The 140691-nt window shown below is 33.6% G+C and overlaps 1 protein-coding gene across 1 annotated transcript; it reads right to left on the bottom strand.

Moving 5' to 3' along the window:
- Positions 1-22329: 22329 nt before the first annotated feature.
- On the bottom strand, positions 22330-127943 carry LOC129228503 (dopamine D2-like receptor). The gene is made up of 5 exons (XM_054863182.1): positions 127566-127943; positions 36996-37105; positions 34275-34648; positions 30032-30472; positions 22330-22550 (listed from the first exon to the last, which is right to left on the bottom strand). Exons 1-5 carry the CDS (start codon positions 127941-127943, stop codon positions 22330-22332), a joined length of 1524 nt encoding a protein of 507 aa, XP_054719157.1.
- Positions 127944-140691: the final 12748 nt, after the last annotated feature.

Here is a 140691-nt window from a genome sequence, read left to right as displayed (position 1 = left end):
TAAGGCTTTAAGTTCATCTCGTGGACGCCTCCCGCTGCTGCACTTAGCAGAACTCATTGATCTCAATCTGAAGATATAATCTAGCGAAAAGACACTAAAAACTAAGAGCTGCAATATCTCGCCAAATCCCAGTAGATACTGTTTCATTAAGCAGAAGATATTTGCTCTATTTGCGGAATACTTAGTTTTCCTCCTTGATGGTGAGGAGAGAGAGAAAGCTTTTTTAAGGAACATTTTGGGAAAAAAATATTTCTTGATTGCTTATTCTTAGCTTCCACATAATAGAACTTGTTTCGGCATTCTGTTTTTGCATAGGGGATGAAGGAGCAACTTTGATTTATTTTTCTTTCATTTTAGAAATAAATATGTATCAATTGCATTCAACAAAAATATAGGTGCGTTTCGATTGTGTTATTTCTTCTTTGTTTCATTGGTTATTTTGGGAGGTTTTAATTAACTATTTCTTTATATTTTTGCATTAAAAATGACTTTATTTGTTCCCATGGGCGTCAATGATGGAGGGTGAGGGTTTGAAAAAATTAATTATAGTCACAGGGATAAAAAAAATAAGTAAAACAAGAAATTCTACGTTATTACTTTTTCTTTTTGAGCTTTGCTAAGTGCATATCTTCTGTTCCAATTAGTAATAGTTTTTTAGTGCATAAATTTCCAAAATTAAAATTAAAATTTCGGTATTTTTTTACAAAAAAGAAAAATGAAATATAACATGTTTTCTTTTTTTACATATTACTATAATATTCTTCATTACTTAAACATTTTTAGAAGCTTATTTAAGCACAAACAGAACCAGGTAAGATATTTAATGTGCTGTTATGTGTTGCTGGTGGAAGATTATTATTAATCAGCAACATTTATAAAATATAGTATATTATTTATTATTAAAACATCCGACGCGAATTTCAGACTTGACGTCATTCGTTGTTGAACATCCTCCAAAGAAAAAGAAAAAAAATTCGAACATATTAAAATTTGACGAAATTAATTTATTTATTCTAATCAATAATAGGTGTGTCAACTTTGTTTAAAATAACTCTCTTATCGTAGTTTTTTTATGCAGATAGATAATGTAACGCACTATAAATGGTTCAACGAAAATTTTTGTTTAATTCATTAGCATCACACATTAAACCATATCTTAGTTCTTGTGTAGCTTGCAAGTTTGATCTCGAGATTTCAAAGTTTTGAGCAAAAACATTAAAATGTTCTGGAACTTTAGGTTCAGGAAAAAGGTCATATATTTTCGTTAGGAGATGTCAACTCGGATGAAATTTAATGTCTGAACATCCAAACGTCTGTTAAGTACTCTAGGAGAGGACAAAAAGGCCTCCTTTGGCCCTTGAAACGGGACGTAACAAATTCAGTTCAACAAGCTGATTTTTTCATTTGTCTAACATTCAAATTATAAGTGTACAGCGGGTCAAATTTCATTGCAGCTTGTTCACCCTACGCCCTAATATCTATAGTAAAACAGCACACTGCCCCCCCCACCCTCCTTCCGCCCCGCATGACCTGGAAAGGAGAGACAGGACGGGCCCCCATGTGTTAATCTTCACACTATGACTCGTGTTACACTTTCTTCCTCGAAACTAAATGTAATAATTGCCAAAAGTGGCCAATTCCTTTGAGCACTAGATAAAAATTATTCTTCAAATGAAGCAATGTCTTCTGTGAGAATATGCCCTCAAAATTTCATTTATTTTGAGCGGAAACTTTAGAACTGTCCACCAGTTTTAGTTGCAGTAAAATTGTCGTACCTTTGCGTTAAGGGTTGTCAACGGTAATGAAATGTGATGTTAAGCCATAAAAAATTAGTTAAGTCATGTGTCGTTGACATAACTAACTGTTCACCCTGGTTTAATGTGTAATACAAACAGGAAAAATCTAAAAATCCGTATTTTATGCTGAATTTATACTTTATTACAAATATCAAAGGACTCATTTTTTCCACTTCAAAAATACTTAACTAACGTCTTGAGGCTTGAACATCAAATCTCATCTCAGTTAGCATCGTATGCAGAATTATAACACTTCTACTTTAACTAAACATAACGTCAGGCTTTCATTTTCAGTATGTGACATTTCGCTGAAGTGGAAACAACATAGTTTTTGTATGCTCTAAATATGTTAACTTTTGTGCCAACAAAACACAATTTGCGGGAAAGTTTACTTTTTATCGAATGCTGCAAGAAGACGTTTTAGAAGTGGTGGTTTTAATCCCAACGAAGGTCAAAACATACCTCGATACCCTGAAATGGGCAGTCCTACCAAACCTGATAAATAGCCCAGACATTTCCCCTCCAGAGTACTATTTGTTTTTGCCGATGGTGCATGCTCATGAGGATCAGCACCTTCACTCTTTTTGAAAAAGTCCAAAATTGAATCGGTTCGTGGATCAATTGAAAAGACGCATCGTTTTTTCTAGATGACATCCGGAAATTGCAGAAAGACGGGAAAAGGTAGTAGCTAACGAAGGACAATACTTCAAAAAATGAACCTGAAACCATTTTTTTACAATAAAACGTCAAATTTGAAGAAAAATCCCTTAAAACTTATTTGTGCACCAGATCTATCCGAAATGTATGTGGCGAAGGATTACTTTTGGCAGATATTACATTCTAGTATACACACATTGTAAAAACGATTCAGAAACGTTCCTGGAAAAAAACAGGCAGCTGCTGTGCTCAATTTCTTCCAGTAACATATCTTGAAAAATTCAGGAACGTTTTCCGCTTAAAGTCAGCAACCTTTCTGAAAATAACTTTGAAACTTTATGAAGAAGTGAGAAAGCTCTCCTGTTAAAGCCGTTCATGTCTCTAGTACCTTCTAGAAAAAATAAGTGGGTTTAGAGTTATTGATTAGAACCTTCCTGATTTACCAAGAAGACTCCAAAAAAAAAAAAAAAAAAAAAAAAAATCAACGCGACCACGGACAAAGCTATGCAAGAAGGAACCAAGCATATCTCTTGCCTACAATTCCTGCCTCGTGAAGCTGTAGCTATCCATTCATTGAATTGTGTCGCTCTCATCAGGAGCTTAGTCAATCTGAACAGACCATAAGCAACCTTTGGCCGATACACTTAACAAACACGTTCATTCAATCTTGAAACTGGTCGCTAAAATATTTTCTAGAAGAGTGAAAAGTCTGCACGCGTGCAGCTTGTAGCGATTCATGAAACTTTTTTGTGAAGATACTTGTTTTTACGGGGAAATAGGTGAAAACGTGTGAAATCCCGAGACGTTCCACGGAAATAACCAGTAACGTTTCGGAATGTTTTTACAGTGCATTCATTGGCAGTGATTTAGAAAAGGCATTTTAAAAGGCTGTAAATATTTAAATTTCGTTTACTTTAACCTTATAACTATTAATTGATTTATAATATCAGGTCAAAAGCAAAAATAAATAAATAAATAAATAAATAAATAAAATGACCAAATATTTAACAAATGATGAGTGTTCAGGAAAGTTTTTATTTGCTAACTTATGTACGTGTATTTGAACGGAAGAAAGAAGGCGGTTTGTAGAAGGTTTGTATTAGTCAGTTGATATACTGGCATATCCATCTGCTCCTTCATCTCGAAAGATATTTCCTTATCTCTCTTTACATAATTAACTCCCTCAGAAAACATGTTCAAAAAATATCAAACGGCTCTTACATTTACTCAGAGGAGTATACATTCAGATTTTTTCTGGGGTACAATCGTCCCTCGTATACACACTACTTCTACAACACGGTTTCGATATTACACGGTACCAAATTTACGATTATTATAACACGGTTTCGATATTACACGGTACCTGTAATAAGTTTTTACTTTGTTTTTATGAAACATTTACGAAAAATTGTGTCTTCAGCTCTTTGCCCGTATAACACTCACTTTTAACTTTTAAATACATACTTTATTTTTCTCATCAGTGTTCTAAAAGCAAAGGGATGAAAATTACTTTGTTTCCAATGCATATTGTAAGAAAATAACATTAGAATTAAACATAAGCTAAATTTGGCAAACGATAAATAAAAAATGGAGTCGAAACAAAATATGAAGTAAAATAAGTAGAATAATCCTTATATATTATTTCTGTAGCCTGTTTTTGGTTTCTACGCCAGATTTTCCTCAATTCTTGATCGATTTCTTTGATTTACGCCTTATTTTAAAGCTTATGGTGCTGGCTACTGACGAAAAATAGACCCACGGTCTAAAAATTGTGTTTTTCAGCCGAAAAAACCTGTTTTAAAGAACCAGAATGAGGTTTTCAGTTAAACTTATAACTTTAATTTGTGCTATGACCGACAGAGCTGACTAGCTTGATCGGCAGAGCATTCTCTTCGTAACCAGGAGAATGCGTGTTCGGGCCCACGTCCGGACAATCTGCATCAAAAAATTAGAAAAATATCGCGCATTACATGAACAATGAATGATAAATATGAGGGAACACAAGAGGTAGAAACGCTTCTAGCTGTTATGAAAACTTGATGCAACACGGAGCTAAATTAATATCCAATTGTGAGGATTTTTTTTTTTTTTTTAAAGCTTTGGCTCCGGGAAGGAAATTAAAGCATAATGTAAGAGAAAATACAAGTATCAGGTTTAAGATTTCAGACTACATTTTAATTGTTTTTTGTTCAGTAAAATATAAGAAATTGTATGTTGAAATATAGGTTCTTCTAATGAGTTTTTGACTCTTTGTACAAATAAAAAAAATACTACCTCAATTTAAAGGGTATTATATATATATATATTTCTTCTTTTTGCAAAAAAAAACAAATAGCGTATCACATTTTTACTACATTTGAAAAGCTACGCTTAAAAAAGAACTTAGTTCAAATTATTTTGTATTTTAACCGTGCTGTTAAATGATGAACACGTGCTGCCATCTAAGTCATAACGGTTCAAGCAGCCTGCGATAACAAATTGTAAAAAAAAAAATAAATAAATAAATAAAATAAAAAAACTTCTCGGGAAGAAAAAAAATTTAAAATTACCTGTGTTTTTTTTTTTTTTTCGGTAGAGCGTTCGGCTATAAACTGTATGCACTTCGGGCCAGTTCGGACTGTCTGACATAATAGCAAATTTACAGTAACATTACGCATTACATGTACTCATAACATACAACAGATAACACATGTAATAAAATGAATTGCTGTGGGAATGCTATTTGGTGTTTCGACTCCTTTATGCAGGCTACAGTTATCATTCAGATAAGTTGACTGCTAATCGAAGGGTGTTCTTCCCTTTATTTCTTTAAGCTTTGACTTCGTCCAGACCACTGAGCATAATGTAAGCATAAAAAAAGAATTAGATATGCCTCAAGGGAATCCTTTTTGTGCAGAAAAACATTTTCATTGTATGCTGAAATGTAGATTTTTCTAATAGCAGTGTTCGAACTTTTGTACAAATGAAAAAATACTATGCCAAATTAAAACTACAAGTTTCAACCAGTAAATCTTTAATTATTTATTCTAATGCGATATAAAACATTAAAATTATTATCAACTTCACTAGTAAGAAATCATTTTCTACTCCTCTGCTTTCGGCTGAAAAAAAAAAAAACATTTTTTCTACGTTCGAAAAATTACACTTAAAAAACGGACTCAGTTCAACTGGTTTTGGTTTTGAATTTTAAGTGTTCGATTAAAAGAAAAACAAGTGCGGGCTTTTAAGCCGTACAGGTTAAAGAAGCCTGCTATGGGAAAATGTTGAATATTCAAAAATAAAAACAGTTATTTTTTCAACCGAAATTATTACTTCTCTAGAATGTTTTTTTCAATCGCTACGTGAGATCTTCTTCATTCTTTAATCAAATTCCATGTTTTACGAATAATTTTAAATCGTATCATGCTGGCTAATGACAAAGCATAGACGCATAATCTTATTATTTTTTTCGGCGAAAAACTTTTTTACTGTGTTTTATTACGCATTACTTCAATGAATAGCATTCGAAAAGGAAGGCGTTCTCTTCGTAACTAGGAGATTACGTGTTCGGGCCCACGTCCGGACAATCTGCAACAAAAAAATTAGAGAAATATCGCGCATTACATGAACACTGAATTAAATGAATAACAACTATGAGGGAATAGAATAAATGAGAAGGTAATGCTCCTTGCTGATATGAAAACATTCAGTGATTTTGTGCTAAATTACTTCGAAATTACACGTGTTATTTTTTTTTTTTTTTTTTTTGAAGCTTTGGCTCTGGAAAGAAAATTAAAGCATAATGTAAGCGAAAATATAAGTAACAGGTTTAAGATTTCAGACTACAATAGAACTGTTTTTTGTTCAGAAAAAAAATAATGAATCGTATATTGAAATATATATTCTTCTAATGAGTTTTTGACTCTTTGTACAAATAAATAAAATACTACCTCAATTTGAAGGGTAAAATATATATTTTTTCTTCTTTTTGCTAAAAAACAAATAGCTTATCACATTTTTACTACATTCGAAAAGCTACGCTTAAAAAAGAGCGTATTTCAATTTATTTTGTATTTTAACCGTGCTGTTAAATGATGAACACGTGCTGTCATCTAAGTTATAACAGTTTAAGCAGCCTGCGATAACAAATTGTAAAAATTTTCAAAAATAAAAACATTTTTCTTCAATATCTTATCTTATATATTAATCCCCTCTCATTTTAAAACTTATCAGGCTGTCCAATGACGAAAAAAAAGACTTGCGGTCGAAAATTCAAGTTTTCGAAATCGCCTCTTGCTGCTGCCTGTAGTTCTTATGCAATTTTTAAAGCAAAGTTCTAATGCAGTTTTCCATTTTTTACGTCGCTTTCGGCAAAAAAAAAAAAAAAAAAAAAAAAATAGCCTTTGTGTGTGTTCATATTTTAATAAAGCTTAACAGCACTGGACTTAGTTGTTCGGTTTAATTGATAAGTTTTTTTCGGTAGAGCGTTCGGCTATAAACTATCTGAACTTCGGGCAAGCTTGGGCTGTCCGACATTATATCAAATTTATATTAGTATTACGCATTACATGTGCTCATAACATACACACCTAATAAAATAAATGCAGTGGGAATGCTACTTGGTGTTTCGACTCCTTTATGCAGGCTACAGTTATCATTCGGATAAGTTGATTGTTAATCGAGCTGTGTTCTTTGACTACATCCAGACCACTCAACATAATGTAAGCATAAAAAAGTATTAGATTTACCTAAAGAAATCCTTTTTGTGCAGAAAAACATTTTTATTGTATGCTAAAATGTAGATGTTTCTAATAGCAGTGTTCGACCTTTTGTACAAATGAAAAAATACTGCGCCCGATTAAAACTACGAGTTTCACCCAGTAAACCTTTAATTTTTTATTCGCGCGAATACGATATAAAGCATTAAAAGTATTATCAACTTCATTAGCAAGAAATTATTTTCTACTACTCTGCTTTCTGCTGAAAAAAAATACATTTTGTCTACGTTCGAAAAATTACACTTAAGAACGGACTCAGTTCAACTATTTTTGGTTTTGAATTTTAAGTGTTCGATTAAAAGAGAAACATGTGAGGGCATTTAAGCCGTAACGGTTAAAGCAACCTTCTATGTGAAATAGTTCTATATTCAAAGGTAAAAACACTTATTTTCAATCAAATTTATTACTTCTCTAGAATGTTTGTTTCAATCGCTACGTGAGATCTTCGTCATTCTTTAATCAAATTCCATGCTTTGCGAATAATTTTAAATCGTATCATGCTGGTTAATGACAAAACACAGATGCATGATCTTATTATTATTATTTTTTTTGGCAAAAAGCTTTTTTGCTGTTTTTTACTACGCATTCCTTCAATGAATAGCTTTCGAAAAGGAAGGCGCAATTGCTAGGTTTGTTGGGGTGTCGGGCTGTTAGTCAGAATGACGCCAATTCGAATACGTGCCAATAAATATCTCTTTAATGTTTCTTTTTTTCCCGTCAGATGCTGACATGTGCAGGACTATATTTGCCACAACCTGTTTTTTCACATGCACAATTATTGCTTTTTCACGAGTCACCACTCAGCCACACTTTTAATGACATTTATGTTTGCATTGAAAATATGTACGATTAAAAGGGGAGCTATGATCAAATTATCACAACGTTGTATTTAACGAGGTTTTGTTACTGATGTCTTTAAATTACATGCCTTCTCTTCTGCGCTTACTTTTTTTTCGGTTCTTCTTCATAATGTTCTTCCTTTGAAATTCTTAAAGAGCGAAATGCCTTATGAAACGATTTGAAGCACAGTGCGGAGTTCCGCACGGGTCGACTAGTACTTATATATTATTTCTGTAGCCTGTTTTTGGTTTCTACGCAAGATCTTCCTCAATTCTTGATCGATTTCTTTGATTTACCGCTTATTTTAAAGCTTATCATACATGCTACTGACGAAAAATAGACCCACGGTCTAAAAATTGTTTTTTCAGTCAAAAAAAAATGTTTTAAAGAAGCCGAATGAGGTTTTCGGTTAAATTGATAACTTTAACTTGCACTGTGCCCGACAGAGCTGAATAGCTTGATCGGCAGAGCGTTCGACTGGTAACCAGGAGAATGAGTGTTCGGGCCCATGTCCGGACAATCTGCATCAATAAATTGGAGAATTATCGCGCATCACATGGACACTTAATAACAATGAATGACAAATATGAGAAAATATAATAAATGCGATGGAAACGCTCCTTGCTGTTATGAAAACTTGATGCAACGTGCAGATAAATTGATTCTTAATTGTAAGGGGTTTTTTTTTAAATAGCTTTGGCTCCGGTAAGAAAATTAAAGCATAATGTAAGCGAAAATATAAATACCAGATTTAAGATTTCAGACTACAATGGAATTGTTTTTTGTTCAGAAAAAATAATATATCGTAATTTGAAAGATAGATTCTTCTAATGAGTTTTTGTCTCTTTGTACAAATTTAAAAAAAAAAATACTTCCTCAATTTGAAGGGTAAAATATATAATTTTTCTTCTTTTTGCAAAAAAAAAAAAAAAAGCCTATCACATTTTTACTACATTCGAAAAGCTGCGCTTAAAAAAAAACATTAGTTCAAATTATTTTGTATTTTAACCGAGCTGTTAAATGAGGAAGAAGTGCTGCCATCTAAGCCACAACGGTTCAAGCAGCTTGCGATAAAAAATTGTAAAAAATTTTCAGAAATAAAAACATTTCTCTTCAATATCTTATCTTATATATTATTTCTGTGGATTATTTTTCTGTGAGTATGCGAGATCTTTCTTATCTCTTGAAGAAATACCCTTCTCATTTTAAAAACTTATCAGGCCGACTAATGACGAAAAATTAGACTTAAGGTCTAAAAATTAAGCTTTCGGAAACGCTTCTTGCTGTTGGAAAACCTTGATGCAGCCTGTAGTTCTTATGCAATTTTTTTTAAAGCAAAGTTCTAATACAATTTTCCAATTTTTTGGAAAATTGTATCAATCAAATTTACTTTTTTCAATCGAATTAATTACTTCTCTAGACTGTTTGTTTCAATCGCTCACGTGAGATATTCCTCATTCTTTAATCAAATTCCGATGTTTTACGAATAATATTAAATCGTTTCATGTTGGCTAATAACAAAACAGACGCATGATATATATTATATATATATATATATATATAATATATATATATATATAGTATATATATATATATATAGTATATATATATATATATATATATATATATATATATATATATATATATAATATATATATATATATATATATATATATATAATATATATATATATATATATATATATATATATATATATATATATATATATTGGCAAAAAGCCTTTTTTGCTGTTTTTTATTGCGCATTCCTTCAATGAATAGCATTCGAAAAAGAAGGCGTAATTGCTATGTTTGTTGGAGTGTCGTACTGTTAATCATAATGGCGCCTTTTCGAATCCGTGCCAATAAATATCTCTTTAATGTTTCTCTTTTTTTTTCTGTCATATGCTCACATGGGCAGGACTGTATTTGCCACAACCTGTTTTTTCACATACAAAACTACTTCTTTTTCATGAGTCACTCAGCCACTTTTAATGATATTTATGTTTGCATTGAAAATACGTACAAACAAAACATGAGCAATGATCACATTATCACAACGTTGTATTTAACGAGGTTTTGTTACTGATGTCTTCAAATTACACGCCTTCTCCTGTGCTCTTACTTTTTTCGGTTCTTCTTCATAATGTTCTTTCTTTGAAATGTTTAAAGAGCGAAATGCCTTATAAAACGATTCCAAACACTGTGCGGAGTTCCGCACGGGTCGACTAGTGCTATTTATTTTATTTTATATTTTAGTTTGTTGTTGTTGTTCAGACGGTCTTCATTGCTATATTAAAGCTCAGATTTTTTTTCTTATAGAATGCGTCTTCTTCTTAGTAAAGAGAGTTTATAAATTTTTTTCTTGTTGTGCACAACAGTTTTAATTTGAGATATGTAAAATAATTAAGTTTTATTGTTTATAACAACTCTTATTTTTAAATCAGTGGGTCTTTGTATTTTCTTGTAGCCAGTTTTTCTTTGTATATTCTATTGAGTCGAAATTTCAGCAATTATAAAATTTGCACCTTATGACTAAGTTTCGATATAACACGTTACATATTCCTTGATTTATGTTATTTCAAGTTCTCGTATAACACGGTTTAGATATAACACGGAACACAGTTTCGATACAACAGGGTACACATTGACATGATTTATGATATGCACATTATTAATAAGGTTACAAAATAAGTTTAAAAAAAGTATATATATATAAAAGTCTCGTATAACACGGTTTCGATGTTACACGAAGCGAATTAACCGTTTTATACGAGAGATACCTGTATTGTGTAAATATTAAGAAAACTAATAAATACACAATGATTGAATCATCTGTTTTTAAGACTTCTGCAAAACACTATTTAAGAAACCAAGATTATTTACCATAAACAAGTTTCTAGAAAAAAAAAGTCATAGAGACTTCCTCTCAGGAATTAAAATGCAATGATCTTGGAAATAAAGCTCGTGATCCGTCTTGGTAATTGGGTTAATCCGGACAGATTCTGCTGGGATCGAAAGATTGATGATAGTGTGCTTCCGAAAGTTAACTTCTTTCTGAGGCATTGGTTACATAAGTGACCACAGTTTGTCCCTTTTTGGCTTTTTGTACAGAATAAAGGAAAAGATTAAAGAAAAACAGTTGCAGTAAATACATGGAAGATTGTTTTTCAATGCAGAGCATTATTTTTTAGGTTATAAGCGCAGCCTTTTTTCTTTCAAAAAATTAAAGCAGTTGACTTTTTTTTTCTCTCAAAAATGCTTATGTAAAGTATTTTATTTATTTACAGCAATTTACTTATAAGATACGAAAAATATTTACTTCTTATTACAAACACAAAATCACAATAGCAAGTCCATCAATCGGGTTCAGTTCATTGCAGTTTCAAACTGTAGAGTATAATGTAACACATCGATCAATCAAACTTTGCCATAAATGTTATTTCAATTTTTATTAGTACCCTTCAATTAAAAAAATAAAAAATATATTTAGAATCTACCTGATTTTTTAATGCTGATTCGTTAATTTTTAGTGTTGCTGGTTTGTTGTCTGAGTCGTTGATTTTTAGTTAAAAGGCATTGAAACACTCCTGTAGATGTTTGTGTTAACAATTTTTTAATTGCGTATAAAACACTCTTTAGATGACCGAAACTAATTTTAAAAAATGTTTTTTCAATTTTTTACTTCGAACCTTGATTGAAAGAAATCCGTCTTTAAACTCTTGATTTATATATTTTCTTTAGTTAATTCCCTTCTTTTAAACAATTAAAAATGGAACAAAAGATTGTCGAAATTAAGAAACATGAGTTGGGAATGAGGTGCTTGCCTGGAATCTTTTGAACAAAATAATAGAAAAAAAGAATGTTCCAATCAGGAAATTCTCCCTAAAGTTAATGTGTGTGTGTGGGGGGGGGGGGGATAAGACAGATGCAGATTTCCCATAAATCACCAAATGCGACAAGAAGGGAAGAGAGCTAAAGACACATATGGTGGTCTACTTTAAAAACACTAAAGCGAAAAAAAGAACTAGACAGAAAAGTTAGACATGTAAAGTGGCGCGAGGGTCTTACGTTTATTTTAAAGTTTTTTTTCTGACTGCATTCTTTGAATAATTACGTTAATTTTAACTCTTTTTCTTTTACTACTTATTTAAAGTATTGGGTATCCTCCCTCCCCCCCCAAAAAAAAACAACAACATGTGTTCAGGTTTTAACTTTTATCCAAAATAGAAAGATTGGAAAAAGCTACTCTCTATTTTCAGTCCCACGTGGAGCTCTACGACTCATAAACAAGAATATATATTTAAATTGACATCCTCCGAGGAGAAAGCACACAGTCTCGCACTAGCAATTAATCCAGACAATCCAAAAATTAAAAGCATTGACCTAAATATTTCCTTCTGAGTCTATGAGAAAGATTTCTACCAAACAAAAGTTTACAACGTTGTAAAATTTAAACGAAGGCTCAATGGTGTTATACAAACTGCGGATCTCTGCTTGTGGATATAAAAGACTCCAGAATGGAATTAGAATATGCCTTTTACATTATTCATACTACGAAAGCATATCCCAAAAAACTTCCCTAAGCCGGTTTAGAAGATTGAGTTGTTACAAATCTGTATTTTTTCCGGAATTATCTCTCTCTTTAAACAAAAATTCAAATTGGAGGTGGTGAAGAAAACAATTCGAAAATACTTATAGTTAAAGTAAAACGCGTGAAAAATTTAAACGAAGGTAGATTTTAATTGAAATGTTTTTCTTAGTCATGCTGTATAGCATCACCTACTAGGGTTTCTAGTATACCATCTCTTACACTAGATTAGATGAGTTTTTTTTTCTATTATTTGCACTACGCACAGTGGAGTAGATGAAAGATTGTGTAAAGCAGAGATTCGGAGAGCTGAACAGAAACAAACAAATTTAATACCAAACATGGGGACTTTTCACTCTTGTAGAAAATATTTTTAGCAACCAGTTTAAAGATTGAATGAACGTGTTTATTAAGTGTATCGGCCATAGGGTGCTTATGGTCTGTCCAGATTGACTAGGCTCCCGAAGAGAGCGAAACAATTCAATGGATAGTTACAGCTTCACGAGGCAGGAATTGCGGGCAAGAGATATGCTTGGTTCCTTCTTGCATAGCTTTGTCCGTGGTCGCTCTTATCTTTTTTTGGAGTCTTCTTGGTAAATCAGGAAGGTTCTAATCAATAACTCTAAACCTATTTATTTTTTCTAGAAGGTACTAGAGACATGAATGGCTTTAACAGGAGAGCTTTCGCACTTCTTCGGAAAGTTTCAAAGTTAATTTCAGAAAGGTTGCTGACTTTAAGCGGAAAACGTTCCTGAATTTTCCAAGATATGTTACTAGAAGAAATTGGGCACATCAGCTGCCTGTTATTTTCCAGGAACGTTTCTGAATCGTTTTTACAGTGCAAGACTGGCTCTTTATATAGTGTAGATGGTGAGTTTTCAACATCCAATGAACTGTAACCGAACAGCAATAAGCTTTCCCCTAAGTCCAATGGTGTATAAATAAAGAGTTTTTGCGAACTCCGTAGACAGCTGCAAATGTCTCTTCTTATAAGGAGTAGGCTCAGTTCATGCTTCATTGTAAATACGATTCAGAAACGTTTCTGGAAAATAATAGGCAGCTGATGTTTCCAGTTTCTACAAGTAACATATCTTGTAAAAAACAGAAATGTGCTCCGCTAAAATTCAGTAATCTTCCTGAAGTTATTCTGGAATCTTTCTTAAGGATTCAGTAATATCGACGGTTAAAGCCAATGGTGTCTGCAGAACCTTCATGGAAAACTTAGGTAAGTTTAATATAACAGCGTGTCACCTTCCTGCTTTGCCAAGTAAGCTCCAAAAACATTATTGCGATCATGCCGAAAGCAGAATCGCAAGCAAGTATCATGAATCTAACTCCTCTGCAATTCTTGAAAAGCTATGGAGTCCAGAGAGAAATTTGCTCTCATTGGGAGTTTAGTTAATCTGTGACGCCTCGTAATCGTGCTGAAGCCGATACACTTATTAAATACGCTCAGTTGATATTTATAATTGGAGCAAAAAATATTTTTCACAACAGTGAGAAATCTGCATTCGTACATCTTGTAGCAATTCAGGAGACTTTTTTTTTTCTTTTTAAATATATTTGATTTTCTCATGAAGTGAATAAAAACCTGTGAAATTCCGAAACGTTACATGGAAATACTCAGTAACGTTTCGGATTTTTTAAAAGTGTTTTAAACAAAAAGAAAGCGATTACTTTCACTAGTATTCGTTTATCTTATCAAAATAGATGAAATGGGAAATTATCTCTGATTTATTTGATCCTCATTGTTTATCCTGAAACCAAGAGTGTCAAAAACTTGCATTGGACATGCAAAAGGACTATAGCTTTTGCCACCAACGCTGTGCATCATCTAAAAGAATTCCTTAATTACCTCAACTCCCCGGGACTTATCCTAATGATTTTAAAAATTATGGCAATATCCCAATCATTTTATTGCGCTACTTTAATTTGTCTAAAATATGCATTGGAACTCATCTCCAATTAAAATCAGTACGGAATAAAATGATTTCGACTTAGAGTGTTTTCTTACATAACCTGCAGTAAATCAGTTGTCTCATATTCCTTGCAACCTTATGGTCCTTGCATATTTCCTTTTTCAATTTAAGTAATTACAGCTTTCAATGAAAAATTCTTATGAAAGTTACATTTGGGAAGATTATATTGCTCAGTGTTAATTATGCGTTGGTATCTCTTAATCAGGAAATGAGGTAAATCAATTTGCTTCAAACCTCATAAAAACGAAACAAGAAGTTAAATTTTAATTTAAAAGTACATGCTTAATAATTTTTAAAGATAGATCGCTTTTAACCCGAGCAAGGTCGGGACGTGTCGCTAGTATTAGTAAGTTTAGTGTAGTGTTTCCATCACATGACTACGAAAGAAAAAAGTTCACTTTTCCCATTCCATTCTGTTTAAAACTGGTTTAAAGTTAAGGATATACCTTTTCTCAGTTTCCAGTAGTTAATCGTATACTCTAAGTTTCTTTCATGAAACTTCTAGAAAGTATCAAACAGTGACGTAAAAGTGATCATCTATACTAGTATTATAAAGAGAGAGAGCGCGGATTTTTGTGTGTTTATATGTTCGACTGAATCTACGGAACCACTGCACCTGTTTGAAAAATTCTTTCGCTATGTGAAAGGTGCATTCTTACTGAGTTACATAGCCTATATATTATGCATATGTCTTTATACTACTTTTTAAAACTAATACGTTCTCTTCGCTACCAGTTCATGTTTCATACTGTTTTGTTCTTATATACGAAAAAACGAACCGCCGATTACTCTGTAACCGCAGTGACAAAGTGGTTAAAGGTTCTCCTTTCAACTGAAAGCTGAGGGAAGGGCGAATGTGAAAGATAAAAATATCGGGATGCCAGCAGGATAACCGCCGGAGCCTTTTCCTGTATTTGAGGCTGCAGACGATCGGGTTTCTCGCATTATCTTAGCCTAGGATATTGGAAAATGGTTAAAGTTACATAACGTTTAAGCTTCAAAATTTAATAAAATAAAATATGCCTGCGATTCGCTTCGGGAAAATAAGTTTTCGAATTTATAAGTAGTGTAGATAGATGATAGTAATTCATGTTTCTGGAATTTCTAATTATGCATGCATTCAATTAAGTGCATTTAGTTTAGAGAATTATTAAATGAAAGAGTAATTGCACCGCATTTTCAAAGAGTTAAAACAACAACGAACAAAGAACAGGGGATCGGAAAGAATTTGACGAAGAAGAGGAAAAAATAGATAAAAATTATTTGTGGAACTATTCTTCATGATGACGGTATTTAAGCATAATAAAATGATATAGCTCACAAATACCCTATCAGAAGAAAATTGAAAACGATGGAAACGAGTACAACATTTAAAAGGCATTCCGAGCTTGAAAAAGACTCACCTCCTAATAGAATACACAACATTCAGTCTAATAGCTAATCTGAATTCGGTCACATGAGAATTCATTTGAAATATTTTCGTGGTCCTACATATTTACAAAGTCTATTAACAGTTAAAGATTCTGACAACCTATCAAGCAGCATATAAAGAATTCGGTCTTATAGACTGCGACATATCTTGGAAAATAACCTTAATTCATACATGTGATTTCCTGACTCCGATCCTAAACTCAGATGATTTTTTACAACTATTTTTACTTTTATTTCAACTTTTAAACCCTATTGCTTCATTGCAAACATTTAAAAAAGATTTCTTTGACGACATATTGCAAGGAGAGCGTCAGCAGAAATACTTTGATTGTCGTTCAATGTCAAGCGATATGAAAATTAAAGTCAAAATTTTTGAATGAAGCAGACACTCAACAGGGAACTTATGTTTGCCACCGCCGCAGAGAATCAACGAAAAAATTAGATTGAAACATAATTGGTACATGAAAACCAGAAATGCAAATTACGTTTTCTCGACACACCCGGTGAAACTGGAAAACGCAATAAATGCAGATCAGTTGGCTCATATTCCTAGCATCCCCATGGTCTCCGTATGTTTTCTTTTACGATTTAAGCGATTACAATATCCATTGAAAATTTATTGTTCCATTACCATCATCAAACGTACAATATTATATTATACCACAATACTATACTATAATGCAACATTACATACGGGATGAGTGTATTGTTCAGTGAGAATTATATGTTGGTTTCTCTTGATCTGAAAACGAGATGAATTTAATTTGTTTCAAACCTTATAAAAGTGAAAGAAAAAAATATCGCTTATGATAAATTTTCAATTTAAATAGAAATTTCATAATATTTTTTTAAACATATACAGTTTTTTAACACGAACGAGGTTGGAACGGGCTTCTAGTATGATATAATAAAAACACATTGATAAAAGAATGTGGATAACAAATGATATTATCGGAAAAACACTTCTCAGTGATGACCAAATGTCCAGAAAACGAGCTTGATCAGTTAATACTATCTTTAAGACAATTAAGATATATTGAAGCAAAAAATGGCTGTTGCTATTTAAGGAGAGGAATGTTTCTTTTCTAAACGGATGACCAGTTTTTCAATAATTCACTTAAAATTTGACTTTTCGGACACAGAAATACCTGAACGACCAATTAAAGAATTAGACGAATTCAGTGAAAGGAACAAGCAGAGGTTTTGAGCGAGCAGGTATCTGTGTAAAAATGTATCTTTACTGCAAAAATGAATCACCGCGTCAAAGGCACAGTCGTTGCATTTAAAACAATTATATATATAAATTTAACACCAAATACACTGTAAAAAAAATTCCGAAACGTTACTGAGTATTTCCATGTAACGTTTGAGGATTTCAATGGTTTTTATCCACTTCCTGGAAATATCAAGTATCATTGTCAAAAGTTTCCTTGATTGTTACAAGTTGTCCGAATGCAGACTTCTCTCTGTTGCAAAAATTATTTTTAGCTCCCAGTTCAAAAAAAAAGCAGGGAGTATTTATAAGGTGTTTCGGCTTTTGTTCGATTACAGCCAGTCCATGCTGATTAAACTCCCAAAGGGAACGAATAAGTATGGACTTCGTAGCTATGCAAGAATTGCCATCGAGATGCTTTATACGTACTTGCAATTCTGGCTTCTCTTTGGCCGTGGCTGTAATACAAACTTTTGACGACTCTGATGTTCCAGAGATACGACTGGCTTTAAACGAGAATATTTCTGGATTTTTTAGGAAGGTAACTGAATTTCAGCGGAAAACGTTCTTGGTTTTTGTGAGATATGTTACTGGCAGAAATTGGGCATATCAGCTGCCTATTATTTTCCAGGAACGTTTCTGAATCGTTTTTACAGTGTAGAACCACCAAATTTAGAAAAACTGTTTATTTTGCAATTGAAAATGAAATAAAAAACACACATCATTTGAGGCGCTGGGTATCTTTGTGTCGTCTGCGTTTGGACATTTAAGTAAATTTTCCAACAGCAGGTTCGAGAATCATGGCATTCCATCTTAATTACTATGCCCTTTACCAGATTATAATGCGGGTCCCCTTTAAATTTTGTTAAGTTTTGAAATATAAATATCAAAATAAGTTTTAATCGCACTGTTTTTTACTGGCCCCTTCTTTATCAGGGGAGCATCATAGCTTATGTAACCACAAGCCCGCATGTAGAGAGACATGTTCGGAAACACTGCACTGTAAAAAAGATTCAGAAACGTTACTGAAAAATAATTGGCAGCTGATGTGCCCAATTTTCGCCTGTAAGATATCTTGAAAAAGCCAGAAACGTTTTCCGTTAAATAAGAGTAACCTTTCTAAAATTATCCTTCACACTTTCTAAAGAATTTGTAAAGCTTTCCGGTTAAAGCCAGTCATGACTCTGGAAACTTAAAAAAAAAAAAAAATAGGTAGAATCAATGTGATTGATTAGAGCCTTCCTGATTTATTAAAAAAGCTGCAGAAGCATTAATGCAGTCATGACTGAAGCTAAGACAGAATTACAAGTAAAAACCAAGCATACTCCTTGTCTGCAATTCGAGCCTTGCGAAATTGCAGCTGTCCATTAACACTTTCACTCTCGCTGGCTGCTTAATCAATCCGGACGGGCCGTACTTGAACTAAAGTCTAAACACATAATACACACGCTCAGTCAATGGTGTGGCATGTTTGGGGAGCTTAGGAACAAAACCAGAATAAAACAAACGAAACGAAAAAATAATGTTTTAAATTTATATTTATTGATGTATTTCATACAAATACAATAATGTAATTTCCATAATTTATAATACATTTAGAGACATAAATATAGATATAAATAACACATGAAAATAAACTCACATTTTATGTATACATATACAATCATTAAATACAGAACCGTCGCTATCGTTGGCAACAGCATTTTATTGAAAATACATAGTTATATGATATGGAAATATTAACATTTTTACAGTTATTACATCGGAATGAATATTAAATGCTTTCAGTATACTTTGTAATTGCACATTTAATATTTTGACAGTAAGATCTTTAAGTTCTGAAAAAATGGTTTTCATGTAAAATCCGAATCTTCACCCTTCGACTTCGTTTAACACTTCTTTACTTTTTTTACCTTAACAGTTGCTTATTTCTTCACTTAGAAACCACTTTGCACATCACTGGATCACCGATATACGTTCTGAATTATCATGTTAATTATTGTTAAGTGGTAAAATTATTGAAGCATGAAGAGTCTACGGAATAATGGCCAGTTCACCTTTTGACGAAATCGTTGTTTTATGTTTTAGTCAGGCCCGACGAGAGGCCATGTCAGCCTAGTCGGAAACTAGTGTCCCGGGCCTTGGGAGAGGGGGCAACATTGACACAAAAAAAAATAAAGAAAAGAAGGAAATAAAAAAAAGAAAGAAAGAAAAAGAAAGGAAGAAAGAAAAAAGGGGAAAAACGTAGAGATTAAGTAAAATTTCCTCTTTTGGTATTTACTGTTGCGGCACTTAAAATAAAGTTGATTTTTTTCTACCCCCTCTTTTATTTCCCCTTTTTCTCTTCTTTTTTCCCTTTTTTTTTCGGAACAGGGGGCGGGAGGGGCCCGGCGACATTATTGGCAAGGGGCCCGCCTTTTCTCTCGCCGCCTTGGTTTTAGTTAAAGGTCATTCCATAAAAAACTAACTGGCATTTTTAAAGCAAAACTTTAGGTATTGTGTGACATTCAACGCAAAATACATTTTGCACAAACTTGCATTTTTGAAGCGAAACAGTAAGTATTTGTGATATTTAACACAAATATATAATGAGCAAACTGGCATTTTTAAAGCAAAACTGTAAGTTTTTCGTGACTTCGAAGACTCGACTTTCGAGTGAAAAATGTATATTCTACAGCAGATATTTCCCCCTGGATTATTATAATTGTTAAGCTGATTTAAATGGTAAGATGGAAAACCTGAAAAACAGTAGGGATGATTTAACAGGAATCGATAAAAGCATGGTAACTGATTGACATGCTATTTTTTAAAATATCAAACAGTTACCATGTTTTAGACGATTCAATTTAAAAATATAAAAATTTTATTTCATGAATTCTATTACACAATTAAATTCTGCATAAAAAATTACTGTAATTCAATGGAATAAGATCTTTTGTACAATGTATATTTTGCGTTGAATGTCACAACATACTTACTGATTTGCTTTTAAAATGTTAATCAGTTTACTTTGATTCGGTTGCCCATATGGACCAAAAGCGCGCAATGTACCTACAATATGAAGTTATTCCGCTTGACTTTCGCCATCCCAAAGCGACCGTAGCAAGATAAAATGCAGCCGCTTCCCAAATATGAGCGGCTATGTAGGACGTAGAAGTGAAAGAGTTTTAAATACCCCAATTGACTTCATATACTGGACCAATTTGTAAATCGTTGTGTGTATGCAAGTTATTGGGAAAAAAAAAACATACTCAAACCGTATTAAATCATGTACTTCAGTACAAAATGCGCTTTTGTAGGGGAAAATGCTGTACCCACGGACAGTTGTACCTACGGACGTTGGTGGGGAAATTCCGGATATCGTCGAGAGAAATCTTTATGGGGTGCAACGTGTGTGTCACAGCCCTCTCCAGTACCCCAAGAAGTTTCAACGCCATTAAACGAACACTTAAGATTCTATCACTTTTTTTTTTTTTTTGGTTTTGGTAGGGTCTAAGTAAAAAAAAAAACTGAGCAATTTCTTTTTTTTTTTTTTTCGTCCGTCGTGTAGTGTATTATTTATTTTTTGTTGTAGGTATCATGATTCCCTATAGTTTAAAGATTTTGTTTCTGATTTTTAATGTTGTAAAACTGTGGTCTTGTGACTGCCTTGCTAAACCAAAATGGCATACCTTTGTACACAAGGACACACAATCATGTGTACCTACGGACAGCAATTTTTAGTCTCGTTGGGTCACACATGAGTCTTTTTACAATGTGAAGTACCTCAAAATAGTGCCTTGTCATCAACGTCTGAAATTTACTTTCAACAATGATGATGAATTTGAAGTAGGGCTTGAAGGTATAGATATTGTACTGGTGTTGAAGTAACCCCTACCTGTTGTAGGATCTACAGGCCGTCAATCCCACCTGTTTTCATTTGAAGTCAACTTTTCTAGATTTTTGCTTGTTTAATCTAAACTGAGTTTTTGTGGTGGGTTAATTTTGGTAAAAGGTTTTAATTTGCATATAAATTGAAGTTGTTATGTAGATACATAGAGAGCCATACTATCATGAATCTAGTTATTTTTTTCTTTAAAAACATTTTGATTATTCATAACGTCATTAACTCTCTTAGGACTAATAACTTTTTTAAAGAGTTCACTGATGTTAATGATTAATGAAAATTAAAAAAAGGGAAAAAAACAGGAAAAGGGGTTAATTTTCAAAGATTAATTTCTGTTGGAGATTTTAGTTAATGTTATTTTCAATGGATGTTTAAAGTATTTCAATATAAAATTGCTTATGAAAATGTATTGAGTATAATTGAGTTCCTCAGACCTATTTATATATTATTTTTTTATATGTCCCTGCGTACAAAGGCACCTTCCGCGGGGTGAACGGGTTGTTGTACCAACGGACAAAAAAGATGGATTTTTAGAAAAATTTTTGAGGTTGAAAGCTTTGAGATTTTCACCTGACAAAAATTGCCAAATTAGATGATAAGTTGTAGATTTTGGCAGAATTTTTTTCCGATCGATTATCCATTCCCAGAGACCAGCAAAAATTGAAAAGTAAATTTTGTCCGTGGGTACAGCAGCTTCCCTTATCACTAAAATAAGACGAAGGAGTATAACTCTACCGTGATAAACTCAAACGTGGTATCTACAGTAGAGCTCAAAATGAGAAATTGATAATTAAAGTTTTACAACTCGTTTCTTTGATTTGCTATTTAATTAAATGTTCAACTTGCGGTAGTCGTTTCGTAAATAACTTATCTAATCTACTACTTCCACCACTCCCTCGTAAATACCAACTGGCTCATGAAATTCTCTCTCATAGTACTGGATAGTTGGCTTGTATTCATAGGTCGCAGCAACATCAGTTTTACCCGCCTAAAATTCGTATTTTTTAAACCCAAACTTACGACTGCCTTTCACTGGACCCCTGTCTGTTACTGGTCCCATAACCCTATTTGGCTAAAAACGAATATTCTATTAAGCTCCAGTTGCAAAGTGGTTTCTTCGTAACATCCAATAAAGCTTTTTAAAAAGGCAATATGTTGTGAATACACGAATCATTGTTACTCAATTGCACGATCCAAGCAAGAGTTTCTTAAACGCCTTACGGAACTCCATGTTAAAAATGGTGTAAATGACTGGGTTCACACAGCTGTTGATGTAACCCAACCACGTGGTCAAGAGGAATGTGGTGACTCCTGGGCGGCATTCGTTATTCTGTAGCTTAATGCAGATGGCATCCAAGACATTGCACGTGAAAAATGGTACCCAACATATGAGGAAGACACCTGAAAAAAATAATAAATTATCTTCTGAATAAAAGAGATTTACTTTACCATGTTCATTAAAAGTTCTCAGGAAATCACGTTCTTCACGTTGTTGTCAGCAAGCGTGATGTCTCTGTCAAACATTTTAAACAAAAATAAAACTTATCTGCATTAAAAATACAACGTTACAAAAAAGATGGAAACATGGAATAAAAATATTTTAGCCCTTCCTTAATTGAATTTTTTTTTAATTTTACCATGCCATATCAAATTAAATTTAGAAAAAAAAGCTTTTCATGTATCTTTACTCCACTTTAATTGCTTGCTAATTACTACAAATGAAAAAACTTTGACTTTAATTTTATTTAATTAATGGTGAAAATTTTATTTTGTGAACCAAAAAAGTCAATGTTTAAATCTTTATAAGTGTAGATTTTATTTTTAAATGTCTAATTAAACAATTACAGTAAGGTTAGATACTTTTAAAATATCATAATATAAAGTTAATAATAGTGCATAAAAACAAGGGAAATTACCCCTTCAATTAAAAACTATTCAAATCTTTACTAATAATAAAGCTGAAAGTCTGTATCTCTGTCTCTCTGGATCTCTGTTACGCGCACAGAGCCTAGACCGTTCGGCCAATTTTCATGAAATTTGACACAAAATTAGTTCGTAGCATAGGAGTGAGCACTTCGAAGCGATTTTTCAAAAATTGATTTTGTTCTTTTTCTATTCCAATTTTGAGAATATTTTACCGAGGAAATTATCATAACGTGGAGAAGCAAATTACCATAACATGAACGAGGAAGCTAACATAACATGGGCGAGCAAATTAACACAGCAAATTGGCGAAAAATTCATCATCCATTATTTGTAAATAATGGATGGTGAAGCAAATGTCCTTTTAATTTTCTACCATGGGCAGAGCCGTGCGGGTATCATTAACACGTAATAAATAAATACCTTTGTGCGGAAAAGTAAATGGCAACAGTGTTTTCACGTACAAAATTATCAGAATTTTGTGCGGCAAAACGTTGTTGATTACCTACCATTCATTTTAAAACATGTTCGTAGTTGGGAGTGAATAACTACTGTAAGAAAAAAATCATTATATTACAAAAAAAGAAGCAGAATTACTCATTATAAAATAATAATTATCCGATGAGTCGTTTCAACTTGAAAAAAATTCCAGCTTTTGTGTGACTAAAAGCGTTTTTAGATTTTAGTTTAAAAAGACAGTAAATGTGACACTGATTCAATACTTACCGCTGCATTACCGGCATAAAATATAAATCAAATCTCTCTATTTAGTAGTCTGGTTAGTACTTATAATAGATAGCAGCACAAATCTGATTCAACTTCAGTTCAATTGTTATCTAAATCAGATATTCTGTGAGCATCTGGTACGTTGAATTTTTACTTAGGCTGGAATTATATATTTCCTCATAAAGCACAACTCCAACGCTGTAACTAGTTTAAATCTGGAAATTATTTGATTTTCAGTGATAAATTCTAAATATAACAAAAATTTAACACATTTCTGTCCAAATTAGGTTTAGTTTTCAGTATTTCGTTATCGCACGGGGCGGGAATGATTAGTTTTATTGATCAGGGAATAGATAACACTTTTCCCGTTTCATATCCATACATACCTCTTTATTTTACTACAGTACAACTCGTAATTTGGATTTTCTGCCAAAGTTTATTTTATCATATTTCAGTTTGTCCGCAGGAAAAAGATCATCCTTCGTAGGTAATATAGGCTTTCGTTTAACTAAAAATTCCGATTTTGATTTCATTCATTTTGTGCCGGTAAATTTGATCCCTTTATGCTATTCTAACAGCATATTTTATTATTGCACTTTAATATTTATACTTTATGTTACTGCTTCTTGCAATCATATTTATTCTCAGATTAATCATTCAATTTAAACATAGTATTTGATTTAAAAGTGTTACTTTAGAGCAGTTACGAGATATACTGCAAAAGGGGAAAATATCTTGTCAGAGTGAAATTTAATATTTATAGGAGCATTTCTAATTTTGATCTGCTCATTTTTTTTTTTAAATTTTAGTTAGATTTAACTAGTTACCCTGTTAATAAAATATATTAAATTATTAACATAAACTGACAGTTACTCTAAAATTACATTCAGATTCAACTTTTAATAAACACTTCAAGACTTTAAAGCAGCTTTCTTTTCATTTATATTTTTTTTAATGAAAAACTGGTACAGTCATAGAAAAAAGAACCAGACACTTTTAATTATTCCGCCATTATACATGCTAGAAAGAAAAGAAAATGTCATCCGACTTGGTTTAAAGTCTTCTTTAAAACTACGTAGGTAAAATTTTGATAAGGGACCATATACAAAGCAAAATTAGCATCCTCTTGATTTTCAAATGGGAAACCACCTTTTTTTGGCTACATAATTATGTTAAGACAGCAAAATACAGTCAGGATACGAAATTTCACTGCATTCCGTGCAGTAGAAAAGGAGTTATTAACGAAAAACGTTTTAGGGACCGTCTCCACATTGAAAACGCTTCTTTCAAGGTCACTGCTTATCAAGTAACGGTAGTAAACAAACATAAAGATCGAGATTATCCAGCTCAATTCATGATTTTTTAAAGTTCTCTTTTTTTTTCCGTAATTCGATACTTCTTGGCCGATAATGTTGCGCCAAAAAGCGATTTACGGTCGAAAACTTTTTTTTTTTTTTTTTTTTTTGAAAAAAAAAAGGAAAAATAAGACGGATGGGTTTGACTGGTCCATCGTATAGATCGTTGTTTAATAAATCGAACAATGACAAATTAAAAGTAATGGAACTCGTTGCCTTTTCTAATATGAACCTATTGGATTGCTTATATAATCATTCAGCAAATTAGCCTCATAGAAATGTAAATATCCAACCTTATATTCAGTAAATTACCGCCCATTAGCCAGGGCTAAAGCAGAAATACATGGAATACACCGCCAGCTCAGTCATTTCCAGCCGAGGACTGCAGTTTCGTGCTTATTAGCACTCATCAGCCCGGCATAGGAAAGTGACTGAGCTGGAGATGGAAAACCTCATAAGGAAGCCAAGAGTGCGAAACAAACTGGTAGCCAATACAGGATTGGCAGACCAGACGAGTGACCGAAGCAATGGTTCGGTTCAACTCGAAGATTGAACGCGAGGCAAGGTATATTCAGTAAATTACCGCCCATTAGCCAGGGCTAAAGCAGAAATACATGGAATACACCGCCAGCTCAGTCATTTCCAGCCGAGGACTGCAGTTTCGTGCTTATTAGCACTCATCAGCCCGGCATAGGAAAGTGACTGTGCTGGAGATGGAAAACCTCATAAGGAAGCCAAGAGTGCGAAACAAACTGGTAGCCAATACAGGATTGGCAGACCAGACGAGTGACCGAAGCAATGGTTCGGTTCAACTCGAAGATTGAACGCGAGGCAAGGTATATTCAGTGAATTACCGCCCATTAGCCAGGGCTAAAGCAGAAATACATGGAATACACCGCCAGCTCAGTCATTTCCAGCCGAGGACTGCAGTTTCGTGCTTATTAGCACTCATCAGCCCGGCATAGGAAAGTGACTGAGCTGGAGATGGAAAACCTCATAAGGAAGCCAAGAGTGCGAAACAAACTGGTAGCCAATTCGGCTGGAAATGACTGAGCTGGCGGTGTATTCCATGTATTTCTGCTTTAGCCCTGGCTAATGGGCGGTAATTTACTGAATATACCTTGCCTCGCGTTCAATCTTCGAGTTGAACCGAACCATTGCTTCGGTTACTCGTCTGGTCTGCCAATCCTGTATTGGCTACCAGTTTGTTTCGCACTCTTGGCTTCCTTATGAGGTTTTCCATCTCCAGCTCAGTCACTTTCCTATGCCGGGCTGATGAGTGCTAATAAGCACGAAACTGCAGTCCTCGGCTGGAAATGACTGAGCTGGCGGTGTATTCCATGTATTTCTGCTTTAGCCCTGGCTAATGGGCGGTAATTTACTGAATATACCTTGCCTCGCGTTCAATCTTCGAGTTGAACCGAACCATTGCTTCGGTCACTCGTCTGGTCTGCCAATCCTGTATTGGCTACCAGTTTGTTTCGCACTCTTGGCTTCCTTATGAGGTTTTCCATCTCCAGCTCAGTCACTTTCCTATGCCGGGCTGATGAGTGCTAATAAGCACGAAACTGCAGTCCTCGGCTGGAAATGACTGAGCTGGCGGTGTATTCCATGTATCTAACCTTATACCTAGATTCCTGTTGTAAATACGTTTGATAAATGTATTGCACTTATGTTACAGGTTTATTTTGGAATGAATAGAAGGTCTTTGATGTAAAATGAAATTCCGCGTTTTTAATTTCGCAGAACATTGGCAGAAGTTTGGGCCATCGCATACGAGAATATAAAAAATGTACCTCACAACGTTGGAAGACGCAACATTAAATTGATTGGAGACTCGAAAGAAGCAAGGTTCTTTTATTCCGTGAAAATTTGCTTTAAATACATAAAATGAACGAAGTATCAATCTAAAAAATAAAACAGAAACAGAAGAATATAACTACCCGTTAATGAGCAAACCGTTCATACTCGAACTTTATTTGGAAAGAATTTGGTTATTTGAATTAACACAGTGGACAAACACAGTAATTTTTCTAGCGACTTTTTTGTAATTAAAAAAGGAGAATTTGTTTCAAATCCAAATTTGATGCGAAAGATCATAATGCGTGGCATTATTAAAACAGCATAACACAATCGGCGGCTTTAGTTAAACATGTAATGGCTCTTAAAAATAATTTAGGAAAGTAATTTCCCAACGCTGTTTCCAGCAACGAGATTCGAGATGTTCCAACCCGTAATTTAAAAAGACAAAAGTTATTTCAGCTTAAACCGAGGTGAACCGAAATCAGACTTCTTGTAATTTCTCCGATTTTGTAACTTTTCACTTGCAAACAAAGCTTAGCAATATTTGATTTTGTTTCGCGCGCTATATACTTACAAATGAACATTTTCTATAGTACCAGAAATTAGGCTTGTGCACCTAAAGCAATACTACACGAAGCATACCCGCCAGACGGGTTAATCTGTCCAGAGGCTATGCGGATTTCGCACAATAGAAATCTGCTGTATGTTTACGGCATCTCACTGGTGAGATAAATTTGCTTCATCCACCAGTTTTTAGGCACTCTCAGCTTCAATCACATGACACCTGCTTCATTGTTCGATTAAACCTAGTTCAAGACTGGTGTGGCTATTATTAGGACTCACAGTAGCCATCGAATGGGGTAACCAAACCCGCAATTACATAGCAATGAAGACTTGGGCCTCATTGTGACCCGTTGTGTATTAAAGAATAGAGGAAAGATAAAAAAAATAGAATTAGTTCCAGGTGTCATAAAGTTGGAGCCGAATATTCAGATATTGGATTCTGAAAAACATGCATTTAATATAAGATAGGCATCCAGTAGTTGATAACAATATTTTATTATAACTTTCTTTCTTTGTCGATATTTTTCCATGTTATTCAAAAAAGATGAAAGTAATTCAAAGTTTTGTCTTTGTCTGGCGAGAATAAATTTTAATATGAAATGCACGGACAATTAAATCTTTGACGAAGTCAAAAAAAAAAAAAAAAGTTCACAATTAGGAACTACTACTTTCGTGCAGAATACGGCTGAAAGCACGCGGCCCACTACTGCGACTGACATTTCCTCTTCTAGATCTTAACACATTGAAAAATATTCAAACACTTTACAAAAAAAAAAAAAAAAAAAAATTCTGAAAACCAGTAAACTTATCTAAGAGCAATATTACCTACTGACCCATCTGGATACTGTTAAAGGCCAAACTTCACACTGTTGGCTATTTCTACACACTTATTCCCAATTTAGACAAGGCAATAATTTTTTCTTTTAGCAAATTCTCACCGGGAAGAGCCAGTAATTCTACACTATCTATTGCAACATGACTAGCAAGGTTTTATTGCTTGTTTCTGTGAAAAAGTTGTGCATGTTAATTTTTTTTTTTTTTTTTGAGTTATTGTTTTACAAAAGGCAGTGGCTAAACGCAGAAAGAAAAAAAAAAATAAAAAAATAAGAGAAGTATTTAAAGTGCAGTTTTTAATTTTGAAAGTTCTATGAAATATTCTTTTTTTAGACAATGAAGTAGTGTTTCGCATTATTTACACATTGACGTTTGAACGATATCAACAAAAAACTTACGGTTGCAATTTTGTGTTGTTCTTCTGCAGAGACAGCGAATAAATTTATGCATTTAAAAAATTTATAGACGTAACTCTAATGCAGAAAAACCACGTAATAGTTGGTTTGCTTATTTTGTTCAATAATTTTTTTTACGAAGAAACCAATTTTTATAATTTCTGTTTTAAAAAAGTAAACGGTCCCCTAAAGTGGAAAAAAGTGAATTTTTAAGCATAGCGCGAAAACTACTGAATATTTTGAGCTCAAATTTTGGATTTCCACATATAAGCGCTTCTAGATCGTTTTTCTGTTAAAATTTAATATGGTTTCAGATCATATTTTTTTCAGAAAATATTAAAATAATTCATAAAAAAAAACTACATTTTAGGTGTTGTAAATGATGTTTTTATTATTGGATCCATTTATATTTTAATGTAAAAAACAATCTTTGCCGTGCCTAATCTAGTTTTTGTGTTATGTGTAAAAATATCAATATAAGGTTTTAACATTACGAGAGGAATTTTTCAAAACTCAATTCTAACGGCGGATCGATTTAAACAAAACTTTGTATGTGATGAAAAAAGGGGGTTATCATTGAAAAATTTGAAGTTGATGCTCGTTTTGAATATGAAGACTACCCCTTAACAACAATTTTTTAACATAATTATGTCGAACGTTTTATTCCTGAAACAATAACACCTAACACGTGTCTCTAGTGTCAATAGCCTTTGAACACGATCGATTGTTTCGTTTTTTTTCTATGACTGTACCACATCGAATGTCATTGTATTTTTTCGTGTTTGAAAACGATAAACTTAAAATCACAAGTTTTTTTTTTTTTTTTTTTAATTTTTTACGTAAATAGTCTCGTTAAACTTAAAGTCTTACTCCAGCAGTATAGAAATTCAGGTTTCAACTGCAGGTATTGGTGCAAACGGTTGCTGGTTTTAAATCTGTACATTTGGGGTCCTTGTATTTTATTAGTTAACGTTTTTAAAGCTACAGGATTGCCCTGAACCCGCCTGCTAATTCACTTTAAAAGGACATCAAAATATGATTTCTTAAGTTTAAGCAACTAGACAATACTAGGGGGAGAGGTGTTTCATTTTCATGCTAGCAAATGCAATAAAACTAACTAGTTATGTAATGGGCAAGCAAAAAATATAAAAATTGTGGGAAAAAGTTGACCGGAACGACTGTATGTAATTTCAATGAACATTGTTGCAGATTAACATTAGCTGGCATTTTTCAGTAAGCAAACCTTTTGGAATATTATCCACAATACCGATATAAGACTTACCTAAAACAATAGCTAAAGTTTTTGTAGCTTTTCTTTCCCTCCTGGCAGCGTTTTTTTCCCTTTTCTTTTTCTTGGTTTTTTGAGGCTTTACGATTTTCAAAAGATTTCTCTTTGTATTACATTGACTTATGGCACACCCGGCTACGGAATTATTAAAACTCGCTTTATCTGCCACGGCAGAACCATTCACTTTGAACAAAGGCAGCGAGGTCTTCTCAGTTTGTACGTGGGGATTATTAAACTCTGTTTCTCTAAATGCGTTGGGTCCCACGTTCTCAAAACTGGATACCGTAATGTTACTTATAACTTGGCACTCGTCTTTGTCCATTGGAGGAGACTCTTCGTCGTCTTCATCGTACATTTGACTGGCTTCGTCTGTTTCTACCAATGGAGTCAATCTGTTACCGTAAGTAGTGACCTGATTTGTATCCTCTTTCGAATCTGTATCAAACAAAGAAAAGAAAAAATCAATCCCTAGTAATCCAAATGTTTAATTTGTTTTTTTAGTACCACATGAAACAACTGTTTTTAGCACGTTTTTACATGCATGTATTTACACTTGTGTAGATTATTGTATGGATTATTCATACATAAGATAATATCTTAACTTTAGTTCGATTTTTGGAACATAGTTCGGAATCATATTAAAAGTAATGAATGTTAAACTATAATTATAGGCTTCAGAAATATAGAAGAGGGGATACAGGGTGTCCAGAAAAGGATTTCCTGATTTCAAAATTAAATATCCATAAAATAAAGGCCGATATTGGAACAAAATAAAAGGTACGTTTATTGTGAAACCCATAAAAATCATGTACAGAAACTTGAAAATTAATAACAAAAATTGCCAACGGGGGGGCTGCAGACTGTAATTGCAATAGAATTCCCTATAAATAATGCTGCAAAGGAGTTGGACGATAATTTCTAGCGTAAACGTAAGTACTTCTCAGAGGCAAAACAACTGCTGAAGAGCCTAACCCCTTCGCAGCACTATTTATGGGGATTTCTATTGCAATTACAGCGTGCAGCGCTCCTGTTGGCAATTTGTGTTACTAATTTTCAAGTTTCTGTGCATGATTTTTATGGGTTTTTCAATAATCATACCGCTTATTTTATTCCTACATCTGCCTTTGTTTTTGAGACATTTCATTTTGAAATCATGGAGTCTTTTCCTGGACACCCTGTACCAAGAATGGAGATTTGAGAACTAATTCACTACAGTTTTATACCGTATTATCACTTCTACATATGTAAATGTACAATGGTGTAATGGCCAAAATGGAGGACACTTTTGGAAATTTGTCAACTTTGTATGCTTATAGGAATGTTTCGTTCTCCAAAATGCAAACTCAGAAACATCATTTTTATGATAATTTAATCTGAATTCACTATAAAAAACAAAATTTAAAAATTTACAATTTAAAACAGACTAAGTAGCCCTGGTTGATTCATTACATGAAAAAAAGCCTTGATTCAACAGAAAAAAAGCACACGAAAAACTTGTTCCAACTTGAACCTGTCAGATTCTGCTGGAAGTATCTAACGTTCGATTGGTTTCGAGAACAAAATAAGTGAGCAGCCAGTCAGGAAAATTAGATATTGCAAACTACTACGTAGCTCTGTCAGCAATAATGTGTATTAAAATTATTTGATTTTTTTTTCTTGCAACGAGCTTCAGGCCCGACAAGACGCCATGTCAGCCTAGTCGGAAACTAGGAGCCAGGCCTTGGGGAGAGAGGGCGGCGGCGACATTGACGCAAAAAACAAAGAAAGATAAAAAAGGAAGAAAAAAAGAAAGAAAAAGGGGGAGGACTCCGAATAAGAGATAACGTAAAAATTAAGTTAAATTTACTCTTTTGGTATTTACTAATGTGGCACTATAAGTAGAGTTGATTGTTTTCTAGTAAGCAGTATTGATTGCCCCCCTCCTTCATTTTTTTTATCTTTTATTTTCCCCCCTTTCTTCCTTTTTTCTTTTTTTTTTCTTTTCTTTGGAGGCGGGAGGGGACCAGATGACATAACATAACTGACAAGAGACTCGTCTTGGCTCTCCGCGGTCCTGACGAGCTTCCATTTTTGGAACGTAAATTTTTCTATAGACATACAAAGCTTGAAAAAAAATTCCAAAAGCATCCCCAATTGGGTTCAATAATGTGTAATAATAAGCAGCAATTTACCTCCCTTATGTTATACATGTAATCAAGAATACATGTAATATGCCGACACGTATATCATACACGTATTCATATACCTGATGACATAAATGTATTACTTGTATGCATGTAATACCGTAAAATGGGGCTACTTGAGCCTCCAGGGGCTACTTGAACCCATCAGAAAAAAGTGTTTAAAATCCATCCTGCTCCTATGTAACTCAGTGTTCAAACAGCCTTAAACCACATTTCGTCACTAAATTATGTTAAATAAGGTTTGTAATCTTTTAAAATAAAGAGGTTAGTTACTATTTATACCCGTTATTTGCAGATCTGGGGATAAAAAGGTTGTGAAAGTAAAAGAGAACCCTTTAAAGTAGGAAATAATGCGGATTATTTCGAGGAAAAATTACAATTGTGTTCAAATTCAAATAATTCCGGGGAATTGTCTTAGAGAGTGGAATCAGCCCATTTTGACTTTAGTACATCAACTCTAAAATGGAAATTAAAAGACAAAACAAGCCTGGGGGGGGGGGCATCCTGTAGCACTTAGTAGCGAGGAAGAGCAGGTATTAAATAATCCTATCAGGGGAAAAAATCTACCCAAACCATAAAATTGTGGGTTTTCTTTCTTTCTAATGTTTAAATAACGAGCATTTCAATTGGTTTTAGCTGTAGTTAGATTATGTTTCTATTTGAGAAATTAAGTATGACTAAAAATATGTTTTTATGTATACGTTGTTTTATATAAATTAATATAAATAATTTGCAATTTATATAAACAATTTGCTCACTAGAATGTACGTTTTGAGTTTATTTTTCAAATCATTGGTCTTTCTTGATAGCACCACCTGTTTTACAGCTTTTTCAAATGGATTTGCTGAGTGGGATCAAGTAGCCCCAGCGTGGGGCTACTTGAACCCAATTTTTTAAATATTTAAAAAAAACATAAAGATTTAAAATTGTTGTTTAAAAAAGACTTAAGGTGGTAACAGAACATTTGAAAAGTGGTAAAAACAAGGTTATCAATTCACATTATGGGTTTAACAAAACATTCAGTGTAAAACTCACAAAAAGTATGAAATTTCAGGTCCAAGTAACCCCATTTTACGATATATTTATGTCATACAGAGTCTGCAGTTTCGTCCTTGTTATAGACTGTCTGGAAGAGTCAAAAACTGAGTTGGATGCCGATATTCTCCACCTCAGTTATTGAAGATTACGAACGGATGAATCCGTTAGAAGAGTTTTTTGGCGTGACACACAAACAATTCCCTATTTACGATTTTGGTTTTTCGATCTTAATAAAGTTATTTATTTATTTTTCTTTTGTTTTGATATATATTTTCAATATGTTGATGCTTCTTTCATCTATTTATTGGAGTAAGCTAAATATATCAAGATTAAATTTTACTCCAAAATTAATAAATGTAAAATAAGAAAAAAAAAACATGAAATATTTAGTTACATAAATTTCTTTATCCGTTTCTGGTTGTTATTTGTTTTGTGTAACTTTAAAGAAACTACATATTTATTACGAGGTCGTTATTTCTATGGACACAACACTTGAAATAATCAGACTAAAAATACCGGCTAAGAGCTGCGACAGGTAGTTACTTCAGTATCCTAATATATATAATAGCGAATGATGAGTAACGCTCCTGACGTCATCAACAATGAAATTCGCGCCACGGCATGATAATTTAATAACATTTTTTGGTAATGTTTGATGTACAGGATTATTTTGTAGAGTTTATTCTGTAGAGTCAGGATTATTTATATTGAGATATTTTAACGTGGCTGAACTGGATCTGGTACCTTAACTGTTTTACTGGTAAGGTAAGACTGTGTCATTTCAGTGGAGTGAAGAAACGAAAAAGTGGTCAACAATGAACGATATCTACTGGAGTTTAGGGTTAATCCACTGGGGTTAGGGTTAAATTGTCAACTATCAAAATATCACCAAACAGGCAATTGCTTCGTTCAAATATTGAAACAATTTTCACTCGTCATATCTTGACGTGCGACTTTCTAGTTTTTAATCATCATGAATGCAAAACTCTTAAGCTCAAGATATAAATTGTACTTACTTGAATTTTCTGTATGGTCTTTCTTCGACTTATTCTCTATTACAAGATTCTTTTCGGTTTGATTTTTTGTTCTGGCTGCTGCTTTTTGACCAAGGGCTTTCTTTGCTCTCTCATGAATGGCTCTGAAGATTTTATAATACAGGTATATCATGACTATACATGGTATGTAGAATGAACTTAATGAAGAACAAATGATGAAGTCTGAGTTGTAGAAGACGCAGAGGTTCGGAATGCGCTCTGGTGAAGTGTTTAGACCTAGAACGATTGGTGAACCAATCGCCGCAGACACTAACCAGACGATGACAATGGTGAGGAAGACGCGCTTGTTGTTCTTGTGCTTGGAATATTTGATGGGTTGCGTAACTGCGATATACCTGTGAAAGAAAAGAAAATAAATTACGAAATATTTTGTTAATAACATTATCAACTATAGTGGTTAGCTGTTTACTGCAAAGCACAATTTTGGTAAACATTTGTTTCTCAGTGTTTTCTTTTTCTTTTTTTTTTCCTCAAACGACAAATTTTATGGCTTGAACCTTTTCCATTCTTTAATTTGAAGCTTTTTTCTCTTTTCCACTAAATAGACAAATTAGAAAAACATTTCCACTTCCAAAAATTCTTTAAACCCTTGAGTAATTTTTAATGAAGCAGAAACAAAAGTATTAGAACTCATAAAGTAAAAGGTTTATACTATTAAAATCTGACCGTATCTTTTTATTTACCTATTTATCTATATCCAGCTAATTGCAGCTTCTGATTGGGCGAGATTAATTAGATGTGATAAACAAAAGTTGCGGCACATCCCCATGACTGATTAAAAAGAGTAATGTTGTATTATAAGCTAACTTAATAAAATTCTTAGTTTTGATTATATATGTAAATGGAATTTAAAGAAATATAACTAATAAGGGAGGGATCTTTGCTGAACATCCGCATTGCGACTCGTTTGAAGCGTGTTATTTAACCCATTAAAAATTCAAAAAAAAAAAAAAAAAAAGTTGGAAAGCTTTTTAATAAATTGGGGCTTATACTGCCGTGGGCAGGTAACCGGCAGTATCTTCTTAAATGCGTTTTGATTAGTTATCAGAGGAGTCTGACTGCGATGACTCTCTCCCTGGTTCAAGTCTTGGCTCGGGCATAGATTTACTTTCTCTTTCCTGTCCTAGTCATTTTCGTGTGTGAATGTGTAGTTATGCTGTGAGTGGTTGCCTACCATACAAACGGGTCCTTACGGCATGAGTGTACTGTTGAAGTCGGACTTCGCTCCAAATAACGTACAGTTGGAAAATTGAAGCAGCACACCCCTAATTGCACATTAGCTGGCGCAGGACAACAACAACAATTGGGATATGTTGGAATTAGACGTTTTTTTTTTTGTTTTTTGTTTTTTTTTCGTGTTTTTCTTTTTAGTAGAAACCAAATAAGTAAGCTTGTACAAAAACTAACGTGCAATAGATGACAAAATGTCAAAAAAAAAAAAAAAAAAATTGCAGTAACTGCTCTTCACCTGCCCACGACAGTATATGAGGGATACTGACACTCAGTTTAACACCGAAAAGGTAAGTGCAAACATTACAAAAAAAAAATAAATAAATAAAAAAAAACCCGGGAAAAAGTTTATTTTTGATCATTTTTTAAAAATATCTTAGGATAAAAAAAAAAAACCCTTAAACCTCTCTTCTTACTAAAATGATTCACATTCTTGAACTTTTTACCTTTGGCGTAAACTATCCCTTTAGAAAAATATTAACAGCTAATGCAATGCTACCATCCCCTCTATGGGGAAAATGGCCATGAGACTGTAGAAGCTGAAAAGTAATAAGGGGAATCACCCCTTTACAAGTGGAGATTAATGGGGAAAGCAGTAGTTAAATTTAATTTTCGCGTGTCATTTTGCGAAAGAATAAGTAGGAATGGTCTCAGGAGCATTTTCGAACGTTTTTTTTCCCCTACCGTACATTGTCATGCAACCTCATTAAATACAGAATAAATATATTTTTACTTCTTTTTACAAAAAAGGAAGCATTGTATTCACGAAAAAAATTTCACTCAAAAATCGACCTCAATTTCCAATTTACTCACCCCCAAATGAATGTTGAGGTTTTTTTTTTTTTTTCCCCGACTCGACCACACGTGGATAAGTGCCTAAGAACGTTTAGACACGCGAAATATCCATTTTGACGATTACCGAGTTAATTTCAACGAGTTTTCTCCTGACGTCTGTATATACGTATGTGCTTATGTGCGTATTTATGTCGCATAACTGAAGAATGGTATGTCCTAAAAAGTTGAAATTTGGTAAGTAGACTCCTAGTGGGGTCTAGTTCTGCACCTCCCCTTTTGGTTGCATTTGGGTGTTTCTAGAGGTGGTCTTTTGCCCCTTTTGGGGCCAAATCATTGTTAATTGCGATGTAAACTCACTGGTCACTTTGGTGCTATTTAGAGAGTAAACTATAGGATCACATTAAAATTGCCAGTAACGGAGAAATGATATTAAATTGGAGTAAAAGGAAGTCATGTGATACACACATCAACTCGTTTTAATTTAAAATATACCTATACGAGTACATGCATTTTTGATCTCAATATTAATAACAAAGTTTCAGTTGTTACTTTTCAGTGCTTATTGCAACTAAATCAAACACAGAGTATTTAACAAAATTTATAAAAGAAGTAAAGGCGTTATTTATGCAAATGTAAATCTTTAAGTTTTGTCCGTACCTGTCAATGCTTATTGCAACTAAATTAAATATAGAAGCTGTACTGCACGTAACATCCAAGGCAATGTAAAAGTCACATAAGGTCTCGCTAAGTTCCCAGTCAACGTTTACCTGCAAAATAAACAATCATTAATTAGTTACCTAGTTTTAAATACAAAGAAGTATGCATAATAGTAAGGCAGAAAAGAACATATGCATAAAAATTTGTTTTTTGACACATTTGCTTAGGGGGATTTTGAATGACAACCCCTCAGACCCTTTGCTTTTAGCACATATTGCCAAATATATATATATATATATATATATATATATATATATATATATATATATATATATATATATATATATATATATATATATATATATATATATATATATATATATATATATATGTTTTTAAAATGAATTTCCTTTATGCAGTGCAAGATTTGATAAATACCCAGTATTTTAATTTAAAAAAAAGTAGTTGTAGCATTTTTACCATAACGACTTATTATTGTTTTAATGGTAAATAGATTAAAGATTAAAAAGTTTGTCTGATGCATTGCATATAACACCATCTCTGATAATTTTACTAACCTTTCTAGTTACAAACTGCATCCCTGACAATTTTACTAACATTTCTTGTAACAAACTGCATCTCTGATAATTTTACAAACATTTCTGGTTACAAACAGCATCTCTGATAATTTTACAAACATTCGCCATATCCACTTTTCATTAAGTAAGGGCATTATATTCATTTCTATTGATTTTCTCGCCGAACTGTAAATTGCTCTGTCCTCCACCAGGGATGCCAGTCTTTTGTAATGGCGGCGCCAGTCAACAGCGATTTATTGTAACAAGGTATCCACTGGCATCACATTGAGAGATCCTACCGACTGGTACTAAATAAAGCTGCTGAATATGTATTGACACTTAGAAAAAGCGATAGTCTTAAAAAGGTGCATAACTGGTTTCCAATCTGTTCTCAAATGTGCTCCTAATCTCTTTTCAAATGTGCCCTTAATCTGTTCTCAAAGGTATTTTCGAATTCACAGTTAACGAATATCATGAGCGAGACCCATTCAGAACGGAATCGGAATACATTTCAGTATACTTTCTTTTTAACGGAAATAATTTTAGTGCATATTAAGGCAACTGAAATTTTCTTTTCTGAATTAAAGTGTCCCAAACGTGCTTCCTATGTGTACCTGGAATTTACAGTGCATTACTGCAATAGCACTATTACTTTCATCGTTATTATTATATCTACCTATTTTCTTTTTTACCTAGAAACTATCTTGTAGTCAGGAAATGAAACACGGGACAAAAATATTCCAACAAAGCAAAAAATCCGTAAAAATAATAATTTTATATAACTTAAATATCACTCATCATTATTCTGCAATAGAAATATTTTTGAATTCAAAACTAAGTTTTGACATCCAGTTTATCCTCCTTTGCTTCAAAAATATCTTTGAATTCAGTGTCCTAAATCCCGCCCCTTTGTTGTCGACAGACAAAAACCCGAAATCGAACAAGGAAAAGATGAATTTCTTCATTTATCTTCTAGCCTCGGAGCAGACTATTGTCTTGTTATCTATTTTCTTCGTTTTTCAACTAGTTCCAGAAAGTTAAACTAGAAGTCGAACAGTTATTTTATGAACTAAAAAACTCCTTTTACAATACCGCTCAATATAATCGCTATATTGTGATTTTAATGATTATTTCAATCACTTATAAGCTGCAAATATTCAGACTCTTTTTGAAGATTTTTTTTTCAAACACGGACACACTGTGAAACAACCTTTCCGGAACAACTTAGCACTTTTGTGTACACTTTTCTGAACTCTTATTTAGTCAGCACACATATCCCTCCTTTTAGCACAATTTTTACCGAACTAATAGGTTACTCGCTTGGTTATACCTGATGTTTGTGCTGTCACCTTTGCAGCAATCTTGTGACGCAGTTGAAAACCACCACCGTTCATTGGGCAGCCAGCCACTTTGGTAGCGTTCGCAGAACCGACCGCACTACCATTCGTCGCATTCAAAAGTTTTGGTAGTATTGTATTGAGAGGTTCTATTAACTAGCAGTTGAAGAAAACATTACTTTTACAAGTGAGTCCAATTTTGTCCCAAATATGTTGTCAAAGGAGCACCCAATTCGTTTTCAAACATGTTCTTAAGCTTAAAGTTCACAAAATATCCCAGGTACGTGCGGTGGAGCAAGAACGTGCTCAAGCAGCTGAATATCCAATTCTTCTTCTTATTAATTCTTTTCATTTATAATATTTGTTTGCAGTATATCTGTGTTTTCTTAGTTAATTCTAGTTACTCTCATGTTGAATAGAACATTTTTTATGCAGCAAAAACAAATATGTAATACAAAAATTTTTTTTGCAAAAATACATTAGAAATGCATGTTAGCAACGCTTTATGAAAACAAATAATGACTGAAACTGGGACCAAAAATATACAGCATTATAAAATACTAATAAAATACCACCAAGTTTAGAGTTTTTATAAGCAAATAAGCAAATATATAGCAATATAGCATTCTACGATAGAGAACAGCTCGAAAATCTTGGAATAATAAATGCAACACCTACCAAGAGCCATCGCCTATTACCATCGTGAAAACAAAAACATTCGTCATCAAAATGACAACAGTAAAGCTAAAGCACGATTAAAAATGACCGAATAAATTTTTTTAAAAAGTAGGAACAACTTAAAACAAATCTTAGTCTAAAAAAACTTTATCTTTTATTTAAGGTTGTTTAAAATTAATCGAAATACAAAAAAAAAAAAAAAAATCTAAAAAAAAAAATTATATAATAAAATGAAGCCTAGAAGATGAACGATTTTTTTCAAACCAGCCACTTTCAAAAAGGGCCAAATTACTCGAATTTGGCTCAAAACAAGCCAATCTGGCAATCCTGCTTCCCAATGCGGGGAACTGCTTGCTTGTTTTCGAATCTGAAGAATCGCTAACTGCGGTCTCTTATCATTGGATAGGAGCGACGACGTCACGGTGTTATCATAGCAACAACCCTTCATTTCTTGCCGTGCATGGGCTGCAGGGTGGATTTAACTTTCCTGGCCTGGGGATACGTTTTTCCGGGAAATTGGCATTAGAGCTAATAGGGAAGTTTTCGATTTTTCAATTTTATTTTTATATGATAGAGTAACATGTATGAACATCATAGGTGAAAAAATTTTTGCGATACGATAAGTAGTTTTTTTAAATTAATTTTTAAAGTTCAAGCTCTTGTGACGTCAAATGGCATAGGAAGTGACGTCATCCCCTCTTCCGATAGGGGAGAAACGAAGGTCACAGCTCGACGTCGAAGACGAAACGTGAAAGGCTTTCTCCTCGCATTTAATTCCTCGTGTTTCTGGAACATTAAACATCTCATCCTCTCGAAAATATTCGAATATCTCATGGTGTTACTTGAGGAAGATTATTTAGATTGTGCTTTAACGAATCCGGCCTCCATAGTGTGTTCAAAAGGATTATTGAATTTCTAAAAAATTAAAATATCAGCTCGCTCAAAATGTTCCTAGCGAAAACAAGGGATCTTCGGCGGAAGGCTGCCCATTCGCGCCCTGTGTCGTAGGCTCGTGACGTTTCAGAAGCGCGCACTTTTGCGCGTGGATTTTTAAAAATTCATTAAAAATCAACCACGGTGTTTTAAAATTCGGCGATAGTGAATTTTTTAGTTTTGAGGGTCAATTAACAATATCCAATAGCCAAAATATGAACATTTAATAGGTTGCAACTTCCCTATACTAGATGTTTTTTCAAAACTTATTTTCAGTGAAAGAAAAAAGAAAAAACTAATAATTCATACTTCCTGTCAATGATGAACATACAAATGAGACATGAAAATTTATTTTTGGAGTGCTCAAGCTCTGCTTGGTTGGACCGCGTGTCACTGAAATATTCTGAGCGGCATACCTTTGAAACAGATTCGGAATATAGTTGGGTATTTTTTCACTATAAAAACAATTCAGAAACGTTCCTGGAAAATAATAGGCAGCTGATGAGCCCAATTTCTGGCAGTAACATATCTCGCAAAAAATAGGAACGTTTTCCGCTTAAAGTCAGTAACTTATCTTAAATTGCCCTTGAAACTTCCTGAAGAATTGAGAAACATCCCTTGTTTAAACTAATCATGTCTGGGTAACCTTCAAGAAAAATTAGGCAAATCATTGCAATCTATTAGAACCTTCCTGATTTACAAAAAAAAAAAAAAAAGCTCCAGAAGCATTGAACCAACCATGGTCAAAGCTGAAAGAGAATAGCAAATAAAAACCACCTCCCTTGCGCAGCTGTAGCTATCCAGTGCCTATTTGCTACCATTGGGAGCCGTAATATCCGCTTCCACCAAGAGCGTAGTTAATCTGGACGAGCCGTTACCGAGCTGAAGACGATTCCCCTCATAAACAAGCTCAGTCGATCTCTAAAATGGTTGTTAAAATATTTTGCCCAACAGTGAAAAGTCTGCATCACTTCGCCCCATATTCTCTCACTTGCGGAGATCGATTAATTTTGGAATAAAGGAGGAGAAATCCCGGAGTCAGACATTTTTACTTTGAATCCGTAGTCTTGAGTTTCTTCAACAGATTTTGGACGCGAACACTTGTCTCCATTTTTACAGCACTTTAAGGCACCATTCTTTAACATTCTTTATTTAGAATTTTGAGATGAATATCAAATTTGAGAACCCATCTGAGGGCATTTTTTTCACCATCACTCCTTATATAGTACAATATAGTATGCCTTATATATTAGTTGCTAAGCATCATAATTTTAAAAAAAATGTACATATGATTTACCACGTGCCCAGATACGTTTCAAATCTGTTCTCAAATGTAACATCAATATGATCTTGAATGTGACCCAAGTTAAAATTTAACATATATCCTGAGTAGGACATATTTGTTACACTTTTGCAACATATTCGGACCATATTTCAGTACACTTTCTTTTCAAACATAGAAGTTCAAAACACGTTTTAGTGCACATTTAGGTAACTAGAACAGCTCTATGAATTTAAAGAGTCCTAAAGTGTTTGCAGTGCGCACTGGGAATTCGCAAAGCACAGTTAATCTAATCTATATGAATAAAACAGAGAATGAATAAATATGTGTCTATTGTATATATTATGTATGTATGTGTGTATGTTCCCTTCAAATCCACAATTTACGTCGGATGTCCACCAAATTTGGCGGGGAGGTACTTGGACGCCCGAGAAGGAAAGTAAGGGGGTTTTCGAAAGAAAAACAAGGCTTTTGTTTTGATGCATGTAAACAGGATTTTTTTTTTTTTTTTTTTTGTTATTTTCCCGCAATCTGTCGAAAAATTTCAGATTGTTATTTTATTTCACTTTTTTTTCAGCGTGTTTGACGAACACGCGTCTAATGACAAAACTTTTATCTTCGAAGATAGTCCTTGACCGTGTAAAGCCGGGTGACGCAGCCAGTAATAAAATTAAATGCATGTATTCATCGCTCATTTTCTGCAAAGATTTGGCTCATTTTGCAGAGTTTTGTAGATTTGCGTCCAAGGATAATTTTAACCAGTCTTTAAATAAATGAATATCTTGTTTTTCCCCTAAGCCAAGTATTCTCATTAAATTGAAACTATTATTGAAAGATAATTTCTTTAAAAGACGAAAACAAATAAATTGTAGAAGATATCTTTATTTTTTTCTGAATTCAGGCTGAAAGTTGATCTGTGAAGCTAATCCCATAAGGCTTGATTTGTTTGTCATGTTTACGAAATGCAATAAAAATTTGAAACCCTTGAAACACACACAAAAAAAAAAAAAAAGAATAATAATAAATAAATAAATAAATAAACAGATATAAACCTTGAAATAAGACCTAATGTTTCGTAAATAAGCGTCTATGAAGTAAAAGTATACAAGTTTCAACATATAAAAATGAAAGAAGTTTTTATTATTTGTTTTCATTAATATCTTCCGCTTTTCATTAAAAAAAGTAAAAGAAAAAGAAAACGTGAATATTTGCTTAAAATTTTTAGAAAATAGCTAAGCAATTAGACATTTTTTTCGTTAATAGGTTAATACAAACATTTTTTCTCATTTTTTTACTAGATTAATCGATTAATTTAATCACTTCAAGCCGTTCAGGGGTTGGAAATTATGCAGTAATGTTACGTAAAACATACAAAAATCATAAACAAAAGTTTTTAGATGATTAAATAGTTGAATCATTATTTTTTTTTCGTAAATAAGTAGCCGTAGCATCAAAAAAGGGAGGGGGGCTTTTACAAATGTAAAAGTAATACATTTTCATCATCCAACTAAGAACCAAATTTAAAAGGGATGATTAAATATTTTTATAGAGATTTAAAACCAATGTTTTGCGTAACATTGAAAACATTTAGCTTGCCATAAGTTAAAGGTTTTAATAGATAGAAGTGTTCTTTTTAACGGGAATATCAATCTTTTAATTATACATCAAAATGACCAGGAATTCAGTCTCTAAAACAATCATTAAAAAAATAGGCTGCAAGTGAAACATTTCTTTCTTTTATAGTACTAAAATATTAGCCTGCAATATTTTATTTTTCAAAAAATTTAAAATCATGTTTTCCCTTCGTAAGGAGAGAAATCTATTGCCAACTACAAAAATAAAACGAATCCAACGAATTAAGTCTTCAAAGTTCGTACTTTCTTTCGAAAACCATTGGGAAATCACATGTGAAATTACGTACATTTTAAACAAATGGAGATGATGAGAAAAGTTTGGAGAGAAATTTTTCCCCGAGAAGTTTTCTTTCAACAGGGAATAACAAAGCAAACTCGGCTTCGGAAAGAAATTTATAGAGCACTCTAAGAATAAATATTTTTTAATTCCTCATATTCCTAAACGTTCCATTTTGTTTGCATTTTTCTTGATGCGTTTCAAATGAAAATCAAAGAAAAATAGCTTTATCTTGAAAATATAATATGTTGCTTTTGCTCTGCGAAAGAGTTCGAGAGTTTATTTTTGTATGGCAGTAAAACTTGCTATTATTTGGAACTAGCGGTACCCGCACGGCCTTGCACGTATTAGAAAATTAAAAGGTCACTTGGTTCGCCTGTATATTTACAAATAATGGATGATGAATTTCTCGCCAATTTGCTATGTTCATTTGTTCGCCCATTTTACGGTTTTTCATTATGATAATTTGGTAATTTACTCGTCCATGATATGATTTTTTGCTCGGTAAAATGTTCTTAAAATCGAATTTCCGAAAAATCGCTTCGAGGTACTCACACCTATGCTAAGAACTAATTTTCAGCCAAATTACAGGAAAATCGGCAGAACGGTTTAGGCGCTTTATTACCAGTACATACTATTAGGTAGTTCGATTTTTTATTTTATATGAAATAAAGAAAAAAACTGCAGATCTCTTTATTTCAAACTTAATTAGATACATATTGTCGAATTTTATACTATCTTAATTATGTATTTTTTCTTGCAATAAATTAAATGGTAACCCGTTAGTCCGAAAATATGTTATCCGAACATCTACTAATCCAAATTTGGCAGAGGTGTATTAAGTTGAGAATAAAAACATATGCTATATGTCTTTCGAAGTTGTGCAGCTTTGGTAGGAGACTATAGTTATTGAAGAAAAAGAGCAGTGCCTTGAATTGTTTTAATAAAATTTACTATTAAATACAATGTGCATTTTTGAAGCTAAAAAGTCAGTTTTCTAGTATGCATTCTGGATATAACGGTCTTTGTCCTTTTGTTTGGGGGGAAAGTATTTTGTAATTCCCAACGCACTTTTCTCGCATCTAGTTTCTAGTTTAAAACTTTTGATAAATGTTTTTGACATGTTGTCTTTCTTAAAAAACATTTAATGTAATATCAGCGTTTTATTTTCAAAAAAGGTTTAACTGAAACGTCCATTGTATTGTACAATTGCAAATGATTGTATCCCATAGTTATTCTACTTAAAAAAATATATTTTTCATGCATATTTCTGCTTAATTGCAAGATTATTGAGCAAGATGGAAAAAGAGTTCCTTTTAACAATGAAACATGTGTCTGCAATAATTGGAAATTTTTCGCAGTAAATGCTGATGTTTTGTATTTTATATATCTGCATATTTTGCATGAAAACCCACTTACAGCACTGGATAATTGAAATGCATATAACCTGTAATTCAATCATAGACTTCGCATACAGCAAATCTACAGCCACATATTTAGTGACATGGAACTATTGATCCGTTTCTTCTGAAACAACTCACTTGACCAGAAACCGAATACCGTCTAGTTCTTCTCCAGTCTCAACCGAGCTTCTTACAAGAAGAAGAAAATATTTGCTCAATTTCTGGAACATTTAGTTCTTGTTTGCTACTTGCATTGCGAATGAATCATGGCATAGATTGTTGATTAAGTTGTTATTGCTTTCATCCGTTCCCTCACTACTTATTCTGTCCATTTGTTTGTTTTTTTCTTTCTAAAGCACATGAAATGATGGAAATTTTTCTTTGTAACTCATCTAATATTTTATTTTAACAAATATATTTGATAGAGTAGTAAGTTTTTGTTTCTTAAGGTGACAAGGGGCTTTCAGATGAGTAAAATTGATCAGAAAAACTGTTTTTTTTTAAATTATAATTCTAGAAACTGGACCTTTAATTGAACATTGAAATTGAATCGGTGAAAAAGTGACGAAGTTAGGACACTTTTTGTGGTAGCCATGCCCCTTTGTTTACCTTTTCGACTCTCCTCCAAGCTGTCAAATTAAGTTTTGTTTTATGCTAATTCTAATTAAATTAGTTTTATTTTACTTTTCGAATCCCTAAAATAAATCATAAAACCTTATTTATTTTGAATTTGTATGAAAAATTAAATTATTTAACAATGAAATTTTTATCAGTAAAACAGTAAATGTTGATTTTCTCAAAACATCATTTTTGGCATGTTTACAAATTTCAAACTCTTCCACTGTAATGAATTATTATTTAAATTAGCTAAAAATTTTATGCAAAGTACCTGAGAGGGTTCTTAACATTTTGATGTGAAAGATTTTTCTGTTTGGTTAGCTGTGTCTAAAATATTTGCTATATTTTATTGCAGTATGGACATACTTTACCGAAGATGTTTAGTTTTTGGGTTTTTTCTTTAATTTTTAATTTTACACCAACATTTTGAAAAAGTACTCCCGACATATTATTTTCTGTTGTTTTATGTATCACATTTTGCTAGTATTTTGCCATTTTGATGACATTTCAGGCACGAGTCGTAATATAAAAAAGCGTTAAAAATTCAAATTTAAAATTTGAATAAAATTTAAATTTTAAAATATTTTTATGAAATTTTGCATTTGTGTAAGTAGTAGCAACATGTAACTATGCTGCAAAATTTCAATGAAATTCGTTGAAAATTACTGAAAAAAAAATTCATAGTCCCTTGTCACCTTAAACGAAGTTGGTTAATACTTTAGTCTTCATAACAGTATTTAGAAGAGTAAGCTATTAAAAAAAGCTTTTACCACACAAACTATTAATGTATCTTGCAATATAAATTTTTTTTGATGTTAAGATAGTTCAAGATTTATTGTATACTTGTTGCGTCAACCGGCTTTGCACGGTTACATCGAAAATAAAAGTTGTGTCAAGTGACGCATGTAAAACAGTCAGGCTTGAACAAGAAAAACAAATCAGTAAAATTGTGCGGCAGATTGAGGAAAAATAACCAAAAAAAAAAAAAACATTTTAAATTCCCCGATTACAGGAAAAGCCTTTGAAACAAAAGCAAGAATTTTACTTGTTCATATTCAAGAAAAAAAGTAGCAACAGATCGTTCGTCTGAATATGATTCTATTCACGCTATAAATTTTAATAAAAGCATTGTTGCGGAAAGTTGAGATGAAGCACTGAATAATAATTTGAATGAAGGAAAGCCTTCGAAAAATAGGGATTTATGTCGAAATCTATGTGTCATATTTAGCACAGTTTTTAATTGATATCTCCGCTAATTATTGTAGGAAGATTATATTAAATAGCCAAACATAAAGACGGGAAGATTACGAATCCATCGATACCTGCTCGATGGTCATTTCACTGTCATCTCGGAGAAGTAACTTGGATATACATACATAGTTACATACACTCCTATTTGTGAAAATTGCAACACCATGAAGGAAGCATCATAAATGAAAGAAATTTAATACACAGTCGAGTGGTAATAGTACAAATAAATGATTAAATTTTAAAACCAAACAAACGATAAAAAGAGATAGAAACTAGTATTTTGTGTGGCCACCACGCGCTGCAATAAGAGCTGCTACACGACACGGCATGGAGTGAAACGAAGTTTGAATGTCTTCCTGCGGAAGAGTATTCCATATTGTTCGTATGCGCAAATAAAGTTCGTCTGTCGAAGCAACAGGACGAAGATCACCAGCGAGACGCTTGGAATATGCAGGCCAAGGAAGAAGCTGTACCTGCTGCGAATCAAAGTAGAATTTGACAGTCCTGGCGACACGTGGACAGGCATGATCCTGCTGAAATACAGCCCATGGCAATCCTTGCAGGAAAGCAACAGCTTGGGGCTGTAAAACTTCGTTTATGTATCGGGTACTGTTCAAATTGCCCACAATTCAGAGCAATTGTGATCGTCCATGATATTCTATGGCACCTCAGACCATACCTCCGGGTGTTCGTCCACTGTGGCCTTCGATAATGCACTCCGGAATGTGCTGTTCAACGGAATAGCGCCTGACACGAATTCGGCAATCATGGTGCCACAAACTGAAGCGGGATTCGTCAGAAAAGACCACCTGCTGCCAATCAGCACGCCAGCTTCTATGCACATTGGCCCATTGTAGCCGCAGGCGGCGATGGTTTTGCGTGAGAGGAATCCTGTATAAAGGAATCCTTGCGCGTTGCCCACGCTGCAGCAGACGTCTCCGAATTGATGAAGCACACAATGAAACACCTGTAGCTGTTGACCACTGTGCTGCCAATTGTCTGGAAGAAGTTGTGCGGTCCGTCTGAGCCATACGGACCAGTTGTCTGTCATCGCGAGCTGACATCACGTTTCGGGGTCCACTCCCGGAATTCCAAGCTGTCCGACCCTCGTCCGTCCACTGTTTCCAAACACGCATGATTATGCTGCTTTTGCGCTGCACACGATAAGACAATCCAGCTTTACGAAGGCCCAAGATTTTACGCCGTTCAAACGCCGAAATTTGCTCAAATTTCGCTTTCTTTCATCGAAGAGGCATAGTAAAGATTCACTTAACGTTTACTCTAGCATATAACCACAGATAATCATACACGCCTCGCTACAACCGTCTCTTTATATTCGGTTCGATCCGCCGTTCAGAGGGAGCTGCTCAGCATAGATATGCGCTACCCGTCTGCAATTCTAATCATTTGCATATCAGGCCTTATTTTACATTTCCTGCAATTTTCAGCTCACTCGCGTAAGTCCTTCGTGGTGTTGCAATTTTCACAAACATGAGTGTACATAGGTTCATATGCTCAGTTTTTAATTATATAAGATTAGTTTAAAAGATAAATTTTAAAGGAAAGGAACTTGTATTCTCGAATAAAGGATTCTAATAACCGAGATACAGTCCGATCTCGATAATTCGAAGCTCAAGACTAGAGCATTTCTTTATCTCGAAGTTTTTATTAGGTTTCAAACTCTTGAGACTGTTGTGGAAGCGTCCTATAACTCGAATTATCAATAACTTAAACGTTTTTGTCGGCCTCTTGAGATTTTGAGTTATCGAGAGTTGATTGAGAATGCTTAAAAACATTTCATATAGGCATAAGACTCAGAAATCTTGATTTAAATTTCTATTTTTTTCTAATCATATTGCCCATTTTTGAACACTTTAAGTTATTTAATTCCAGTTATTAAAATCAGAATTTGCCGTACGTTTGGAAAAATAATCATAGCAAGGAACACTTGGCTTATTTCAAAATTCCCTTACCAATCTGGTTTAAAATAAAATACGTATTTGCTCATCAGACGTTGACAAACTCAATATTGTTGAAATTTAAAATTTATTGCTTAGTTTTTAAACGAAACTATCGATTAAATAAAACTAAAGACAACATTAAAATGGAAAAAATATACCACATGAACTAACTACCAAACGGCACAACCTTGAGAGTCACGGATCTGGACGAAATTCTGGATTTAGGTCAATTCTCACAAGATATGAGCCCATGTAAAGTGGTTTGACTGCATAGGCCCTAGTTTGGCCGTAATGGGGGTCTAAAGTTTCTAGTTTGGGTTCAGAAAAGCAATGGTTTTTCCTTTGAAATTAACTTTTTTTTTAAACTTTTTTTTTGATATTGCATTGTAATATCGCCCAACTGACTGCATTTTCAGTAAAGAGCAAATTTCACCTCTCCTACGTTATACTCACAAGAGACGTGACAGATGTAAGGAGAGAAAATATTATGCTAATGGTTTGAAATTCCAAAGAAAACGCTATTCAGTTCCGGAGCCAAACAAGCAAATTTAGAACCTCCTTGCAGCCGAAATAGAGCATATTCTATCAAACTATTTTACCAAGGCTCATATCTAGCACGAATTGACCTAAATACAAAAGTTTATCCAGATTCTCGACTCTCAAGTTTTTGCTGTGTGACCCACACTGCTTTGCAGGAATTATTGCAATGGCGTTTTCATTGGAATTTGAAACTTTGGGACAATATCTACCATCTCAAGACATTCAGCGTCTCTTGGCAGTACAACGAAAGGGGGAGAGAGATATTTATTCTATGTTGTGAATGCATTTAATTAGCTCTTACTGCAATGCAAATGCAAGAAAATCGAAAAAAAAAGTTTAAATTCAAAAGAAAAACCATTGCTTTTCTGGACTCAAACAACATTTTTGGACCCCCGTTGCAGCCGAACTAGGGCCTATGCAGTCAAACCGCTTTACCTAGGTTCATGTCTAGTGGGAATCAACCTAAGTTCATAACTTTGTCCAGATCTTTGACCCTCAAGGTCGTGCCGTTTGGTTGTAAGCATTCAAAATAATCCACCGAATGAATAAAATCAAATTTATGATAGTATGTTTTCACGGAACAATTTAACTAGTTTCTACTTTGACTCAAATTCACACACTTATCCTTACATCACTCACTCCATTCAACAACCTCAAAAAACATGATTTTTCAGGATAGCTTTTTAAAAGTTAAAAGTAAGTTATCACGTAGTAAAACTATATTTCAAGTCAGTGAATGAACTTTTTCTTACACATTTGGTCTTTTTCAAGAAAAACTGCTGTTTCTTCACTGTTTCATGAAAAAGTAGTGTAAAAAGTGCAAGTTTTAAAAAGTTGCGTTTTATTTTTGACGATCTTGCACTAAACTTCGTCGATGCTATTTGAAGTATGTCATTATTGTTACTTATTTTTCTCCTTACAATACAGACAATACCGACAGAAGTGCAAATAGTGCGCTCCTTTTTCATTGGATGCAATACTGTTTTCGGAATAAATAATATCATCATTTATAGAAAATTTGTCCCATCATAAAAAATGAAAAATAAAAGTTTTTAGTTACTACCATTCAGTTACCCGTCACAACAGAATACATTTCATGAGAGTGGAGGGGGCAGTGGCAGATACTAGAGGAGGGTCATGGGGGTCATGACCCCCTCCCCTAAACCATCAACAATATTATGAGTCCACATTCACTGTAAAAACGATTCAGAATTGTTTCTGGAAAATAATAGGCAGCTGATATGCCCAATTTCTGCCAGTAACATATTTTGGAAAAAACAGAAACGTTTTCCGCTTAAAGTCAGTAACCTTTCTGAAATTAACCTTGAAACTTTCTGAAAAATTGCGAAATCTCCCCCGTTACAGCCAGTCACACATGTCTCGAAAACCTTCCTGAATTACCACGAAAGCTCCAGAAGAATTAGAACCACGGTCAAAGCTATCCAAGCATATCATTTGCATACAATTCCTGCCTTGCAAAGCTGTGCCTATCCGTCAGGCTTTTTCGCTTCCACTGGGAAATTAGTTAATCTGGATGGACCACAATTGAAAATAGGCCGATGCACGTAATAAACACGTTCATTCAATCTTTAAACTGGTTGCTAAAAATATTTTCCGCAACAGTGAAAGTTTGCATGCGTGCATTGTAGCGATTCAGGAAACTTTTTTCGTGAAGACTCTTGTTTTTACGGGGAAATAGGTGAAAACCCGAAACGTTCCACAGAAATAACCAGTAACGTTTCGGATATTTTTTACAGTGTTGTGTTCAAACACCTGATCAGTAAAATGTAAATGTAATTTCAGTATTTTTTTCATTTCATTATTTTTTTAAGTAAACCTTTGCAACATTGCTTCTTTTCATGGGTGAGAAGGTCATTCTTCAACATGTCCCGCCCTAAAATGGTAGCCTGTATCTGCCCCTTAGAGGTGGGAGCTTAGCTCTTGATGGCCCTGTTTGAAACTACTTTTCAAGAATTTTGAAAATTAGATTAAAAATAGGAGTTGTAACACTGTAAAAACGATTCAGAAACGTTCCTTTAAAATAATAGGCAGCTGATGTGCCCAATTTCTTCTAGTAACATATCTTGGGAAAAACCAGGAAGGTTTTCCGCTAAAAGTCAGTAACCTTTCTGAATTTAACCTTGAAACTTTCTGAAGAATTGCAAAATATCCCCTGTTAAAGCCAGGCATGTCTCCAGAACCTTCTAGAAAAATTAAGTAGGTTTAGTGCAATTGATTAGAACTTCCCTGATTTACCGAGAAAGCTTATAAAAATCAGAACGACCACGCTCAAAGCTACGCAAGAAGGAACCAAGCATATCTCTTGCCTGCGATTCCTGCTTTGCAAAGCTGCAGCTATCCATTGACTTTTTCGCTCTCATTGGGAGCTTAGTCAATCTGGACAAGCCGTAAGCAACCTTAGGCCGATACACTTAATAAACATAGTCATTCAATCTTTAAACTGGTTGCCAAATATATTTTCCACAACGTCGTGTGGAAAATATATTTGGCAACCAGTTGTCTCGCGTGTAGACAGTGAAAAGTCTACACGCGTGAAACTTGAAGCGATTCATGAAACTTTTTTGTGAACATGAAAACGTGTGATATCCCGAGACGTTCCACGGAAATAACCAGTAACGTTTCGGAATTTTTTTACAGTGTAAGGTACAAACAATTCCTTTCATTTAAATGCTAGAAGTAAATAGTAACTTTCTTCTTGTAGCGAATTTCAAGAAGCTTTCTTACAAAACCAATTAAGGCCTTCGACCTAATTCAATCCAAAGTGGGCACTAATACCAAACAGCGTCACGAAAGCCAATTAATATCATCGACATTATTCAATTCAAAGCGGCGGTCCTTTATCATAATTAGTTAAGATTTCATTAATCTTATAAAACTTAATATGCTAGTGATTTCAAAGGAGTAAATTATTTCAAGTTAACATAAAAAGCTCAAAAAATGCGGTGGAAAAAAAAAGGGGCCAAGGACAAGATTTATGATTAAAACATTTCTTTTTATCCATTTCATCCACTTTTTTTCTTTAATTCATTCGTTTTAATTAAAAGCAGAGGCGTAATCAGTACTTTGTGACATAGCAGAAACGTACTACTTCTTTTCCATTTAGGATCAAAGCAATTTCAAAGGAAATATGCCTTTTTAAAATTTAATATTATTAAACCTTTGTGGGACAAATGCGAATTAGCTTTCGTGAAATTAATATTCATCCTATAGTAAAAAATGCACTTAATCATAATTTCTTTTACCACACATTGTCTTCTATAATAGGAAGAAGCTGATGTAAATGAAGTTAATTATCAGACCGGATTATCTTCTTAGATTTATTGCCGTCAAGATTACTTTTGAGAAAATTAAAGTTATTTTTTTCTGATAACCATGTTGCATGCATTATGATTAAGAAATCTCAAGTATGGGGTGAATTTCCAAAAACTAAAATGAGTGTTTTGTATCCTTCAATGTTTAGGGCAATTGATATTTTAAATTAAACGTTTATTTATAAATGGGAAAGAGACCGGAATGAACTGACTTTCAATAAAACATAAATGCATTCGTAAAATATTTGACGAAATGCTCTTACGGACCGAACCACGTTTTGAGAAGGTTAGTTTTTTTTTTGTACCTACCCCCTTCTTCTTCTTCTTTTCCAAACGAGTTTTAAAAATTAGCCCCAATCGAAGTTTAAAAATAAAAAAATATAGAGAGAGAAAGAGAAAGAGAGAAATAAACAGAAAAGTTTCACTTTTGTTCTAAACTGTCTCAATTTATTGTTTAGATATTTCGTAAATTGTTATATTTTGTCACCTTTTTAGGTGAGGAGTTTTCCTGATTATATAAAATCATTCAAAGTTTTATTCCTTTTCCATAGCATTTAATAACTCTTACTGGGACCCATCACAATAGCGGTTAGTGTTTAAGCGTTGTCAAAAAAAGTCAAAAGATGTACCAACAGGATGGTTGCAACCGCAAAAAGCGATCCAGGTAAACAGAAAATTATTCGACATAAAATTGAAAGAAATCTTGATGATAAATCATGACCCTTCAGCAAGTTGTAGGACAAACCGTTTTCATTATTTTCTCTATTTGCAAAGATGCTTGACAAGAAAATGCCAAAAAGAAGATGCTGAAACATCATTCTTTGCTTCCCAAAACTAGGAGTTTCTCAAAAATGGGGTTTTGAAACTGCTATCACTCAAGTAAGTGGCCATAAAACGGGTGGAAATCAAATCGTGCAGTTATACTGCTAAGTGTTCTTTCTCCAAAAACAGACAGAACTTTCCAGTAGACCTAATATAAAATAACGTTTTATGCTGTACAAAGTTATAGTGAAACATTTTTCAAATCACCAGTCCCTTGATTAATTACTAGTAACAACTTGAGGAAGTGTTGCTCAAAAGCATTTTCAGTTGATTCACTTCCAAAACGTACGCTTTGATTACTAGTAATTAATATCATTAATTGCTTTAATTATGTGAACTATTCCTTCTGCTAATGCCAAGTGATTCACTGAGATATTTAATGAATGCCATGGCCATTGTATATTCACAATGCGTCAAAGCCTCTATCTGCAGGAACTATAGAGAATTAGGGACAATCGATTCAGTCAATTAGTAAATGCGTTAACGATTCATTTAGTTTTCACTTAGCGTACAGAATGAAATGAATTAAAACAAACATTATTATTTCAACTGGGAACAGACGCCGAAACAAATAAAAGACAGAGACGCCGAAAAAAAAACCATTTCCCATTAAAATAAAGCGCTCTGTTCAGTGTTTTGTGAATTTTCCGAATTTTAGTCTTTAAGGAGTTTTACGCAATTTCTGTTGAATCTATGTTACTACGCGGCTCTCCTCCGGATGTTTTTCGACATTGAACACTTAAATTTAGGCTATAACTGGAGACGTTTAGGAAATTCGTTCGAAGAAAGGTTTCGTCAGTGAAGTCTGAACGACGCAATTTTAGTCAATATTTGGTTACGTTTAGGAAACGGAAAGTTTTAGAGACTCTCTATGAAAATATTTTAACAACTAAGTCTTCAAAAGGCTGTCTTTAATGGCGTTTCATTTGGAAAATGGGAAAAATTTATGAGCTGTCTCTAGAAGTTTTTTCACCCTAAAGTTCGAAAACAAACTTAACTGTACGTCTTCTTCATCAACGTTAAGGGGGGGGGTGTCCTTATGTCACGAAAGTGAAGTCAGGTCTTTATTCCGGATTTTTTTCAAAATTGAGGTCCTAAAGATGTGACTTAAGGTTTACGTTTGTTAAAAATAGAGGAAAGAGGACCCCGGCCTCCTCTTGACTCTATTTTTACCTCCTTCCCTCCCGAAATCTCTTTCAAACAGTCATTTTTAGGTTGTATGTGAAGAAGAAAGGTTCGGGGATTCTCCAACGGAATTTTCTGAAACGAAATTTAAGGCTAGTTGTGCTGATAGTAGAGGTGAGTGCCCTGGGGGACCCCCCGGAAATTTATCAAAGTTGAAGTCTTAGAGGTGAAATTTTTGGCTGCGTTTAAAGACGTTAGGCATGTAGGGAAAAATTTAGGTATCTTCTTCTGCTAAATTTGGATATTGAAATTTTAAAGACACAATTTATTCTATCTTTATTGTAATATTAGAAAAAGTGTTCGGAGATCTCCTTCAGAACTTTAAAACAAATTTCGGCTTTTTTTTTTTTTTTTGGAAGATGCTAGAGGAAGCGTAGGGGCTCGGGGGCTGTCTTCTGAAAAAATTTTATATTAAAATTCTGAAAATACAGTTTTAGAATATATTTTGTTGGAATGGGTTGTCTCTCAAGGAAATGTTTCAAGCTCGAAGGCCTAAAAATAAAACTTTTTTTAGTCATGTGAAGGGGACGGAGAGTGTTTAAGAACGTTCCCTACAAATTTTCGACATTAAAGCTAGAAAAGCAATATTAAGCTTTTTTAATGGTAACGTTAGGGGAAGGAGATTCAGGAGCTTGACTCCGTCTTAAAAACTTATTTTAAAGCTTACTTAGGCGACGATAAAAATAGATAGGGGAAAGAAGTTTCACACCAGGGAGTAGTTTGACATTGAAAAGCTAAAATAAAATTTTATTCTATGTCTGTCCAATTTAGGGGTGAAGATTAGAGTAAAGTGGGGGAAAAGGATAGAAAATGTCCTCTAGAGCTAATCGAAAATAATGTGTTAAAAATACAATTTTAGGTAATGTTTAATGACATTAGGGGGAAGCGGGGGTTCACCCGTGAAAATGTTCCGAAATTGGAGTCCTAACAACAGTTTTAAGCTCTCTTTGTAAAAGTATTGCAGTATTTAAAATCTCCGAAAATTCGGTTTTATACAGCGTAAGTTCTGACATTGGGCATGGGGGGAAGGCTACAGCCCTCTTTGCCAGAAAACGGAGTAAAAAATATAGGACTTAGTTAGAAACTAATAACTTTAGTTTAAAAAGCTTCGACAGCAAAACTTTTTTCCTTTAAAGACTTTCCATGCCATTGCAAATCACATTGTGATCTGTTGTAAGTTTCGACCAAACGGGAGAAGGGGCGACTGTTCTTATAGCTTCCCCCCCCCCCTATCAAACATTAATACGCCACCATATATAGTTTATACATTTATTTAAATATAACGCATATTTAAATGTGCAAAAGTGTAGGGTATGTCTAGGGTTATTTCTGACCTCATGCAGGGGGGGGAGCCTACAGCATCCTTAGCCTGGGAACGAAGTAAAATATGTATGGCTGGTTTAATTTGAAAGTAATAACTTTCAAATGAAAAAAAAAAAACGATTGTAGAACGAAGCTATTTTCTCCAAGCCTTTCCATTCCATATCAGATCACAATTTAATCTGTTTTTAGTTTTGACCAAATGGGAGAAGGAATTACAGCCCCTCAGCCTTTTTTTTCATCCACCTTCCTTCCTCTGGTGTGTTATGCCACTATGTATAGTAGTTTATTTAAATATAATGCATATTTAAATTCGCAAATGAATTGCACTATTAAAAGTCTTTGAAATTTCGATTTTATCTAGTGTAAGTTCGGATCTCAAGGAGGGGGGCTATAGCCCCCTCCCCTTGGATCCGCCAATGGCTACAATCTACTTTGTTCCATATTTTATGAAAATCGGCCATACGGTCTAGGTGTAATGCGAGTCAGAGATTTAGACATCCAGTCAGAGAGACTTTCAGCTTTATCTATATATATAAAAATGGATGTATGTTTGTGGGGTGTGTTTGTGTGTGTGTATGTTCCTTATACAAATCCACAGTTTTAGTCGGATTTCTTTCACATTTGGCACAGAGGTAAGTTGTTGCGCAGGAATTCATATACGCTGGTTTTTGAATTTTTAAAAAGATCCAAAAACGCTCAAGTTTATATTTTTAATCAAAAAATTGCTCTTTTCGACACGAACGAATTTTTATATTGTAATGAATTTGGTCTGAATGAAAAGCCTGTAAAAAATGCCCGAAATGAAGTATCTTCAAAGATTAACTAACCGTTAAATTTGAGAATCTTGGTTCAAAGCAAATGAAAATGGTTAGCAACATATAACCAAAAGGAGATATTTTAAATGCAATCAACACAAAAACTTCTTTAACAATGGCCGTTAATGCCGCAAGCGTAGAGCATGTTTAGTAAGAAAGCTACACGAAAAAGAAATGCTGTTCTTCAGTGTGACTCTTAAATTGCACCCTGCGAAGAAATAGGGATGTACTGAAGTAACCATCAGTTCTACTTAATTTACTTGCTTAACCTTTTGCTAATAAGTTTTCAAGTAATAATACCAATAACAATAAACGAAATTTTTGCTCAGTATTTTCTACATGAGAAGCACAGATAATACCAAAATGAGATAGTAAAAATGCATTCATTATAGATATACAATTTTCAACAGTTTTTGCATTAGAATACTAAAATTATATTAAAACGACATCCTTGCAACAGAAATATAAATTAATATTGTATTATCCTTAAACAAATCAATGCAATGTGTATGTGTTCTTTATACTATTCCATGATTTACCTGATTCGGTACAACTAAGTAAGTTTAACAGAAATCGCTCCAGGTTATCAAAGATCAGGGGTAAAACTACTAAAATGGCAAATGAATTGCAAAAAAAAATATTATTGGTGCATAGTAGCGGAGCTGGAATTTATCTTTTAAGAGGTAAGGGGATAGTCATAGCATTTATTACATGTACATAAACTACCATACTAGGATTGCCAATGGGTGGTAACAGAAAAAGCTGTGCACCTTAAGACCCGCAAAACCACACGGAAATTTAATACGGCGGAATTCATATAGGTTTGGAAGGGTAAGCGTTTAAGGTTTGAAAAAATGCTGTGAAATATTATTTTAAATTTAAACTTTTAAAATGCATAAAGTTGCTCCATTTTTTATGTAAACGAATTTTTTAATCGTTTAAAAAATTTTGATTACTTTAACGCTCCAGCAATAGTACTACACTCATGGAGCATCTTCGCTGACTAGCAATAATTTTAAACCAGTTAGCGGGTATGAGGCAACTTTTGACACGAAGAGATTGCTACTGAAAAGGGCATAATGAAATATTACGCCACATTATAAAGGTTTTTCTTTTTAGTCTTCATCGTGAAATTAGTTGAGCAAAGCTCCATTCTCAGTTACAAGACTTTAAGTTCGATAACTTTTGTTATAAACAATCGAAATTCAACTGTCATTGAAAAAATGCTGTAAGATTAAAATGGTTACGTATCAGTGTAATAGAAGCAACTCTGTTCACAGTGGAGGAAGAAGGTGAAACAATTTGTATCTCACGTATAACCACTAATTGCAATACATTATTCTTTAAACTTCAAGAAATTACAGTCTCACGTGAGACATCCGTTGTCTATCACGAACAATAAGTCATAAGGGCTGGCGATTAAGTTTTTTAAATGCATCTGAAATTTACCTATTTCCCATATAGATAGCCTTATATTGCATGCTTAAGGTTGGGTACACTAAAAAATGTATTTCCTTTTGCTAATGGAAGGGGGACTAAGAATAGTATTTAGGAGCAAGTTTTGAGTTGAATTTACTAATTAGAACATTTTTAAACACTTAACTTGTTTTTTAAATTACGTTTCAAAACGTGGTAATACATTTCCTTTGATTTGAAGCTGCGAATAAGGGAAACAAAATATTCAACAAGCTTCTGTACCATAAAAACAAAAGATTTGTCTATCATACAAACAAGACCTTTTTTTTTACAATTTCATGGGCTGCAAATTAAAAGAAAAAAAAAACCCCTAACACGGATAGTGGCCAAAATGCGCACGTCTACTTTTTCCCTACGGTGTTTAATTGATGATTTTTAAATAGTTCGTTCCATAAGTTCGCTCCCGCCTACTTCCATTTTTAATGTTCTACGTAACTTAAAGAATAACTGTAGTATCGTCCTTGGATCCATTCCCATCTCTCACGACGACTGGTCTTTGTAACTTAAAATTTCGCTGTTCTCTAAGGAATACTCGGTCTAGAGCAACAAACTTAAATACGTGCTCTCTGTACCTGCATCAGTGTGATATATCATGTACAGTCATAAGAAGAAAAAACGAAGCACTTTTAATTGTTCGACCACTATACATGCTAGAAACGAAAGAAAAGTGTCATCCGACTTGATTTAAAGTCTTCTTCAAAACTACGTCGTTAAAATTTTTATAAGGGACCATATACAAAGCCAAATAAGCATCAACTCTTGATTTTCAAATAGGAACCCCTATTTTTTGCTACATAATTACGTTTGTACAGCAAAATACAGCCAGGGTACGAACATTCACTGCTTTCCGTGCACTAGAACAGGAGTTATTAACGAAAAACATTTTAGGGACCGTACCGTCACCACATTGAAAACCCTTCTTTCAAGGTCACGACTTATCAAGTCACAGAATGTAAACAAAGAAAAGATCGAGATTATCCTGCTTAATTCATGACTTTTTGAAGTTCTCTTTTTTTCCGTAATTCGATACTTTTTGCCCGATAGTTTTGCGCCAAAAAGCGATTTACGGTCGAAAATGTTTTCTTTTCTTTTTTTTTTTTTTTTTTGAAAAAAAAAAGTTATAATATTTACTGATTTTTGTCTATCTGGATTAACCTAAGAAAGAAGGATGGGTTTTGGCTGGTTCATCGTAAAGATCGTTGTTTAATAAATCGAATAATAACAAATTAAAAGCAATGGAACTTTTTGCCTTTTCTAATGTGAACCTATTGAATTGCTTACATAGTCATTCAGCAAATTAGCCTCATAGAAATGTAAATATCCACCCTTATACCTAGAATCATGATGCGAATGTGTTTGATAAATGTATTGCACCTATGTTACAGGTTTATTTTGGAATGAATAAAAAGTCTTTTGATGTAAAATGGAATTGCACGTTTTTAATTTCGCAGAACATCGGCAGAAGTTTGGGCCATCGCATACAAAAATGTAAAAAATTATACCGCACAACGTGGGAAGACGCAGCATTAAATGATTGAAGACTCGAGCGAAGCAAGGTCTATTTATTCCATGAGAATTTGCTCTAAATACATAAAATGAACGAAGTAACAATCTAAAAAATAAAACAGAAACAGGAGAATATAAAGACCCGCTAATGAGCAAACCGTTCATACTCGAACTTTATTTGGGAAAAATTTGGTTATTTGAATTAACACAGTGGACAAACACAGTAATTGTTCTAGAGGCTTTTTTGTGATCAAAAAAAGAGAATTTGTTTCAAATCCTAATTTATGCGAAAGATCATAATGCGTGGTATTATTAAAAAGCCATAACACAATCGGCGCGGCGGTTTTAGTTAAATATGTAAGGGCTTTTAAAAGCAACTTGGGAAAGTAATTTCCCAATGCTGTTTCTTGCAACGAGATTCGAGATGGTCCAACCCATAATTTAAAAAGAAACAGTTTATTTTAACTTAAATCAAGGTGAATCGAAATCAGACTTCTTGTCATTAAGATAAATAAATACCTTTGTGCTGAATAGTAAAGTCAGACCAAACAACGTAAGTAGAAGCACAAATTTGTAAATTACCACCAAACACGTGTTTCGGCGTTACAGGGAACGCCTTTTTCAATGCAAAAATAATGAGCTTATGGATGAAAAGACATCCGACAATCCATTTGTCGAATGTCTTTTCATCCATAAGCTCATTATTTTTGCATTGAAAAAGGCGTTCCCTGTAACGCCGAAACACGTGTTTGGTGTAATTTACAAATTTGTGCTTCTACTTACGTTGTTTGGTCTGACTTTTCTTGTCATTACTCCGATTTTGTATGAGGGCTGTTTTTTTATCAACTTCCGATGTGGTATAAAAACGGTTAAACGGGGTGTTATCGTCTATTAACAACACTGACTAAATTCTTTATTTTCTATACGGTGGACTGTCTGTTTATCTTTTGGACATTGAAGATTTTGAATTAATCTGAAAATTTTGTAACTGTGTCCAAGAAGACTATTTTGTACATATTTGTGCCTGGTAATAGGGAATGACTTTTATTTTTTTGATAGGCTTACGACTCTTTCTAAGGAGACACTCAATGATTTATGTAATGTATGTGAAAAGTATTGTTGCATTTTTTGATGTCTTGGGGAAAGCAAAACTTACAAAGGCGGCCCAACGCTTTTCTTTCCAAGCACCACGTAAAATATTGTCCCATAAGATATGCAAAAGACGATAGTTTGTCTTTGCATTAAGACAATTTATGTTCTGCCCGTCTGATTCAACCTCATACAACGTGCCAGTGGACACTACAGAGTCCAGACAACATGCCTCATACAGGGTGTCCAGCAAAGGACACCCTTGTTTAAAAATTAAATATCTCGAAAACAAAGGACGATATTGGAATAAAATAAACGGTATGTTTATTGTGAAACTCATAAAAATCATATACAGGAACTTGTAAATTAGTTTTAAAAAGTTCCAACAGATGGCGTTGCACGCTGTAATTAAAATAAAAGTCGCCATAAATAGTGCTGCGAAGAGGTTGGACGATAAATTGTAGCGTATATGTAAACATATCTGAGAGACTAAACTACTGCTGAAACAACTAGAACTTTGCAGCACTATTTATGGAGACTTCTATTGCAAGTACATTGTGCAGCGCCATCTGTTCGTATTTTTTTAAATTAATTTCCGAGTTCCTGTATATGCATTTTATGAGTTTCACAGTAAACATACCGTTTATTTTATTTCAATATCGCCCTTTGTTTTCGAGATATCTAATTTTGAAATCAGGGAGTCCTTTGCTGGACACCCTGTACGTTTTCGCTTTAAGTTGATGCTACTTTTTCGGCAAATGCTTGATTTTCTGTGCTTTCTTTTGTAGATTTGAGCCTAGAGAGCGGTGTGAACGTAAATTTTTACGCTCATTTAGATAGAATTCATTAAATTTATTATCCAAAAGATATGTTGCATTGAAAAGCATCCGGGCAACGCCGGGTAGTAAGCTAGTTATCAGTAAAGATCACAGAAGAAGCAGTGAGAAAATGCGTATTTGGTGGATGTTAACCTAGAACTACTTTAAATGATGACCAAAGTTCTAGAAGCAAAAGATCAGTACAAGTCAGCTAAAATATTGAAGCTTAGCCAACAAAACACTAGAAACTCTTGTGTGGTATTGACTAGTCCAACCAATACATCTCAGTAAAGATTGCTTATCGGTAGTAAACAGTATTGCTTTGTATAGAAAGCAACACGTGACCAGATATCTCAGATGCTATCTCAATCGTTTCATGGCATAATTGGTTCTCATTTACATTTAATACGAACAACGTTGGGATGAGACTTTGTAATCACTAGCACAAAAAAAAAAAAAAAAAAAATCACGTGGAGACCACAGGGTGTTTTTACTTGGGTATTGAATGGCATTTTAATTTTAACCCAAGTGTTGTCTTTAGGTAATAAATATAGTTTCTTACTTGCTTTCAAGATAAGAACATTAAAAAAAAACGGATCTTACCGGCAAAGCCTTTGCTTTTGGCAGAGAATATTTGAAATTTGAATGAGATGTAAAAATATCTCGGTGTCTTCTTATCGAAAGACAAAATGGAATGATAAACAGGATGATTCAAAAATAATGGTGAGGTTTCAGACACGCACATGTATAAGATTAAAATTAAAAGTAACAGATTTTATTGCATAAATCTTGCAGATTACTGCACACATGTAATTCGGCGTTAAAAGGAACGCATTTTTCAATGCAAAGGATTGAGATTATTGATACCTCCGACTAAAGCGGCTTTTGTCGGATGCAAGTTTTATGAAAAAAAAAGCGTTGTTATTTTTAATTTCATTTTTCTGCCCAAAGGTATTTTTATTTGTAATGTTCTTGTATACTTGAGAGTAACGAGATCATACGAAAGTAAAAATGGTTTAAAGGCAAAATATTTTTAAATGAACAAACCTCCTAAGGATGTTGTATGCGCTGCCTGACGCCTGAACGATATCCCACCTACCCTCAAACTCCTCCCACACACATTGTTTCATGTGGACAGTTACAGAAGCAATTGCTACAGTGATCTATTTTCCACTTCGTAATGTTTATCAGAGAAGGGGGTAAAACACAGTATCCGTTACATGCCACCAAAGGAAAAAATCCCATGGGGTAAGGTCTGGTGATCTATCATAAGCAATCATAAAGCATTGAATTAACTCTCTCATCATCGCCATTTTGACATCCTGCAAAATAAATAACAAGTGGAGAAAATGCAATACACTCAGAGACATCTAACAATAGCCATTTGAAACTCTGCAAGAAGCTCTTTCTTTCAAACTCCACCAGAGGTAAAATATTCCAAACCCAGTAGTCTGACGAAACCCCTCCACTCTTTTTGAATAACCCTGTATTTCAAATTAATAGTATATTTCACCCGAAACAAAAATAAGAAAAAAGATCCCTAGAGGAATGTAAAGAAGCATTTTAAATGCTCGACATCCCAGGTTTCCATGTTTCTACTACAGAGTCTATAACATTGATTTACCGGTTGGATGGGGTCCTAAAGGTTGCTAAAAAGGTTTTTTTATTATTCAGACCGAGAATCAAGAAACACTTATTCCAGCGACCCCAAATCCTTCGATCTGTTAAAAGAACTTCAATGACTAACCACGACAAGTTTAGCGTATACTAGTCACCTTTAGGTTGCACCTAGAGTTTTCGGTTCTGCAACACTTCGGTCCTTTTGCTTCATTAACTGGGTTATGTATTTAAAAAGAGTAACATTGATTGGTTCCCATTTTAAAAAACTTACTGATAATATTTTGTTATGGTCCACTGCAGGAAAGAAATTCTTACCGCTATTTATAATAGAAATATCGGCAATGCTTAAAATTATTTTTATTAGAATCTCTCTTAATACCGTCGAATTCACCAAGAAGACACTGCATTTGGCACCTAACTCCCCTATTCCCACCAAAGTGTTGCTGAAATAGATACATGTGTACTAAATGATTTCAAGTTTAATCATCACTTTAGTTTGCGTCCGATTTAATTATTTTCAATTTATGTCAAAACTTGACCTTCATCAAAAAAAAAAAAAAAAAAGGTAATAATAATAATAGTAATAACAATAATAATAAATAATAAGAAAAACAGAATTTCCAAATGATTAACATTGGAATCTAAAAGTCCAAATCATTTCTTAATCAAAAGGTTTAATTTGGATTCAATGATTCGAGGTGGATTTTTGCGATTGTTAAGTTACTTTGAAGCTTCAGCAAAGCTTCAAACTATTGCAGGGGATTATTTGATTGCAATCGTGTCTCGTGAAGAATGGAGCTTTGTCGACGAGATTTTATCGAGTTGACATAGTACTAAAGATATCAGTCTGTCTATTTGATATATAATTTCAAGTTTCTATCGCAAAAACATTACTTAACAACTTCGGATTGACAAGAAACGTAAATGATATATCCTATTGTACTGCAAAAACGATTCAAAAACGTTCATGAAAAATAATGGAAAGCTGCTGTGCCGAATTTCTGCCACTAACATATTTGGGGGGGGGGGGGGAAACAGGAACATTTTTCGTTAAAAGTCCGTGACTTTTCTGAAATCATTCTTGAAACATTCTGAAGAATTTGCAAAGCTCCCCGGTTAAAGCCAGTCATGTCTCTGGAATCTTCAAGACACATTAGATAGGTTTAATATTATTAATTAGAACCCAACCGATTCACTAAAAAGGTTCCAGAAGTATCAATGTAACCACCGCCAAATCTAAGACATAATAGCAAGCAAGATACCACTCATCCCCCATTACATGCTGCAACTACCAATTGGTTTATTCACTCTCATTGGGTATTTAGTCACTCTGGACGGCCCATAATCTAACAAAAGCCGATACACTTAATAAACACGCTCAGTCAATCTTTAAATTGGTAGCAAAAAATACTTTTAAAACAGTGGAAAAATCTGCATTCGTGCAACTTGTAGCATTTCAAGAAACTTTTTTGTAAAGATACTTGATTTTTCGGGGGGAAAAGATGAAAATCTGCGAAATCCCGAAACGTTCCACGCAAATAATCAGTGAGGTTTTGGAATTTTTTTACAGAGTAATGACGAGCTATATTTATTGAAGTAGTGAGGATGTGAAATTAAAACTTCAAATGCAAAAAAATTCTTATAAAATGAACTGATATCTATTTTGTATTTTAATATATTTCGTATTTCACACATAAAATAATCGAATTTATGATTGTAATCAGCGGTACACTGTAAAAACGATTCAGAAACGTTACTGGAAAATAATGGGCAGCTGATGTGCCCAATATCTGCCAGTAACATATCTTGCAAATTCCAGGAACTTTTCCCGGTAAAATTCAGTAACCTTCCTGATATTATCCTGGAAGCCTCCTGAAAAATTCAGAAATCTTCCCGTTTAAAACCAGTCCTGTTCGTGGAAATAATATCTTGGCATCATTCTGATTTATCAAGGAAGTTTAAAGAGCATTATTGCAAACATGGCCAAAGCTATGCCAGAATTGCAAGTAAATACCGAAAATTTTACTTGCCTGCAGTTCTTGCAACAGTTTAATTAGCACGGACAGGCCGTACTTGAAGTACAGCCGATACACTTTATAAATACGCTCAATTCATCTTTAAACTGGGAGCTAAAAATATTTTTCACAACAGTGAAAAGTCTGCATTCTTGCGACTTGTAGCAATTCAGGAAACTTTTTGTCAAGAATACTTAATTTTTCCAGGAAGTGGATAAAAACCATTAAAATCCTGAAACGTGACACGGAAATACCCAGTAACGTTTCGGAATTTTTTTACAGTGCACTGTAAAAAAATTCCGAAACGCTACTGGTTATTTCCGTGGAACGTTTCGTGATTTCAGAGGTTTTCACCTATTTCCGCAAAAAATCAAGTATCTTCGCAAAAAAGTTTCCTGAATTCCTAAAAGATGCACGAATGCAGACCTTGCACTGGTGTGAAAAATATTTTTTGCTACCAGTTTAAATATTGACGGAGCGTGCTTATTAAGTTTATCGGCTTTAGATTGTTTATGGCCCTTCCGGATTGACTAAGCTTCCAATGGGAGCAAATAAGTCACTGGATAGCTACAGTTTTGCGTGGCAGGAATTGCAGGTAAGAAATATGCTTGGTTCTTGCTTGCAGTTTTCGCGTAGCTTGGCCGTGGTTGCTCTAATATTTCTGGAGCTTTCGTGGTAAATCATGAAGGTTCTAATCGAATAAATTAAACCTATTTAATTTTTCTAGAAAGTTCACGACCGTCTTTAATAGGGGAGATTTCTTAATATTTCAGAAAGTTTACTGACTTTTATCAGAAAACGTTCCTGGTTTTTGTAAGATATGTTACTGACTGAAATTGGGCACATCAGTTGCCTATTATTTTCCAGGAACGTTTCTGAATCGTTTTTACAGTGTGTAGTAGAATGGCGATTTCATGTCTTCACTGTAAATATGATTCAGAAACGTTCCTGGAAATAGGCAGCTATGCCCAAAGGGAGGAGGAGTTGGAATAGTTGGTTAAGCAATAGTTGGGCTATAATACGCTCATTGAGTTTCAAAAATGGAATTAATATTGTAGAAGCACAATTTTAAAAAAAGACACAAAATATGCCTAACTGTGGCCACTATTAGTGCGTTTACCCTAAATTATATTTTTTATAAACTCTGAAATTAACTTGGGGTGTCATCCACTAGATGGGTATCACCCAACCCGAGGTTAACCGCTCCATTTCAAAAAAAAAAAAAAAATTACTCAACAAAAAAGATTTTTTTTCTCTTTTTTCCACGATTTGATCACAATATATCTTTGTTAAACACTGAGGGAGAGCAAATTAATCCTTTACAATTTTTTTTAAAAATGTCATGTTTAAGTAATCTCACTTTTAAAACCGTACCGATCGAAAAATTTGATTTTAAAATTAAATTTCTAACGTTGTATGCATCTTAGGATTCTTAATAAAATGCAACGCGAAAATGTCATAAAAAGGAATAAATATATCAATGTGTGTTTAGAGGTTTACCCTCTCCCCATAAGAAAAGGAAAATTGAAAAAAAAAAAAATAATTAAGACTTTTTTTTAAGCCGGAGTCGGAGTTGGAGTCGGAGTCGGGTCATTTTCCTTACGACTCCGCAGCCCAGGTGAAAACTAACCCAATACATTTTTTCCATATTACGTCGAAATCAATTCCAGGAAAGAAAATGCTTTCGGCACATTTTGGCAAACTGTACTGGATACTGAACAGTACACGGGTATAAGAAATACAGTGGACCCTCTCTATCTATACACTCCCAATTGTGAACAGTCCGATATTCTGAACATGTTTTGATGGTCCCGCACTGTAAAAAATCTCGGAAAACTCTCTGAATATACAAAAAAGTTTTCCGTAATACACAGATTCGTACGCCCTCCGCAATTTTCTGCTATAATCAAAAACATTTCCCGTTTAGCAAGAAAGTAAGAGTCGACGCATGCGCAGCTCACACGGCAATTTTCTAGTCCAGCAGCAAAACCAAACTGAAACTTTCGAAAGCACGCAATGAAAACAAGTGCTGACTCATGTATGCGAAGTAACACTAATCAAGGGGATTAGTAAAAGTTTTGTTCCTCGCATGTATTCACTGAAGATAATTTTAAAATCTTATATTTTCTTGCTAATGTATCGTCATGAGATTGAATTTGAAGATATGGTCACTTATTTTTAAGTACGAAGTGCAAATTCTCGACGCATGCTCGCGGAAGGAATACAAACTGAAATTAAAAACCAAATAACTGCCGAGAGGACGCCATGTAAATTCATTGCGTTGCATAACTTGTGTAGGTAATTTACTTTTTTCTTGGATACTTTTCTTCTTTCTACCAAATGGGTAATTTTTGTTGGCAGAATTTTATTCTGTCATAAAAATCACCTTTTTGGTGACCAAAGCCTGCAAACGACCACCACCGACGAATAGGTAAGTCGCTTTGCAACTCTATTACTTTAAAGAGATTTAGTTCATATAAATCTCGTTAAAAAAACTATTTTCTTCAGTATCATTTTTTCGTTGTGAACTATTGCAATTTGAAAATATTTTACATTACATAGAACACATATTTAAAGTGCAAGTGTGTCTAGTTTTATTCTGTAAAATTTATGAATTGAAGATTATAAAAAACTTTAAATAAGTGTTATTGTGTACTTTGTTTTTATGTGTCAATCTCAGTTAATATTTGGCTGAACATTTATGTATCAAGCATTATGAATTAAATGTTATAATATGCAAATTGTCAGGTTTGATAGTTCGTCTTTAAGGTTGCATGTTTTCATTCTCTTGTAAACAGTGTAGCTAGATTGTATGAAGTAAAAAAAAAAACTATCTCTTGTAATTAGGAACATAGTGCTTCAGTATTATCTAAATGACGATATCTCTTTAAATATTTGCATTAGCGAAACGCTTTAAATTAGTTAAATGTGTATTAATTTCTTTAACAAATAGATACATATATGTATTTAAAAGTGTCTTCATTTTTTTCGTTTTACGAGCCTCAATTTTACCAAAAGCAAAAAAAAAAAAAAAAAAAACTTAATAAAATAATTTTGTATTTTTACACCATATTAAAGTATTTGACTTATAATTTATATGATACTTTGATTTATAATGTATATGATACTTTGATTTATAATGTATATGATGTTGCTTTTTCAAGGGGGGGAGGCTTCATAGCATTTTATGGGTGCACCATCACTCTTATGGTGGGTTGGGGATTCTCGTATATATGAAATGGAATAATCATGTAATGAAATGGAATAATCATGTAACAGAGTTCAATGTTTTAATAAATAAAATATATAATGCATTTTGCGCGCACTGTAAAAATAAAATCAGTAACCTATTTTGAATAAGTATTTATATTTGTGATGAGCTGGAAAAGGGCAAGAACAGAAGAATCAACCCGAATGGTTCCAGCAGGGGGACTTGGTGTCATATTTAAATTCATCAATTTCTCTGTTGGTACTTTTCGGTACACTTTGTTCGTCAGAGAAATTGACTTGAGGTGAACGAATTCCGGAACGCGAAGGGTAGGTAAGTCCTGTCAAATTTTATCCGAAGATAAAAGCTATCAAGTTTGATACAAGATATATTTTTAAGTTCTGCATTAAAAATACAATATGTTGATAGTTTTGTCTTGAAAATATTGAGAGAAAAACTGAAGTTTAAGATTGTTTAACAAACAATCCCCACTTTTCACAAGGTACCCCCACTCCAATTCCCCGACGATTTTGTGATTAGGAATGAAACTACTAGATTATTTCACAATTTTTCAGAAATTTATAACTGTGCATATATTATGCTGTTAACCATGCTATTTGCCATTAGAAATTCAAAAAAAAAAAAAAAATCCACGAATGATTCTAAAATTGCTTGTATTATTGCTCTTAGATATGAAAGAATTGAAGCTGATATGGTATGCAACACTATAATAAAGAATTATATTTTAGAAAAAATCACGGAAAAAGGATTCCGAAATTCTCGGAAACGTTTTTGAAAATTGTTTGGAGAATTCCAAAATACTCGGAAACGTTTTCGAAACTTTCATGAACCACAGCTGCACAGAATACGCAGAAACTTTTCTGGAAATTACGGAAAGAGGATTCCGAAATACTCAGAAACGTTTCTGAAAATTACAGAAAGAGGATTCCGAAATACTCAGAAACGTTTTTGAAACTTTCATGAACCACAGCTGCACGATATACTCAGAAACGTTTCCGGATTTTTTTTACAGTGCGGCCATACTCCACAGACTTAGCACAGGCTGACTTCTCTGTACTCTGAACAAATTGTAATATGAACACCCCATTGCTATGAACGCTAATTTTAACCCCGTTCATTTATTACCTCTCCATATACTGAACCTGCTCATAATCAGTACTCGGGAATCCCTAGGAATAAAACTTTAACCTGAAATACCTTTTCAATTTATCTCAATGGTTAAAGAACGTTAAGAAGATGAAGTGAGGAAGAGAAGAAATATCACTTTCGTGGGTGCTGCAGCGTTTGGATATTTCTGCATTTCATAAAATCATTCAGCTGAGCAATATGAGTCTGAAGTTTCAGCCACAGTACTGCGGGTTTCAACCATTCAAGACCTTTAAAGTGCGATTATCTACAAGCAATATGCGGTCGAGAATCAACCGAAAACACTTCCATAAGAACAATTGGATGATAACACTTACCTTGAATGCACAATACAAAAACATATTAAAATTATTTTCTTTTTAGAGGTATTCTACCGATAACTGTATATTGCAGTATATCATAGATGTTTGTAACGTAAAACGTTTTTAATAGAAAAAAAAATAAAAATAAATAAAGAATTGCAAAAGCCTACGTCCTACTGAGTTTAACCAGACATTTCACTAGCGGCCAATCCAAAACTCAGCACCTATATTTAGATAACTGATATAGCTCACTTGGCAAAATTCTGAACATAGTTCGTTAACGCAATAAAATACGTATGCATGCATTTCCAGTCTCCCTCTATTATGAACACCCTCATGATCTAAACACTTTTGTTCGGTGGAGTGTTCAGAATAGAGAGAGTAGACACTAATTTAAACAAGCTTCAGAAGTTGAAATAACTGAATTTACGCTTACTGCACACATTGAAATATCGTTAGGCACCAATTTTAGGTGAAATGTACACCAAGAAATATTAGATTGTTTAGTGCAAATGTTTTTACAAGCTATTGGTACAACTTAATTAAAAATATGTAAAATTAAACCCATGGTTATTATTGAAACGTTTACTTTTTCATTCAAACTTACAAGATCATTTTTCCTCAAAGGGTTACTTTTAATAACTGCCGTTAAAGTTTCGAAAACGGAAAGCATTAATATTTTATGATACTTGTTATGCAGTTAAACTTAGTTAAGTTCGTTTGATGACACTTAAGATTTTAATTCCGTTTTCCAATATTCAATTTACAGTCCTTTAGGCTATCTAAGAGGAAGCCTTAAGTTAATAGGTTCTTTAGTTGACAGTTCTGCTAATGCAATTCAGTTCGGCTAAAATAGAATGTCAAAAGGATGAAATTATCCTTATTTAATAATCATAAATCTATGTCAGCTTGTCAACATTATTTGATGAATTTCCTCTTAAATCTATCAACGTAACTCAAATTAAAATGACATATTGTTCTCAAACTAAAGCACTTATGATACGCTCATTCAGTTTTAATTTTATGCGCAATTTCTCTTTTTCTCACTGCCTTACTAACATTTCAATATTTTTTTTCTTTGCTTATTGCCATAATTTATTTGAAAAATTTTAACATCCAAAACTAAAAGACAAAAAGTAATAGTTCTAAAACTGTATAAAACAGGATTTCTCAACGAGGGGTTCTCAACTTTTCCATCATGAGAAAAAAATACGTTACCCTGGAAATTCTGCTATTTGAGAGAGAAATTTCAAGCACTTCCTTCAGGGGGCTCAAAGAAGGGGGAAGCAAAACTTTAAAAAGAAAAATCCAAAAGTCAAACTAACTGCAATTTTCTCAGCTTTGTGGTCACATGTAAATATTTTTAACTCTATTTGAGGCAATGAGAAGCAAACGGATGTAAGGCAACATTTTCAAGTTTTGAGTTAAACGCATTTAAAGTTGCAATCCTAACTATATTATTTCATAAATTTTCAAAAATTTATAACTGTGCATATGTTATGTTGTTAACCATGCTATTTGTCATTAACAATTTAAAAAAAAAAATCCACGAATGATTCTAAAATTGCTTGTATTATTGCTCTTAGATATGAAGGAATTGAAACTGATACAGTATGCAATACTATAGTAAAGAATTATATTTTAGAAAAAATCACGGAAAAACGATTTCGAAATTCTCGGAAACGTTTTTAAAAATTGTTTCGAGAATTCCGAAATACTGGGAAACGTTTTCGAAACTTTCATGAACCACAGCTGCACAGAACACTCAGAAACATTTCTGGAAATTACGGAAAGAGGATTCCGAAATACTCAGAAACATTTCTGGAAATTACGAAAAGAGGACTCCGAAATACTCAGGAACATTTCTGGAAATTACAGAAAGAGGATTCCAAAATACTCAGACACGTTTCTGGACATTATAGAAAGAGAATTCCGAAATACTCAGAAACTTTTTCGAAACTTTCATGAACCGCAGTTGCACGATATACTCAGAAACGTTTCCGGATTTTTTTTACAGTGTAGTTAGGCTTTCATTGAAAAGTTTTTCTAAACCATGCTGCATAACAGCACCTATCTGAGCTACTACTACTGTCTCTTGTCCCAAGATTAGAGGAGAGGTTAAGCTACCATTTGTCGAATGTGTTTTCAACCATAAGCCAATTTTCTTTCCATTGAAAAATGCATTCCTTGAAACGCCGAAATACGTGTCTGCAGTAATATGTAATTTGTGCTTTTATCGTTGTTGTTTTTTATTTTACATTATCTAACCTAATTAAATGTTACTAACAGTAGATTTTTGCACTGATAGCTAAAAATATTTTTCGCCACAGTATAAAATCGGCTTTCATGGAACTTAATGCGATTCAGGAAACTTTGTCGCAACAAAACTTGTTTTTCTCAAGAAACTGAGGTAAATCTTAGAAATCCCGAAACGTTTCCCGGAAGGAATCAGTGACGTTTCGGAATTTGTTTACAGAATAGAATGCTAAACCATTGACGATATTTTTATTTATATTTCCATTAGCATTCTCTTTCAGTGACGTACCTAGCATGGGTGACACCAGTGGAGGTAATTTGTGGCGTCACGCCCCCCTCTCTCCCCCACCACCACGAGACACACACACACACACACACACACAAAAAAAAAAGGTTTTAATATTCTATGTATAATGATTGCAATACCAGTGTGCCGAATACCGGTATTTCGTACTATTTTGCAATTTCGTAATACCGGTATTAGCTGAAGTAAATACCGGTATTTTCGGTATTATCTGAAAATAATGATTTTTTTATATAATTTAAGAATTTTCAATTTATAATTCATTAGATATCTGCTGTTATTTTTAACGAACATTTCTCTTTTGATGAGCCAGTACCAATATCAACCCATTGATATACACATTTGGCTTCAAAAGCCCGAACTTGTAGAATATCCATTAATAAAAGTAGAGGAGAGATTACTAAATGATGGGGGGAGGAGAGGGTTCATCACTGAATGGACTGAATGATGTGATGAATCGCATTTTCGTGCGTTTGCGAACATCATGTTTTTACTTTTTCCATTTCATTGATCACTCATTTGCCCTTTTGTTAAAGTTAATTGCATGCGTAATTACGAATGTATTTCTGCCGTAAATGAGTCATGTATTCCGATCATCAATTGCAGCAATACTTTAAGATATATATTTTAAAATATTTCTCTCAACTGCACTGAATTTTGAGAAAAACCTCTTTCTTTTAGTATAACAAATGGTAATTTGTTTTCACCGGAATTGGTGTTGTTTCTGTCTTGTCTCGCTATTTAGCTGTATGCTTGGCGAGATAATATTTAGCAGTTTCATAGTGCCTTGAAAAGTTGCATAAAGGAAAAGAAACGTAACTAGAAGATATTTTCAGATATTTACATAATTGTTAAAAATTTTGAAAAGAAAACGATAACAAATAATTTTTAAAAAATACCAAAATTAATTAAAGTCATCTTAAATTATTAACAGTACCAGCTACTTGCGTGAATTCAGAAAGTTTTTTTCACCTGAAGGAAAAATGTGTACTAAAATCCAGACTTAGAGACAATTCAATACATGCAACTTTTTTTTTCTACTATTGATTTTTTATTATGATATTTGTTCATTCATTATATATTTATTCACAATATGTTTTCATAAATAATACAATTTTTGTAAACTTTTCAGCTAAAATTCAGTAACCTTCCTGAAATTATTCTGGAAGCCTCCTGAAAAATTCAGAAATCTTCCCACTTAAAGCCAGTCGTGTCTCTGAAAAATTAGAGTAAACTTAAGTTAGTATAATATTGCTTGGCACCTTCCTGATTTATCAAGAAAGTTCTAAAAGCAGTATTGGAAACATGGCCAAATCTGAGACAGAATTGCAAGAGAACATCCAAATTTTTACCCTCCCGCAATTCTTTCAAAGCTACGCAGTCCTTGAACTTATTTGCTCCTTTTGGGAGCTTAATCAGTCCAGACGGGCCATGATCGAACAGAATCCGACACACCACATAAATACACTCAGTTAATCTTTAAACTGAGAGCAAAAAGTACTTTTCAACAGAGTGGAAAATCTGCATTCGTGCAACTAATAGCAATTCAGTAAACCTTTTGACAATGATTCTTGAATTTTCTTGGAAAACCATTCCGTAAAAACCATTGAACTCCCGAAACGTAACACGGAAATACTCAGTAAGGTTTCGGAATTTTTTTTAAGTGTATAGTATTCTTTTTATAATATGCGGTGAGAGAAAGGGGGGGAGGGGAGGGTCCCACGGAAAATTTTCAAACTTGTAGTCCTAAAAATGCATTTTAGCTTCCTATTTTCAAAACTTTGCAATTCCACTTCGGGCGTCAACAAAACCCTCCGTAGCGACGCCACTGCCTTTATGCTTCACTTTTTCATAAAATAAGACAGATGGAAAGTCAAGCTTCTTTCTCTCCACAACCTAAACCACTTTATTATTGCTTCGAATTCCTTCTAATACTTTCTTATCTAGTTTTACTGCAATAGAAAATTTTAGGCGGTAACAAAAACATTAAATCTCTTTAAGCTTGAAAAAGTGTGCTTTCAATATATTTTGTACTTTATGCTCACTTCTATAGTCCGTGTTAAGTGTTATTCATCATGGACTATACTTTTAAATTCAGAAGTTGTTGCAGCTGATAGTATATATAATTTCATAAAAAAACTATAATTCTAAGTACCAATGCATATAATGCAGGTTAGTTATTATGTGCTTTAAGTTTTTCCCCTATAAAATCTTCAAAATGCGGCATTAATTACCAATCTTGTAAAAAAGAAATAAGAAGAAACGAAAAGCATAAGTCTTAACAGATTATTATACTAAGGCTCAACATTTGGGCAATATAAAATTTAAGGTCTTGATTACATTACTATTTTTTATCACTTTGGGAGAAAAAAAACTGACTCTATAAGAAATGGAGAAATGAATAAATAAATAGGCTGAAATGGTGCATAAAGTTGCGATCTTGCGAGAAAGGTAAATGAACTCATAAAGTTTAGGAAATGCTGACATAAAACTTTTATTTCTTCCAGGAATTTAAGTGTCGATTTAGAATACGGATAAGAAATTTATGGAAATAGTCAATAAAGCTATTTTCTCAAGGCTTAGGATTAACTTTTCTTTTTTTCTTAAAAAATGTTTTGGAATAAACAGCAGTACTTTTTACTTTCTTTAACTTAACATTAATTACTATTAACTGGTTTTGAGAAGTAACATAAATTACTAATATTTGAGCATTCTCTTAAGAAATTGTTTAAAAGCGGGGAGAGATTAGTGTGTTTGTTTGTTAATGCGCATCGTGTTAGAAATCTGACTCTTTCATACAGAAGTAGTGATAAGGTATTCATGAGGTATATGACTGCTTAGCCTAAAATAAATTTTGGCCAATATCCGAATTAAACAATTAAATCAATAACTTTTATGCTTTGAGTTTAGAGTAATTTTGATCTTTTTAGATAACTATTATTAAGGAAATTATCTCGGAGAAAGTTAAGCTTCTCATCGTTTGAAAGCTTGGAAGAAATACACAAGAATTATTTTGTTCATAAGCTCACCAATTACATCTTAGTGAACTTAAAAAAAAAAAAAAAAAAAAAAAAAAAAAAACACACACACACACACAAACACACACATAAAAAGCTTTTCACCTCATCTTTCAAAGCGCATGCGCAGATATTGTTTGTATTAAGTCGTTCAACAATTTAGCCAGAGCAGCGTTTCTCAACCTTTTTCTCAACAAAACCGGCAACAACAACAACAAAAAAAAATCGGAGACAGGCAATGCTTTTTTTCTTTCTTTTTTCGAAAAAAAAAAAACTTGCTTCTGTGGAACGTTGAAAACATGCGATTTATTAATACTTATTTATTTTATTTTATTTATTTATTTATTTATTTTTTTTTTTTTTTTTTTGACCGATCGGTGAGGATTTTTTCCTTTTCCTTTGCAAAAAAAAAAAAAAAAAACTTTCGATTCAAGAAACGCGGGTTACTTTATCATCGGCTGTTATTTATACGAGGCTTATATATCAATGTGCTGAAAACTCGTATAAAATTACAGAAAGGAATTTAAAATATGCACGTAAAAGATGTCATTTTGTGTAATGCTATCGTTATTATGATGTTTTCTTTTCCTTTTTTTTTCTTTTCTGAATGAGGAAATATTTTTACCGTGGAAGAAGAAAAAAAAAAGATCTCGTAGGACCGGTCAAATATTTCTGCTGACCAGTCCCGGTCCCCCTACTTAAACGGTCCGTTTAAGTATTTCTGAGCTAGAGACAAACTTCCGTTGCGCAATCGACTAGCTCTTTCGGCTGGTGGTTCTAAATCCACTCGGAAAAGTGATAGTTTTTTTTTAATAGTGGTAATGTCGGGAATGACCGATAAAAGCGATGCGTTTATTGATTAACATAATCTTATTATGCTGAAGATATGTTGAAACAACAAATCAAATTGAATTTCATTTTGTACAGTTAAATTTATCAATTCAACAATATCAACTTCAACATTATAAGCTGAATTTGTTCAACAAAGACATTGCTCCTGTCAACCAGTCCCGACATTTCTTTTTCATCTGAACAGTTTCGAAAAAACTGTCTTTTCAGCATCGCTAAAACTCATATGCAAACATAAAGATGGGTCCTTTACTCGTTTCATTATCCATTTTAATGGAGGTTCGTTTTCTAACTTAAATTTTTCATTTTTTGTCTTTAGTTTGAGAGGCAAAAAACATCAGCGAAAGCAATGGAATATGCTTTCACTGTGTGAAAAAACAACTATTTTATTAAAAATATATAAAATACTAGCTGACCCAGCCACGCGTTGCTGTGGCGAAGAAGTTGAATTAAAATAAACTTTTACTCATTATTTTGATAGAATCAAATAAATATTTTTAAAAGAGCTTAAAATAGTATAGCCGATTTTAAAACGCATGAGATTGATAATTGGCGTGATTCAATGTAAAAACGATTCCTAAATGTTCCTGGAAAATTATCGGCAGCTGATGTGGCCAATTTCTGCCAGTAACATGTCATGCCAAAACCTGGAAAGTTTTCCGATAAAAGTTAATAACCTTCCTGAAATCATCTCGGAAGCCTCTTGAAAAATTCGAAGATCTTCCCGTTTGAAGTCAGTCGTGTTTCTGGAACTTTAGTGTAAACTTAGGAAGGGATAAAAAAAAACTTAGCACCTTTCTGATTTATTAAGGAACTTCTATAAGCAGTAATGCAAACATAACCAAAGCTTAGCCAGAACTGCAAGCAAGTATCGAAAATTTTTACTCAGTAACGTTTCGGATTTTTTTTTTTTTTTTTTTTTTTTTTTTTTTTTACAGTGCAGGTTGAAGAAAGTACTTATTGAATTCAGTAAGTTCTAACTAAATTTTCTATGGAAAAAGCACTATACTTACGCTTAGTAAATTTCGTAAGTATGACTTCCGCAACAAAAAAAAAAGAAAAAACTTGAAAGTGATAGTAAATATCGAAACTGATTGTAAAATAACCGAATGTAGAAACTAAGCGTAAACCACCATAAACTTTTAGATTCTACACTACATTTTATTCACCTCAGCTTTCTCTATAGTTTGTAATCAATAACTTCTTTACAAAATACACTAACTAAATTAAAAACATATAAAAATTAAATTTTTTCAATGAAATAGATAACATTGACTTCGAACTATTGTTTCTATTATTTGAAAACTGAAAACTGTCTAAGAACTAAGTTGTGCACAATGTTCTTGCTTAACCAGTCTTTTGCTAATACGAAAAATATGATAACTTTCCACGTGTGAGTAGGCGATATATGGTTGCCCATAAGAGAAATATTTATGTTTCAAGTCCAAACCGAAAGAAGACATTGTTCTTGAAATCTATTAATGGTCTTTGCAAAATGTAAACGAATCAAAAATTGAAGAATTTCAAATGTGTTCGAAAATTATGACGATATTAATGGATTACGTGGCAACACAAACATTTCTCCTTTAAACTTTAACGACAAAATTGTTGACTTTTGATGAAGAAACGTGTACCGTTGCGTACTTTAGGTGGGTTTAAATCGCGAAAAATAATAAATTGTTGAGTCAATTTTCAAGCGGAAATCGTGTAGTCGCATTCCTGGTGTATCCAGGGAATTTAAAAATTCTGTTGGAATGTTTACTGCTTTGTTTTTATCGACACATGTATAGGCTTGTTCAGCATCAATGGGGAGCTTTTTTTTCCAGCCGTCAGTAATGGCTCATTATTCGCAATAACTGTAGCTAAGACAGCGTCATTGCTCTGTTGTTATACGTTGCAAATCAGTGTTAACTGAGTCGGTGGTCCAACTATCAAGTGACGGCATATCATAATAACTAAGCGGCAAATTTGAAATTGAAACGCAAAAACCTTCAGTTAAAACTAAAGCTTCATATTCATCTCTGGTGTAAAATCTGGATTTAGACATTTGTGTGTTCGTTAAACTTTATGAAATACGTCTTAAAACGTGAAAGTTATATAGTTTCTCCTTAAAAAATAATGATTGTGTTGGATAGTATGTCGTCAAGATTGTTTTAAACAGTTGATGAATACTGTTTGTCCTTATGTCAAACGTGCATTAGAAAGTGTCAACTCCCAATGACTTTGTGCGACCAATAAACACAATTTGCGACATGCATCAGGATATGTATTTGACAGTCGACAATTGACGATCCACAAATATTCCTGCCTGTTCGGGAATGTTTACCGAAAACAAAACTGCTACAAAACCGGCGCGATTACAAAGGCAATTATGATTTTAAAAAAATTAAATTTATCTGGGAATAGACTCTCAATTAGCTCACTATTCGTCTCAACGGCTGTGTAGAAATTGTCTGGCTATTTGTTGTACTGTATATTTTGATACAGTTTAATTTCACCGTTTCCAATACTCAGCAATTGCTTAGAAAATACTTATGCGATTAGATTATTTTGCGTTTATACTCGCATGTTCATGGCCAATCGCATTATCTCGACATTACGCTATAAAAACGATTGTTTTAAACATGCGTTGATTTCATCGGAAAAACTGGTAATGTCTGCCGGAAGTCCCCAGACAGTATTCAGATGATTTCGCCTAAAAGTTTATCGTTGCCGTTCAAATCTTGCACAATCCTAGGATGTGCTTCGAATGAATGCTTTTACTCATGAGCCATAGTACACTTATCCCAAATTGTAATTTCACTCTCTTGCAACACTACAGCCATACTAGGTTTTTTTTCTTTAATGTTACACATTGCGTTTTGTTTGTTATGAATATTTAATTGGTAGCTTTAAAGCTGAATGTACTGTTCGTCTACCATCTAAAAAAAGTAGCAGCAATGCCTAACGCTGCAAAAGTCACTGCAATTTTCTGTTGCGAACGTATCTTTGCAAGAATTAATGATATTAAAAATTTCTTGGGGAACAAAATAAAGAAAATAATTGTTTTCCGGTTAAATTCATTAACCTTCCTGAAACAAACCTGGAATAATTTTAACGAATTCAGTAGTCTTCTTGGTTAAAGGCAGTTATGATTCTAGCACCTTCAGATAAGTCTAACGCAGGCTTAATATAATAGCCTGGAACCTTCCTGCTTTCCGCATTGCCAACGCGAAGACAGACTCTCAAGCAAGTAGCTCGAATGTAACTCCTCTGCAACTCTTGCAAAGCTTCGTGATCCAGATATCTTTCGCACTCATTGGGTGTTGAGTCAATCTGGACGAACCGTAGTCGCTCCGAAACCAAAACACCTATTAAATACGTTTAGTTAATCTTGATACTGGTGGAGAAAAATACTTTTCACAACGGTGCGAAATCTGCAATTTTTAGCAATTCAAGGAAACGTTTTGAAAAATATAGTTGATTTTCTCAGGAAGTAAATAATAACCTGTAATATCCCGAAACGTTATATGGAAATTCTAAGCAGTATTTCTGAGTTTTTTTATCATGGTCTTTCTAGCAGTAAGTCATGCGATGTTAGAGTTATATCGATTAATTAACTTACACCGCCATCTATTGAGAACTTTTAGAACTAAACAATTAAATCACACTATTATTGCATAATTAATATTAAATTTGCAATAAAAAATTATAAAAACTATCCTATCTTTTAAGTTGGACCAAATGACACATAGATATGAAATTTGAGAAAAATCGGTTGAGTAGTTTCGGAGTTTACCCCGAACAAACATCGTGACACGAGATTTATATATATATAGATTTATGTTTTTTTTTTTTCTTTTTTTTTTTTTTGCCTACTTTTCCAGTAAAGGTCCGAAGAAAAGAAAAAAAAAAGCTTAAAAGAAAGCTTAGTGCAGCTTAAAAATATCGCGAAAAAAGTCAAAAATGGATTAAAAAATTTAATAAATATTGAAAAATTAAAAATTGGGAAGTTGGGTATCGAGATTGGGAAAAGATGTCTGTCGGTATGTCTGCCCCCTCCCCATTAATAACTTTTAAATGAATAATCTGATTCGAACAATTTTCTTTTTGTTTGAAAGATCTCGGCGAAGACACCTCATTCCCATGTTCCCTTTTTGGTTTGAACATTTTTTTTTCAGTTTCGAACAGTTCAAAAACACTTAGCATTAGCCACTACGGAGAATTTCAAGGCAAATATTAATCCCAAATTTAGATTCGAATTTGCTTCAAACAAAATTTGTGAGAAAAAGTTCCTGATGAAGAAATTATATAGAAAATATCTTTTTGATTTGAACAATTTTCCGTTCAATTTTGAACAGTCCAGATCCCGCAACATTAGCGATTACGGGGAATAAGAAGTCAATATAGATCCTGAATTTAAAGGTGGATTCCTCAAATTATTTTTTGGGGGGGGGGGGGAGAAACATGTCAGACACTGTATTGTCCGTTTTTCAGCAGTTGAGACTTGGCCACGCCCCCAACACGTGGTATCGGAAGATTCTATATGTGTCTTTCAGGGATGAGGCTTCAGTCCAACACTGAGGAAGGTTGCCAGTTGGCCATCGTTATCGCAATGGAAGAAGACGAGTGTTCTATAATTTTCTAAGAAATCACCTCCCACCTTTTCTCTCGAAGAAAAGGTGTGCTACTTTTCTTAAGATTTGCAGTGTATTTCTATACGTTTCGGGTTAATTTATCATTGATTTTGCAAAGGAAATCCTAAACTTTCTGTTTTTCACACTAACTAAACATTTTCTGCAAACACGGTGAACAGTTACAGGTGAAATTGGAACGAAAATGTTTCATTCTATTATGCTGAAACTTTCACAGAACTCAAACGTGGGTTTTAAACGCATTTTCTAATTATAAATCCCTGATTGCATTTTGTTAACTTTGTTGGTCAACCATTTCTCACCTTATTTTCGATCCAATTTTCTTCTTTAAAGCGTTTTTTTAAGTATTACACAGTAGTATGGGATAAATGAACTACTTTTGCAATATTTCGAACTGTTTTACTTCGCATATAATGAAGAATTAATACATTTTCGAATTGCGTTTGTTTTTACTTTGCGAATTCGACCCATTTTGAAAATAATACTTAGAATTTGTGAAGTAAACAAGCAAAAATTAATACCAAACGATCTTTTAACCAATGCATTGAAAAATAATAAAAAAAAAAAAAAAGAAAACGACAGACGACAACTTTAATTTCGAAATTTTCTGAAAATATTTCTATGTCACCTCGTTTTTGGCCAATTTCAAACAGTCAATATTTTGTAAAAAATGTTGGGTTGATGTAATATAGAGACAGTATAAAAAAGTATTTAACTACTATTTGAATTTCTAAGCACTTCATTTTTAACCAAACACATTTAAAGCGTACGAATAATTTTGGAAGCCACAGTAGGTAAGTTGCACTCTGTGTGCCACATTTCAATACTTTAGTACTTTTTTTTTTTCAATATAGCTTTTATTCTTCAGAAATGAAGAAAGGAACAAAACAAAAGTTAAAGCTTTCACATGCCAATATGGTTATCTACAGAATAATTGAATAAGTGCCTGAAACAACGTTTTATGTTACTGTTTTGACCTATTTATTTTTGTAAATAAAAAAAAATGTATATGCTTTTTTTTTTTAAGTTTTTGCGATTGCTCTAAAAGTAATTCAGTTCTTCCAGTACTTTTACGGAACAGCGTTACGTGTGGGAATAATAAAATAGGCAAACATTTGTTGACCGTATTCTAATACAGGTCTGAACAAGGACGGATATAAGGGAGGGGCGATGGGGACGATCGCCCCTTCCTTGAGTCCAGATGCAGAACTCTTCCACGGCATATTTTTTATACTGAAGTTGAAAATTGTTTTAGCCTATCTTCAATAGTTTTATGAAGCTCTTGCTGTCTGCAAAATGAAATTGTTTCACATATCTTAACACTTTAGAGATAGGGATCCGAACTTTATACAGGAAGTATTTCAAAGTTCAAAAAACTCAATTTTGACGATTTTAATGCTATTAAATAGGGTTATAGGGTTCAAGGGCTCTTCTTAGGAAAGTTTCGGAAATTGATGTCCCCTCTCCTCCCCCCCCCCCAAAAAAAGAGAAACTATTATGAGACACCTTTGATGGCGTTAAGGTAAGGGATGTTGTTTGGTACACTCCTCTGCAATTTTGTTGGAAAAAAAGTCCAACCCCCCCCCCCCTCCCAAAATAACTGAAATGAGACGATCTTTCATGGTGTTTGGAAGGAGGGGAGCGGAGGTTTGCGAATTTATAAAAGGGAAAAAGGGAAATCAATCGCCCCCTACTTGAATAGTCTCTGGATCCGTCCTTGACTCTGAATGGAAAAGGCGTAATTTTTAGCAAGAAACGTTGCTATAGTCGACCTATCCAGTTGTTCACCGTATCGTACATTGCTCCCCTCCCCCTCCGCACCATTTAGGTGAGCTAACTTTGCGATTTTTTGTGTCGAGAAAGAGCATTAAATTTGGAATTTAAATCAGTAGCGGGTGCGGTTTCCCAAATTTTGAATTGTGACATTTTCCTTGCCGGGGTGCAATATCATTCTTTGTTAAAAACATACATGATCTTAAAAATATTGTGACTAGCTTTATCCAGGGGGAGGGGGGGAGCCGGTCTTTTCCCTTAAAACAATTGTTAGTGCGATTTTGGTGACTTAGAGCAAATCTGAGGAGCCGTTCACAAATGATGTTACGCTTGAAAGGGGTAGGGAGGGAGGGTTCATGAACTTCTGATAGTTAGTCTCAAGGGGGAAGGAGGGGATTACAAGAAATGTGACTTCACACATTTTGGTTCTAATAAAAGCGTTTGTTATAGCAATATGTTCATCGAACATTGCGTGAGATGTGACGAGGGGAGAGGGTAAGGTGAAGTGTAGTATCCTTTATGGACAATCCGTGGGGACGTTAAGCTACTGTTGTACTGAAGTGTTATAACTAACTTCGTTTCTGCTCCCCCATAGAAACGAAGTTAATTAGCCCCCCCCCCTCCCCGCGCTGGCAAATACTCGCCCTGGGGGGCACTCGTCATCTCTTAAGACGACCCTACCGATGAAACTGTAATTTTAAAACAGTATTCCAACCAAAGTCACTTTTTATAAAGCACCGAAAATTATTACATATTTTTAAACATTAACATTCATGCAATACATAGAGAAATAATCTTGATTTTAATAGTCAATTGCATTAATATATTTCAGATTGATTTTTCTTTCTCATTTACTTTTATTTCTCACATGTAAATCCTTTCTGGAACAACTGGCCAGTACCCGCCTTTGGTTCAACCAGTTTTTTTTTTCTTTTTTTTTTGGGGGGGGGGGGGCAACTTTTGTTCGAATAATGTTTTCGGCATTTTTTAAAAATAACTGCTACTGTAGATCTACTGATAGTATATCCACTCTATATGATCTGAAATTTTGTACAATCCATACAGAAGCAATAAAGACCCAGCCCCTGAGAGCTTCTGAGTCATCTCCCCTCCCCCCTCAAGAAAAGAGAGAGGGAGATGGAGAGAGATATGCTAAGTCTTCAAAAAGAACGCAACCCTTAAGCATTTCAATTCAATGCCACAGTATGTGTGGCAATGAAATTTTTCTGCCCCCCTCCCTTTTTTTTATCAGCGCACTTGCAATTTCGAATATAGGACATAAGTGTTTAAAAGGATATCGTTCAAAATTCAGAAAGCCTATCCTTAATAGAAATGTTTCATTTGGAAAACAAAATACTTTTTTTTTTTGTAAATACAATATGTATAGTTCTGAAATTTTCAGTTTAAAAGGTAAAGATTCTGCGTAGACGACAATTACGCGAAGCTAGAAAAGAAAGGAAAGAACACAAAGACAGTTTCGCAAATTTAAATGCCCGCCAAAATGAGGGTTGTCTCAAATGCAAGCGGTAGCGATCACCCCCGCGCTAAAATTAGCTCTGCTTTCGGGAAGGCGCACAGTGGTCGATTTATTGAATCTAGCTGGACAAAAATCAAAATTGCATCATTGTTATTTCGCGATAACTAATATTTATTAGAAACTTAAATACCTATAAATCAGGGAAGCATGTCTAATTTGGACGGGAAGTTCCTGAATTTTTTTCCTGTAGTGGGTTGAAGTTCGCATTTAGCAAAAGTGCATTTTGTGACTTTCTACATGGAAGATAATTGATTATCGTTAAAATTTGTCTGCCTAATTTTAAATTATTTATGTTTATATATTGTCATTGGGTTATCCAATGTTAATATTATTTATCAGTTTCATTAATTAAATGCGAGTTTTAGATGCATTTTTTTTCCAAGATAAAAAGTGACGAATAATACACCATTTCATCAAAAGTTATTCGAGCAGCAAAAAAATTCTCCACGAGCCTCCGCCTTCTAATTTACGTTTTTATGTACCAGGTATATCAAAAAACATCTGGGCAAAATACTATAGCCGGATCTATCCGGCCATATGAGTATTATGAATTTTCATGAATCATGGTGCCAAAAACTAAATTTCTATTCAATAAAGAAGATCAGGTTTGATTTCCTTTTCCCTTCAGTTAATGTTTTTTTTAACTATCGTCTTGCTGTTGAATGTCGTCTGCTGTTTATTTTTAAACCTTTTTTTTTTTTTTTTTTTTTTGCCTTTGGCAACTATAAGTAATTTTTATAACTATTCTACAGTTTTTTTTTTGGAATGCAGTGCAGATGGTAGTAATAACGTTCGCCTCTGCATATGTCAGTGAAACAAATATATTTTCCTATCATTAATACATGTGAATTTATGCTGATTTAATGGTTTCATTAAAAAAACAAACTCTTTTTGATGTTTGGCTTCTAAATAAGGACTCGATTAGTGTATATAATTTTGTGATTGAAACTTTAAACTTGAATGACTGTAAGAATGATATTAAGCTAAGTGTTGTAAATACTGTAAATATTTTTTGTGTACATGTAAAAGACAAATGAAAGCGTTGCTCTTCGTTACAGAAAACTTTCTTGCCAAAACATTCTATTTGATTAAAAAGTGATATTATATTTGATGAAAGAGTTGTTAAAGAAGCTGTCATAAGACTTCCATGATCTTCAAAAATACAGCAAAATTTTGCAGCTCGCGATCGACCTACAACAACTTTTGAAAATTCAAGCCTTAAAACTAAAAAACGTAAAGTCGCATCTGTTATTCAAGATAGTAGTTCAGAGCAATTAGTTTTTGCCGCTCAAATTAGTCTTCGTTCTTCAGAAAAACGAGATGCTGCAGAACTCTTACAACAAGTAAATGTGTCACCAAAAAGAGAGCTACTAGAATTAAAACGGCTTTAAAAAGAACCGTAACAAATAAAGTGGTGAAACTAACTCCTGACCAAAAGCTTTAGCCTACTGTGTAAATACAAAACTGACAAAAAGTCAGTACATTGAAACACACAAATTAGCTAAAAATCAGAATGCAAATATAGATCCATGTTATGAAAAAGTATTAGAATCAAAGAAAAAAAGTTATCCAGATGATATATATATATATATATAACTGACATTTCTGCCGAAATAAATCTTCAGTCGCTTATAAATCATACAATATTGCGGCTTTTTCAAAGTGAATGAAAAATTCGAGGAACTTTTAACGGTAGATACTTCTTCCATAAATATGATTTTTAAATGGGGATGTGACGGAGCTTCTGGTCAAAGCACTTATAAACAGCAATAAGAAAGCACTGAAGTGTGTTACGATGATTCATCTGTGTTTACTATTTCATTAGTACCACTTCAATTAAAAAGTCAAGAAAAGGAGCTCTGGAAAAATCCTCGGCCATCTTCAACCAGATATTGCAGACCAATAAAAGTGATTTTTGAAAAAGAGACTCCAACATTAATCAAGAAAGAAGTTGATAATAATAGAATCTCAAATAGCAAGCCTTTGTCCTTCAAAAATAAAAATTAATGATAGAGAATTTTTGGTAGGACAATCATTGGTAATGACTATGGTTGATGGGAAAATTTGCAGCATTCTAAATGAACAATCTAATCAAAAATGTTACATTTGCGGAGCTTGTCGTAAAGAAATGAATGCGCTTGAGAAACATACTCAAAAATCAATAGATCTTTCAAAATTCAGATTTGGATTATCAGGTTTACATGCTTGGATCAGATGCTTCAAATGTCCTTCTTCATTTGTCATATAAACTTGAAGTGAAAAAATGGCAAGTAAGAAATCAAGAAGATAAGGAAACGGTAAAAAGGCGTAAAAAATATATTCAAGACAGATTTGGAAAAGAAATGGGCCTTTTGGTAGATATGCCGAAGCAAATTTCTGGAACAACATTGAATGACGGAAACACTGCTCGCAGATTTTTTGCTAATCTGACTTTGTCATCCGATATAACGGGATTAGACATTGGACTTGTACAGCGTTTTTCAATAATTTTACAAGCCGTTTCTAGTGAACAAGAAATAAATGAAGACGAATTTGAAAAGTTTACTTTTGACACTGCGAAACGGTATGTTCAACTATATAACTGGTATTTTATGCCGGCTAGTGTGCAGAAGTTCATGGAAGAAAAATTATTGAGCATGCCATTCTACCAATAGGACAACTTTCTGAAGAAGCGCAAGAGGCTCGAAATAAAGATTTCAAAGCTTTCCGAGAACATTTCTCACGAAAATGTTCAAGGCAAAAAACTTTGGAAGACATAATTACATATGTTACTTATTACGTCTGACCCTTTAATTACAAAGCTAAGAAGCAACTCTAAAAAACATGAGAATTTACTATCTAAAGAAGCTGCATTGTTGTTGAGAAGCAATCAAAAGATAGACTACAGTTCCTCTGACAGTAGTTCTGCTGAAGATGACGAAAATTTTAGTTACTGACGCTTTTATTTTATGTAGTTTTATGTGAAAATTCCAGTTACTGACGCTTTTATTTTATGTAGTTTTATGTTTACTATCAATATAACGACCGAATTAAAGCTTTTAACTCGGTTTAACAAACCAAAGTATTTTTGTCCAGCTAGATTTGTGAAATCGACCACTGTGAGGCGTGCCGAAGTGTCTTCTCCTCATGAATGCACAATATATCATTTCAGACACTGTAAATGGTAAATTCATAATTTTGTGAAATCACAAAAAAGGAGTCGCTTCTATGTTGTTCACCTTCAGAAAATCATCAACACTAAAGTGCCTAACAGGAAATGTTTTAAATAACGAGTACATACCAGAAACAATAGGGAGTTCGTAAAACTCCATCATTTGGGACCTATACCTCCTGCACTGACAGATGGTCTAGTTTGCACTTTTAGCATAAATGGTTTTATTTCTTTTGAATAAATCAGGCAATGTCCAAATCGTAACAGATCGTATAAGTCTAAGAGCTCATGAGCACCTGACCTAAGTCCTACGTCATAGTATAAAGGCCCAAAAATTTTATGCGTAAGGATATCACAGCAGGTAAGAAAGGTTTCCTATTATTCAAGCTGAGTCGCGCTTGCTTTGGCAGGAAACAGGTAGCAAAGATGCGTAAAATATTTGCGAAAGCTTAACATCATAGATTCATTCCATGTCACCTGACCTGATTAGAGCTCCTCGAAAAAGACAAGCTGACTTATCCGACATTTTGGTTCCAAAACAAAACTGGATCCAACCTCGTTTCTAGTATTTATAAATACGTTATAATATTCGCTGGTTGCTATGTCGTAAAGCAATTGATGATAAGTTGAGTAAAATGTCACCTAAAGTAAATCTAGAAAGATTACTTAGTTCACAAATTCAACAAAAACGTATCAAGAAATGTTTACTGTAATAAACCTCATTTTTTCACCTTATTTGTTTTTTAATTTGTATAAATTAAATCGTCTTCATCTACAGAATAAAATACTCAAACATCAATCAGGTAACACATCTAAAGCTTTGACACCACTTTTCTGAAATGAGACCTTTTGCAAAAATACTATTTTTTCGCCCGACAATTTTGGAACCAAAATGTCGGATAAGTCAGCTCCCCTTATATAGGAGCCTTAGGTTAAAACTAGTTCAGGTCTGTTATGCTCATTACTCGGACCAAGAGCCGCCTTCGAATGTATTAACCAAACCGCAATTTTTATCGGAGTGAAGCCGCGGGCCACATTCGAAGCTGGTTTAAATGGCACGTTGCTTGCTTAAAGTAAAAGATCAGAAAGTAGAATTAGAGTTCCAGTGTCCATAAAGTTGGAACAAATATTCAGATATTGGATTTTGAAAAACATGCATTTAATAAGATAGGCATTCAGTAGTTGATAACAATAAGTTATTATAACTCTCTTTTTCGATACTTTTCCATGTTATTCGAAAAAGAAGAAAATAATTTGAAATTTTATCTCTGTGTTGCGAGATTGATTTTAATGTCAAATGCACGGACAATGACACAGAAAGTAAGTAGAAAAATAGTATTTAAATTATAATTAAGAATAGACAAAAACTCAACTTAATCTAACACCCAAATTAATGTTTTGTTAAATCTTTGACGAAATCAAGAAAAAAAAGTTCACAATTAGCCACAACTATTACTTTTGCGCAGAATACGGGCTCAAAGCACGCGGCTTACTACTGCGACTGACATTTTTTCTCCTAGATCTTAACACATTGAAAATTATTCAAACACTTTACCAAAATAATAATAATAATAATAAAAATAGTAATTTCTAAAAACCAGCAAACTTATCTAAGAGCAAATATTGACTATTGATCCATCTGGATACTGTTAAAGAGGAAATTTCACGCTGTCAGCTATTTTTCGAGTGTTTTTTCCCGATTTGGACAAGGCAATAGTTTTTCCTTTTAGCAAATTATCACCGGGAAGAGCCATTAATTCTACACTGCCTATTGCAACATGACTAGCAAGACAATGAGGTTTTATTGTATATTTCTATGAAAAAGTTGTGCATGTTAATTTTATTTTCTGAGTTATTGTTTAACAAAAAGCAATGGCTAAACGCAGAAAAAAAAAAAAAAAAAAAAAAAAAAAAAAAAACAGAAGTATTTTAGTGTAGCTTTTAATTTTAAAAGTTCTATTAAAATATTCTTTTATTAGACAATGAAGTAGTGTTTCGAATTATTTACACATTGACGTTTGAACGATATCCACAAAAAACTGACGGTTGCAATACTGTGTTGTTCTTCTGCAGAGACAGCGAATACATTTATGCATTTAAAAATTCATAGACGTAACTCTAATGTAAAAAAAAAACCACGTTATAATTAGTTTGCTAATTTTGTTAAACATTTTTTTCTTTTTTTACGAAGAAACTAACTTTCATAATTTCTGTTTTACAAAAGTATACGGTCCACTAAAGTGGGAAAAAATGAATTTTTAAGCATAGCGCAAAATTTACTGAATATTTTGAGCTCAAATTTTGGATTCCCCCATAAAAAGTCTTCTAGATTGTTTTTCTGCTAAAATTTAATATGGTTTCAAATCATATTTTTTCAAAAAATATTACAATAATTCATAAAAAAATTAAATTTACATTTTTGGTGTTGTAAATGATGCTTTTACAATTGGGTCGATTCATATTTTGATATAAAAAAGCAATCTTTGCTGTGTCTAATCTAGTTTTTTTTGCAACTATCAGAATACGTTTTAACATTACGAGAGGATTTTTCAAAACTCGATTCTGAAGTAACGGCTGGATCGAATTCAACAAAATTTTGTATACAAAGTTAAAAAAGGATGCTGATCACAAATATGTGATAAAAAAGGGGAGTTCTTACTTAAAAATTTGAAGTTGATGCTCGATTTAATATGAAGACGACCCCTTAACAACAATTTTTTAACATAATTATGTAGAACTTTTTATTCCCGAAACAATAACATGTTACACGTGTCTCTAGTGCCAATAGTCTTTGAATACGATCGAGTGTTTCGTTTTTTTTCTATGACTGTACTTGCAATTCTGTCTTAGCGTTGGTTCAAGTTGCAAGTAATGCATTTGAAGCTTTCTTGGTAAATCAGGAATGCGCCAGGAAGAACTTTTAGTGGGAAAATATCCCGTTCTTTGCGCCATATGTTACTGGCAGAAAATTGTGCATATTCAGCTGCCCATTATTTTCCAGGAACGTTTCTGAATCGTCTTTACAGTGTTTTTATAGTCTGTCTATTATTCTTTCTGCGGTCGGCATGAGTTTAATTCAAGAAATTTATAAAACCGGGGGGGGGGGGGGGAGGGAATCATGTAACTTAAATGTTCTTCTTGATATGTCTTTTGCATTAACCTAATTGAACTGTAAAACTATCAGGAACGTTCCTGTAAAATAATGGGCATTTAGTGTGCCTAATTTCTGCCAAGGACATATCAAAAAAAAAAAAAAAAAAAAGAGACTCCCACTAAAAGTTAGTAACCCTCCTAAAATTAACCTGGAATCTTCTTAAAGAATTCAGAAATTTTCTTGAAAGGCGATCACATTTCCATAATAAATCAGGAACTTTCTAAGAAGTTTATAATAATAGCTTGGCACCTTCTAGATTTAGAAGAAAGGCTCAAAGAGCTTTATAACAAATAGGATAGACGCTAAGAAAGAATTAAAAGCAAATGCTAAGCAGTTTACGTGTCTGGTATTTTTACAAAGACTAGAGTACCAGAGATGAAATTTTGCCCTCTTTTCTGGATTAAGAGATATTGGGAAGACCACCTGATAGATAGGACTGAACTGGAAAGGCAGCTGATGGGTTGAAAGCGAAATGCTTTTTTAAAAAAAAGAAAGAAAGAAAGAAAGAAATCCCACTGGCAACTAGGAATATTTTTTGCAACGGTGAGAAGTCGGCATTCATACAACTTGTAGCAATTCAGAAAACTTTTCACCAGGATTTTAATTGAGTTCCTGTACTTCACAGGAAACTTGTATTTCAGAGTTTATATTTTTAGAACTTATTTTCTTAAATGTTTTCTTTACTGATAATAAAGCTGAAAGTCTGGATCTCTCTCTGTCTGGATGTCTGGATCTTTTTCTATCAGTATGTCTGGATCTCTGTGACGCGCATAGCACCTAGACCGTTCGGCAGATTTTCATGAAATGTAGCACAGAATTAGTTTGTAGCACGGGAGTGTGCACCGTGGAGCTATTTTTCGAAAATTCGATTTTGTTCCTTTTTTATTCCAATTTTAAGAACTTTTTCCGAGCAAAAGTATCATAAGATGGACGAGTAAATTACCAAGATATCATAATGTGGAACCGTAACATAGGCAAGCTAATTGGCGAGAAATTCACCATGCATTATTTGTAAATATACAGGCGAACCAAAAGACCTTTTAATTTTCTACTACGGGCAAAGCCGTGCGGGTTACATTATTTATTCATAAACCTCAAGACAAAAATAGACGCAGACAAAAATAAAAAAAAATCATTGTGCTTTTGAGAAGTTTTAGAGAACCGGTATTTATTTGTTTCGTGACAGTGGTTTACATTGCCTGAAATTTGTAGAAATAAACCCAAAGAATGTTTGAATGCGCCTTCCAATTGCAGATAAGCTTTCAGTAAAGAAAAAAAAGAAGATTAAAAGCGTGGTGTTTAGGTTGTCTAAAACGTGTAAAACTTTAAAATGATAGCAGGATTTTCTTTACAACATGCTCGTGGAGCTATATTGAAACAATGCTAAAAAGTAGAGTAAAGTTACTGAATCGAAATCAAGGGAAAATTTCATGGAGGTGCCCTGCAAAGCATTAGATGTATACAATATTATGCTTTTATATTAATAAAAGTAAGTAAGTCAGTAAGTCAAAAAGTTGGTGAATCAGCCGAATGATATTGTAATTTGAAACTTACAAGGAGTTTTTCTGGCAGTTAAAAAGAGCATAAAAATATTTTTGAACTGAAGGCCGATCACCGAACACATCTGAAAATATGCTGAAAAATTAATAAGCATATTCTTCCTGTTCCTTGATTACTTCTACTGCCATTTTTCATCTCCATCCCCTTCAATTGTAAAAAAAAAAAAAAAATCCTGCTCGTACCCACTTATATGTAGTTAATCGTCAAAACTATAAATAATACTATTTACCAGTCTAATAAAGTTCTCCTCTAAAGTCGTAACTTTTCATTGTAAAAACAAACATTTAGCAATATTTTTGAAAAATATATAGAGAAGCACCGTTTATACGTTTTTGTAGGGACAGTATGAAAAAAGCGTATAAATGAAAAAAAACATATAATAGTTATACGTTAATGTGTATTAAAATTTGCAGGGACCGAATTAAAAAACATATAATAGATAAAAACGTATAAAAAAAAACGTATAAACGGTGTTTCACTGTATTGCAAATTAGGATGCTTATTTCTCTAAATGCGATTTTTCTCAATATTATTTCCCAATAGATTCAGTTTAAGAAAGTAATCTCTCAATGGAGAAAAAATATATTGATCAGCTTCCTAAAATAAACACGTTAGAAAGAACAAAAGTAGTTTATAGAGGCAATTAAGCATAATCAATGCGGTTTCCCCTCAGAAATTTCGAGTGCCTTATTAACTTCCTAATGCAGAAACACACGCACAAAAAAAGCCTTAATCATTAAAACTTCCGAAAAGCGTTTCTCGGAGAAAAAAACATAAATTATGAAAAAGTTTTATAAGTTTTTGCTAAAGTAGATAACAGCATTTATGAGATATAAGATGGTATGCTAATGTTTTGATTGTTAATTTGCATATCGCAGCAAAATGCAATTAAAATCATAAGTAAATAAACTCTATATGTGTATATATATATATATATATATATATATAAACATGTTTTTATAAAACGAGTTGATGTGTGAATTACATGACTTCCTTTTACTCCAATTTAATGTCATTTTCTCATTATTGGCAGTTTTAATATGAGTCAATAGGTTGGCCAACAATGGCCAAATTGAAACCAGATTCAAAAAAATTTTTTTTTTTTTAAATTGCCAAATCTGTCGCCAAGTTGGCGACAAAACTAGGCGACCAAAAGACTGGCGATATATCGCCAAGTGTTGGCCAAATTATAACACCACTTGAGTTTACATCGAAATTAACAATGATTTCCCCCAAAAAGGGGCAAAAGACCCCCTTTGGAGCATACGAATGCAACCAAAAAATAAGGTGCACAATTTGACCCAACTAAGAGTTTACGTACCTAATTTCAACTTTCTAGGACATTCGGTTCTTGAGTTATACGACATACATACTCACATACACACATACGCACATACATACGTACATACAGACGTCACGAGAAAACTCGTTGTAATTAACTCGGGGATCGTCAAAATGGATATTTCGCGTGTCTGTCGTTCCTAAGCACATATCCGCGTGTGATGGGGTTCAAAAAAAAAAAAACTCAACATTCATTTGGGGATGAGCAAAATGGAAGTTAAGGCCGATTTTTGGGTGAAAATTTTTTCGCGAATACAATACTTTTTTTAAAAGGAAGTAAAAATAGCTACGAAAACGGTTTTTAGACGACTTTTTTTTTTTTTTTTTTTAAATTTACTATTCCCTTCTATTCAAGGGAGTTGCATATTCAAATATGTTCAACAAAAATTACGCGTGAAATGTTGTTTAACAGCGAAAACCGCTAGGCTAAAATTACTTCAAACGACAGGAGACAGTACGATCTATTGAAAATATTAACTTTAATAGAGCTTAGGGGCTCCAATCTTATTTAGGCTATTTGATAATACTTTTAAGAGTAGAGGAAAAGGTGTAAATATGGGCACCATCTTTTTTTTATTTGAAGTGACTTTTAATTCGGAAATTTCTAGATTTGTCTTTCATTTACAACTACACTGCTCAAATCAATTAAAGAATACTGAGGTTTTGGGTTGATTTGGAATCTGGAGAACTTTTTGGATTATTTATACATTACCGACAGGCGTAGTAAACTATTTGAGACAAAAATTATATTTGTATGGCAGGAAAAAAATACTTTTTTTCAACTTTTGGGTACAAAAGGGAAAAAAACGCACTTTGTGCGTATGAGAAAAGCGATAAAAAATTGGGGTTTTCTTAAAAGAAAATCGCTTTTAGTAGGGGGTGTGGTAACTCCGGACGGCCAGCAATGTAAAACACCTCTGAGGCATGGAATTAATGAGGCTATCATTGAGGGGCTAGGGTATTCTGATCCACTCCTCCTGAAGCGCTCTTTCCGGTTCTTGGAGGGTTTGGGGAGGTGGTAGGCGTCCAAAAACTCGTTGCCTAGAATGTCCCAAACATGCTGTATTGGGTTCATATCTGGAGAACACGCTGGCCATTCCATTCGTATGATTCCTTCCGCCAAAAGAAAATCATTCATCAAGTAAGAGCAATGCGGTCTGCAATTTTCATCCATTAACATGAAGTCACTTCCAATTGCTGCAGGGTAAGGGACTACAATAGGTGTGAGGATCTCATCCCTACTTTGACGACCGGTCAGAGTTCAATTCGGAATGACATGCAGATCGGTGCGCCCATCAATTTAAATGCCAGCATGCACCATCACACCACCACCACCAAATCTGACACTTTCTGACCGAAAGCTGAATTGTTTCTAGTGCCTAGCTCCCTCCAGATGAAAATACGTCATTATATGGATAAAGAAAAGAATTTGACTCGTCAGAGAAAAAAATATTGCTCCATTCATTTCTTCTTCAATTCACATGCTCTGTTACTCACTCCCTGTATCGCGACGGTGTCTCGCAGCTAATGTGACACAGACCATTGGTCGACGAGCATATAGACTAACAGCGTGAAGACAATTTTTGACATTTTATGTCAAAATTGTGGTGCCAGTACCCGAGCGAAGGTGTCGTTGTAGTGGAGTGGTATTCATACTTCGGTGCCTCCCAGCTGTTCGAGCTAAATTACGGTCTTCATTGAGCGTAGTTGACCGTCTGCGACTTAGCCCTGATCTTCGGGAAGCATTTCCAGTCTCTAAAATACGATTCCATATCCTAGAAATCACACTTTGCAAAACTCCAATAGCTTCCTTTGGCTTGGCTTGTGTTTGGCTTCCCTGTAGCTTGACAACCACTTTAGAAGCTGCTGATTCCGTTAAATGAGTTCGTTGAGGCATCGCATTCATCGAAACAACACGCTTACTGAATGTCGATCACTATATTCTGCTTTGTCTTACAATAAGTTAAGAGCGAAACCTCATTCGCCGCCACTGAAACGTCGTTTTCGACGTCAAACTCAAAATTTGCATACTGCGATGCTTGAAAATAAGAAGAATTTGCATTTTTAACTCTTTTCTTCGATTCTATGCAAAAAACTAATACCTTTTTTTGTACAAAAACTTACAATATCCTTTTTCTTGTTTTGAGCAGTGCATAACAAGTTTCTTAAATGTGAGATTCATTTCAATGATTTTATTTCGAAAACGACGATTTGCAAATAGCTTTAAAATTGATCAGAACAAAAATTGGGTGTAAATATGGGTATGCTTCAAAAAATTTATTAAAAACTAGCTTATTACCCGCTGTTGCCCGGGTGCTTCTCAATGCAACATATCATTTAGATAACTAAATGGAGTAAAAAACTGCATTCACACCACTCTAGGCTCAAATTTTCGAAAGACTGTAAATAACACAGAAAGTTGAGCATTTGCAGGAAAAATAGCATCAAGTAAAAATGAAAAAGCAATGAGACATGTTATCGGGGTTCTGTCAACGATATTCTTTGGTTCTGCCGTGTCCACTGGCACGTTATTTGCGGTTGAATCAGATGGGCGGTACATCCAATGTCTTAATGTAGAGACAAATGATTGTCTTGCATATCTTGTGGGACAACCTTTTGCGTGGTGTTTCGAATACAAAAACCGTTGTGCTGCCTTTCACAGTTTTGTATACCTCAAGACATTAAAGCATGCTATGGTACTCTTCACATACATTTTAATCTAGAAAAAAAAATCTTGGAGTGTTTTCCTAGAAAGAGTCGTTAATAAATTCAATGGCTTTTATCAGTTACAAATATATGCAAAATATGGCACCGTTACATCATTTTCAGATGTAAAAATCATCCTCAATGGCCCAAATGCTAAACAGATAGTCCACTGTACAGAAAATAAGGAATTCGGTCATTGTTATTAATAGCCGTTAACATTTCGTTTTACGGATAATTGGCGGTGTTTTTACTTTCAAGATTTCACGTGTTAGGTAGACTCATTTTATAATTTTTTGTAAGTGTTCAGGAATGTAAGCACATTCCGTAGAAAACGATCACTTAGTATAAATAACTTCACAAAATAAGTATGTTTTCCCTTTCCGTAGCGATTTAGTAGCATGCCATGGAGTAATATTAGATAAGTGTAAATTGTATAAAAAGGCGTACGTCAACTACATTTTATTTCCTATATTTATGTCAAATTTCTATTTTCGTAGGTAAAAACGACAGTTAGATATTAATATTGGTGTCTGCAGCGATTCAAAATTTGTCTACATTAAAATTTTACTTCAAATTTTTAAAACCTCACACTTGCCGTAAATGTTGTAATAAAATAACTCAAACTGATGCAGGTAGTAAGATCACTTATTTAGGTTTGCTGCTCTTAAGTATTCCTTTGAGAATATCGAAATTTTAATTTGCAGAGGCACAGTCGTCATAAGGGGTAGGAATGGTTCCACTGAATAATAGTTACCATAGAAACAGTTACAGTTATTATTTTAAGATACATAACGCATTAAAAATGGAGTACGTGGACGCGAACTTATGGAACGAACTATATAAAACCCGTCAATTGAACTGCCTTACAGAAAAAGAAATAGGCGAGCACATTTTGGTCACTATCCGCGTCGTTTTTTTTTTTTTTTTTTAATTATTTGCAGGCCAAGAAATTAAAAGAAAGAAAAAAACCGTCTTGGTTCTACTTACAACGGTATAATAGACAATTCTTTTGTTTATGTTTTACAAAAACTTGTTGAACATTCTGTTCCCCATATCCGCAGCTTCAAAACGAAGGAAATGTATTTCCACGTTTAGAAACGTAATCCAAGTACCAAAAAGTTAAATTATTCAAAATTTTCTAATTCTTAAATTTAACTCAAATCTTGCTCCTAAAAACAATTCTTATTCCCCCTTCCAGCAGCAAAATGAAATACATTTTTGAATGAACCCAACCTTAAGCATGCAACATAAAATTATCTATATGGGAAATAGGTAAATTTCACAAGCATTTGAAGTACTTAATCGCCTGCCCTTCTGACTTATTAATCGTGATAGAGAACTTAAGTCTCACTGGAGATTTTAATTTCTTGGGTTTTAAGAATGATGTATTGAGATTAGCGGATATACGTGCGATACAAATTGTTTCACCTTATCCCTCCACTGTGAACAGAGTTGCTTCTATAACACTGATACGTATCCATTTCTATCTTACAGCATTTTTTCAATGACGGTTGAATTACTTAGTGGTAGTTACAAACAGTAATATTTTTCGATTGTTTACAATAAAAGTTATCGAACTGAAAGTCTTGTAACTGGAAATGGAGCTTCGTTCAACTAATTTCCCGATGAAGACTAAAACGGAAGAACTTTATAATGTGGCGTAATATTTCATCATGCCCATTTCAGTAGCAATCTCTTCGTGTCAAAAGTTGCCTTATACCCGCTAACTGGTTTAAAGATATTGCTAGTCAGCGATGATGCTCCTTCAAGTGTACTATTGCTTCGAGCGTTAAATTAATATAAAATTTTAAACGATTAAGAAATTTGTTTACGTAAAAAATGGAGACATTTTATGCATTTTAAAAGATTAAATGTAAAGTCTATTTCTTTATACATTTTTCAAACTTTAAACTTTTACCCTTCTAAAACTATGAATTCCGCCATATTAAATTTTCGTCTGGTTTCGAACCTAAAGGTGCACAGCCTTTTACTCTACCACACATTAGCAATCCTAGTATGATAGTTTATGTACATGTAATGAACCCCATGGCTATCCCCCTTCTCCTTGAAAGATAAATTCAATCTACGCTAATATGCACAAAAATGATTATTTTGCATTTCATTAGCCATATTAGTATTTTTACCCCTGGTCTCTGATAACATGGAGCGATTTCTGTGAAACTTAGGTGAACTGAATTAGGTAAATCGTAGAATAGTATAAATAACATATACATATTGATTTGTTTAAAGATAATACAATACTAAATTATATTTCCAAAGCAATGATGTCGTTTTAATATAAATTTAGTATTCTAATTGTAAAACTGTTGAAGATTGTACTTCGATAATACCTATTTCATTTTGTTATTTTCTGTACTGTTTATGTATAGAAAATACAGATCAAAATTTCGTTTACTGTTACGGTATTATTACTTGAAAACTCATTAGCGAAATGCGCAAGCAAATTGAAGAAGAAACACCGATGGTGATTTCAATGCATTCCTGTGTCTTTGCAGGGTGCAATTTAAGAACTACAGAAAGACAGCATTTCTTTTTCGTTCGGCTTTTTTGCCAATCATGCTATACGTTTGTCGCTAATCGACATTAACAGCCATTGTTTAGGATACATTTTGTGTTGATTGCATTTAAAATATCTCCTGGTGGTTATATGTTGTTAACCATTTTCATTTGCTTTGAACCAAGGTTCACAAATTTAACTATTATAGTCAATCTTTGAAGAAACCGAAATTACTTAAAGATTTGACGTAAATAAACAATAGTATAAAGAAAATTTACAAATTGCAAATTGGTTTGATAAGGATCATAGAACATTCAATAAAATTTCTGTTGCAAGGATGAAAGGGGAGGGATGTGGTTTTAATAAAAGTAGTCTAATGTTGAAACAGTCGAAGATTGTACGTCAATATTGAATGCAATACTATTACCTTACTCATGTTTGTATTTTCTTGCTATTAACGGGATAAACACTGATCAAAACTTACACGAAACCTTACTGTTGTGGATTTTATAAGTAAACAACATTTAAAAATTATAATTAAACGGTAACATCAAATTAAGTAGCACCATCAATGGACCCCTGGGGCCTCGTAGGTCGCAGTTTAAGAAACGATGTACAGCATCATTTATTATATATACGGCTTTCTCGCCAAACATGCTTCAATGCTCATCGCTAGACGGCATTGACGGCCATCGCTTAGGATACGTTTTGTGCTGATTGCATTTAAAATAGCTCCTGGTGGTTATATGTTGATAACCGTTTTCATTTGCTTTGAACCAAGGTTCACAAATTTAACGATTAAATTCAATCTTTGAAGAAACTTCATCTAGGGCAGTTTTTTACGGGCTTTTCATTTAGACTAAATTCATCACTATACAAAAATTAGTTCGTGCAGAAAAGAGCAATTTTATGACTCAAAATATGAAATTAGACCCCTTTGGGTGTTTTTAAAATTCCAAAAAAAAGCTTATATAAATTCCTGAGCAACAATTTACCTTTGTGCCAAATTTGGAAGAAATCCGACTAAAACTGTGGATTTGTATGAGGAACATACATACATACCCAGTCACCCACAAACATACATCCAATTTTATATATATAGAAGAAAGATAGTAAAAAATAGTAGATAATTTATTTATTACAGGAGAAAAAAAATATTTACAATAATCGCAAACACTACTTTTTCTTTACGCTCCTGCACATTATAAGTGTAGGCCACATTTGGCCCGTACCTCTTTCCGAGTGTCTTCATAGAACTCTCCATCACAAAAGATGCAAGTTGCATCACTTGAAAAAAATTTTTGTTCTTAAAAAAAAAAGTGGTGGCATAATTAAAAGCATCCTTCACATGGGTGCCCATATTTACACCAACTACACAAAAGAAGGATGGGCACTATTACATGTAACCAAAAAGTGTACATGACCTGCGTCGGCTTCAAGGTGTGCTTCAAAGAGTAGCTTGAGATCTCCGCTTTCCTAATATCACTGTGAAATTACTTTTAATTATACATTCGAACATGAAAAGAGAACGATTTAACACATCTCTTAGAATGCAGCCAAAAAAAAAAAAAAAAAACACACACACAAATTTGAACAATAACGGACACTGCATCCATACTACTTGAAAGAATGTTTGCAACTGCTCTCTGTATTCTTATATAAGTAAACTAGGGGCACCCGCACGGCTTTGCCCGTAGTAGAAAATTAATAGGTCTTTTGGTTTGCCTGTATATTTACAAATAAGGTATGATGAATTTCTCGCCAATTGGCTTGCCCATGTTACGGTTCCACATTGTGATAACTTTGAAATTTACTAACCCATCTTATGATAATTTTGCTCGGGAAAATGTTCTTAAAATTGGAATAGAAAAAGAACAAAATCGAATTTTCGAAAACTCGCTTGGAGGTGCACATTCCCATGCTACAAACTAATTCTGTGCCAAATTTCATGAAAATCGGCCGAACGGTCTAGGCACCATGCGCGTCACAGAGATCCGTACATTGAGACTTTCAGCTTTATGATTAGTAAAGATGGCACTATATACAGTCCTCGCCGACAGTCTTCAACACCTCCCCTAACCACTAGAGAAGTGTGCCCAAATATTTACACCTGTGCCCATTTTAACACTTTTTCCTCCAAGAAAAAAATATTGTCATAAGAAAAAATACTGTGCCATAAGAGGGGTTTGTTCGCAACGGATCAATACTGTATGAATATTGTTTCGAAGCTTGAAAATCGATGTTGGTAAACGGGGGCGTAGGACAGTTTACTTCTAGGTAGAACTTTTTGTTTAATATGTTGCCCTGCATTGTGGTTGAAACATACTGTAATGTGTTGTTCGGAAAATAATTGTTTTTTTTTATTATTATTATTAATCTATCTAACAACAGCTAGAAGAATCTACTTTTTTTTTGTTCCCTATTATAAGTTAAATATATATTATATTTATTATATTTCTTTGGAAAGAATTTCTCCTTAATGTGTTTGCAATTCAATTAACTAGCAGTATGGGACATACGGTCTCACAGAACGCTCAAAAGTTCATTCCACCACCCCCATTTCATATTTCGTCAAATCGGTTAGTTTTCCCCAACAATCTTTTTTTTTTTTTAATGTGAATCTAAAAATCCTTTTTGCTTATCAGTATCTTTTGGCAAGTGCATGTGGCTTAAATATCGCTGAAACCTCACCTTCTCTTCAGGGTTACAATTTTCGGCAGTACTACACATGGCTCTCACGTTAGAACTGTGAAGATGGATTTATTTGCCCAACCTGTATTATGCGTATGAGATACCAACTATTCTAGATGAGGTGGAGAGTTGTTTGAAATGTTTGCAAAATTTACGCACTATATGTTCTAGCTACAATAAGATCTAAATTATTCCCGAATATACGACGTGATATACTACTGGTTAAGTTGCTGCCAAAATTTTCCTGTAATATGATATGATCCATTTTCTAGTATTAAAAATTTGGTATAAAAATTGCTAAAATAAAATCATTAATAAATAATAGATTTGTTTTATCACGATTAGTCAATTATTTACCGCAATATATAGTTTTTCTACAAAAAAAACACCAATTTGCACAATAACTGACACTGCATCTTTACTACTTGAAAGAATGTTTCCAAGTGCTCTCTGTATTCTTATATTAGTAAACTAGTGGCACCCGCACGGCTTTGTCTATAGTAGAAAATTGAAAGGTTTTTTGGTTCGCTTGGATATTTACAAATAATGTGTGATAAATTTATCGCCAATTGGCTTGCCTATGTTACGGTTTAATACTTAAGGCTCTAGTAAAATTGCCTCAAAAAAGGTATAACTCAAAAATCAAAAATATTGCTTTTCCATGCAAACGCCCCTTAGAAGTTCAAAGAACATCTAAGGCAGAGTTCTTTGAAGAAAAATGACTGATTCCGACTTTTGGAATTTGTAGTGGATGTCCAGATCAAAGGTTTTTATTTCGCTTTCTCTGTGAAGCATACAGGCTTCCTGGTATTTTCTATCTGATAGACAAAATTAGCCTATTTATCCTTCCCAGGCGCTTTCGATTTTTGGTATTTTTTATTTGTTCAAAGAACATCTAAGGAAAATAAGGGGATCCCCTGTTTTGTCATACTTTTCACCTCCCCTGTTACTGGTAAAAAGTTATTAAAACAGAAGAGCAAAAACATTTCTCGTTAATGAGCTCCTCATGGCCGTCTTTTCGAACTCTTACCGGAGAGGGGAGGGATAGGGTAGACATCTATACCTTAAAAAAATTCAAAAACAATGCCAATTTACAGGTAACTGCATTAACTTCGCAAATCCAGGGAGGCAGCGAGGAATTGACGCTCCCCCTCCCCCAATATATCCTCATAAACGGGCAGGGAACTAACAATAAGCTTACGTAATTAGACGCTGAATTTTATTGCTGCAATTTACTGAAAAACATTAGGGCTGCGGAATCGGAGGGAAAATAGCAGACACCGGCTCTTACTCCAACTGCACAGGCACTGGCAGACTTCTTTGAGGAAAAATAACTAATTCCAAATTTGGGAATTTGTAGTGGATGTCCAGATCAAAGGTTATCATTTTGTTTCCTCTGTGAAAAGTACATGCTTCCCGGTGTTTTCTGTCTGATAAACAAACTGAGCCTATTTATCCATCCCATGCGCATTTTTTTTTTTATAAATTATAGTTAAAAAAATCATAATTTCTGCAATCTATTCTTGATTACTCAGTCGTGTAAAGATATTTTGCATAGAAACTGGATATGATAAATGACCAACTTTTTTGCATAAGGACATCAATAATCTATAAAAAGCGCATTTCTTAAAGAGAGAAAAAAAGTGATGTACAACGTATTGTGCTTTAACAAACGTTAGAAAAAAAATGGAGAAGCATTTTTTTTTTGTTATCATTTTAATGAACCAAATAAAAAACGATTATTTTTTGTTAATGTATAAAGCAGCACGAAATCAAATTGCCAGGTACAGTATCATGTATCACTATTTTTAGACAAATTTTATGCATTTCCATCTTGTGTAAGGCAAAGTCGAGAAAAGGCGTTTCACTCTTCAAACCATCTAACGAAATTTGACATTGTTTAACTCTTCGTTTTGTGCTATTTTTTTCCGTCTACGCTACTTACCAGTTCCCTTAATGTTATAATTCTAAAATGTAAACCCAATTCAAAATATCAAAATTCAAATGTCAAAGTATTTTTTATCTTATAAAAATGTAGTAAAAAGGTAAAACTAAAAGCGTGAAAATATTTGACTTTTTTTATCATCAAAGACTTTGAAACAGCATTATTTATTCAGTGAAACGTTCAAAACTTATTTTTTGAGTCATATTTTTTGTGATTTTTACCTTTAGTTTTCTTTGTATGCCAATGGAAATTTAAATACTTTTAATTTAAGTACGTTTAAAGAAATGTAGTTCACCCCTAAAAGACTAAGTCTTTGTATAAACGGCAAAAATTTTAAAGAAAATAGTCAAGTTAACTGTCTGAAAACTATTTAAAAGGAAAGTAAATAAATTTTGTTGTTATTTCAAAATGCTTAAAAACTAGTTTTAATTCCATTTCCGTTTTTCGTTTAGCACCGAAAGATGGATTGTATAAAAATCGATTTAAAGATGAGCCTTTGATGAAAAAAAAAACCCTCAGAATTTTACCAATCGCAACTCCTGAGCTCAAATACGCTACCTTGCGGTGAATAATAATACTAAGAAAAAGGTAAAACATTCCATTTCATTCCACGTGTATTCTTTGGGTAAATTACAGGTTTCGGACAGTTTGTGGTGTAATGTAATTTCAGAAGAATATAAAAGAAAGCTTCCCACAAACACAACTAAAAATTACTGTCAGTCACTAAACGTCAAGTTACGACATTTGTTTGTTTTACCTTTTTCCTCCGCCATAAGACAGTGGCTGCAGCGCTCCCTATAGTTTATTGGAATTACGAATTGAGAAAATATTAAAGTTATATTTCATTTGCATCTAATATCGTCTGAAAATTCCTTTAAAAAGGGTTTTAAATTTGACTTATCTACAATACAACGTTAGGAAGTTTTAAAACATGAAATAATGTTGCAATTCATCAACTCTAAAGTATAAAAAAATGAACAAAAAAAAAAAAAAAAAAAAAACTCTCACGAAATCTCTAATTGATGATTTCCAACAGAGCACATATTAGAAGCATTATTTTATTAGAAAATAGCTTCGTTCGTTTCTGCTGTTTTGTTCAACTTCTTCACTGTTTCAATGAAACTGTAACTGCAACAAAATACTTTGACATATGACCTTGACAATGCTTTCCTTCTTTTACAGTACTCGGTTAAAAAGATCGCAGACTGAGTCGGAATACTTTTGCAAAACTCCTGGAAGAGAACCAAGCTCAGCCCTTTCTCTATTGTTTTAAAAATGGGTAAGTATTGTTAATGTCATGACTCAACTCATCCAGGAAACACTAAAATATCCTGAAGTGGTTAAGAGTCGAGTTTGGGGGAAATCTCTGAATACTGCTTAATGTTACTTTGAATATCGTATTGTCGCCATAGCAACAAAAGAGACACAACTCAGAATTTTTTAAAAAAACCATGGACTTGAAATCTAAATGTAATGATCTTTCTTACCCCAAAATTCGCACAACGTTAGTTAAAAAGTTGGTGATTTAGACAACAAAAACTAATCAGAAAACATCACATCATAATTTTATTGTGCATCCTCCTATAATATAATAGCGAATGGTCGAAGAACGCTATTGACGTCATCAATAATGAAACTCGCACCACGGCTTGATAATATGTTTTGCCAATCATGCTATACGTTTGTCGCTAATCGACATTAACAGCCATTGTTTAGGATACATTTTGTGTTGATTGCATTTAAAATATCTCCTGGTGGTTATATGTTGTTAACCATTTTCATTTGCTTTGAACCAAGGTTCACAAATTTAACTATTATAGTCAATCTTTGAAGAAACCGAAATTACTTAAAGATTTGACGTAAATAAACAATAGTATAAAGAAAATTTACAAATTGCAAATTGGTTTGATAAGGATCATAGAACATTCAATAAAATTTCTGTTGCAAGGATGAAAGGGGAGGGATGTGGTTTTAATAAAAGTAGTCTAATGTTGAAACAGTCGAAGATTGTACGTCAATATTGAATGCAATACTATTACCTTACTCATGTTTGTATTTTCTTGCTATTAACGGGATAAACACTGATCAAAACTTACACGAAACCTTACTGTTGTGGATTTTATAAGTAAACAACATTTAAAAATTATAATTAAACGGTAACATCAAATTAAGTAGCACCATCAATGGACCCCTGGGGCCTCGTAGGTCGCAGTTTAAGAAACGATGTACAGCATCATTTATTATATATACGGCTTTCTCGCCAAACATGCTTCAATGCTCATCGCTAGACGGCATTGACGGCCATCGCTTAGGATACGTTTTGTGCTGATTGCATTTAAAATAGCTCCTGGTGGTTATATGTTGATAACCGTTTTCATTTGCTTTGAACCAAGGTTCACAAATTTAACGATTAAATTCAATCTTTGAAGAAACTTCATCTAGGGCAGTTTTTTACGGGCTTTTCATTTAGACTAAATTCATCACTATACAAAAATTAGTTCGTGCAGAAAAGAGCAATTTTATGACTCAAAATATGAAATTAGACCCCTTTGGGTGTTTTTAAAATTCCAAAAAAAAGCTTATATAAATTCCTGAGCAACAATTTACCTTTGTGCCAAATTTGGAAGAAATCCGACTAAAACTGTGGATTTGTATGAGGAACATACATACATACCCAGTCACCCACAAACATACATCCAATTTTATATATATAGAAGAAAGATAGTAAAAAATAGTAGATAATTTATTTATTACAGGAGAAAAAAAATATTTACAATAATCGCAAACACTACTTTTTCTTTACGCTCCTGCACATTATAAGTGTAGGCCACATTTGGCCCGTACCTCTTTCCGAGTGTCTTCATAGAACTCTCCATCACAAAAGATGCAAGTTGCATCACTTGAAAAAAATTTTTGTTCTTAAAAAAAAAAGTGGTGGCATAATTAAAAGCATCCTTCACATGGGTGCCCATATTTACACCAACTACACAAAAGAAGGATGGGCACTATTACATGTAACCAAAAAGTGTACATGACCTGCGTCGGCTTCAAGGTGTGCTTCAAAGAGTAGCTTGAGATCTCCGCTTTCCTAATATCACTGTGAAATTACTTTTAATTATACATTCGAACATGAAAAGAGAACGATTTAACACATCTCTTAGAATGCAGCCAAAAAAAAAAAAAAAAAAAACACACACACAAATTTGAACAATAACGGACACTGCATCCATACTACTTGAAAGAATGTTTGCAACTGCTCTCTGTATTCTTATATAAGTAAACTAGGGGCACCCGCACGGCTTTGCCCGTAGTAGAAAATTAATAGGTCTTTTGGTTTGCCTGTATATTTACAAATAAGGTATGATGAATTTCTCGCCAATTGGCTTGCCCATGTTACGGTTCCACATTGTGATAACTTTGAAATTTACTAACCCATCTTATGATAATTTTGCTCGGGAAAATGTTCTTAAAATTGGAATAGAAAAAGAACAAAATCGAATTTTCGAAAACTCGCTTGGAGGTGCACATTCCCATGCTACAAACTAATTCTGTGCCAAATTTCATGAAAATCGGCCGAACGGTCTAGGCACCATGCGCGTCACAGAGATCCGTACATTGAGACTTTCAGCTTTATGATTAGTAAAGATGGCACTATATACAGTCCTCGCCGACAGTCTTCAACACCTCCCCTAACCACTAGAGAAGTGTGCCCAAATATTTACACCTGTGCCCATTTTAACACTTTTTCCTCCAAGAAAAAAATATTGTCATAAGAAAAAATACTGTGCCATAAGAGGGGTTTGTTCGCAACGGATCAATACTGTATGAATATTGTTTCGAAGCTTGAAAATCGATGTTGGTAAACGGGGGCGTAGGACAGTTTACTTCTAGGTAGAACTTTTTGTTTAATATGTTGCCCTGCATTGTGGTTGAAACATACTGTAATGTGTTAGTCGGAAAATAATTGTTTTTTTTTATTATTATTATTAATCTATCTAACAACAGCTAGAAGAATCTACTTTTTTTTTGTTCCCTATTATAAGTTAAATATATATTATATTTATTATATTTCTTTGGAAAGAATTTCTCCTTAATGTGTTTGCAATTCAATTAACTAGCAGTATGGGACATACGGTCTCACAGAACGCTCAAAAGTTCATTCCACCACCCCCATTTCATATTTCGTCAAATCGGTTAGTTTTCCCCAACAATCTTTTTTTTTTTTTAATGTGAATCTAAAAATCCTTTTTGCTTATCAGTATCTTTTGGCAAGTGCATGTGGCTTAAATATCGCTGAAACCTCACCTTCTCTTCAGGGTTACAATTTTCGGCAGTACTACACATGGCTCTCACGTTAGAACTGTGAAGATGGATTTATTTGCCCAACCTGTATTATGCGTATGAGATACCAACTATTCTAGATGAGGTGGAGAGTTGTTTGAAATGTTTGCAAAATTTACGCACTATATGTTCTAGCTACAATAAGATCTAAATTATTCCCGAATATACGACGTGATATACTACTGGTTAAGTTGCTGCCAAAATTTTCCTGTAATATGATATGATCCATTTTCTAGTATTAAAAATTTGGTATAAAAATTGCTAAAATAAAATCATTAATAAATAATAGATTTGTTTTATCACGATTAGTCAATTATTTACCGCAATATATAATTTTTCTACAAAAAAAACACCAATTTGCACAATAACTGACACTGCATCTTTACTACTTGAAAGAATGTTTCCAAGTGCTCTCTGTATTCTTATATTAGTAAACTAGTGGCACCCGCACGGCTTTGTCTATAGTAGAAAATTGAAAGGTTTTTTGGTTCGCTTGGATATTTACAAATAATGTGTGATAAATTTATCGCCAATTGGCTTGCCTATGTTACGGTTTAATACTTAAGGCTCTAGTAAAATTGCCTCAAAAAAGGTATAACTCAAAAATCAAAAATATTGCTTTTCCATGCAAACGCCCCTTAGAAGTTCAAAGAACATCTAAGGCAGAGTTCTTTGAAGAAAAATGACTGATTCCGACTTTTGGAATTTGTAGTGGATGTCCAGATCAAAGGTTTTTATTTCGCTTTCTCTGTGAAGCATACAGGCTTCCTGGTATTTTCTATCTGATAGACAAAATTAGCCTATTTATCCTTCCCAGGCGCTTTCGATTTTTGGTATTTTTTATTTGTTCAAAGAACATCTAAGGAAAATAAGGGGATCCCCTGTTTTGTCATACTTTTCACCTCCCCTGTTACTGGTAAAAAGTTATTAAAACAGAAGAGCAAAAACATTTCTCGTTAATGAGCTCCTCATGGCCGTCTTTTCGAACTCTTACCGGAGAGGGGAGGGATAGGGTAGACATCTATACCTTAAAAAAATTCAAAAACAATGCCAATTTACAGGTAACTGCATTAACTTCGCAAATCCAGGGAGGCAGCGAGGAATTGACGCTCCCCCTCCCCCAATATATCCTCATAAACGGGCAGGGAACTAACAATAAGCTTACGTAATTAGACGCTGAATTTTATTGCTGCAATTTACTGAAAAACATTAGGGCTGCGGAATCGGAGGGAAAATAGCAGACACCGGCTCTTACTCCAACTGCACAGGCACTGGCAGACTTCTTTGAGGAAAAATAACTAATTCCAAATTTGGGAATTTGTAGTGGATGTCCAGATCAAAGGTTATCATTTTGTTTCCTCTGTGAAAAGTACATGCTTCCCGGTGTTTTCTGTCTGATAAACAAACTGAGCCTATTTATCCATCCCATGCGCATTTTTTTTTTTTTTATAAATTATAGTTAAAAAAATCATAATTTCTGCAATCTATTCTTGATTACTCAGTCGTGTAAAGATATTTTGCATAGAAACTGGATATGATAAATGACCAACTTTTTTGCATAAGGACATCAATAATCTATAAAAAGCGCATTTCTTAAAGAGAGAAAAAAAGTGATGTACAACGTATTGTGCTTTAACAAACGTTAGAAAAAAAATGGAGAAGCATTTTTTTTTTGTTATCATTTTAATGAACCAAATAAAAAAAGATTATTTTTTGTTAATGTATAAAGCAGCACGAAATCAAATTGCCAGGTACAGTATCATGTATCACTATTTTTAGACAAATTTTATGCATTTCCATCTTGTGTAAGGCAAAGTCGAGAAAAGGCGTTTCACTCTTCAAACCATCTAACGAAATTTGACATTGTTTAACTCTTCGTTTTGTGCTATTTTATTCCGTCTACGCTACTTACCAGTTCCCTTAATGTTATAATTCTAAAATGTAAACCCAATTCAAAATATCAAAATTCAAATGTCAAAGTATTTTTTATCTTATAAAAATGTAGTAAAAAGGTAAAACTAAAAGCGTGAAAATATTTGACTTTTTTTATCATCAAAGACTTTGAAACAGCATTATTTATTCAGTGAAACGTTCAAAACTTATTTTTTGAGTCATATTTTTTGTGATTTTTACCTTTAGTTTTCTTTGTATGCCAATGGAAATTTAAATACTTTTAATTTAAGTACGTTTAAAGAAATGTAGTTCACCCCTAAAAGACTAAGTCTTTGTATAAACGGCAAAAATTTTAAAGAAAATAGTCAAGTTAACTGTCTGAAAACTATTTAAAAGGAAAGTAAATAAATTTTGTTGTTATTTCAAAATGCTTAAAAACTAGTTTTAATTCCATTTCCGTTTTTCGTTTAGCACCGAAAGATGGATTGTATAAAAATCGATTTAAAGATGAGCCTTTGATGAAAAAAAAAACCCTCAGAATTTTACCAATCGCAACTCCTGAGCTCAAATACGCTACCTTGCGGTGAATAATAATACTAAGAAAAAGGTAAAACATTCCATTTCATTCCACGTGTATTCTTTGGGTAAATTACAGGTTTCGGACAGTTTGTGGTGTAATGTAATTTCAGAAGAATATAAAAGAAAGCTTCCCACAAACACAACTAAAAATTACTGTCAGTCACTAAACGTCAAGTTACGACATTTGTTTGTTTTACCTTTTTCCTCCGCCATAAGACAGTGGCTGCAGCGCTCCCTATAGTTTATTGGAATTACGAATTGAGAAAATATTAAAGTTATATTTCATTTGCATCTAATATCGTCTGAAAATTCCTTTAAAAAGGGTTTTAAATTTGACTTATCTACAATACAACGTTAGGAAGTTTTAAAACATGAAATAATGTTGCAATTCATCAACTCTAAAGTATAAAAAAATGAACAAAAAAAAAAAAAAAAAAAAAACTCTCACGAAATCTCTAATTGATGATTTCCAACAGAGCACATATTAGAAGCATTATTTTATTAGAAAATAGCTTCGTTCGTTTCTGCTGTTTTGTTCAACTTCTTCACTGTTTCAATGAAACTGTAACTGCAACAAAATACTTTGACATATGACCTTGACAATGCTTTCCTTCTTTTACAGTACTCGGTTAAAAAGATCGCAGACTGAGTCGGAATACTTTTGCAAAACTCCTGGAAGAGAACCAAGCTCAGCCCTTTCTCTATTGTTTTAAAAATGGGTAAGTATTGTTAATGTCATGACTCAACTCATCCAGGAAACACTAAAATATCCTGAAGTGGTTAAGAGTCGAGTTTGGGGGAAATCTCTGAATACTGCTTAATGTTACTTTGAATATCGTATTGTCGCCATAGCAACAAAAGAGACACAACTCAGAATTTTTTAAAAAAACCATGGACTTGAAATCTAAATGTAATGATCTTTCTTACCCCAAAATTCGCACAACGTTAGTTAAAAAGTTGGTGATTTAGACAACAAAAACTAATCAGAAAACATCACATCATAATTTTATTGTGCATCCTCCTATAATATAATAGCGAATGGTCGAAGAACGCTATTGACGTCATCAATAATGAAACTCGCACCACGGCTTGATAATATGTTTTGCCAATCATGCTATACGTTTGTCGCTAATCGACATTAACAGCCATTGTTTAGGATACATTTTGTGTTGATTGCATTTAAAATATCTCCTGGTGGTTATATGTTGTTAACCATTTTCATTTGCTTTGAACCAAGGTTCACAAATTTAACTATTATAGTCAATCTTTGAAGAAACCGAAATTACTTAAAGATTTGACGTAAATAAACAATAGTATAAAGAAAATTTACAAATTGCAAATTGGTTTGATAAGGATCATAGAACATTCAATAAAATTTCTGTTGCAAGGATGAAAGGGGAGGGATGTGGTTTTAATAAAAGTAGTCTAATGTTGAAACAGTCGAAGATTGTACGTCAATATTGAATGCAATACTATTACCTTACTCATGTTTGTATTTTCTTGCTATTAACGGGATAAACACTGATCAAAACTTACACGAAACCTTACTGTTGTGGATTTTATAAGTAAACAACATTTAAAAATTATAATTAAACGGTAACATCAAATTAAGTAGCACCATCAATGGACCCCTGGGGCCTCGTAGGTCGCAGTTTAAGAAACGATGTACAGCATCATTTATTATATATACGGCTTTCTCGCCAAACATGCTTCAATGCTCATCGCTAGACGGCATTGACGGCCATCGCTTAGGATACGTTTTGTGCTGATTGCATTTAAAATAGCTCCTGGTGGTTATATGTTGATAACCGTTTTCATTTGCTTTGAACCAAGGTTCACAAATTTAACGATTAAATTCAATCTTTGAAGAAACTTCATCTAGGGCAGTTTTTTACGGGCTTTTCATTTAGACTAAATTCATCACTATACAAAAATTAGTTCGTGCAGAAAAGAGCAATTTTATGACTCAAAATATGAAATTAGACCCCTTTGGGTGTTTTTAAAATTCCAAAAAAAAGCTTATATAAATTCCTGAGCAACAATTTACCTTTGTGCCAAATTTGGAAGAAATCCGACTAAAACTGTGGATTTGTATGAGGAACATACATACATACCCAGTCACCCACAAACATACATCCAATTTTATATATATAGAAGAAAGATAGTAAAAAATAGTAGATAATTTATTTATTACAGGAGAAAAAAAATATTTACAATAATCGCAAACACTACTTTTTCTTTACGCTCCTGCACATTATAAGTGTAGGCCACATTTGGCCCGTACCTCTTTCCGAGTGTCTTCATAGAACTCTCCATCACAAAAGATGCAAGTTGCATCACTTGAAAAAAATTTTTGTTCTTAAAAAAAAAAGTGGTGGCATAATTAAAAGCATCCTTCACATGGGTGCCCATATTTACACCAACTACACAAAAGAAGGATGGGCACTATTACATGTAACCAAAAAGTGTACATGACCTGCGTCGGCTTCAAGGTGTGCTTCAAAGAGTAGCTTGAGATCTCCGCTTTCCTAATATCACTGTGAAATTACTTTTAATTATACATTCGAACATGAAAAGAGAACGATTTAACACATCTCTTAGAATGCAGCCAAAAAAAAAAAAAAAAAAAACACACACACAAATTTGAACAATAACGGACACTGCATCCATACTACTTGAAAGAATGTTTGCAACTGCTCTCTGTATTCTTATATAAGTAAACTAGGGGCACCCGCACGGCTTTGCCCGTAGTAGAAAATTAATAGGTCTTTTGGTTTGCCTGTATATTTACAAATAAGGTATGATGAATTTCTCGCCAATTGGCTTGCCCATGTTACGGTTCCACATTGTGATAACTTTGAAATTTACTAACCCATCTTATGATAATTTTGCTCGGGAAAATGTTCTTAAAATTGGAATAGAAAAAGAACAAAATCGAATTTTCGAAAACTCGCTTGGAGGTGCACATTCCCATGCTACAAACTAATTCTGTGCCAAATTTCATGAAAATCGGCCGAACGGTCTAGGCACCATGCGCGTCACAGAGATCCGTACATTGAGACTTTCAGCTTTATGATTAGTAAAGATGGCACTATATACAGTCCTCGCCGACAGTCTTCAACACCTCCCCTAACCACTAGAGAAGTGTGCCCAAATATTTACACCTGTGCCCATTTTAACACTTTTTCCTCCAAGAAAAAAATATTGTCATAAGAAAAAATACTGTGCCATAAGAGGGGTTTGTTCGCAACGGATCAATACTGTATGAATATTGTTTCGAAGCTTGAAAATCGATGTTGGTAAACGGGGGCGTAGGACAGTTTACTTCTAGGTAGAACTTTTTGTTTAATATGTTGCCCTGCATTGTGGTTGAAACATACTGTAATGTGTTAGTCGGAAAATAATTGTTTTTTTTTATTATTATTATTAATCTATCTAACAACAGCTAGAAGAATCTACTTTTTTTTTGTTCCCTATTATAAGTTAAATATATATTATATTTATTATATTTCTTTGGAAAGAATTTCTCCTTAATGTGTTTGCAATTCAATTAACTAGCAGTATGGGACATACGGTCTCACAGAACGCTCAAAAGTTCATTCCACCACCCCCATTTCATATTTCGTCAAATCGGTTAGTTTTCCCCAACAATCTTTTTTTTTTTTTAATGTGAATCTAAAAATCCTTTTTGCTTATCAGTATCTTTTGGCAAGTGCATGTGGCTTAAATATCGCTGAAACCTCACCTTCTCTTCAGGGTTACAATTTTCGGCAGTACTACACATGGCTCTCACGTTAGAACTGTGAAGATGGATTTATTTGCCCAACCTGTATTATGCGTATGAGATACCAACTATTCTAGATGAGGTGGAGAGTTGTTTGAAATGTTTGCAAAATTTACGCACTATATGTTCTAGCTACAATAAGATCTAAATTATTCCCGAATATACGACGTGATATACTACTGGTTAAGTTGCTGCCAAAATTTTCCTGTAATATGATATGATCCATTTTCTAGTATTAAAAATTTGGTATAAAAATTGCTAAAATAAAATCATTAATAAATAATAGATTTGTTTTATCACGATTAGTCAATTATTTACCGCAATATATAATTTTTCTACAAAAAAAACACCAATTTGCACAATAACTGACACTGCATCTTTACTACTTGAAAGAATGTTTCCAAGTGCTCTCTGTATTCTTATATTAGTAAACTAGTGGCACCCGCACGGCTTTGTCTATAGTAGAAAATTGAAAGGTTTTTTGGTTCGCTTGGATATTTACAAATAATGTGTGATAAATTTATCGCCAATTGGCTTGCCTATGTTACGGTTTAATACTTAAGGCTCTAGTAAAATTGCCTCAAAAAAGGTATAACTCAAAAATCAAAAATATTGCTTTTCCATGCAAACGCCCCTTAGAAGTTCAAAGAACATCTAAGGCAGAGTTCTTTGAAGAAAAATGACTGATTCCGACTTTTGGAATTTGTAGTGGATGTCCAGATCAAAGGTTTTTATTTCGCTTTCTCTGTGAAGCATACAGGCTTCCTGGTATTTTCTATCTGATAGACAAAATTAGCCTATTTATCCTTCCCAGGCGCTTTCGATTTTTGGTATTTTTTATTTGTTCAAAGAACATCTAAGGAAAATAAGGGGATCCCCTGTTTTGTCATACTTTTCACCTCCCCTGTTACTGGTAAAAAGTTATTAAAACAGAAGAGCAAAAACATTTCTCGTTAATGAGCTCCTCATGGCCGTCTTTTCGAACTCTTACCGGAGAGGGGAGGGATAGGGTAGACATCTATACCTTAAAAAAATTCAAAAACAATGCCAATTTACAGGTAACTGCATTAACTTCGCAAATCCAGGGAGGCAGCGAGGAATTGACGCTCCCCCTCCCCCAATATATCCTCATAAACGGGCAGGGAACTAACAATAAGCTTACGTAATTAGACGCTGAATTTTATTGCTGCAATTTACTGAAAAACATTAGGGCTGCGGAATCGGAGGGAAAATAGCAGACACCGGCTCTTACTCCAACTGCACAGGCACTGGCAGACTTCTTTGAGGAAAAATAACTAATTCCAAATTTGGGAATTTGTAGTGGATGTCCAGATCAAAGGTTATCATTTTGTTTCCTCTGTGAAAAGTACATGCTTCCCGGTGTTTTCTGTCTGATAAACAAACTGAGCCTATTTATCCATCCCATGCGCATTTTTTTTTTTTTTTATAAATTATAGTTAAAAAAATCATAATTTCTGCAATCTATTCTTGATTACTCAGTCGTGTAAAGATATTTTGCATAGAAACTGGATATGATAAATGACCAACTTTTTTGCATAAGGACATCAATAATCTATAAAAAGCGCATTTCTTAAAGAGAGAAAAAAAGTGATGTACAACGTATTGTGCTTTAACAAACGTTAGAAAAAAAAATGGAGAAGCATTTTTTTTTTGTTATCATTTTAATGAACCAAATAAAAAAAGATTATTTTTTGTTAATGTATAAAGCAGCACGAAATCAAATTGCCAGGTACAGTATCATGTATCACTATTTTTAGACAAATTTTATGCATTTCCATCTTGTGTAAGGCAAAGTCGAGAAAAGGCGTTTCACTCTTCAAACCATCTAACGAAATTTGACATTGTTTAACTCTTCGTTTTGTGCTATTTTATTCCGTCTACGCTACTTACCAGTTCCCTTAATGTTATAATTCTAAAATGTAAACCCAATTCAAAATATCAAAATTCAAATGTCAAAGTATTTTTTATCTTATAAAAATGTAGTAAAAAGGTAAAACTAAAAGCGTGAAAATATTTGACTTTTTTTATCATCAAAGACTTTGAAACAGCATTATTTATTCAGTGAAACGTTCAAAACTTATTTTTTGAGTCATATTTTTTGTGATTTTTACCTTTAGTTTTCTTTGTATGCCAATGGAAATTTAAATACTTTTAATTTAAGTACGTTTAAAGAAATGTAGTTCACCCCTAAAAGACTAAGTCTTTGTATAAACGGCAAAAATTTTAAAGAAAATAGTCAAGTTAACTGTCTGAAAACTATTTAAAAGGAAAGTAAATAAATTTTGTTGTTATTTCAAAATGCTTAAAAACTAGTTTTAATTCCATTTCCGTTTTTCGTTTAGCACCGAAAGATGGATTGTATAAAAATCGATTTAAAGATGAGCCTTTGATGAAAAAAAAAACCCTCAGAATTTTACCAATCGCAACTCCTGAGCTCAAATACGCTACCTTGCGGTGAATAATAATACTAAGAAAAAGGTAAAACATTCCATTTCATTCCACGTGTATTCTTTGGGTAAATTACAGGTTTCGGACAGTTTGTGGTGTAATGTAATTTCAGAAGAATATAAAAGAAAGCTTCCCACAAACACAACTAAAAATTACTGTCAGTCACTAAACGTCAAGTTACGACATTTGTTTGTTTTACCTTTTTCCTCCGCCATAAGACAGTGGCTGCAGCGCTCCCTATAGTTTATTGGAATTACGAATTGAGAAAATATTAAAGTTATATTTCATTTGCATCTAATATCGTCTGAAAATTCCTTTAAAAAGGGTTTTAAATTTGACTTATCTACAATACAACGTTAGGAAGTTTTAAAACATGAAATAATGTTGCAATTCATCAACTCTAAAGTATAAAAAAATGAACAAAAAAAAAAAAAAAAAAAACTCTCACGAAATCTCTAATTGATGATTTCCAACAGAGCACATATTAGAAGCATTATTTTATTAGAAAATAGCTTCGTTCGTTTCTGCTGTTTTGTTCAACTTCTTCACTGTTTCAATGAAACTGTAACTGCAACAAAATACTTTGACATATGACCTTGACAATGCTTTCCTTCTTTTACAGTACTCGGTTAAAAAGATCGCAGACTGAGTCGGAATACTTTTGCAAAACTCCTGGAAGAGAACCAAGCTCAGCCCTTTCTCTATTGTTTTAAAAATGGGTAAGTATTGTTAATGTCATGACTCAACTCATCCAGGAAACACTAAAATATCCTGAAGTGGTTAAGATTCGAGTTTGGGGGAAATCTCTGAATACTGCTTAATGTTACTTTGAATATCGTATTGTCGCCATAGCAACAAAAGAGACACAACTCAGAATTTTTTAAAAAAACCATGGACTTGAAATCTAAATGTAATGATCTTTCTTACCCCAAAATTCGCACAACGTTAGTTAAAAAGTTGGTGATTTAGACAACAAAAACTAATCAGAAAACATCACATCATAATTTTATTGTGCATCCTCCTATAATATAATAGCGAATGGTCGAAGAACGCTATTGACGTCATCAATAATGAAACTCGCACCACGGCTTGATAATATGTTTTGGAATTTTTTAACATGCAGGAAAATGCTTTATTTTGAACAGGCTGAACTGAATCCGTTAACTTAACTGTTTTACTGGTAAAACTGCTATTTTAGGAGAATGAAGAAACGAAAAAAGGTCAACCATTAACGCAATAACTGGAGTTTAGGGTTAATCCACTGCAATTAGTGTTGAAATTTCAACTATCAAAATATCACCAAACAGGCAAATGCTTCATTCAAATTTAGAAACAATTTTCACCCGTCATACCTTAACGGGCGATTTTCTAGTAAATTGTAATATTTGTGAAACTAAATAACTTAATACTATTGCTTTAAACCTGGATCTTCTCCAAAGCTGTTCTTTTTTTTTTTTTTTGTGTGTGTGTGTGTGTCACTGTCGTTTTGTCAGGGTGTGAAATCATACCCTCAACTTTAATTTAAGCTTGTTAAAAAGCGAATATCGAATTTTGTTTTGGATAAAAGGGATAAATGAAGAGATTTTTTATTTTCAAGTTTTGCTTTTTTTGTACGAAATACAAATACATTAATATGATACACGAAATAAAAACGATTAAGACCGTTGGGAGAGGTGAAGCAAGGAATTAGAAAAACAAAATACTGTTTGAACAAGCAAAGGCACAATATCTATAGCAAATTTAATCTTCTAAAGTCACTTCTTTTCTCAATTAAGTTTCGGATTCCCCCCCCCCCCCCCCCCGTCACTCACCCCACCTTCATACTTTTAATTTGCGGCAACAAAAAACTGCAGTTTTAAATTGCTATAATGATAATTGTTTTTTTTTCCTTCTCTACTTCCTTCTTTTTCCTTATCGTTTTTATATGGGTATTAATATAATTTATTTGCTGGTTACAATTGAGCAATTACAGAATCAGGGCATTTTCCTATGGGTATTAATTATATAAATTTTACATTTTTAAGTTGTTAATTTACATTAAAGTATTTTCTGCTCTCATGGTAAGAGGAGATTATTTTATTAAACACTTATAAAATGAAAACGAAATGTTCATCACAAAGAATTACGTTTGACTTCTCAGTCGAAAAAAATATTTAAGGACTTCCTAAACTAGAAATGATTTCACTCTTTTTTCTCTTTCAGATAATTGAACGGGTGAGAATGATAATAGCAGAAGTCAAAATTTTACACCTTAAGTTGAAGATGGGCTACGGTTCCTCTTTAGTTTCTTGTTGTGGTTGTTGCTATTCCTCATCCATTGTAGTCTATGGCTCCAGTGACTCTGAGCATATCGAGCACATAGGGTAGGTTCACATATAGATCCTCTTTAGATAATTCAAGACAGTCGAGGATATGATCCGGTGCAGCCTTATAACCATAGGATAGTTTTTAGTTGTGGGCACCCATTGGAAAACTGAGGGTATCCAGATGAAGCATATGAAATCTGACAACCGAAACTGCAGTTCAGATGAGAATGACTGCGGGGTTAGTTTCAAGGCCACTGATTGGGCAAACAGTTGCAATTTTCTGCAACCATCCATAACAGTCCTTGCATGCATTTGACTCCCTTTCGGAAAACATATTTTCAATTTTAGAATGATAAAAGGGGGTACTGAGTTTAACTAAATACATTGCAGTAAACTACATAGGTAAAAAGGTCGAATTCTGCTCACTTAACTTCACAAAACGGTATCACCTCAAATATAACCTCGATCTGTCAACATGTCAATAAGTTACGTTCTTACTAAACTTATAAAAATTAAAAACTTTCATTCCGCAGAATTACCCTACCCGACTGTGCAATTTCGCTCACTTCATCTGCTTGCTTAGGACAACTACGAAGAAAAACTTTTATTGCAAATATCAGCTAATAAATGACAGACTCCGTAGTCTTTTTGTACATAGAAACCGAAATTTAACATAACTACAAAGCAGTTATTCCAACTTTCAAATTTTATCCTTAATTATTAGGTTAGTTCTTATTGAATTACATTATTCGCTTCGTTAGAAAAGTCCAAAATAGTTCACATCTATTGGTTGAGTCTGTAGCTTGTATGCGGCAGCAGAAACATCTAAATTACTCCATTTACTAAGTATTCGAAGGTTTTCACAGAAAAGTGGCAGCCATAAGTTTCCAATTTCAGTAAAGTAAGATCTGCTTTCTTTAACTTCGTATTTTTGACAAAGCAATGAAGATAATCATAAAACAAATCTCATTTATGCCTCCAATCATAGAACAGCTATTGATTGCTTCTACTGAACCTGCGCGTTGAAACTGAAGAAACATTATCAAACTCGGAGATAGAAACATAGAATTAAAGATGTTTTTTTAATTGCATTTATTAATTCATTAAAAAAAACATTAAAATATTAGCTATAATAAAATTTAAATTTGTTGCAAATTGTAACCATGCAATATCATACGCAAGAACACATTTTTCTATGCTCCAAGCGGCTTAAATTGCGTTTGATTTCAGTACGTTTGCTATTATAACGCAAACGTATTCACACAACACCAATGTCTAATGGCAACCAGAGTCTCTCTAGCTCATCGAGAGATACTAGGCCAAACCTCGACCTCTTTTTTGATCCCTCGCCCCCTGCAATTTTAACCTTTGGATAACACAGTTTTACACTATAAAAAAATTCCGAAACGTTACTGGGTATTTCCGTGCTACGTTTCGGGATTTTAATGGTTTTTATCGACTTCCTGGAAAAATCCAGTATTATTGTCAAAAAGTTTCCTGAATTGTTTCAAGTTGCACGAATGCAGACTTTTCACGGTTGTGAAAAATATTTTTAGCTCCCAGTTTAAAAATTAACTGAGCGTATTTATTAAGTGTATCGGCTTCATTGAAATTACGGCCCGTCCATGCTGACTAAGCTCCCAAAGGGAACGGATAAGTATGGACTACGCTGCTTTGCAAGCTAAGCTCCCAAAGGGAACGGATAAGTATGGAATACGCTGCTTTGCAAGAATTGCTGGCGAGTAAAATTCTCGTTACTTACCAGCAATTCTGGCTTAGCTTTGGCCATGTTTGCAATAATGCTCTTGGAACTTCCTTGATATATCAGGAAGATGCCATGCTGTTATATTATACCTTTTTAAGTTTGCACTATTTTTCCCGAGACACGACTGGCTTTTAAAGGCAAGATTTCTGAATTTTTCATGAGGCTTCCAGGATAATATCAGAAAGGTTACTGAATTTTAGCGGAAAACTTTCCGGGATTTTGCAAGATATGTTACTGGCAGAAATTGGGCACATCAGCTGCCCATTATTTTCCAGGAACGTTTCTGAATCGTTTTTACAGTGTAACCATTTGGAGAAACTAAATCCAGGGGCTCTAGCCCACAGTCTGGCTTACCTGTTCAGTATTCAGGGCCTGACGGAAACAAAACAAATTGACGCTAAAATGGTTGCAAATACTTTGGATTTTAACAAGCAGATAGTAAATGAATGATTGGCGAAAATATTATCACACCCAGACAAAACAAACCATCAAATAATCAAAAATGCCATCTTCTTGTTCGCAGTAAGCTCTTCTGCAAATGGCAGTAGCCTTACACACTACTCTGTATATTATGTGAACATGAGAACACAAGACTGCAAAATTACCCTCAAGCGCAGAATTCGCCCATTTTTTCCTATACTATTGTAGCCATTCACTGTAAAAACGATTCAGAAACGTTCCTAGAAAATAATGGGCAGCTGATGTGCCCAATTTCTGCCAGTAACATTCCTTGCAAAAACCAGGAAGGTCTTCTGCTTAGTATTGAATAACCTTCTTGAAATTAACCCGGAAGCTTCATGAAAAATTCAGAAATCGTCCCGTTTGAAGTTAGTTGTGTCTCTGGAACTTTAGAGTAAAATTAAGTAGGCATAATATAATACCTTGATACCTTCCTGATTTACTAAGAAAGTTCCATAAGCAACATTGCAAACATGGCCAAAGCTAAGCCAGAATCGCAAGTAAGTTACGAGAGTATTTATTACTCGCCTGTGATTTTGGCAAAGTTACGTAGTCCATACTTATTCGCTCCCTTGGGGAGCTTAATCAGCAAGGACGGCTGTGAACGAACTGAAGCCGATAATACGCTCAGTTAATATTTAAACTCGGAGTTAAAATATTTTTCACAACAGTCAGAAGTCTGCATTCGTGCAACTTGTAGCCATTTAGGAAACTTTTTGACAGTGATACTTGTTTTTTAAAGGAAGTGGATAAAAACCATTAAAACTCTGAAACGATACTCAGTAACGTTTCTGAATTTTTTACAGTGTTTAAAGTTACTTTTAAAGAAGTTACAAGTAACTTTACACAAAAGCTGATGAATAATTTAAAAAGTACACTGATAAAAAAAATCCTGAAATGTTACGGTAAGAGTTACTGGCATCCAGGTTACCAATAATTGTTACCGTAAAATTTGATTTTACTGTAAAAATTCCGGTAGGATAACTAGTTACAAAAAGCAAAATGCGAGCACCAGGTTCAATCTTGAGACTTTCAGCGGCGGTGGTTAACACCTTGCGAGATCGGACACATCAAGTGAGGAGAAATATGATGTTATCTGCTTCACAGTTTAAGTCACGTGGTGTATAAATTGGTGCTGCAATCGTTTATTTTTTTTTTTGGTACAAATTACTGAAAAACTTTTCTGTACTGTAAACACTCCATTTTACAGTAATATTTGCCATGAAATTTTCCTGAATTAGAAGCAGATTACCTATATTTAAATATGAATTCTTCTCTTGAAACTAAAATGTACACTGTCTTGATTTTTTTGCAGATGTTACTACTAAAACTTCAGTCACTCAATGCTATGTCAGGATAACTTGTACCACTCTAATTCTAACCACTATAGTAGTAGTTCTTATAAATGGTTCCTACGAAGAGTTTAAATCGAGTACAACTATAAAATACATTTCTGTTTAGACATGAGACGATTGTTTTTTTTTTTTTTTTAATTAATATTTCCTTAAAACGTGTTGTCGTTTAAAAAAGGTTTCTGAGTGAATATTAAATAAGAAATATTCTGTTTTTTACAAATACATTTCCGTTTTACATAAAAGTTGATGCACAATTTAAAAAGTATTTCTTTTTAAATACAAACCCTTCTCTTGAAACTAAAATAAACGCTCTCCAGATTGTTTTTGCAGATCTTTTTACAATACTTTCAATGACTTGAAACTATGTTGAGATAACTTATGCCACTCTAATTCCAACCTCGACAATAATAGCTCTTATAAATGGATCCTACGGAGGGTTTAATTCGAATACCTTTATGAAATAGATTTTTGTTTAGACATGAGACGATTGTTTTTAAAATTAATATTTCTTAAAAAGTGCTGTTATTTAAAAATGGTTTATGAGTGAATATCAAATATGAAATATTCCGTTTTACAAATACATTTACGTTTTACATAATAGTTGATTCATAATTTAAAAAGTACTTATAACTAAATACCGATTCGTCTTTTGAAACTAAGATGCACGCAGTTCTTTTTTTTTTTTTTCTGTAGATGTTTCTACAAAACCTTCGATGACTCGATACTATGTTAGGATAACTTTTGTCACTCTTTTTCTAACTACCACAATAATAGTTGTTATAAATGGATCCTACGAAGAGTTTAAATAATATACTACTCTAAGAACCACTTTTTCAGATGTGATAAGAATGTTTTTTTAATTAATATTTCTTTAAAAAGTGATGTTTGAAAAAGGCTCCTGGGCGAAGGTTAAGTAAGAAATATTTTGTTTTGCAAATACATTTCCTTTTTATATAAAAAATGAGGCATATTTCAGAAAGTACCTATATTTACATACAAATACAGTAAAACCCCTCTGAACGGACACCCCTCTCATGCGGACAATTTTCAATTCATCGATTCCATGGCAAATAACATTATTTAACCCCTGTCGTACGGACACACCTCTATTGTGTACAAAAAAATTTGTCCCGTTAGTGTCCGCATTTGAGAGGTTTTACTGTACTTCTCTTGAAACTAAAAACTACGCAGTCTTTTTTGAAAAGCCTTCAAGGACCCAAAATTGATAGAATAATTTACACCTCTTGGTTTATGATCACGACTATAATAGTTCTTATATATGGGTCCTACGAAGAGTTTAAATTGAACACAACTATAAAATACATTTCTGTTTAGACATGAGACGAATGTTTTTTTTTTTTTAATTAATATTTCTTTAAAAAGTGTAGTCCTTTAAATGTACCGTCGTCGTTAGTTCTTATATATGGGTCTTACGAAAAGTTCAAACCGAATACAACTATAAAATACATTTCTGATTTTTTTAAATCAATATTCTCTTAAAAAGTGTTGTCGTTTAGAAAAGATTTCTGAGCGCATATTAAAAAGGAAATATTTTATTTTACAAACGTACCATCCCGTTAAATTTAGTTATGAAGACAGCTCAGTTTTCCATTATCTTTTAAAAGCTTCGCTATTTTTAAGCGCTCTTAGCGTTTCCGTTCTTACTTCATTTAACCTAATACTTTTCACGAAACCTCTCGAGATGAATGAAAAGTGCATAAAAACATTTGAACGCATAATTCAAATGTTTCTTTTGTTTTCCGTTCGTTGTTAAAAATGACGAAACTGAGATAGAATAAATAGCGTCAAAAACTCTCCAGCGAATAATAAAACAAGCTTATTCGTATTTCTCGAGTAATACTTAATAAGTGAAACTGCTTAAAAAAGGTTTTTAATTAATGATGCGTTTAGCAGACGAAAGTTTCCATTTTTATTTCGTTGAAGTATTTTTATTCTGATTTAAATCTTAGTTTGCTTAAATGTTTCATATTTTTTCTTGCTATGGCAAGTAATTCTAAGATAAAGTTTTGAAATAAAATGATAAATGTAAACTGTAACTGATTTTTAAATTTCTAAAAACGCTAACTTTTTATTCGAAGTTAAACTCGATTTTTTTTCTTCCGTAAACGACTAAAGAAATTGAATGCTATAAAGCATGGATTTGAAAACGCTTAACTTGCTTCTTTATTCTATAGTTATCAAGAAATGATTACATTAAAATTGAATTTATTTTAAGATTAAAATGAAAATGGCAACTGTTTGTTGGAAAAGAGCAACAATTCGAATCGTATAGCTCAACTGCGTAATGACAGGATGCTAACATTTCGGAATTGAAAATTTAAAAAACAAGCTAAGAATTTCTGCAAACTTACCATGCTTCTACGAATTCCAATCGCCTCATCATCACATAGCCACTATATAAAAAGAGCTGACTCATCCGACATTTTGGTTCCGAAATTTGTCAGGGGGGGGGGTGAGCAGCACGTGGCCAGACATCTCAGTTGCTGTCTCATTCCTTATTAATAAGGCCACTATATAAGGGGAGCTAACTCATTCGACGTTATGGTTCCGCAATTGCAGGAGCACAAAATTAGGTTTTATAAAAAAAGCCTCATTGCATAAAACTGGTGCTAGATATGTTGCATGATTGATGTTTGATTATGTTCTACTGTAAATGAAGAAGATTTCATTAATACAAATGAAAAAACAAAAGAGATTTGAAAAATGAGGCTCATTACAGTAAACATTTCCCGAAACATTTTTGTTGATTTTGTGAACTAAGTTATCTTTCTAAATTTACCTTAAGTGACAGTTTACTCAACTTATCGTCCATTGGTTTACGACATAGTAACCAGCGAATATTATGAACTATTTATGAATCCTAGAAACAAGGTTTGATCCAAAGCTGCCTTGGATCCAAAATGTCGGATAAGTTGGCATTTTCAAGGGGTTCTACATTAGCATTCTCCCGTAGCACACGTAATGTTGAAACGCTTCAAAAAGTATTGTAAAATTGGTTGCTATGTCGTCGACAATCACGTTTAAATGTTTATGAATCGAAGTGTGCCTGATACCTTTGTAAACTATGGTTGCATGTTGTTTGCAGAATTTGAATCACTCTTTCAAACTTGTGAATACTAAGAAAAAAAAATATGAACTCGGTTGATTTGCAGTCAGAGCTGAAAATCATGTACAAATTTAAATTCCTCATTAAAAGGAGTTTGAATGAAATATCATGTAATGAAAATAAATTCCAACAAATAAAGAAGACATGTAGCATGTATTTCAGGTAAGTGTGTGTGTGTGTGTGTGTGTGTGTAAATGCTTTTTTTTTTTTTTTAAAGGAGTAAAATATTTACGCTGATCAAAGCAAGACATTCGAGAGACTATTGACAGTATATAATTTTAATAAATTTATTGACTTAAGTGACAATAATCCGATTACTTATAAATTGTCTAGTTTCATTTTTTCAAATAGTAATGTTGCACTATTTTTGCAGACAGCCACCACCCCCGCACCACCGTGTAATTTCAAGCTTTCGTATTAATACAGTACTGGTTAAAAAAAAAATGCATCACCCTCGCATTTTTACAACAATGGGATTATAAGTGAAGTTTTGGTCGACCGATTAACGATGAGTGTATGTGAAATTCTTCAAAACTTATGAAATAAACATTTAACAACAGGAATACGATAGTTGTTTACGTAGATCGGGGCTGTTTTCGGGCCTAGGCAAACTACTGACCCCGTGCTCATTTTTCCATTTCTGAACCTGCGTGTGAGTTTAGAGAAAACAAATTACTTAACTCCATGTCAATTTAAGTTTAATGACAGGATAAAGGTTTTTAAATTGTTACTGACCAGTTTTGCCCTATTGCACGGAGCAGAATCATTCTGGAAAATGACGTTTGGAACTGAAGTAAAGTGATCCCGGATAGTAGGAAGCAATTTCTCCTCCAAAATGCCAATATACACCTGAGCGTTTACTGTTCCTTGCACAAAGTGAATCCCACCAACTCCTTGATTAGAAATACATCCCCAATCATCTGGGATACGGGATGCTTGACTGTGTGTTGAATGCTGTCGGGATGATATTCCTCTCCTTTGTGGCGCAGGTGATGCATTTTTTTTACCACCACTGTAGATAGGAGGTGGGTGAGAAAAGTATTTTTCTAGTATTCTCTAGTTTTAAGGGGAAAATAAAGTAGCCGCAAGTTTTATGTAAGATATTTTTATTTAAATACTTTACTAATTAGCAAAATATCACTGTCTTCAGTAAAACACTAATGAATCAATCAAATTTTTATTGAATAGATCCTTTTTAAATTTTCAAGTAAATACTGATTATAAAAGTTACCGACCAATATAGATGCGTTTAGTTAAAAATCAGCTCAGAAAATCTTCTGTCATGTTTCTACTTCCAAATTCGGTAAAAATTGGCTTGATAAATTAAGACTTTCTATGGATTAACGGGTTTAATCCATAACACAGGTTTAATCAAAATAAAATATAATAATTTAAAAAAAAACAGAAAAAAAAAGCTTTTTGAATTTTCAAAATTAATTTGAATTCTGAAATTTTGAATTCAAATTATGTTTTTCGCAATCACGAGTTGCGACAGGACCCTACTCATTGGTTACTACCCCACTCGCTTGTTTCTAGAAACGGTTCCTGTCCCTCCTCTTGGGCGGTTATGCGTGTATAGTTGTGTATGTGAAGGCCTGGTGTATGTGTAGGCTTGTGTGTGTGCACGTTGGCATGTGTGTATGTAAGTGAAGGCGCGTGTGTGTATGTGTGTGAGTGTGTATGAGCGTACGTGTGTCTAGGACATGGACACCACCGACCAGGAGCAGCGGCTACCGGGAAGAGTTGCGCCTGCAGAGGGCGGTGGGGTTGAAAAAGGAATCGGACATCAAGGACGGTCAAATGAAAACAATTAGCAATCGTGATTGCTCAAAAAATATATTCAGATATAAATATCTAGTAAATATTGTGATTGCAAAAGTACTTACCAAGACATAAACTGCAAACGGCATGGCCACAGCTGCTACAAGTAAGTCAGCAAACGCCAAGCTCACTATGAAATAATTGGTGGCAGACTGCAAACTGCGTTCCTTATAAACGCTGAGGATCACCAGAATATTTCCTACTACTGCAACTAGAGGTAAGGGAATCATCACTAAGGCCCAATAAATCTTCGCTGCTGCTACATCTGGAAACGTATCATTCTGAAGCAGATCAAAAGTTAGGTTCGTTGAGCAGTTCGTGCCGTTGCATGACATAAATTCATTGGTACTTTTCCAGGAACATTCGCTGCTGTTACTGAAGTTGCAGCCTACTGTGGATTTATTCAGCAATGTCTCGTACGCATCATACGTTTCGTTATCCATTTTTCACGGCGCATAAAACTGAATCATATATCACGTATACATTTTCACTTTTATAAGTATAACTCTTAAAAAATATTGCACATTTTGAAAGTCATTTGTTAAACAATGCATCTTTCTTTTGGCAAGTGAATTGTTTCATGCTTCCAGATCTTAAGCCATTATCACTGCAATGGATTTTGATTTTGATTTTATTCGTATTCTTATGTATGTTCCTTGGGCACAGCTAAATTTTGGCTATAAACTAAGTAGACTTTTTCTCCTTTTTCTACTGGCAAACGCAAAAACACTTTCTTAAAAATAAAAGCTTTTGTCATTTTTACACTAATTTCCAGATCGATTCAAAGTTACACCATTTATCGCGTTTAAAATTGAGAAGATTGTTGTGAACATGTCTCACAATAGATGATCATTTTTTACAACATTTTTTAAACTTTATATTTTATTCTGATTACTTTATAACTTAAATAATATTTTTTATAATATTTATTTAAGTAATTTCTTCATCGTATAATAACCTTCTGCACACTTTCAAGAAAAAATAAATCACAATATTTTGACGTTTGGAAGTCAACTAAAATGTATCGTAAAACATATTTTATTATACCTCTTTAATTTTTCAAATATCACGTTCAAATCATTGTTTATATACATCACTATTCGAACTTTTCAGTTTGTAAATTTTAAAGATTTGTATCAAATCTTTATAATTGCTCCTTGTGAAGTGATTTTATTACATCATACTTCTTTTAAGGTCCATTCATTTTTTAGGTCCAGTATTACTCATGAAAAAAATTAAACAAAATAAAAAGGTTCTATTAATGAGAACGTTCATAAAATTTTTAAAATAAGAAATTCTTCTTTATTTCAAAAGTTTATCAAATGTACCTAAAGAATCAGAAGTTATATTCAAAAGAAACATATTTAATTTGACTTCAAAGGTTCCCAGTTACATATTCAAAGATATCTTTAAATGACTTTTTTATTTAAGTATTTTTAGGAGAAAAATGTGTCTTCATTTTGTTCCAAGTCCTCATTGATAATCCTCCTTTTTTTTCTATTTTCTTTTCCGAGACTATCATCTGAAAAAAGTGAAAGAAAAAGTAAGTACAGATTTCACCTAAAGAAAGAATATACATTTTATCGTATTAAGTCATCATTAAAGAAGAAAAAAAAAAACTTTACGACTGACACCTTGGTCATATAACGAAAAGAGTGAACTAGAAATATCAAACTAGCATGGATTTATTGAACACATCTGTGGTGAAATTCATGGTGATAGGATTTCCTATCCAATGTCACTTGTAAACATTTAAAAAATTTCATTTATAAGCAATATGCATTTTTAGCTTTTTTTTTTTAAAGAATAGTCTATATAGTTACTACCTTTTTAATTATTTACCAAGTCACTGCCCGATAAACGCTAGAAGTTTAGATACGTTTTTATATTTGTTTCACTATAGTTACCTGCTACATAATTCCTATACAAAACTCAATCACGTCGAACATGGCCTCATTAAATTTCGCTTACTCTTATAGGCCGTGACAATCGCTGAAACTCACGGCAACTAAGAGGGCGCTACAGGGAACCCCTGTTTTTTATTACGCTGTCACTGATTGGTGGATAAAGGGTTCCGTGCAGTGCCTCGTGCGGTCAAAATGGGCGACGTCCAATCAAAAATACAAACTTTGAAACATTCACATTGATTGGTGGATGCATCTCAGATCACAGCTGCATCGCTTTAACACAGAAAAGTCATAAATTGCCAAGGCCCGAGAGCGTCAACACCACCTAGTTCGGCCATTCATCGAACCATTACAAAACAATTTATTGCAAAGTTACTAATATTCGTACAAACTAAGGACAGTGTAATGCGGTTCTTTAATCAATATTTTACACTGCAAAAATAATTCCGAAACGTTACTGAGTATTTCCATGTAACGTTTCGGGATTTCAGTGGTTTTTATCCACTTCCTGGAAATATCAAGTATCATTGTTAAACTTTTCCTGAATTGCTACGAGCAGATACCTCTCTTATAAAAAATAATTTTAGTTTCTAGTTCAAAGATTAACTGAGTGTATTTATAAGGCTTATCGGCATCAGTTCAACTACGGTTCGTTAAAGCCAGTCGTAACTCTGGAATCTTAGAATAAACATAGGTGGGTATACCATAATAGGTTGGCACCTTACTGCACACAAAGCTTTGCAAGAATTGCATTCTAGTGAGATGCTTAATACTTACTTGCAATTCTGATTTAGCTTTGACCGTGTTTTCAATGCTGCTTTTGGAAATATCTTGATAAATCAGGAAGGTGCCAAGCTGTTACATTATCCCTACCTAACAGTACACTAAAAAAATTTCGAAACGTTACTGGTTATTTCCGTGAAACGTCTCGGGATTTCACACGTTTTTATCTATTTCCCTGTAAAAACAAGTATCATCACAAAAAAGTTTCATGAATCGCTACAAGTTGCACGCCTGCAAGATTTTCATTGTTGTGGAAAATATTTTTAGCAACTAGTTTAAAAATTGAATGAGCATGTTTATTAAGTGTATCGGCCTAACACCTCCTACGGCCTGTCCAGGTTGACTAAGCTTCAAAAGAGAGCGAAAAAGTCAATGGATAGCTACAGCTTTGTAAGGCAGGAATTGCAGGCAAGAGATAGGCTGGGTTCCTCCTTGCATAGCTGTAGGCCGTGGTCGTTCTGTTTTTTATGGAGCCTTCTTGGTAAATTAGGAAGGTTTTAATCAATTACACTAAATCTACTTAATTTTTCTAGAAGGTTCTGGAGACACGACTGGCTTTAACAGGGCAGATTTCGCACTTCTTCATAAAGTTTCAAGGTTAATTTCAGAAAGGTTACTGACTTTTAGCGGAAAGCGTTCCTGATTTTTCCAAGATATGTTACTGGAAGAAATGGGGCACATCAGCTGCCCATTATTTTTCAGGAACGTTTCTGAATCGTTTTTACAGTGTATTCTGAAGTTCCAGGGACATGACTGGCTTTAAACGGGAAGATTTCAGAATTTTTCCGAAAGGGTACTGAGTTTTAGCTGTAAACGTTCCTAAGTTTTGAGAGATAGTTGCTCGCAGGGCCCATCAGCTGCCCATTAATTTCAAGGAATGTTTCTGAATCGCTTTTACAGTGTACTACAGTCACCAAGTAACTGGTCCGTTAAGAATTGATACACATAAATCTTGTTAGAGTCCATGCAAACTATTGTTGCTCCCTGAATTTTATTTTTGTGTTCAAGGCACACAGTAAAATAAAAATAATAATAATAAATACGTTTCTGGAACATAATAGGCAGCTAATGTACCAAAACTCTGCCAATAACATATCTGCCAGTAAAAAAATGGACCTTTTCTGTCTAAAAGTCAGTAACTTTTCTGAAAATAACCGGGAATCTTCCAGGAATACTTTAGAAACCCTTCCAATTAAAACAAGTACAGTTTTTGGCATAAGTCAGGAATTTCCGTAGACAATATCAATACGTTTCTAGTAATGGATTCGCATCGTCCTGAACAAACCAGGAAAGCTCCTTAAGCACTTTAGCAAATGCGACCACAGTCATTGCAGAATTCCAAGCAAATATCCAAGATCTCTTTTGGTTACAAATCTGGCTCTACAGTATCCAGTGACTGTCAGCACTCAGTTAATCTGTTCCGGCCGTAATCGAGCTTAAGACGAAACACTCATTAGATATGCTGAATATATTTTGACGCTGAAAACTAAAAATATTTTTCACAACAGTGTGAAATCTGCTTTCACGCAACTTGTAGCAATTAAGGAAACTTTTTCGCAAAGATACCTGATTTTCACACGAAATTAATGGAAACCCGTGAAATTCAGGAGCATAATCCCATTATAATATTATAATCTGTGACATGTAGGAATTTTTTAGTGTATGTTTCACGTTTTTCAAGTTCAAATTTCTATAGAGGAATCAAATCCTTAAATTATGCCTTTATTTGAAAGACCTACCCCTACATGATCATGGTTTATGGACGTAACAAGTAAGAAATTTTTTGACAAACCCAATAAATCAGCTATTAACCAGCCTAATATTGATTTCAGCAAATTGAAGATTCTGAAGATGTGCTTCAACGTCCTATTTACTGCCTAGATGTACCTGCACGGTCACCGCAAGTATCTTCTCATACTGATGTAGCATCAGTGCGAGATTTTTCAAATATTTTCCAGACTTCTAAGTCGTATAGTTCCCTATGTTTCACTATTTCCAAGTATGCCGTTATACCGACATGATTTATATTGTAAAATATTTTCCAAATACGAAGCTTTCCTCCCCGTTTGCCTTTCTACAGATTAGGACGATGAGCCTAAGATGGCTAGTGATCTCTAGGTAAATCGTTTCCGAAAAGTAATTTGTAAAAATAACTTCGAAACGTTTATGGAAAATAATGAGCCGCTAATATGCCTAATTTCTGCCAATATCATATCTGGGGATCCTAGGAAAGTTTTCCGCTAAAAGTTAGAAGCCTTCCTGAAATCTTTTTGAAAACTTCAGGAAATATTCCAAATCAAAGTCAGTTGTTGCTTCTGAACTAATTCAGAAGCCTTCAGTGAAAACTTATGTAAATATAGCGGGTGTCCCAGAATGATGTATACAAATTCGGATAAAAAGTGGGGAATATGGTGGCAAAGCAAGATTCAGGTCGGAACATATATGGTGTGATCCAAAAGTAATGAGCCTTCGAGAGACGGATTTATTGACAAAGACAAATTTATTGAGCTAATTGGTGTACAATTGACTAATAGTTTTAAAAATTGGCGACTCAAAGGCATCCCTGATGTCCTGTTCCGGGATATCTGCCAGGACTGCCTTGACATGTGCTTGGATGTCGTAAATAAAGTGAAACGTTCCCTTTTCAGCGTTGATTTTAATAATGGAAACAAGAAGAAGTCAGGAGGCCACAAGCCCAGACTGTAGAAAGGCTAGGGTACCACGGGAGCGTTGACTCGGACCTTCTTCAGTCAGAACTCTAGTTTCCCGCAGACTTTCCGCATATGCAACTTCTCCGTAACAACAAGTTGCACCGTTGTCTCAGATAACTCCAGACGTTTTGCTGCTTGGTAGAGACTGAATAACCGGTCCGTGTTCAAAAATTCACTCACTCGTTGCAAATTCACGTGAGTAAGGGCCGAGGACGGGCGTCCAGACTGGGGTTCATCAGTCACCACTTCCCGGCCTTACGAAAGGCCTCGTGCCACTTTTTTACTTGCGAATGGGACAGACACTCAGTCCCAAATGCCCGTTGAAGTAATGCGAGCGTTTGGGAAAGAAACCGGAAGCAAAATTTGATCTATTTGCGTTGCTCTGACGAACTTTCCATACTGCCGTATCACACATCATCGTATGGGAGTTACTGTTAAAGCTGATGGTACAGTCATAGAAAAAAAAACGAAACACTTTTAATTATTCGGCCATTATACATGCTAAAAGGGAAAGAAAGGTGTCATCCGACTTGGTTTAAAGTCTTCTTTAAAACTACATAGGTAAAATTTTGATAAGGGAGCATATACAAAGCAAAATGAGCACCAACTCTTGATTTTCAAATGGGAAACCCTAATTTTTGCTACATAATTTTCTTTAGACCGCAGAATACAGCCAGTATACGAAATTTCACTGTATTCCGTGTAGTAGAACAGGAGTTATTAACAAAAAACGTTTTAGGGACCGTCTCCACATTGAAAACGCTTCTTTCAAGGTCACGGCTTAAATGGAATGTAAACAAAGAAAAAATCGAGATTATCCAGCTCAATTCATGATTTTTTGAAGTTCTCTTTGATACTTTTTAGCCGATTATGTTGCGGCAAAAAGCGATTTAAGGTCTTTTTTTTTTCAAAAAAAAAAGTTAAAATATTTACTGATTTTTGTTTATCTGGATTAACCCAAGAAAGATGTATGGGGTTTGGCTCGTCCATCGTATAGATCGTTGTTTAGTAAATCGAATAATGAAAAATTAAAAGTAATGGAACTTTTTGCCTTTTTTAATATGAACCTATTGTATTGCTTATATTAAGCAAATTAGCCTCATAGAAATGTAAATATCCAACCTTATACCTAGAAAGATGATGTGAATATGTTTGATAAATGTATTGCGTCTATGTTGCAGGTTTATTTTGGAATGAATAGAAAGTCTTTTGATGTAAAATGGAATTGCGCGTTTCTAATTTCGAAGAACATCGGCAGAAGTTAGGGTCATCGCACACAAAAATATAAAAAATATACCGCACTACGTGCGAAGACGCAGCATTAAATAGATTGGAGACTCGAGCGAAGCAAGAACAATTTATTCCGTGAAAATTTGCTTTAAATACATAAAATGAAAGAAGTATCAATCTAAAAAATAAAACAGAAACAGGAGAATATAAATACCCGTTAATGAGCAAACCGTTCATACTCGAACTTTATTTGGGAAAAATTTGGTTATTTGAATTAACACAGTGGACAAATACAGTAATTGTTCTAGCGGCTTTTTTGTAATCAAAAAAAGAGAATTTGTTTTAAATCCAAATTTGATGCGAAAGATCATAATGCGTGGTATTATTTAAAAATCATAACACAATCGGCGGTTTTAGTTAAACATGTAATGGCTCATAAAAGCAATTTAGGAAAGTAATTTCAAAATGCTGTTTTTAGCAACGAGATTCGAGATGGTCCAACCCGTAATTAAAAAAAGACAAAAGTATTTTAGCTCAAACCAAGGTGAACCGAAATCTGACTTCTTGTCATTTCTCCGATTTTGTAAGATTGCTAACAAAACCTCGCATTATTTGATTTTGTTTCGCGGTCTATATACCTGCAAACTATAATATTTTCTCTGGTATCAGGCTGGCGCACATATAGCAATACTATACGCGGCATACCCGACAGGCGGGTTGATCTATCCAGGCGCTACAATTTCGTCCGCATGATAGATTTCTCAGACTAGAATCGGAACTAATCGGGTGGGATGCAGAAGTCGTCTTATTGAAGCTGAGATTTTGAATAAACTGGTAGGTAAAGTAAATTTATCTGCTGTATGTTTACGGCATCTCACTGGTCAGATAAATTTTCTTCATCCACCAGTTTTTAGGCACTCTTCGCTTCAATGACATGACACCTGCTTAATTGTTCGGTTAAACCTAGTTCGGGGCTGTTGGGCTCATTATTAGGACCCACAGCAACAATCGAATGGGATTACCAAACCGTAATTGCATCGCAGTTATGACGCGGGACGCATTCAGTCCGCGAAGCCGGTCCGCGGGGCCCCTTGTTTGCTTAAAGATTTAGATCAGAAAGTAGAATTAGTTCCATTGGCATAACGTTGGAGCCGAATATTCAGATATTGGATTCTGAAAAACATGCATATAATAAGATAGGCATCTATAATTGATAACAATAATTTAATTATAACTTTCTTTCTTTGTCGATATTTTTCCATGTTATTCAAAAAAGAAGAAAATAATTTGAAATTTTATCTTTGTCTTGCGGGAATGATTTTAATGTGAAATGCACCGACAATGACTGAGAAAGTAAATAGAAAAATAGTATTTAAATTATAATTAAGAATAGACAAAAACTCAACTTAATCTAACACCCAAATTAATGTTTTGTTAAATCTTTGACAAAGTCAAAAAAAAAAAAAAAAAAAATCACAATTAGCCCCAACAATTACTTTGCGTGCAGAATTCGGGCTCAAAACATGTGGCCCACTACTGCGACCGACATTTCCTTTCCTACATCTTAACACATTGAAAATTATTCAAACACTATACAAAAAAAAATAATAATAATTCCTGAAAACCAGTAAACTTATCTAAGAGCAAATATTATTTTTTGATCCATTTGGATACTGTTAAAGGCGAAACTTCACACTGTCGGCTATTTTTCGAGTACTTTTTCCCGATTTAGGGAAGGCAATAATTTTTCCTTTTAGTAAATTATCACCGGAAAGAGCAATTAATTCTACACTGTCTATTGCAACATGACTAGCAAGACAATGAGGTTTTGTTGTATTTTTCTGTGAAAAAGTTGTGCATGTTTATTTATTTATTTTTTGAGCTATTGTTTTACAAAAGGCAATGGCTAAACGCAAAAAAAAAAAAAAAAAAAAAAAAAAAAAAACAGAAGTATTTTAAGTGTAGCTTTTAATTTGAAAAGTTCTATAAAATATTCTTTTATTAGACAATGAAGTAGTGTTTCGCATTATTTACACATTGACGTCTGAACGATATCCACAAAAAACTGACGGTTGCATTATTGTGTTGTTCTTCTGCAGAGACAGCGAATAAATTTATGCATTTAAAAAATTCGTAGACAAACTCTAATGTAGAAAATCCACGTTATAATTGGTTTGCTTGTTTTGTTGAACAATTTTTTTCTTTTTTTACGGAGAAACCAACTTTCATAATTTCTGTTTTAAAAAAGTATACGGTCCCCTAAAGTAGGAAAAAATGAATTTTTTTGCATAGCGTAAAAACTACTGAATATTTGGAGCTCAAATTTTGGATTCCCACATAAAAGCTCTTCCAGATTGTTTTTCTGTTAAAATTTAATATGGTTTCAGATCATATTTTTTTCAAAAAATATTAAAATAATTCATTAAAAAACTAAAATTTCATTTTAGGTGTTGTAAATTATGTTTTTATTATTGGGTCGGTTCATATTTTGATATAAAAAAGCAATCTTTGCCGTGCCTAATATAGTTTTTGTGTTATTAGTAAAAATATCAAAATACGTTTTAACATTACGAGAGGAATTTTTCAAAACTTGATTCTGAAGTAACGGCTGGATCGAATTAAACAAAACTTTGTATACAAAGTTAAACTAGTATGTTGTGGCCATCACGAAACTTTCTTCTATATTTTTCCTTTTTCTGATCCCTCCCCATGCTTGACGAGGAAGCAATATTCCTAACAAAAACAAAATTACACATGCAAAAACTTGACGACCATCCCAATGTCTGAATTATTGCAAAAGCAAAGCAAAGAGCGAAAATTGAAAGTTATTTTAAAAGCCTTGCTTGAATTAATTACAAATATTTTATTTGTTAACAAACATAAGATGGCAACAGTTAAAAAATTTTAAATCATTGAGATAATATTTCCTATCATTTCCATACAATTAAAATCACGAGAAATACGCAGACGACAATCTATTACGATTTATCTTTCTTATTGTTGCATTAATAAAAATATTTTTATTCGCAAAAAAAAAAAAAAAATCACCTCTTGGAGCGATCGGCGTCAAAATTAAACCAAAGCCTGTTTACATATGGATTCACATATATTCCAAATTTCAACCAGAACGTAGCATTACTTCTTGAGATAGGGCACTCAAAATGGAAAAAAAGAACGGGTGATTGCGCTACCCCCTTTTTACCTGTTGACACAAAAATAAAATCAGTTCTTATACCCACTAAGGGCTACTTGCCGATAAATTTTTCTTTCATTCCGTTCATTATTTCTTGAGATACAGCAGTCACAATTGACGACAAAAAACGTTGTATAGCTCAACCCCCGTTTGAGTTATTGACACCAAAATTGAATCAGCACCTGTTCCTGTTAATACCAACATATGGACCAAATTTTGTTTGAGTCCGCCAGTTACTTCCTGAGGAATAGCAAGCACGCGTAACTCGAAAAACGTCCCATTGCTCCACCCCCCTTGGAGGAATTCGCGCCAAAAACTAATGAGCACAAGTTCACATAGGGGCACATATGTGTACAAAATTTCGTTCGATTTCATGCGGTAGTTTTTGTTGTAGAGCGGCCACAAAAAACTGGTCACACACAGACGTGACACACATACATACACACATACATACATACACACACACACACAGACAGACAGACATTTTCCAAAAATGGTCGAAATGGACTCAGCACACCTCAAAACGTACGAATCCGTCAAAATTCGAAATTCGAAAATTTGCACGAATCCAATACTTTCTTCTATATATTAGATATAGAAGAAAGTAAAAAGAATGCTGATCACAAATATGTGATAAAAAAAGGGGGTTCTCATTGAAAAATTTGAAGTTGATGCTCGTTTTAATATGAAGACGACCCCTTAACAACAATTTTTTACCATAATTATGTAGAACTTTTTATTTCTGAAACAATGACACCTTACACGTGTCTCTAGTGTCAATAGTCTTTGAATACGATCGAGTGTTTCGTTTTTTTTTTCTATGACTGTACCACTCCGAAGCTGGGAGGCAACTGACCTGCGTTACGCTGTAAAGCCAACAACCCCCACCACCGTCGCTGTCAAGCAGAGCGAGCTGCAGGGTGTGAATGCGTCAGTTTAAAGTAAGGCTCATTACTTTTGGATCGGACCATGTATGACCGGAAACGCAGTGCTTACGAGCTACATGCACACGAAGTCAGAAAAGAAAATGATGCGACACAGATTACAAATTTATTGCAGGAAAACGATTTTACACATATTTTTAGTTTTTAAGGAAAGTTCAAAGCCGTTCTTAAAATTTGCGACCTGTAACTATAATACACGCGTCGCAACGTCAACGCAGCAATTGGTGAAAGCTTGTGAAAATAACTCGACATTGCGATGGCTGCTGCGTTGTCATTGAGATGCACATAATATAGCTGCTAGCTGCAGACCGAAAATTTTAACATTGACTTTAAGACTTGCTTAAAAATTGAAATTTTGTGTGAAATCGTCTTTCTGCAATAAATTTTTAACCTGTTTCGCATCCGTCTGTTTCTAGCTTCCTGTGTATGTAGTTGGTCAGCACTGCGTTTCCGGTTCAGACTCTTCCTCGGATTGTTGATTTCTACCTATTACTATTTAGTACACAATATACAATAAAACTTTTGCTTTGATGAAACTCGCTTTCAGAATTAAATTATCACCATGTTTTTTAATCAAAAACTTTTTTTTTAAATCATTATTTAAATGTTTTTGATATAAAATTCTCCATTGAAAAGAGGTGTTATTTTTTGTCGGTTATGTACGTTGCAACTTTTTTTTTTAATATCAAATTGAAAACAATTCGGTAATCATCTTCCCATTAACCGCAGGAGAAAAGTGTCCAGTAGAAAAACGAAAAATTGATAACATATGTTTTTTTCCATCCTTTATACTTTTTAAATTTCATTATTAAAAAAAAAAAAAGAACGCTTCTATTATGTTTAAAATCTTTTTCAAAAATCTTTTTTTCAAAAAAAGTCATAAAAAGTGTCTTAGAGTTTTTCGAATCAAATCAATTAATGACACAATAGGGACTCATTTTGGAGACACTTTTTGTTTGCTCATAAAAGTAAATGAAGAAAGTGTTTTTTTAACATCAATTAAAATCTTTTTTGTACGTATTTTTAATCATTTTATCCCTAAATATTCTGTTGTATTTTTTATGGTTTTCCCCCAAACAACGCTTTTAATTCAGTAAAGATTTGAAAAAATAAAAAATAGCAGCTTAAAAGGAATTTGTAACAGAAAAAATATTAATTTAGATGTTCCTATTATATTCACCTTTATTAGTTTTATCTGCAAAATAAATATGATTTCAATTAAAGTCAAAGTCAATTAGTTAGTAACACTTTGAACAGAACCATTTTATCAAATGTAATGAACAAAAAGGAAAAAACACATGCTAAGAAAAGAAAACTTGTATTTACATGCATATTCTGCTTATGAAAAAAATCAATCTTTCACTTATTTTAAATTAACAGATGCAGATTGTATTTAAATTTAAGTTTTGCATAGATTAGGCTACAAAGACTCTGATGCAAGCAGAAAAACATATTCCAAATGAAAGCCACAAAGAATTTTTTTGATTACTGAAAAATCCTTAAATCAAATATGCATCAGCAATACTGAGTCGAAATTTAAATGCTTTGCATTTTCTGTATCTTCAAACTACCTTGATTTCTTCAATGACAGAAAAATGGTAATGACATCAAGATTTTTTAATAGCACGTACAAAAAGTTTTAAAACTGTTTTTGCTTAAGTACCGAAAAAGTTTTAAAACGCTAAGTTTGGCTTCTCAATCGTTTCAGTTACTCTCTGCATAATTCATGCAATTAGTAACCTTACATTTCTTCGTCAAATGCTAGTAATCTCCGTGAATAAAAGCACTAATTTTTTCTTAAGTTGAGCTTATGTGTTGAGATTATAGTAACGAAACATTCGTTAAGTCACTAACGAATGAAAAATAAGAAAATAAGATGTTCCAACGTTTAATTGCACAATATCGCTGATTACTGCAGAGACATCCATTTTTTAATGCAAAATAGTAAGCTCACAAATGAGAGACATCCGACAACTGCTTTTTCTTGAGAATTACAGACACGTCGTTCGGAGTTTTGGGGACCCTTTTTGTAAAACAAAATACGCCTATGGAGTGTGAGACATCCAATGATTCAACTTGTGCAATTTAAGTTTATTTTTATGATTTTAATATGAACGAGAGTTAAAATTTACAAAAAGGCTCTAGAGTTGTTTTCAGAAAAATATGGAACTAGCAAAGTTCACGAAAAAAGTCATGCATTTTAAAATTCTCATATCCTCGTACAAAAATAGAGAATGATCAAATAATGCTCCTGACGTCATCAACAATGAAATTCGCTAAACGGCATGATTATTTGATAATATTTTTCGGTAAAGTTTGACATGCAGGGAAATGCTTTATTTTGACGATGCTGAACTGGAACCGGTATCTTAACTGTTTTACTGGTAAGACTAATTTTAAAAGAATGAAAGAAACGAAGAAGT

Source organism: Uloborus diversus, chromosome 8 (genome assembly GCF_026930045.1).
Source record: "Uloborus diversus isolate 005 chromosome 8, Udiv.v.3.1, whole genome shotgun sequence".
Classification (NCBI taxonomy): domain Eukaryota; kingdom Metazoa; phylum Arthropoda; class Arachnida; order Araneae; family Uloboridae; genus Uloborus; species Uloborus diversus.
This window is presented reverse-complemented; position numbering and strand designations above follow the sequence as displayed.

Coding starts and splice junctions, on each gene's coding strand:
- LOC129228503 (XM_054863182.1), bottom strand. CDS start 127,943: ATGGATAACGAAACGTATGATGCGTACGAGACATTGCTGAATAAATCC. Junction 37,106..127,565: donor CGTTTGCAGTTTATGTCTTG/GTAAGTACTTTT, acceptor TTTATTTTGCAG/GTAAACGTTGACTGGGAACT. Junction 22,551..30,031: donor AACTTTAGCTATTGTTTTAG/GTAAGTCTTATA, acceptor TATTTTTTTCAG/GTGTCTTCCTCATATGTTGG.